The sequence below is a fragment of the Onychostoma macrolepis genome, chromosome 01 (genome assembly GCF_012432095.1).
Source record: "Onychostoma macrolepis isolate SWU-2019 chromosome 01, ASM1243209v1, whole genome shotgun sequence".
Taxonomy (NCBI): Eukaryota; Metazoa; Chordata; class Actinopteri; order Cypriniformes; family Cyprinidae; genus Onychostoma; species Onychostoma macrolepis.
In genome coordinates, this window is record NC_081155.1 from 26,359,839 (window position 1) to 26,481,843 (window position 122,005).

A 122,005-nucleotide genomic window follows, 5' to 3' on the forward strand; every position below is an offset into this window, starting at 1 on the left:
TGAGTAAAACCATCAGCGCTGCTTATAACGGGGTCTATAACTTATACTAAACCTCTGTTTCGTTTAGTTAAATGTACGATACTTGCATTGCCTTGGTCGTCGACGAGTGTCCGGATGCACGGATGAAAGTCTTGATGGTTTCAAGGTTTTGGACTTGAGATCACGTTCTTCCGGGTTGAAGAGTGATGAATTCCAAAGATGTCCTGACTCGATGGTGATTGGGAGTTTCTTCCCAGGCAGAAAGTGAAAAAGAGATCTGCTGAGATCTGAGGATCTTTGGTTGAATGGAAAGTAAAGACGCAAAGCCTGGCGCAAAAACTTAAGGGTTGATGAGGAGCATCCTCGTAGGATCTAAAAGAACCACAGACTGGAGACGGATCACTGATGTGAGAGCTTTATCTGATATAGGGGTCACACCTCTTGGGTGTCAAAGAGCCAATGGTGTCTTGAACTTTTGGAGGGAAAGTTTACGACTCTTTGTCTCTGAACATGGTAATTTGCATATGTAATTCGCCTGGGGTTAATGCACTACTAAAGATTCTTAGGACACTAATATGTTGCATATTCACTCTCAACATGTAACGTAATATTCAATCTCAATTAGATCATCTGAAGACAAATTTATAGAGACCAAACATGGTATAAGTGAGGTGATATTAACTAGTGATCTATCATAAGCATGCATAAAAAAGTATACAATACACAAGAACATATACAAGAACAGTAATAATATACACAATGACCTGAAGGATGTGTGTTCATTCAAAGAAAGGTTTTTCTATGAATTAATAAGAGAAGAATCCATTTTATGGGCATTATGCGTCTTTCATTTGAGTGTTGAGCAAATGAAGTGAGTGTTGCTCTGCCCGCATTCCTTTGAACAATAAAACTAGTGTTATCAGATTGGCTGACATGGAACCGGGTGCCTGGAGTCATTCACAGACATACTGGCACCCAGTATGTGTATTGGGTGAGGGGTCTGTGATTATTTGTTAATCTAATGACTAATTGATTTATTAAATCTAATGAAAAATTGTCTGTCTGATTGGTCCAAATGCTACAATCCAAATAAGCTTTACAGACAAAAAAAGGTGAATCGAGTCCTAAGGTGTGATTCCAGAAATCAACAGGCAAGTTGCTCTATTATGGAATAGACTATGACTAGACTATGTCACGCATACATTTATGAAACCATGTTTAGTGAAGTAGAGATGGTTGAGTATTTGCACCAGTGAATCAGGCCAAATTGAGACTGCGTCTTGCGTACTGCCAGCAGTGTTCTGTTTTTGCCTCTCCTTTTTGGGGGACCTTAAAAAAAGACAGTGATATTAATGGTGAAAGACTGTAAAAATGCTACAGTAAAAACCTATCAATTGGTTAATGATAAGTTCCCCTACTATATACGGTGAAAAACTGTGTTAGGCAAGGCAAGACAAGGCAGGTTTATTTATATAGCACATTTCACACACAGTGGTAATTCAAAGTGCTTTACATAAAAGGAAGTGAAAAAGTCATTAAAGAAAAAAAAATCTACAACAATAAAACAATAAAAACAAGGAATTAAATAATAATAATAATAATAATAGAAACAAGATATAAAAATTTATTTTAAAAGAATTTAAAACAGTTAAGAATAGAAAATGATCATATATAATGCAATCAGTTCAGACGTAGCACAGTGCTCATTTGACAAATGCACAGCTAAACAGATGAGTTTTGAGTCTGGATTTAAATGTGGCTAATGTTTTAACACATCTGATCTCATCTGGAAGCTGGTTCCAACTGCGGGCGGCATAATAGCTAAAAGCAGACTCCCCTTGTTTTGTGTGAACCCTTGGTATTTCTAACTGACTCGATGCTAATGATCTGAGTGGTCTGTTAGGTTTATATTCAGTGAGCATATCTGCAATGTATTTAGGTCCTAGGCCATTGAGTGATTTGTAAATGAGTAAAAGTACTTTAAAATCAATCCTAAATGTAACTGGAAGCCAGTGTAAGGACCTGAGGACTGGTGTGATATGCTGAGATTTTCTGGTTCTAGTCAGAATCCTGGCAGCAGCGTTCTGGATGAGCTGCAGCTGTCTAATGGTCTTCTTTGGAAGGCCGGTGAGGAGACCATTACAATAATCCACCCTGCTGGTGATAAAGGCATGAACAAGTTTCTCCAAGTCTTGACTGGAAACAAAACATCTAATTCTTGCAATGTTTTTGAGATGATAGTATGCTGATTTAGTTGCTGCTTTGATATGACTACTAAAAGTAAGGTCTGTCTCCAGAATCACCCCAAGATTTTTGACTTGATTTTTAGTTGTTTGACCCTAGAGTCAAGGTATGCATTCACCTTGAGAACTTCATCTTTGTTCCCAAATGCAATGACTTCAGTTTTCTCCTTGTTTAACTGAAGAAAGTTCTGGCACATTCAACAGTTTATTTCATCAATGCATTGGCAGAGGGCTGTAGTCATTTGGAGATAAGGCTAGATAAATCTGGGTATCATCAGCATAGCTGTGAGACATTACATGTAATTTTATGGTAGTATACCATTTTTTTTTAAGTGAAAAAGAACATATAATTTACAGTGAATAACCGTAAATTGACATTCCCAGAATTCCCTGTGTTACGTTTCACATTTTATTTATTTATTTTTTTTTTTTAAATAACTTTCTTCTTAGTTTTTTTTTTTTTTCTTATGGGTTGTGTAGCCCATTAGGGTTAGATGTTACATATAATGTTGTTACATTAATGTTTATTGCATTATTTCAGTTTCATGTGTGTTACCATGATGGTGTTTAGTGTTTGTGTCAATGATCAATTGTCATATTGTCAAATGTTTTTAGTTCTTTCAGCATCCCTCCACCTCCCCATCTCCCCCTTTATGCATATTTATTTCATTTATCCTTCTGCCTATAGGGGCTATCGGAGCTCAAGTAGAATAGTCTCTCTGAGCCCTCCATTGCAGACATCAAGCCAAATCCTTTTACCACTAATGTTAAGATTATATGGGCACACAAACTTGTGAACTTCTATATGTATTTATAAGCTGCTTGTGATAGGCTTTGGTTCATCATGTGACTTTCTCATCACCACCTGCTTTTGGTGGTTATCAGTATATTACAAAGGAACAAAACAGATTTCAGCACTTCCATAAGTTGGTATATTAACATTATATCAGTTAATGAAATTGCGGTATTTAAATGTAAATTTAAGTTAAATCCGTAAAACCTATACACACCACCACACAACGATCCCAGTCACCTGAATTCTGAATACCTGCACTCAATCAGCACACCCTCATCAGCCCCAGCATATAAGCACACACCTCAGTTCAGTCTTTGAACAGTTCAGACCTCAGAAAGAAGGTGGAGATGGATGGATATCTATAGTGCAGGATGAGCTGCACCTGGTGCCTATTGTTTTTCATCACCTCCTGCCAAAAATCCACCACTGCATTTCAGCAAACCAGGTTCTAAGTATGCAGTGTATTGTGATATAACTAGACCACCGCCCTTTTTATTTTACTTGGTTTGGATTCAGCAGGAAATTGTGAGCTTGTGGTAGCTGATCATATAATTAGCTCTAAAATTAGACACACACCTGCAATACCATTTTGAGTGAAATAGTTTGAAGCGGAAGAGACTGCAGGGGTTTTTCCACCTCAAAATCAGCTCACTTTATTGTGACTTCACCATGTACACAAGTGTAAGTTTGCAAGTGTAATTAAGGACATCACCTACAACCAAGCATAGTGAAGACTGATTTTTTTCATCTTCCCTTCCATTCCAACAGTACAACACAATTTCACAATTTTTTTTTTTTTTTTTTTCATTTATTTTGTTAGGATTTTTGAAAAGACGATGCCTTCCCCCAGACAAACATCAGGCTGCCTAGTTTGGATCAAGGACAAAGAAATTCTATCCAGCGTGTTTTTGAAAAGGCTTATAACAAGTTTATTGAAATTGACTATACTTGTGAGGTCCAAAATGTCCTATACGAAAAAAATAAAATAAATAAATCTTCAATAATATAGTGAAACCTGTTGAACAACTAATGAGCCTGTGTGACTTCACTAGTTAAAAATACCTATAAATCATCCAAGTCATGTTTATATTTAAACCTAGTGATTTGCACAGGTTTCTATGAAGATTATGTTTAGAGGTAGGGCAGGGTTAAGAAAATTTCTTTAATCATATATAAAACAATGAAAGTCTGTAAGATGTCCACAGTAAAATAGTCAAACAGACACGTGTGTGTATGTGTTAGTCATATTCCATATTCAGTTGTTTATTCTGTCCTGTTTTGTTCGATCTTCGTAGGTCCAGAAGTACAGTAAATGGGGAAAGTAGTAGACAAAACTCTAGGCTTTACTATATTCCTTAAAAGAAAAAGCTGGTCAAAGTTTTCAATTTGAAATATTATATATCAGTTTAAGCAAGAGAACTTGCTGATTCAAATGATACCACTTCTTTCATTTAACATTGATTAACCTGATCACAAGTATAATTATAATAAATGGTGATTTTTCTATCTCATTTTTGTGTTTTGTAAATCCTACTTGTACACAGATACTTTTAATGTCACTTCAGAAGGATGGTGCTCATTTTGATAATCATTTAATCTCTGTGCATTATTTAGGTGGCTAACCCTAATTCTTTCAACTAACCCTAAGATAATGGTATTACAACCATCCTCCCTCAGTTTCCCATACATATGTAAGTAACTAAGAAAATACATAATATACCAGATAAACAAATTACAAAGCAAAAGTGTGCATGATGTACTATATCCGCATCAGACTACATTTGACACTCACACTCAGTGCAAAATGCAGGACAGTTATTAATTCTGATTATTTTTTCTTTTACATTATTCTGGCATTCATTCGTTTTATTTAAGATATCAAAACCTCCTTTTGAAGCACTGAAGGACCTAATCAATAAGGCATCCTGACACCTGCTTTCAAGACATGGACCAATCTTTCACTTTCACTCTGATCAAACAGTCCAAGAATTGATCGTTGCTGTGTCTGTGTTCAGAGGTCCCCATTTAGGATTTCTGACATTTCCTAGGGGGTTTGAATATCAATAGACTAAGACGTCAAGGAAATGTGTTTATGTGCGTCATGCATAAAAGCTCATGTGTATGTGCTTATTTTAAACAAAGATAAAATATTTTTCTAAGACTAGCTATAAGTTTTTGTAAATCCATTTTTAAAATACATATTTCCTTATTGAGTTACAAAAGTACACATACTGAATATAGATCAGAAATACAGGTTTACTAATTCAGATTTTTAAACCCAGTACTAAAAACAGTGTGTGGGTATAGGATGTAAACTTGCTTGCACTATGGGGACTGTGTTGCATAGGCAATAAATCATATTACATTGTCTTCATAATAAAATAAAATTATACAGCGAAAATGGTCATTAATTTATCATTAGTCAGTGTTAGTCATGACTTAAGATGTTGTTTTTTTAATGCCATTTTTATCACTTCACTGAGTCTTGTCAACATGCCAGTCGATATAAAGTCTCTAGCTTACCTGTAAATCTTATGACAGTTTGCTTTGCACAGAATGTCACATTGATTGATTTGGGGCTACTGATGAATTCCATCATTTGATAAAATAATTTTTGCAATATACATGTTAATATTCTGGAAGAGCATAAACCGAAATATCTAAATTGCTGGTGTTTTTTTTTTTTGTTTTTACAAATAAATGAAATAATAGAAATAAAGGGAAGTGACTACACTCTCAGAAATAAAAATAAATGTGCAAAAATTGTACCTTCAGGGGTACAACAACCTGTCACGGAGAGAAAAATCAAGCTAATAAAACAAACGCGATAGTCAATTTTAAAAACTTCAAAAGATAATTTAAAAAATAAGATAATAAATCTAAAACAAAAAGAATAACAACAAGAAGAAGTAAGACTATGGCTGACCAGCAGGGAGACAGACAATACAGGCATGTACGCCCAAAAAGGCATATTGACACCTAGTAAGTATCCTCCTTGTTGAAGACTCACGGCACTTTATGAAAAGATAAAAACTGGCCAAAGGATCAAACAAGAAAGACAGTATTTCACACCAATGGTCCAATAAGACTTGGAGAAAAATGCAGACGTTTGGTACGTATAAATGTATGATGCAGAAGAAACACAACTGATAAATAAATAAAGATGCAAAACAAAATTCCATTGTAGAGCTGAGATCAAATGTAAAGACCAAAATAAAAATCATATAAATGATGACCAGACAAAAATAAATAAATAAATAAAGACAAAAATAGCAGTGCAGCTCAAGTACATCTACAGTATCAGCTTTTACCAAAAATCATTGTTTCTCAGCTCTCTACCTGCAGTACCCTTAAGTCAAGTCAAGTCACTATTATTTGTATAGCGCTTTTAACAATGCAAATTGTGTCAAAGCAGCTTTACATCAGCTTGATATAAAGCTGGGTGGCAGTATTTAGTATTTAGAAGGAAAATAGTTTGTTGAAATAGTGTTGTTCCAGAGTTTGGGCGCTAAATAGGAAAACAATCTCCCGCCTGCAGTTGATTTTGATATTCTAGGTATTATCAAATGGCCAGAGTTTTGATATCGCAGCGGACGTGAAGGACGATAATTCGATAAGAGCTCACTCAAATACTGAGGTGCCAAACCATTAAGGGCCTTATAGGTAATTAGCAAGATCTTAAAATGTATACAATGTTTAATAAGGAGCCAGTTCAGTGTTGACAGAACCGGGCTAATGTGGTCATACTTCCTGGTTCTAGTAAGAACTCTAGCTGCTGCATTTTGAACCAGCTGGAGTTTGTTTATTAAACGTGCAAAGCAACCACCCAATAAAGCATTACAATAATCTAGCCTCGAGGTCATGAACGCATGAATTAATGTTTTTGCATTTGACATTGAGAGCATAGGTCGTAATCTAGATATATTTTTAAGATGGAAAAATGCAGTTTTACAAATGCTAGAAACATGTTTTTCGAAGGAAAGATTGCTATCAAAAAGTACGCCTAGGTTCCTAGCTGATGACGAAGAATTTACAGAGCAGCCATCAAGTATTAGACAGTGATCTAGGTTATTACATTTTTGTACAGTTTTTGGTCCAATAATTAACACCTCTGTTTTTTCAGAATTTAGCAGTAAGAAATGCGAAATACCTCTAATTTTGTTTTTCTCCAGCTGCGCTCCATTAACAGTACACATTTTGGATGAGTGCTTCTCAGTCAGATGGCTGCATCCTAGTGAGGATGCGTCAATCCTTGTCCAGTCCTTCTGAAGCTTCTAGACTAGACTCCTTCTCGGCACTGGATACTAAAATACGGATAACCATAAGTTTTTTTCCCTATATGCCCTAGCTGGGATTTCTAAATTGTCTAAAATGTCTGGGTATTTGCATTGCTTTTTGTTCTCTGTAGATCCAACCTAATGGCATGGCACAATTGGTCCATAATGTACTGTACACTATTTGTCAAATTACAAAATAAAGTATGAAAACAACAGGATACCAAAGCCAAAACTAGAACATTTTAGACAATTTAAAACATGTCCGGGAAAAAGAGGAGATATGGTCACAAGAACTAGAATAAGATGGTCTATGTCTTGTAACGATGTCATAAATGTGTCCACCCCCCACAGTCATTTTACGAAAATACTATTAAAAATGTACTTTGAAAAATACTCTGTGGTCTCCTAGTGATTTACATCATGGGTAGTGTAGCTAGGGCTGCACAATTAATCGAATTTGTAATCGCTCTTACGATTATGGATGCCGCAATTACACAATAGTTCAAAACCGCGATTACAAAAAAATAAAAAATGCCCACTTGCATTATTCTCCCTGCTAAAAAAAACAATAGAACCCTTCCCAAAACACAATAGAAAATGTAATGGTTTTAATGGAAACTATAATGGTGTCTACTGATATGTGATGAATTCTATTGGTGGGATGTTAAATCCTATTGGAAAAATGCCCAAAACACACTACAAAAAGGAATTTTGTAATGGTTTTACTGGAAAAAGCTAATGGTTTATAATGGTATTTTAATGGAAACCATTGGCATTTCTGTGATGGTTTCTATTCTATTCTATATAGTCGTTGTCACTCTGTTGCGCATGATGTTAAACGCCAAACGTGTCAAAAGCGGAACAAAATAGCGGTACTTGAACTGCGCGCCACACGGACATTTTATCTGCTTTATCTACAGTGACCAGTCCCGATCACGCACTAAACAACACTGTGAAATCCAGTAAGAAGTACTCGAGTTCAGCGCAGAGTTCTCCAGTACAAATCACGTCTCTTTAATTTAAACTAGTTTAAAGCCAAATAAATCGGAGCTGTTATTCTCATCAACACTGATGCAGAAAGCAGCAGAAACAGTGCAACAACGATCCAGTTAGAAGACGTTTCAATCCACAAATCACCCACATTCACCATAGTTTTACTGTATTACCACTAACGGTAACAATGGTACAGTGGCAGAAAAGTAGGATATTCATATTGAGTATTATTATATTATTAATATACTAAATATGTTAAAGGAGTAATGGAATATAATTACATTATTTTGTTAATTATTCTATCAGTTGATGTGGATTTGTAATTGACAATGTCTTTAGGCTACTGTTTTTCAATGCAAACACCATAGAAACCATATAGTTAGGCTACTTTTTTACCATGGTAATGAAGTGCTGTACTTTTGGTTGTGTATAAAAGATGAGGCTGTTACAGTTTTCACAATGGTACTGTTAAATGTACATCTGCATCCCAACTCAAGCTCCTGCTCTTCTGAACTGAAGCTCCTGTTCTAATGTGCATTTCTAAGAGACAAAACTTGTAATATTACATGTTCAGTGCTACCAAATCAGGTGCTGGTGCCACTGCTCTCGAATGTTAGTCTGGAGCCCTGATAAAATAAATTGTACTGTAAAATGTTACTGTAATTTCGTCTGTTTAATTGTAAATGAAATATATAGCTTTGGTAAACCATTTTTTCTTAGATTTTTCTTTTAGTTTTAGTATAACAAATATTATACCATGCATAATTGTACCTTTTTTTTTGTTTAAAGAAGAAACCAAACCAATGTGTAGTTGACATTTGAGGCTCAATGCTATAGAAAACCAATAAAAGCACAGGAAGAGTGTTTTCAGCCTTTTTTTATATAAAAATATGGCATGCAGCTTCAAACAGTGGCATAAATTTGTTCAAAATAATCGTTATTAATAATCGCAATTACGATCTCAAGGGAATAATCGACAATTATGATTTTTGTCATAATCTTGCAGCCCTAAGTGTAGCATTACATTGCACCAAAAGAAAACATTTTGGTCATCGCTTGATGGCAGCCGAGACATGCAGCCTTACAAGGACTGCTCCTGGAGGGCCAATGTCCTGCAGAGTTTAGTGTCAACCTGCCAAAACAGACCTGCCTGGAAATATCTAGTTCTATAAAATGGTCCCCTATACCCTCATTCACTATTCCCAACATTAGTTCACTAATATAGTCCACCTGAAGGAGTAAATGAAAATGAGTAAGCGAATTCGGACAGAATACACCAGAAGGGCTGCTGCTTTTGCATAGTTTGTGCTTACTGTTTAATAATCATTTGAAACTTAGTGAACTGAAAGCTCCAGTAGTAATGAAAAGATTTATTTCAAACACTGTCATGGAAACTAGCATTTAATACTATTTAATAATCAATTAAAAATGCTGTACCCACATTGGACCAGTGGCTTAAAAAATGGACCCGATTTGCAGGCGGCGGGAATTCTTTTGCACGACCCACAGTGCAATATGGGAATTCTTTAGTTGTTGAGTGTACACCGGTTGTACACTTGTTATTGCAGTGTTATGGAATTGAGTGAGTGCACTCAATAACATCCACTATGGTTTCGGACACAGCCTAGTAGTTCTGAAGAACCTAATTAGGTGGTTCAGGTGTATTTAACTAGGTTTCAAGATAAACTCTGCAAGATAGCGGCCCTCCAGAAGCAGAATTGTACACTCATAGTTTAGGGGGATAAAATGAGCTGTGGATTTACTCCAGGACTAGAGTTGGGAAAGAGTGCCATAAATTACAACTGATGAGTAGGCAGACATGCCTCATGACATTTAAACTCCTAAAATGAAGAGCAGGCTATTACAACAAGAGAGAAATCAGAAGGATTTCATCACTCTTTTGGAGTTGTCACACGGCAAAGTCGTCTCAAAGTCTAGTCATGCTTTTGAAAGAAAACAGAGTGTGCGAAAACCCTCCATTAAAAACATTGTTCTTAGTGACTAGACACCCAAAAGAGCACTGGATGATTTGTGCTTTTGCTGGCTTAGAGAAGTGTAAGAAACGTTCAATGAAACAGGGAAAAACAAGCTAAAGTATTATTTCACAGTATGTAACAGATGCTAAAGACAGAGTTTAACTTGTTTTTGGCTTGTAGGGAGATTGGACCTTGGGCCCACAATGGGAGGTTGCCAACAGCTGGCCCTTTTGTCACACCTATCAAGAAAGTGATTGTTAGTTTAGTTTCTTGGCTGTTACAAAAACAAAATTGTGGAGACAAGCTGTCCAATCCCTTGTCCTAAAGACAGACATAGTGCAAGGGCACATTAATGTGGCTCAAAGTCAAGGATATAATTCAAACTATTACTAAACTATTACAAACTATTACTGCATAAGGTCCTTGCCATCTACTAACCACAGCAGTCTACCTGAGGCAGACTCACAACATTTCCTGGAAAGCTTAATAATAAAAATCCAAACAGCAGTGCAGCAGCAGTCCAAAATTACCTCTGATGGGTAAACAAACATATACACTGACCAACACAAATGAAGAGCAGATTAAGTCATTAAAACATACAGACATCTGAAATAGAGCTCATCGCATTTTTACCTTGTACTCACAATGACTGCTGCTCACTGTTGCGTGACTGCAGATCCACAGACACAGAATCAAAATACAAATTGCAATTATATAATGTTTGTCAAGTGCAGAGACACATTTCACAAACATACAGTGCCTCTGCAAGCGGTGATAGAATAAACTGATAACCAGGATGAATCAACTTTAAAGAGAATGTTAACACTTGGTCACAAGACGTGTGAGAGAGAGAGCAATCACTGATACAAAACCTGTTATAAGGCCTCTCAAGGTGACATGGGTCATTCCTGGGATTCGGTAACATTTCATATTGGAATATACATTTTTTTTCAACTACATATAATTAATTTTCTAAATACCCCACATCATTCATTAGACACATTAAACCTACACAAAAATCATCTACCTACCGCTCCTGTGTCTCTGATACGACGGCGTTTTAGTGCCTCGTTAAAAAAATAAAAAAAAATCTAAGATTACGAGATTAAAGTCGTAATATTACGAGAATAAAGTCGTAATATTACGAGAATAAAGTCGAAATACTACGAAAATAAAGTCGAAATATTACGAGAATAAAGTCGAAATGTTTCGAAAATAAAGTCGAAATGTTACGAGAATAAAGTCAAAATGTGTCGGTCATTTAAATCGTAGAAATTAAAGTTATAATGTTTTGAGAGTATAGAATTGCGCATGCAAATGGCCCGCATTGAGAGCACCGGGAGAAGTTGCGAGGCCAGGCCGGAATTGATTTGAATATTGTTGTGTCCGAGCGGCCGCATCATCTTACTGGGATGTCAATTTTAAGGACTCGCGGAAACAGCTTAATATCAAGAATATGATATTTATTAACAGACTGAACAGGAACAACGGTTTATCTTAACATCAGCTCACACACTCAATCGACATTCCTTTGGGGGGCGCTGTAGCTCTCTTATTTAACCCTTTTTTAATACACTACAAATATATGTGGGATTATTAGCAGAAATCATGTGTCATACTCGCGGGGACAGTATGCTTGGAAATAATATTTAATGTCTTCCATTGCATTCATTATTTGTAGTGCGCCAGCCACATAATAGCAATTAAGCTTTGTGCTTTTAGTGCTTTTAATATAAAACAAAGTCTCGGCTTTCAAAATCAGTTTTATAACGAAACACAAATTATGTGTCTTACACTGTAAGACCAAATACTAAATCTTTCATAAAGGAATTGGGTTGTAATTACTGAAAATACATAAAAACGTTCATTCGCCTCTAATTATTTGTGTAATTAGTACAAAAATGTAATTTTAAGTTTACAGCACTCAAATGCTTTCATTATTTTTTGGCAGTGTACTCAAATAATTTTAGTACAACCCCGTCTGCCGTCCCCGTGCTTACGCGCTCCGCCCTCAACTAGCTGCTGCAACTTTTGAAAAGACGCCATGTTGTTGTTGCGCTGACTCGCCTCGGATTTATTTAAATAAGTTTGCAACACAAGCTCGTATTTTATAGAAATAACGTAGGAGGGGATATTTTTCGATCGGGAATTTGCTGTGGTGTTGCCTGCGAGGACCTTTGTGGGGAAACGTGGCATGCGGTTTGATGAGCTTCTCTTCATCGTGCTGCCCGCGCAACTGTGAGTTAACGTAAGTTCCTTGCTTTATTTGTTTAAATGTGTTTAGTGTCTTAGCAGTTATTGTATTTTATGCAATTTCAAATTATTTGAGCCATTTTATCCCGCCTCACTAAAGGTCAAAAATCGATTGAATTGATGAAGAAACTGTATTTATTTTATATATATATAAGTCTGTCTTTTTGCATCGAGTGTGCACACATTAAAAAGTTTTTGGGTAACAAGTTGTAATGACCTCAAATTGGCGGTTTTGATTCGTATATTTAATTGGCTCGCATTGCTGGACATAAAGTAAAATGATTTTCATAGAGGTTTCTCAATAATTTGATTTACTTTGTTCCACGAGTTGTACATTTTTGTAAGGACAGGTATTTATAAATGTATTCAAGTTGTTGGCTCAAGCCATACCAGTAAAGCTTGTGTTATTTACCTAATGCATTTGTGTTCTTGCTTAAAATGTAACATTTTAAAGAGCAAATTATACTATATATATATATATATATATATATGTATGTATGTATGTATGTATGTATATATATATATATATATGTTTGTATTATGGGATTAAATTAAGCACCATATTTCACATAATGCCTTGTAAGTTAAATAACTGATTTGTTTCATGTGCTTTAAATAGAATTTTCCTGGTGTTTTGGCAAATATTACAACCTGACTAACTTCTCAATCTGTTTCTTTTCAGGATAAAAGTGAAGCAGCTGGAAGTTTAGTTTGGTATATTGATGTCCAATTATTAATTTTAATACACATTCATTGTATAGAGATACTGGAACCTACAGATTGGTGAGATCCTGGATTGCTGGCCTGCTTTAAAATGGAGTCACAGGTAAAAATATTTTTCTTAGCACACTTGAAAATGTTTTATATTTAAAGTACTTTATACTTTAAAGGGATGAACATTCTGTCATTAATTGCTCCGCCTCATGTCGTTCCAAACCCGTAAAACCTTCGTTCATCTTCAGAACACAAATTAAGATATTTTTGATGAAATCTGAGAGCTTTCTAACCCTGCAGAGACAGCAGTGTAACTGAAATGTTCCCAGGCACAGAAATGTAGTAAGGACATTGGTAAAATACTCCATACTGACGTAGAACACGCATGCTCGTAGCCTTGTTTACAAGCAGAGGAATGCACACGCATGTGTCGTGGTACTCTCTATAATGGCGGAGGATGGTGTCTTAGAGGAGAAGACCTGTAGAATAAAGTCGTTATTTTTGTTTTCTTTGCGCACACAAAGTATTCTCGTAGCTTAGTAAAAGTATTCTTGTCACATGGACTATTTTACAGATGTCCTTACTAATGTTTCTGGACCTGGGAACATTTCAGTTACATTGCTGTCTATGCAGGGTCAGAAAGCTCTCGGATTTAATCAAAAATATATTAATTTGTGTTCTGAAGATGAATGAAGGTCTTACAGGTTTGGAACGACATGAGGGTGAGTCATTAATGACAGAATTTTCATTTTTGGGTGAACTATCCCTTTAAAGTAATAGTTAGCCCAGAAAATAACATTTGCCATGAATTTACTCTCTCTCTCTGGCCATGCAAGAAGTAGCTGATGTTCCTCCTTCAGTAGAACAAAAGATAATTTTTAGCTGAATTCATGGTACTTGGTGATTCATAAAATGCAGCTCAACGGGTGCCATCGCTTTGCGAGTCAAAAAACATAAACAAGCAACACAAAATTAATACCCATGGTGGCACAGAAATCTTGAGCTCCAGACTCTGGTTTTCCTGGTTACAGTGTTATAATGTGCTGTCTGTATCTGCTTTTTGACTTACAAATTGGTGGCACCTGTTGACTTGAAGTTTATGAATCATCAAGGAACACAACTTCAGTTAAAAGTCATCTTTAGTGTTCTACTAAAGAAAGTAGCTTACATCTTGGTTGGCTGAAGGGTGAGTAAACATCAACCTGAAGAACCAGAAATAAAGTTGATCCCACAGGAAAAGTGTCTGAAGTACTTAGTTGAAGTGGTTACTCTTCTTAATGGCTGATAGGGTTGATTTTGAGTGATTTCTGTTGTGTTGTTACATACAGACGTTTTAGGGTGATGCATAGTATTGTGTGGCTGTGCTGATTAGATTCCATGTTAGATCAAGATTCTCATACTCAAGTCTCTAATTCTCATTCTGAAGGAAATATTAACATCCATGCTGCTGTCAGTGATGTCCATGATGAGCTGTTGTCCGCCGTGCTCCCTCCGCCTATCTGCTTGAGGATGACTCCAACGTTCTCAAGATGGGGGATGTAAGTGATCATGTTGCTTAAGCCTATGATACACGGGGCAACTTTTTGAGCAATTTTGCTGGGCAAAAAATGAGACGCAGGGCACACGACTGATCTAAAGTATCCAGATAGAAATTTGATGGCCATTCTCAATGGGAAAGTGCCCAAGCAATATTGCTCAAAAATGTTGCCCCGTGTATCATCACCTTTTAGAATTGAGAGAGAGATCACTAAAAATGAAAATGCTGTCTAGTCCTCACTTACACTTTTGCAGAAGACCAAAGAATTACTACAATTATAAAGGATATATTCAAAACCTGGAACTACAGCCTGAATGACATCTGAATGGCAGGAGAGATTGTTGGATAACCAAACCGTTTTGGTTTGAACTGGCTTCCATAGTATAGAGAAAAAAAATGCTATGAAAATCAATGCAACCTGAAACTGTTTAGTAATCAACAATCTCACCTTCCATTCAGATGTCATTCAAGTTCTAATTGCAGGTTTTAGAATATAATGTAGTTATTGTATGGGATAGAATGGTTTGGAGTAGATGTAAATATATGTCATTTATTAGCAGTCAGCCTTTGGAAGTTTAGAGTAACATTACTCTGTTTTTGTCTTCAGGTAGAACAATCTGATGAACCAGACGCTGGAGATTTATCACTTCGTCTCCTCTCCATTAGTGACAATTCAACAGTTGCCATGTTCATCTGCTCAGAGAAGACTGAAGTTGCACTTTGGGTAACATGGTTAACGATTTCCCATTATTGGCTCATGCATTTGTCATGCTTTTTGGACTAACTTACACCTTGGATCTAAGTTCCCCAAAAGAGTTGGACAGTACATGTGACTTTACCCGGAAAGTCTTGATGGGTCTGGAGGATGGGAAGCTGAGACCCAGAGCGTTGAGTCTTAAAAATGAACTTTTGTCAGTAGAGTTTCTTCAGTGTTTTAACAAAGGTACTCCTTTATTTGACTTTTCATTTAAACTTTCACTTCTGTCACTTTTAGTGAATTGTTTAATTTTTTTTTTTTTTTTTTTTACAATGTGTCTAGTATTTAATTTGCAGAACATTTTCTCGGTTGATTTTCTGGAATGGTATACATTCCATATACAGTACCATGTTCATCCACTCATAGAAATGACAGTTAAAAAAAAAAATACATTGCTCTATTTTGAAATCGTTCTCGTATATTCTATTCTTGTATAACTTTTATATTTCTAAAGTTACTGTTAGATGTGAATTTTGGAAGTGTTCCTATTTTAGGGAAGTGTTTACAGTTGAGTGATATCCAGATATCCATATTGTCCACTTCTAAAAGTGACAGTTACTATCTCAGCTCATTTTTCAAGGACCTTGCACTGTTTTGGAGAATGTATTTCCATTTGATGTTGAACAATTTAATGTTGATGTTTTGTTAATGATTTGTGGTTGCTTAATAAAAGAGTAACTTGCATTTAAATTGTCTGTTAACCCGTTTTTGTTTTTTATTTTATTTCAGAATGAGTATAGTTGGTGTATAGTTATTTATTAAAACTATAATGTTTTTACGAAGGTAAACTTAATTGTAATGTAACCCAAAAAATGAAGTCATCTTCAATTAATTTGAATTGGTTCTGTGAACCCAAAAACTCCTTGTAAAATTAACTTAATCAATACTGTTATAGTAACTTGTAAGATTTAAGTTAGTATCAGTTAAAATGACTTAGTAACATTTACTTAAAAAATGATGTTTCTTTTGAGTTAATATAATTTAAAAATTTCGATGTAATCAGTTTCAACTATTTTTTTGAGTTATATTAACTTATCCGGTTTTACAGTGTACAATGTGATTTTCAAGATATTTAATGTGGCGTGACAGATCGCTGTATTTATGTGAATAAATTCATTACATTATTGTAAAGATTCCACCACCTGCTCCGCAAAAACGTCCCAAACTTTAATTCCTCAAATAGCCTGTTTAATTAAACCACAATAAAACGTTCTAAGGTTGAAGTGGACTCAAATTTGTTAACATACGTTATATTGTTGTCTTTTCTGCTGTAAACGTTAAGTGACTATTCACTTACTGTTTTATTCATGGTATACTGTAAATGAGGACATGATATTTAACGTCTTCAATTCATTATTTGTAGCGCGTCAGCCAACCAGTAATCGCAACAATTTTGTGCTTTGTTGCTTTTACACACAGCTCAGCTTTCAAATTCTGCCGGTTTGATAACGAAATACAAATTATAAATGATGTTGAAGGAACATAAGGCATAAAATAAAAAGTTTAGCCTAATTTATAATGAAAATGTCTCGTCGTTAGTTATTGTAATCGGAAAGATGATTGACTCACATGCCGTTTAACAAACACATTATTGCAATATAGCCTACATATTGTTTATATTTCGCTATAAAACTGACAGATTTTGAAAAATGAGATTTGGAATATCTCCCGATGCTTCCAATCCGGGCCATTGCATGAGCAAAAGGCTAGAATAGCCTATCTCAAAATATTACTAATCTTTATTCTCGAAACATTTCGACTTTATTCTCGTAGTGTTTCGACTTTATTCTTGAAATATTACGACTTTAATCTCGTAATCTTAGATTTTATTTTATTTTTTTTAAGGAGGCACTAAAACGCCGTCGTAGCCTACTCTGATAACAATGATAAATAATATTTATAGGACTGAAGCTAAAAATACACAAATTGTGTGTCTATGGTCTGTTTATTCTTGTAAAAAATGTTTTTAATTTAGAAGTTTAACTAAAACCACAATTTTATTGTTAATCAGCAAGAAATGTTTTCATTCTTAATTGTCTTCTCTATTTTTTTTTTTTTTTTCAAATAATATTAATGTGACAGGGTTGAAGACTGTAACACATTTGAAGGGATACATTGCCCTCAATTTAAATTTTTGGTTTTGTTTCTCTCTCATATTGTACTCTTTTTTTTTTTTTTCACCATATCTGCATGGCAAACATCGTCTTTCTGCTGCAAATGTGGGTGCAATTTTAGATGTATGATGCTTGTGATGCATCAAAAATTCTATTTATAACAAAAATATGAGTTGTCATGATTTTGGTAAGTATATATTTACCAAAACCATGACCATTTGATATTTTTATTATAATTATTAATGAAGTAAATAACTCAACCCTGTCACGTTTACAATCCTGTAACAATGAGAAATATATATTTATGGTGGGGTTGAGTGTAACGGGGTTGTGGTTTTTCACTCAAGAGTAGACCATATATGGCAGCAATAAAATAATTACATTGAAATAAAATGTTGAAAAATAATTATTTTCCATCTTAATTTTATGTGACTGGGTTGAGTTGTTAAGCTTGACATTACCCTCCCAGACTATAATACACCTCAAAAATATGAATGAAAAGTATGATAATACTAACCATTTTCTGCACCACTATTAAAGAGAGTTGAATGATGTCACATATGTGTGGAGACTAAATTATTATGGGTGTAGAATGGTTAGAGTGAAAAAATATTTTTCACAAGAAAGGAACACAAATAAATGCTTACATTACTGCCAAAAATCATAGAAACTATGCAGGTTTTGTTAATAATTTTCTAAGTACAAACTCAGTGAAGTGCCTCAGGGACATGACAAAATGCTTGCTTTAAGATAGATATAAGACATTATTTTATGCTTATTAAATGTTTAAAATTCAATAATTATTCTTATTCATTATAATGGTCATACAAACGTATTGTGAAAAGATTACCCATAGGAAAGAAAAATCAAAAGTGAGATCTCTAAAACAAAGTTTACTTTAAGATTGCATTGAGATTTTTGCTTGAGTCTCCTGCATCTCAAACTTGTCTGCTGAGACAAAAACTCTAACACTCTCACATTTGTCTCTTTTAAAGCTTTAGAAGAAATCTCAACAACATCAAACACTGTGCTCAGATATTTCTTCTTAGCTAGAGACTCTGGATATCTCAAATTTGTCTCCTCTAAAGTTTAGATTAGAGATCTCAACAACATCACACGCTGTACTTAGATATTTCTCTTTAGCTAAATAATCTGGGGGTCTCATATTTGTCTCCTGTGAAGCTATAGAAGAGATCTCAACAACTTTACAAAGTGTGCACCAAGTCAAGTACTTAAAATGCACTAAATAAAGGGTGAAAAAATTCATAAATTCAAAGTTAAAGGCTATATTGAGAGAAATTATGCAGAAATAAGGATAATGTTACTTTTTTTAAGATAATGCTTATGTACATAGGCACATAATTTGTTGTTGGAAATAGTAATGTACCGGATGCCTTAATCAAAACTGATTTACAGAAAATGTAACCCTGGAGCTTGAATATTAATTGACTAATTTGATTATTAATACATACTATATGGTAGAAATGTTTGAGCTCATATTGAGGCATTTGACTTGGTGCACACTTTGTAAAGTTATTGAGATCACTTCTGAAATTTAGAGGAGACAAATGTGAGAATTCCCAAGTCTTTAGTGTAGGAGGAAAATCTGAGCACAAATGTTGTTGAGATCTCTTCTAAAGCTTTAAAAGAGACAAATGTGAAAGATAAGCTCTAGCTAAGGAGAAACATCTGAGCACAGTGTGTGATGTTGTTGAGATCTTGTTTGAAACAGTGGAGGAGACAAATATGAGACCGCCAGTGTCTTTAGAAGGAGAAAAATCTGAGCACATTGTGTAAAGTTGTTGAGATCTCTTCTAAACCTTTAAAGGGGACCATTGTGAGAGTGTTTTTGTTTCAGGAGACAAGTTTGAGAAGCAGGAGACCAAAGCAAAAGTTTCCACTCAGTCTTAAAGTAATCTCATTTCTGTCATGACAACTCTCAGAGGGATTAGCATAGTAATGTACATGACAATGTTAATGTATTTGGTCTTGGCGGAATAGATCTGCTACGCTGCTGCTGCTGCTGCTGCGATAGAGCAAGTACCAAAACATCCACAACATGCTGCTGTGAGCATGTAGGAAATACTGCTGCTGCACATATAACACATATGAATAACCCCATATAGCATACATGAATCATCCTGTAGCAGATCTATACAGGTGGAGCTGGGGAATGTGGAGGGCTTCTGAAGTGTGCTGCCAAACTGCAACAGCAAACAAAAGCCAGGTGTTTGAATATTGAGCAGTGAGCTCATTGGCTACTGATACAGGAGAAAACCAATCAGCTGTGTGCCATGTGATAATGGTGTAATTAGTTCAGATTGAGTTAGACCTATCGGACTGCACCATCTACAGTTTCATGCCAGAACTCTGTATTCCTGTCTAGGATAAATATTTGAAATGTTAAAGAGATCCCTTTTTTATTTTATTTTCTTCCATCTGGTTAGCTTCAGTGTCATTTATCCACAAAACAATACATGCATTGTCATATTTGAAGTTTTATGGAGACAATTTTATTGCACAATGACTTAACAGAGGAAACCATAACCTATATTTACATGCATGCAAAAATGGGCTGTTCAAGACAAACTTTTAATGCTAAACAAAGCAAAAAACAAAACAAACAAACACTGGTATACTAGTGTTACATTTGTTTAAAAAAGGTATTGCTCTTATACTAAACATCTTGCACTTGTAAGTCCTTTCTAGTGTGCTTGGAAAATCACCCCTTCGTATCTGAGCATAGAGTAACCTCTGTCAGAGCCATAGCCTTGTGGACAGAATCAACGAGAAGGCACAACTGCACTTCAGAGAGCATGGGTTCAAATCTCAGCTAAAGGTACTTTCCTGCTCCTATTCAATTCAATTCTCACCTCTCCAATCGTTTCCTGTCTTTACTCCTACTGTCCTGACCATTAAAAGTGAAAAACCCCATTGCAAACAAAAAAAGCAACCTCTGAGCAGTAAAACATTTTTATAATGGAGTCTTGCAAGAGACTACAGCAAGACAATAAAGAGATCTCCCATGTTTCTCCACGTTTCTCTCCCATTGTCATTTTGGATTCCTTTCTTTCTGAACTTTTACTTTTATTTCTCCTAAGAATTTTTAGGAGAAACATCTGAGACACTGCTGAGACTAAAATGAGAAATACATGAGAATCACAACTGAGTCTCATGAGATTAGAAAGACCAACCACTGAGCAATAAAATATTTCAATATTGGAGTCAATAAATAGATATTCTATGTTTCTTCCACCACATTCTCAGTTTTGACACTTTTTTTTCCTCATATATTTCTCATGCATGTTTCATTTGTGTCTACTTCTATTTCTCTTAAGCAATTTTAGGAGAAACATCTGAAATGCTGTTGATACTAAAATGAGACATATGAAAAGTCTCCTGAGCTTAGGAAAAGCAACAACTGAGCAATACATTTTTCCTATAGGTTCTAACAATTCATTTTGGTTAACCCCCACTTTAAAAATTGGAATGAAATATTACCGAATCCCAGGAATGACCCATATTTTGGATGCATTGGAGAATTTGGTGGTGTAAATAAAAATATATATTTTGGCTTTTTTCTCACATTGCATAGCTTTGTGTTTGCTATTGCAGGATAAAAGTCACCAGAGCATGCAAATTTGATGAGCCGTTATGAACTGCAGAGAGGTGAGACCTGTGACCAGATTCAAAGAGAGAGGCCTGCTATGGAGCTGATATTGACAAACACTTTGTGAATATGGAAAAGAGTGCCTTTTCTTACAATTTTCAATAAAAGTGAACTTACCACTCGCAGCCCCCATTCCCTTCTATACAACCAGTTGTATTACAGGAAACTATTAATAGATCCTATCAGCAAGTCAACCCCTAATCAGTTTTGGCTTGTTAAATGAATTAATCAGTCATTGTCAGTGTGGTTAGCAGTATTCATTATTCATAGTGTCAGGATTCAGTGTTCGGGCACAGGTATTGTTTTTATTATTTGGTGCCCCCCAAGTTTAGCTCAGCTAAACTTTCCAATATAACACCCTTGTGTGGCACACATGCAGTATGTGTTGTGTTCAAAAACAGATTCTTTGTTGTGACTCATTTTAAATCCAATGGTGTATCTCCACAGATTTCTCTGCTGTCAGTGTCAAAAAGCTCTGTCCCTCACTAATACAGCAATACAACAAGTGTTGGGAGGATCGGTCACAAAGCATTGTAATTTATTTTTAAAGAAAAAAAAAAAAGAAATACATTTAAAACAGTTTAAAGTGCGACAGTTTAAAGGGCTCCTTCACAAGGTGCATGTCTGCAGTGTCAACATATTTGGTCATTATTGGAAAACATTTTATTTCTGTAAGCAATCTAATTTTGTCTCTCGCAGTGTGGACACGGTATAAACTGTACTAAAGCATTAAAGAAATTTCTGTAGGTAGTTTATCAAGATGTCAGTTACATTCAATTTATTTATTCTCCTCATAATAGCCTATTAACACTCATATTGTATATCTCTAACTGAAGTGAAGTGAAGCGAAGCGACGTGATGTGATGTGATGTGATGTGATGTGACGTGACGTGTGGCCAAGTATGGTGTCCCATACTCAAAATTCGTGCTCTATATTAACCCATCCAAATGCACACACACAACAGTGAGTAGTGAACAAACAAACACACACACACACAGAGCAGTAGGTAGCCATTTTTTGCTGCGGCACCCCGTGAGTTGTTGGGGATTTGGTGCCTTGCTCAAGGGTCTCACCTCAGTCGTGGTATTGAAGGTGGAAGAGAGCACTGTACATTCAACCCCCCCGCCCCCAAACTTAAAGGGATAGTTCACCCAAAAATGAAAATTCTAAAATCCTTACTTTACTTTTTCAGTGGATAAGTAATTTAATTACAATAACGCATAACGCGTTACACCCAACACTGACAAGTAGACAGTGAGTTCAAGTTCAGACGCTGAGGTGCTAGTTCAAGTGCCAAAGTTTTTTTTCTTTACTGAATTCATCACCTTCTTTACAATGACACTGGTTGTAGGAGAACCTGACAATTTTACATACCTTAATAATAACAGTAGCAATAATAATAATTTTATAAAGAACACAACCCATTATTAATAATTGGGCACCATCAATAACTAATAATAAATGAACACCAAATCAGCATATTTGGATGATTACTAAAGGATCATTTGACACTGAAGACAGGAGTATTGATGCTGAAAATTCAGCTTTGCCATTACAGGAATAAATTATATTTTAAATGTATTTATACTGCATGCACAGCCAACATTTAGCATCATCAGTTCAACACAAATACAATCACTATACAATTGCCAACTTACCATGTTGTTTCCTACAACCAGCAAACCTCTCCATTTTTGGGGGGAAATGTTAGAATGTTCTTTCACTTCCCACAACATGCTGGACATTAAAGGGATAGTTCACCCAAAACTGAAAATTTGATGTTTACCTGCTTACCGCCAGGGCATCCAAGATGTAGGTGAATTTGTTTCTTCAGTAGAACACAAACAAAGATTTTTAACTCAAACCGTTGCAGTCTGTCAGTCATATAATGTAAGTGAACAAGTCCGTTCCACCTACCATTAGTAAAACCTCCTTACCACAGACATGGCATGTTCCTTCACGGTCTATGGGTCTATCCCCTAAACCTATTAACACTGTAAAAATCTCACAATTAAAGCCCCCAACAGCTGATCCACCACAAACATCCTAAAAAATCTTGTTATGGAATCATACCCAAGATCTACTGTCCTATTCCAACCCCTTTACCAAGTGATCAGTTTGCTAATGACCTTTGTGAAAACCTTGCTAAAATTGGAAGCAATAGCCAAATGTACAAACTGCTGCTGGCATCAAGGAGATACTCAGTGGACAAAGTTGAATCAGAATTTGGACTTCTGCCCCATGGATTAGCGTTGATGTACCAAGCCATTGGCTTACCCACCACAACCATTGATCACTACCCACCTTTTCCTCTGCCACCACAACCGTGCACTTACTCAACAGTTCTCAATGAGAAGGAGAGTACTTTCTATAGAGGTATGACTGTTACACCCTCCGATGTGGAGGCACTAGTGACAGTAAGATATGGCACCGTGTTTGTTCCCAGCGTCTGACTTCATCCCCTTTAAAAGAATAGTGTCACGAGTTGCAGACTTCAGCACACTTGCCACCAGTTTGCAGAAGCAGAAAAGGTCAGTGCAGACACAAGCCATGAAGAGAGGCCTGGAACTGGATCCAGATGCAGCTGCACAGTATGAGCAGGAAACCGGCAATCATGCTTTCCCTTGTGGCTTCATCATAAATCCTCATGCCCCCCATTTAGGCGCATCTCCTGATCGAAAGGTGGTTGACAGTACTGGTGTTCTGGGGTTGCTTGAAATCAAGTGCCCTGATGTAGACAGTGTACTAGAGTGCAAATACCTTTCTGTAAAAGAAGATGGTGCGCTTGCTCTGAAAACCAGCCATGAATATCATTACCAGATGATTGGACAAATGGGAATCACAGGGATGACCTGGTGTGTGACTTTTTTGTCAAATCCAGAAATGATTTCCATCTAGATCGCATTGACTTTGATGAAGAGAATTGGGAGTCTGTAAAAACTAAATTAGACTTTTTCCAACTACTGGCTGCCCAACCTGTGCTTATAAATCAACATGTCCTTAGTGAGTAACACAAACAAACAAACATACACACACACACACACACACACACACACACTTAACAGTCAATGCACACATTGGATAATTAAGTAAATATGTACCGTTTTAGAACTAATTTCTACATTAAAAACAAACAACAATGTAAAAATATTGTCATTGCTAATTATAATAGGTTTTCACTGTACTGTATACATAAGTATGAATTAAATGTTTGTATAGTTTAAGAACTCATTTCTAGATTAAAACCAATGAAATTAGCAATTCAATACAATAGCAGTAATTCAATCCATTGTATATTTGTCTTCCTACTGTACAAATTACAACAATAAACCAAAGTAGCAACATTTAAATGACTCATTTATGTACATTTTATTTGTTTGTTTTTTAACTGTAAGCTAAAATGTAGGTTTGGAGAGTAAATTAATAGTTTACCAAAAAAAAAAAAAGAAATTGAAAATTGCTGAAAATGTACTTACTCTCAGGACACCTAAGATACTGAGCAAATGGTGTAATGCTAAATTCATCCAAATCTGTGCAGATGAAGCAACAAACTCACCTACATCATGGATGGCCTGAGGGTGAGTACATTTTCATTTTTGAGTTAATAAATAGTTAACTCAAAAATGAAAATGTACTCACTCTCAGGCCATCCATGATGTAGGTGAGTTTGTTTCTTCATCGGAACAGATTACTAATAGGACTAATAGAGGTCCTTGGACATTTGCCAATAGAGCACAAACAGTCCACATCTGGTTGACTGAACCACAGAGTGAAAGGGGTAGGACACCATCAAAAATGTGATATTCCTTGATGCGTCTGATTGCCCTCTCCACATGTATCCTCAAGTGGAAAATCTCTTGGGTATGTGTAATTTCATATTTACATATTTGTCTGCTTGGCCCTGTGAAGCTGGGGTTACAAGACTGACATTGATGTCAGCAAGGAGGTCTTTGATAAGAAAGCCCTTATCCGCCATTACTTCATCACCTGGCTCAGGCAGTTTCAGAATGCCTGACTCTTTGGTGATTTCCTCGTCAGAGATGGAGCCTGTGTATAGGTTGCTTACAAAGCTAACTGTCCCAAAAGGTGTGATGCCAATCAGGGATTTCAAAGTTGTGGTTCCCTTGTAATGAGAGTATGTCATGGTGTTCAGAACTTTTGAACTTGCTGTTCGAATATGGATCTCAGTACAATCTAGAACAACACGTGTTTTGGGAAAGGTCTTCTTGAAGCAGGGTGGCATTAGCTCATCAACAGTCTCTCTACTTGGCCATACTGGTAGTGTACCAAGCATGAAATAAAGGTAGTTAGCCCAAGTTATACATATCCTGCTGACTGTGGCCTTGAGATATTAAATGAGATATTAAACCTTACTGCTAAATCTGAGGAAAGAAGGCAGAGAAACAAGAAAAACTCACACGGCAGAGAAACAAGAAAAACTGGTCAGAGACAGATGTCTTGAGCCTGAAAGCCAGCAGTTACAGTCTGTTCTGTCTTATTAAATCTTTGCATTTGAGTCCATCTCACCAGAGACTGTGCTGTAGGTTGAAGAGACAGGTAGAGTGCTTTGAGGGTTTCATAATCTTTAAATTGGAATCTTTGTAGACAAAACTGCTGACTTCTCCTTTTGTGCTGCATTCAGGTGCTCTTCCGTGTAAGGAGATGTTTCCAGGTAATCATGCTCTTGCAGTGCCCCAAAACCACTGCTAGATCTGTTTTTGGATAGAAGAGACGTAAAGAAAAAATGTATGAAGAACAAAAATAATTATCAAGGATGTCATTGTGTAGGTTTACACAAATTTTCATCAATCTGAATAAATCCAATCCGATTTCAGATTCTGAAAGTTCTGTTTATATGAACCCTACATTTTTATCTGGTTCACAGACAAAACATGTAATCTGATTCACACAGATCTTATAAAAGGGCTCTAGTAAACATTCATACCAGCACTGTGCATGTGTGCAAGGTATTTGAGCTATCAATCCCATTACTAACAGATTATTTGGGTGCATGTAAATGTAGCAATTGAGTCATTATGCAGCAATTATCATACCTATATAAGACATCTTTCACTCTGTGAAAGGCGACTCACTCTTCTCCTGTGTTCTGATCAGAAAATGAAGGTCCTCCTCTTCATCCTCCTCAAATGTTTCAATATCGTTAACACTGGGTAGGAAAATCTCAATTAATAAAGTTCCTTTTGTTCATATTGTACTGTTATGCACAGTTGTCACAGACATAAATTTTAAAATTCAGAATTTCTGTAATATCTATCAAATTTACCACCAATTGATTCAGATCTGACAATTCCAACAGTTTTATATGTCAAGTCTGAATAAACAGTTTTCTGTCAATACTTTAAATTATAAGAACTGACAGCAAACAAAATTAATTCATATCACTTTGGTTAGGTTATGCAATATGACAAATTACATCAGGTAATATGATAAAACATTACAGTACTATCATATATTTTATTCAGCAAGGTTAAATTCGATTTAAAAAGACAATCCTAATATCATCAAACGAGTGAACGGTACGGTACGCACCTCTGATGTCGCTCAAGTTTCCTCCTGGGCTTCAGTTCACAGCTCCACGTAAACAAAGTTGGCACGCTTCCATGTTTCAGTCTATGTAAACCAGTGAGCAATCTTACAATGCAGTCCGCGGTAAAATGGTCCAATGACATGAAGAAACAGAACCAACTGAGACAGACTAAATCCAGAAGAACTGTGGCAACGTCTCCAAGATGCTTCAAGAAACCTACCTGCAAAGCTACCTGAAAAACTATGCACAAGTGCACCTAGGGCAAAAGCTGCTTTAAATGCAAAGGATGGTCACTCACACCAAATGTTGATTTAATTTAGTTAATAGAAGTTAATTGATAAAGAAAATCTATTTATGACATTATTTTTGACAGCATCCTCATCAAGTGCCTAAAATTTTTAACAGTACTGTAGCTTTGCAGGTAGGTTTCTTGAAGCATCTTGGAGACGTTGCCACAGTTCTTCTGGATTTAGTCTGTTTCAGTTTGTTCTGTTTCTTCATGTCATTCCAGGCATGGAATCCAGGTCTCCCATCCAGGTACTGACCAGGCTCAGCCCTGCTTAGCTTCATGGGCAACTGGTCTTGGGCTGCAGGGTGATATGGCTGTGGCTAAATAACTGACTTAAAACCATTTTTAACTGGTGAAAATACTAGTGTTCTAATAATTATGCAATAATGCAGATGCATTGTTTTATTTCACACATTAAAGAGATTAAAGTGACATAATTGTCAGTGGCCAAATTAATATAATGAGCATGTGTAGTGGGGTTCATCTCGCTAAAAGGCCGTTTTGACATTTTTCAATCAGCTTTCAAGTAAGGTCCTCTGTTCAAAAATAGTGACTCTCTGTACTATTTCTGTCCTGACCTTCAGAGCAATTCAAAGTTCCCATATCTTTTTGAAGTATTCATGGTCACATGATGTCAGTCATGATGTTATGTTTCTATAGACTTGAACGTTTTGGAAAATAATGATGGTAGAAAAATGTAATTCTTTAGAAAGACATTATTTACACTTTTTGGAACTTCAGTTATCAATATCTAGAGGGTAATTCATTGTCCTCAATGAAACATGACTGTCATGCTCAGATATGATTGCACATACATCAACCAGTGGTCTTTGAATAATAATTACTAAAATACTTAATGATCGATGTTAAATTATGTACACTGCTCAATGACTTATGACCGATAATGAATACAGCAGTCAACACTGTCAATCACTATATTCCTCATGCAGCTTAAGATGAATTGCCAGTCTGTCACATATTGTTCCACTAACGATGACTCTGTTTCCTTTTATCTCATTAAAGAAATGCGTAGTGAAATTGCAAACAATGCAGAGAACAAAGGATTTGTGTCTTCCCCCAGCTTCTGCTGCGCTGTCATTAGGTGTTCACTGAACAGCAGGATCAGTAATCAATTGGTTTTGAATTTTAACTATATGGATCTCTTAACAAGGAACCCTAGAGGTGTTTGCAAATTTATTCTTTCAATGTACCATAGTGGTGTGTGTTTGAGGGATAGTGTGCTATAAAGCTTTTAAAAGTACCATTGTTTCTGAAAAAATATAGGGAATTTCATTGTTTCCACCTGTATTAAGATTTATATATTTATCGAAGTGATTGATAGTGATAGGCAAAAATGTAATTCTCATGAGTGCAAATTAGTTTGAAACAACCAGGACTCTTCCTAGAGCTGGCCTCCTGGCCAAAATGGGAAATCGAAGGAGAAAGACCTTGGTTAGAGTGGTGACCAAGAAGCTGATGGTCACTCTAGTTGAGCTCCATGATCATATAAGGAGATGAAAGAAACTTACAGAAGGACAAACATCACTGCAACACTCACCAATCTGGGCTTTATGGCAGAGTGGCCAGACTCAACCCTCTTTTCAGTGAAGATGAAAACACATGAAAACCCACTTGTGGGGAAAAAGGACCTAAAGGACTCTCAGACTGTGATAAACAAGATTCTCTGGTCTGATGAACATCAATTCCAAGCATCATGTTTGGAGAAAACCCTGCACTGCTCATCACCTGCTGCACAATACCCTCCCAATGGTGAAGCATGGTTGTGGTAGCATCATGCTGTGGGGGTGTTTTTCAGCAGGAAAGCTCAATGCAGCAAAATACAGAGATATCCTTAATGAAAACCTGGTTCAGACTGGGCACAATGATCCTAAGCACATAGCTAAGACAATGCAAGAGTGGCAAATGGATAACTCTGTAAATGCCCTTGAGTGGCTCAGCCAGAGCATACTTGAATCCAATCAAACTTCTCTGGAGAAACCTGAAAATGGCTGTCAATCAAGAGTTTGAGAGGATCTGCAGAGAAGAATCAGAAAATCCCCAAATGCAGATGTGCAAAGCTTATCGCATCATATCCAAAATAATGTATTTACTGTGTTTCAACTAAATACTGCACTGAGGGTATGATACTTATACAATGCAATTATTTCAGTTTTTACTTTTTAATGCATTTGCTTACAAATAAAGTTATCACAAGTCTGCTAATTTGGTTTGTTATTATGGTATATAAAGAGTAGATTGATGTGGAAAATAGCACTTTCAAGCAGTTTAGTATAAAGCTGCAACATAACAAATTGTGAAAAAAGGGGTATAAATGAATACTTCTTAAAGGCACTATATTGGTTTATATACACATACATACTGTATATAGCATGTGACCCAGAATTTCTTTATGGTTGAATCCCTTTTTTTTTTTTTTTTTTACTTCATCTTCACATTGACCTTGCCTTGTTTCTTAGAAAAATTGCATTTAGGATTACTCTTTGATGAACACCAAAACTTTTATACCTTGATCTAACCATGTGCAAAAATATATTACAGTTTTTCAACATGAGAACCAAAATCATTGCTGACCTAAGGGGCAGTTTACCTTTTATGGTTACTAAGGTGGTCTCATCTGATCAACACAAATACTCCAAATAAATGAAGTTAAATACAGAAGTGGGGATGTGTTTTACTGTAGGAATACTTTTCCTTGATTGTCGCTCGAAGCTGTCCCTTAGCCTAAATATTAATAATCTTTAGTTATTCATTTAATGTTAGCAGTAAATCTTGTTTGGCTTCTCAAGATGCTAAAACCAGTTTGGACTACATATGGCTATAGCTGGTAAATGTGAGCCAAAACAAATGCATCTTTTCATTGGCATAATATGAATTCTTTTTTAAAATGATTCCTCAATGCTGTCCTTATTAGATGTAAACCCCATTCTGTGAATCTAAAAACGGCATCTAGTGTGCATGAATAATGACGAAACAATCATCAAACTGGAACTAAGATGCCCTGTGATAGCATTGAGTCAGCCAAGATAACAGTGCAACCCCCAGCCTCCAGCATTTGGATTTCTCTTCTTTTAACTTTTCAACAGCATCTAATTTCTCCATCTCATACATTCCTGTTCTCTCCAGTATCTGCACCAATTCCCCTTTAGCGGGGTTTTGTCAATAACAGGTCGCTGTGGTAACTGTTTCATATCTTCACAGTGTATTCTAAAAAACACCCCTGCTAGGCTGGGCATCCCTTTATGAAACATTTGGAACTCAATACACCATTCATGTGAATCTGCTATTCTATAGCAGGGGTGCTGATGTTGCTGTCTGAGTCACTGTGACTCATACAAACAGGATGTCCAGTCTGATGTTCATTACGAATGGCTTTGTGCTGTGGTAACACCATCTGAACAGTGAATCTTGAGGGAGACATCCTCTAGAGTTAGAATAACAGTCTGAGTGAGTAAGCTGTCTGTGGGCTGATGGGGACAACAAACTGCAGGGAAACATTAGACAACACATCAGCCAGTCCACCGAGGCCATCCAACACATGGAGAGACTATAATTGCACGGACAGCTGGACACAGTTAACAATGACCATGCGTTGTATGTTTGTGAACAGAGACCAATTTGTGGAGCTGAGATTCAAACAAATAAGCAAAATTCAATAACATAGTGTCACAATACAAATTCAAGACATCTGCATCATCACTCACATCACACATGAATGACACATGTGGTTATCTTATGATTTATGATGAGCTTGATTTAGTCTGCTCCTTTAGGCTTAGATAACCATGATGCATGAAATCCAATAATAATTCATTTATCTCCAGCTAAGATGAATTAAATAAGAGTGTTGCTTGCAGCATTGAGAGTTGCAATTGATTTTAAATCATGGCTGTGTGTTTCCTTCCCCAAACAATGTGCTCTGGTTTAATATTTAATGACTGGGATTGAGGGAATTCCTGTGATAATGGATGATTTCATTAGTTTTTGTTCAATGGCTCATGCAGAATGTTTTTTTAATGTCCGTGTTATCATCTATATATTAGAGAGAGTTTTTTAAAATAGTTTTAAAACTTTAATGTAAGACTTGAGCATAAATTAAGCTTTGATTTGATTTTATTTTTATAGACGGTGATAATGTGAGGCAATTTTAACTTATTTTGTCTCTTATGAGTAAAAAACTGACAGAAGAAATATAGCTACCTTTATTTTTAAGTAGTTTGTTATCACTTATAATAAGTGAGTAATAAATCTATGAGAGAGAAAAAAAATACATTTATTTCAATAAATATGTATTTTTGGACAACAGGATCCATCACAAACACGTTTGTTTACACAAGACTATTCAAAATTTCAACCATCAAAACTAAAAGAAAATATATGAACTAGCACTTACTCTAATGTAGTGCTTTTGTTGCCTCTAATAAAGAGACAGCGCCCTGAGTTTGGTAACTAATCGTAAATGGTATTTTAGGGTTTATGGAGATTATGAATTTCAATAATAAAAACTTCAATTAGAGGGCTTTCAGATTTTTATCAATATACTGTTTGTCTCTATATTAAATAACCCAGACTAGATCACAATAAGGGGTTGGTACCTCAATATAAATGTATTGATAATCAAGCGAATGAATAGACAAATTAAGGAAAATATAGAATGAACAAATTAACTAAGATGTCACGTTAAATGGATTTCAGTTCACACAGTCACTGGGAAAAATGAACAAACAAATCCCTTGTTGCCGGAGGAACTCTGAGCAATAGCCGGTAGCTCAGAGTGCTATCCGGGATCCTATTCCTCGTCAGGTCAAGGGTTCTCTCCATCCCTAAATGTCCCATATCATCATGTAATGACCTCAGCACTGTCTCTCGGTAGGTCAATGGCAAGACTAACTGATATGTCTCTTCTCCAGAAGACGCTTTACTACTCCTATAAAACAGTCCCTCTTTCTTCACTAACCGTCCTACTTGCCGCTTTAACAATCCTAACACTGAATGTCCTTCTGTCTCCACAGGCCATTTCCCATCTTCCAGTGCGGAGATCACTGGGCCGATGGTTTCATCATTCCTCTGCGCTTGTATCAACTCAGCGCGTGACTTTGGCTTCATGGAATCACACCCCAGGTAAATAGGAAAGGCAAACTCATTGGGGACACATTCCTGGGGGCCTCCTAATTGTTCAACATACTGCGGTGAACCGTGGGGAGAACTGCCTGCACCGACTCTCTGGCAAATGGAGACTCTGACTCTGATATTCTTTTCCAGTTGTCCATTTCCTTGTCCTCACCTAATCTGCGAGACAACAAGTCAGCATCAACATTGCACATCAAAATCATAGGTGGCTAATAAAGCCAGCCAGCCGTGCTGAGTATGTAGGTAAGTGGCTTGTTATCTGTATGGTTTGTAAACTTAGCCCCGTACAGATAATCATGGAACTTATCCATTACTGCCCACTTCAAAGCTAAAAACTCTAACTGATGAATGGGGTATTTCTGTTCCGAGTTACTTAGCTTTCTACTGGCAAACGAAACAGACCGCAGACCAGAGGGATGCTCTTGATATAAAATAGCCCCTAACCCATGTAGGCTTGCATCCACATGCAGCACATAGGGCTTACTTGGGTCAGCAAATGCCAGGACAGGCGCGGTAGTCAAACTCTGAATAATTTGATGAAAGGCGTCCGTGCAGGATGGGGTCCATCGATCACCAAATGGCTCGGCTTCCTTCAGGTAGGCCTTGGATTTATTGATGTTAGCTTTCCGTTTACGCTGGGGAGGGGCATATCCTTTAGTGAGCTCTGTCAGGGGTTTGACGATTCTTGCATAGTCAGCAATGAATCTACGGTAATACTTGCAGAACATTAAGAAGGACCTCCGGATCAACAGCAATACCTTCAGCGGACACAATATGCCCCACGTACCTCACTTTGGTTTAAAAAAATTGACATTTGTCTAATGAGATTTTCAGTCCAACTTCCTCCACTTAAAAGCCGGGCTTCATCCTCTTATAAAGACTTTCCAAAGATGATGAGATCATCAAGATAGACCAAAACTTCAAGAAGATTCATGTCTCCCACCGATGCCAGGGCTCCAGTCTCTCCCTGCGGCACCCTCTCAAATTGCTAGAAGTCCAGGGGACATATAAATGCAGTCTTTTCTCGGTCTTTGGGAGCCTTTGCGATCTGATAATAACCGCTCCGAAGGTTGAGAACTGTAAACCATTGACTGCCGGATAGACAATCCAAAGCCTCGTCAATACGTGGAGTCGTGTATTGATCCGGAATTGTTAGACTATTTAATCTGCGGTAGTCAATGCACATTCGGATACTAGTGTTCTTTTTACGAGCTATCACTATAGGGGAAGCATACGGGCTTCGGGATTCTTTGATAATCCTGGCCTTCAAAAGCTCCTGTAAATGCCTCCTCACATCATCAATATCCGCTGGAGCTAGCCTTCTCGGACAGCCTAATATGGTGTTCTACCCTTTTGGCCAAGCCAACGTCCCACTCCATCAAAATCTAATTTTCCACAGGCACCGATAACTCTACGCTGCAAATGGCACAACAATCGCTTTCTGCAGGCAATTGTAGAGAACCAGGACCCTGCCAGACTACACAACCCACATGGTCTTCATCAGACTCAGAGGTAGGTTTAACTGTTTTGGTTGACAGATCCTCTGATGCTACCCTCTTGGCACTTACTGTTATACCCAGGGTCTGAGAAATATCCACTCCAGCCCGATCCCTACACAGTTGAGCTAATCGTTTAAAAAGATTGGCATTAGTGCCCAAGATAACAGGGGTCTGATCTGGACTGGAGGGTCCTGGGCAGATTAGGGTTAAGACTGAGATTGCATCATTAGTTCCAGTAACTTTCTCTGGAAACTCTAGATCTACCATGACATAGCCCAAATAGAGGTAGATGGCTTCACTTAAACCCCAAAATGGCTAATCCATCAACTGAATGAATTGGGAGATCAAACAGATGCTGTCTGTACAAATCTTCAAATATTATGGTCACCTGTGAGCCACTGTCCATTAAAGCATCACAGGGATGTCCATTAATCCTTAACTGCACCACTGAAGTTGGACCTACTAATCCTTCGGGGAACTGTCTCTCTTCCAACCTTTCTACAACACTCTTTTTCACTGAACAATCACCAGAACCTGAATTGGCCTCTCCTGACGATGAGTCTTTTCTTTTTGCCCTCTTAAGGGATTGGATCAGTTTCTGTATTAGTTTGCTTAAATTTTCGGAATTTTGACATTTGGACGAAAAGTGTCCGTCCTCCCCGCAACGGTAACAATAATACTCATCGGGATTTTGAGTGGACCTGGGGTATTTAGATGCAGTCCGCCCCACACGGGACGCTTCTACCACAAAACCGGTAGCCGGGGTATTCAATCCTTTAGCAGTGGCTTTGTGTTGCAACCGTTTAACTTGTTTTCTAAGACTCACTACCTCTGGATCAAAGCTGCCCTCCTTCTCACTCTTCTCTGCCAGGGAGTCACTTTGTGCCTTCAAAATAGCCTCTGCCGCAGTTTGAGTTTCTATTACTATCGGCCATGCCTTTGTTCCACCTATGGGCAAAACTTCCGGGGGCACTCTGCCAGTCTCAACATTCTCTTTAGTTTCACACAATATCGCTAGACCATCTAATTTACGATTATGCATTCTTCCACGTACACGCACCCGCCCAAAACATTTAATGGTTTGCAGGCTTTCTTCAACCTGAGAAATCTCCACTTCTTCAGGTACAAACTCGGAGATCATCTACTAGCTCAGGGTAAGCACTCGTAGACGCCATAATTACCACTCCTTAGATCTCACCTGATAATCTCACTATTTTTGCTTTGTGGTACAATAAAACCCTTATAATGGGAAACCAAGGCATCCCAGCGGTGCCTCCATTTTATGTAGCGCTTTTGTTGCCTCTAATAAAGAGACAGTGCCCTGAGTTTGGTAACTAATCGTAAATGGTATCTTAGGGTTTATGGAGATTATGAATTTCAATAATAAGAACTTCAATTAGAGGGCTTTCAAATTTTTATCAATATACTGTTTGTCTCTATATTAAATAACCCAGACTAGATCACAATAAGGGGTTGGTACCTCAATATAAATGTATTGATAATCAAGCGAATGAATAGACAAATTAAGGAAAATATAGAATGAACAAATTAACTAAACAAGATGTCACGTTAAATGGATTTCAGTTCACAGAGTCACTGGGAAAAATATCAGAAACACAATGAGTGACAATAAGTATTCAGTTTCTCAGTTCATAATGAAACTCATGGAAAAGAATAAGGATCCTTTCAGTTTAAAAAACGAACTAAAAATGTACCTCCGTTTCAAACCCATTCACCGCAGTTGCTGTTGATTATGGAGAGAGCAGTCGGTTGGGAGTGGTGCTGCGAACATGACTGGAACCTCTGCGTCAGCCCAAGCAATTGAGGCCTACTCGGATGCACAACGCGCTGATCCTCACGATGGTGCTGAACAAGTCAAGTCAAGTCACTATTATTTGTATAGCGCTTTTAACAATGCAAATTGTGTCAAAGCAGCTTTACATCAGTTTTACAGTATTTACAGTATTTAGATGGGGAAATAGTTTGTTGAAATAGAACAAACAAATCCCTCGTTGCCGGAGGAAGTCTGAGCAATCCCCGGTAGCTCAGAGTGCTATCTGGGATCCTTTCTCTGTCCTCGGAATGAATGTCTCGCCGATTCTGCTTAGAACACTTGCTGATCTAGCTCGTGGTAACAGGATAGTTTAACCGCGCACGGGAGTTGTGTCATCCACACAAACTCATCGAATATGGAAAGTGCTAGGAACTTTTGATTAAAGACCACTTCCCTACCAGCACAGTTACAGCAGTCCCTTGGCTTTCGGTCAGAAAACCACTACTTTAGAATTAAAACACAAAACTCGATCCAATATTGTCCTGTTCTATCCCTCCCCTCCTCTTCTCTCTCTTCTCCCTTAACTCCTCCCCTTACCTCTGCCCCGATGGTGGATTGGTCATACATAGGCCTTAAGTAAGTAATAAAAATAAAATACATATTTACACTCGATAAATGAATGTGTTAACATAAGCATATGCCACACAATACAGACATCAAATAAATAAAATAAGAAAATTAAATCAATAAACAAAATAAACTAATTATTTCACAGGGCTACACTAACATGCTACTAGGACTGCCCCTGACTAAGGAGTTCTCTAGTTGACTAGTTATTTATTTTAAGCCATTAGTTAACTAATCGCACATTTAAGATATTAATTAAAAAACTTAAGTAGGCTATATACGGGGAGAAAATGGTTTGATCAGTAACTTCCACACTCTGCATGAAAACTTGGAAAAGCACCTAATGTAATAGCACGAGTTTATCACAGTTAACCCTAAGGTTATATCTAGCGGCCATGTAAAATGTTACGTTAGACTGCCAACATGTCTAAAATGATAAAGCATGTTCGATGTTAATTAATGATAGACCAGTGTTTGCCTGCAGAGTTTGCAACCTTTTAAGGTCATCCTTTCCCTCACTTTCGGTTTTTCCCCCCCCTTACCGACATAATTATTAGCACGTGGATCAGCCAAACCAGCCATCCATGTTAACAAACATTCTGTCACTGACTAGGTAATTTTCACCACTTCTTGTGGAGTTTTGTTTTTCTGTGAAATTTAGTTAATTAAGCCCCTTCTATAAATGAATGTGTTTTAGTTGTTTAAATGTATGTGTTTAGGTTGATTTAGTGATATTAAATAATATTTTTGGCAAAATTAAAAGGATAGTTCACTCAATATTGAAAATTCTTTCATCATTTAAACTCATAGAAACTCATACAGCTTTGAAACAAGTGGAGGGTGAGTATGTTATATATAGTGTTTTTTATATTTTTTTATTTACCTGAATAAATGTGCTTTCCCACAACAGTCATTAAGCCTTTAATATAAAAAAGTACTCTGGCCATCAACAAAAAAACTTTTGTGTATGTGTGTGTAAAACATGCTTAGCTCTTTTCCTTTAAGCTTATCCTCTTCCCAGCCTGATAAGATGATGGATACATCCTGCTTATATGATCACATGACAGAAAATATGCCTGGATACAAAGGGCGAGGCACTTACCCACAGGTTCATCCTTCCTCACTCTCCATTTGGCATGCATAAATAGTTATTTCATGCAATATTTCCAATATAAATATAATGGAAGTAAGTCTTTTATCACTGCAGTGGCTGTCTACACCCCACCCAACTGTTTGCCCTTACAGATGAATGGAAGCATTTTCTCATTGCCAACCTGAGATATAAATGGCCTCAATGTAATCCCTCCCAGCAACAGCTCTTCGCAACACAGACTTCCACAATATAGAGGCTCAAAACACCATGCACACGTCTCTTCTTAATTAAAAAGTCAACTGAGGTCTAATGGGGGTTATTCCTGTTTGCATGTGTGATTGCATTCACGTCACAAGTGCATACTGATGCTATAGTTAGTAAATTATCTGTGAGACGGTGTGCAGTTACTATGGAGTCATGGTGAGGAAGTGATATTTACACTTATTTACACAGGCTTGTTACGACAGACTCTTTGCCACTGGCTAACTCACAAGGGGACACACTTTGAAAAGTGATGGGTTAAAATAATAAATAAAGTCTCGAGTGATGAAATAACCCATACTAACCAAATACTGTAGATTTGTATTATTACCACACTTCTTTTGAACTAGAACTTAGGATAATTTCCACCGATTTAGAAATATTGCACTTAGTGGAATTTGTTCATTTTGAAACACTCCTGTTTACATTGAGACCTCTGAGTAATGGTTTCTTAAGATTGAGCATCCTTGTAAATGGACTGTAGCCAAAAGTTCTTTTGAATTATTCAACAGGAGCATCTTAAAGAAGGACTTTACTTATGCATTCACCTCTATGTGAATGTCAGAGTCTCCTCTGTCTCTGGTCTGTTATCTCCTTTCTTCCTGGTGAATTATAGTCTGGATGAAGTGCTGAGGAAAACTGCTCTGCCCAATTTAGAGGGATAAATTTAAACAGTCAGGGTTCTGTCTGAATTGTTCTTCATTCATAGCATGACAGTTTAATAAATCCCTTTTAGTTCAGTTCCCTCCTCTGACTTCAGAGCAGCATTCTTCAGACTTCAGAGATTCACCATAGCTTTGCTATCAAAACTATTAATATGTTGTATGGGAGGTTTTACATAATGGAACATATTCATCAAAGACACACATTTGTATCATAACTCATCATTTCAAGATAAAGAGACACATCTCTTTGGGTAGCACTTAACTAATTGCTTAAATCTCTCTCTTCTTTTCTCTGTTTCACTTCTGATCTTGCTTGCATACTATAATCTAGCTCATACCTGAAACTTGGCATTCAGTACTACAAATATTGTTGGTTCTTCTGATAAATTGCTTGGGATCTTGCTCAGCTGTAAATTGCTTGGAATAAAAGCATCTGCTAAATGAATAATGTTGCAAAACAGAATGTTAAATGATATAACGCTGGCTAGAATTGGTAATATATGTGCAATCGGATTGTGAGAGACTAACTTGAAATCTTTAGGCCTACTTATTTTTATTTTATTTTTTTTATAGTGTTGCTTTCCCTGTATGTGTCTGGAATGTGAAGTCATGATAAAAATCTGCACTGTTCTTCAATTAGAGAGTAATAACAGAAACTCTCCTGATATGATGCCTAAATAACCTCAACGAACTGAAATTTAGATGGTCTCTACATTACTATCAAAGCAATACAGTGCCCTCTTCAGGGCGATTCTAAGTAATAACATTACTAAGAGGCTTGTTTGCCAGATAAATTGAGTATATATAAAGAATGTGAAGTCATGGATTGAATGTTTTGATCAAGCTGTTTATTTTTGTGACTGGAATGTAGTATTTCATTATTAATCAAATATATACCTTTTTTTGTACAAACATTATCATCAATATCATGTTTGATGTAACATGTTTGATACTGCTGGATAAAATGTTATTAAGACCTAAATGTAGCATTTCACCAAATGTTTAAAAGTATAAATGCACACTCCAAAACAGAGAGAAACCTGGAGAGCACATTGAAAACCTGTTCCGTGGTTCGGGTTTAATATTTGATGTGTGATGATATCTTCCCAGATGAGTCTGGAAACAGCTTTAAAGTCAATCACTCAACTCTGTTAATGACCTAAAACATCTCAAATTTGAAAAAAAGCCTGCAATTTAGGACAGGCTGAACCACCAAAACCATCACCAGAACAATTTCTGCTTTAGGGCTTTAAGAGTATTGAAAGACCAGCTCGTTTTTATATAAAATGCTGCACAAGATTACAAAGATAAGGTTGTGCTGTTTTAACCAGCAGACACTTAAGGAAAACCAGCACAGGGTGGGGAAAAAAACAGTAATACAGTTTGAAGTCTTATATTGGACTAAGTCGCACTTTCAATCGATTCACCTATCTGTATTTTGCAGTGTCTTTTATTGTAGTCCATTGGTGTTTTTCAGATACACATACCCATTTCTCTCCTGCTCCATCCTGTGGCCACACATGCTTTAAGGACATTTGTCTGATCCAGCTGTCAGCATTAGACAACCCTGTGTGCCTGATGAAACCTGGATAGTCACTATGTGGCATTGTCAGTCTGACTCGTTGGTCATTTATAGGTTTGATGGATGAGCAAAACGAGGTGTAAGGAGAAGAGTTGGAGCAGGGTCAAACATGAGTCAGGATGTGCTTGCTGGATGCATTTGGTTCATATGTCGATGTGTGTTTGTGGTACTGCTACAACCTTGCAACATTCAGCATGCAGTGATGCTTGCATGCATAGTTATTTGAGGGGAAGATTAATTGTTTTTATTTTATAATGATGTAAGTAGAATAAATTTCATGTCAAATATGAAAGTATTGGAATTTTTTGCGGCACCTTTTCCACAATGATTATGCTAAATTGTGACCACAAAACCAGTTTTAAGTCGCTGGGATATATTTATAGCAATAGCCAAAAATACATTGTATAGGTCAAAATTATTGATTTTTCTTTTATGCCAAAAACCATTAGGACATTAAGTAAAGATAATGTTCCATAAAGATATTTTGTAAATTTCCTACCGTAAACATATAAAAACTTAATTTTTGATTAGTAATATGCTTTGCTAAGAACTTCATTTGGACAACTTTAAAGGCAATTTTCTCAATATTTAGATTTTTTTGCACCCTCAGATTCCAGATTTTCAAATAGTTGTATCTCAGACAAATATTGTCCGATCCTAACAAACCATACATCAATGGAAAGCTTATTCAGCTTTCAGACGATGTATAAATCTCAGTTTCTAAAAATTGACACTTATGACTGGTTTTGTGGTCCAGGGTCACAGATATTGAAGAAGGGCTTCTCAGTTACAAAGACACAGGCCTTGTGACATTATTTCTAGTAGCCCTAGCTTCAAGTCTTTTTATCCTCACCCACACACTGGGGCACAGCGTTTGAAGTGTAGCAGTTTAACTTAAACAACACTGGCATAACACCCTCTACTTGTCACAAATCACAGAGAGGCACAGAGACGAGGAGTTCACAAAAACTAACGTCTTTAATATCCAAATGGTTGACAGGGAGCACGGACAAGGAAGACATTCAAGGACCAACAAATACTAACTGAAAGGACTGGAGCTTTTAAAGACAGGACAATCAGGGAGGAAGACGAGACACACCTGGAATCAAATTAGCAATCAGACTGGGCAGAAACTGGGTCAACAGGGAACACATGGGGAGCAAAATCCACAACAAAACAGTCCAGGGGCGTGACACTACTAAAACCCACTGACCCTCTGATTTACCATTCAAGATGATCTGGGGTGAAATGTCTGCTGCAGACCTTTGTGTGAAAACTTAATGTCCTATTAAATTTCAAAGAAGCTGTATACACAGTAGAGTTCAGGATATTTTTAGTCATGTCTTTGAAAATGTCAGGATGTAAAAATCTTCTTGCAGACACTAATTTTATGTTGTGTCTTGGGGAATAAGGTATTACGGGTGACTGTATTCACAAATAACAATAGGAAATTGGATTTGCCAGTCCATTTTCTTGTATTCTCCAGTCTATTTGTTTGAAAGTACACATATTCAGTTTCAATTTTGATTTTGTAAGGCTTCTTAAATTAAGAATGATGCTTTCCTAAAACCCTGGCATGCAACATATTCACAGAATTATTCTCAGCTCAGGGCACCACCAGAGATTCTCTTAATAAAGGAGGAGATGCCAACTTGGACATATCTATCACTGCAGAAAGCAATGATCAACATGGATAATATGCTGCATGTAAGTTAATTATGTAATGTCCTTGATGTCAATTAAAATGCCATTTAAAAGTTCAAAATTGTATTTTTGATAGATTATATTTACATGATTTAAAGTTCAAAACACATTGTTTTTCTTCTCTACCATTTAGAGTGTGTGTCAGAAATGTAACACCCCTTACCATAATCAGGTTTCAAATCCGCAGTCTTCATGAGCAGCTGTAAACAGTATGGTAACTATGGCATTGGTAATTTAACTAATGATTTTGTCCATATAATGTTTTTTGTTTGTTTGTTTTGCCCTCTCAGCAAAAATCGCCACCCAACGGTACATTGAGGGCAGGCCAAAGCAGCCAGTATGCAGACATTGTGCAGATGTGTGACATGGTGACGAAGTTAAGTCACAGAAATAATGGCAAGGGCTACAAACCAGCATTTTAGGCAAGTGTTTTAGGTTTTGATCAAACAATTAAATATATGTAAATGTTTTTGAAATTTCGGACACATCTGAAACATGGGTTTCACTTTATTTTGATGGTCCCTTTAACACATTCTATTGACTATAAATAACATTGCACCTACATTTCTACCAACTCTCATTAGAGTGTTAGTAGTGTATTAGTTGACTGGTAGGGTTAGGGTTAGATTAAGTTGACACGTTCTTGCAAAGTTACTTATAGTCAGTAGAATATCTGTTGGGAGACCAACACAATAAGGAGTTAGTAGATATGAAGCAGACAGTCTACTAATACTCTTATGAGAGTTTGTTGATATGTAGTTGCAACATTACTTAGTGTCAACAGAATGTTCAAAAGGGACCATCAAAATAAAGTGTTACTGAAACATGTCGTACCATTGATATTACCTAAGAAGTTAAATACATTAGAAAATTGTGCGCTTTCATTGACACACACTTAATAGCCTACATGGCCGATGTAAGAACATAAGGCAGTCACACCAAAGGGGTGTATTCTATAGTCTTTGGTCACACACAGTTACTACCCATCAGATTGTCCTACCTGGGTTTACTGCGCATGTGCACATCAATATTGCATCATTTTTCTCACGCTGAGCAACACATAACTACTGTATTTGCATTACTGTAAGGGTAGGTTTAGGGATGGGGTAGGTGTATATGTTAATAAACCATGATCTTATAGGTAGCGTTTTTCGTTGTCGAAATTGTGCTTACCTACTGTTTTAATGGGAGGTAGCAAAATCTGACAGGGTAGCACAAATGGTCAGAACACTGGACGAGAGTGCAGCGCCACATTGCACCCAGTTCAAGACAGCAGTCCAAAACAGTTCATAATAAAAGTTTACTTCAGGAATTAACAAAGTTGCGTCTATGAGTTTGTATGCGGTGTTTGACAAAACAGTGCAAACTGAAAAAAGCGCAATCTATATTACCTCTCTATATACGGACAGAAAGACAAATGTGCTGAAAGATGCACTATACACACAATCTTCTAAGCCTAGGGTGAAGTCATTATGCACATTAACAATAATTTGGGACAAATATAGGGTGATTTTATGGTAAACTATTTAAGTGGAGCTCTGTGGTGTGGCAGGATTTGGAACAGTGTCCTGAGTCGCCGCGGGTAGTCTTTAACTTTAACTTTTGTTAAACTTTTGTTTATGTAGGGTCTCAACTGTTATGTCCCCACCAATGTCAAAAGTAAACCTACGCCCTTGGGTTGGAGAGACAAACTCCTTTTGGTGTGGACATTGTGCTTTGCAACTTTACAGATCATTTACATGCGCAAACAGCTATAGGCCTGTTACACACTAAAGGAAAGATACAATTTAAAAAATGCACAGTAGGTCCAGTTTTAATTGCTTTCAGAGCTTTACAGCTGAAAGTCATTGTTTGCAGATATTGTAGTGTCACAAAATGATTATGCTAAATTGTGACCACAAAACCAGTTTTAAGTCGCTGGGATATATTTATAGCAATAGCCAAAAATACATTGTATAGGTCAAAATTATTGATTTTTCTTTTATGCCAAAACCATTAGGACATTAAGTAAAGATAATGTTCCATAAAGATATTTTGTAAATTTCCTACCGTAAACATATAAAAACTTAATTTTTGATTAGTAATATGCTTTGCTAAGAACTTCATTTGGACAACTTTAAAGGCAATTTTCTCAATATTTAGATTTTTTGCACCCTCAGATTCCAGATTTTCAAATAGTTGTATCTCAGACAAATATTGTCCGATCCTAACAAACCATACATCAATGGAAAGCTTATTCAGCTTTCAGACGATGTATAAATCTCAGTTTCTAAAAATTGACACTTATGACTGGTTTTGTGGTCCAGGGTCACAGATATTGAAGAAGGGCTTCTCAGTTACAAAGACACAGGCCTTGTGACATTATTTCTAGTAGCCCTAGCTTCAAGTCTTTTTATCCTCACCCACACACTGGGGCACAGCGTTTGAAGTGTAGCAGTTTAACTTAAACAACACTGGCATAACACCCTCTACTTGTCACAAATCACAGAGAGGCACAGAGACGAGGAGTTCACAAAACTAACGCCTTTAATATCCAAATGGTTGACAGAGAGCACGGACAAGGAAGACATTCAAGGACCAACAAATACTAACTGAAAGGACTGGAGCTTTTAAAGACAGGACAATCAGGGAGGAAGACGAGACACACCTGGAATCAAATTAGCAATCAGACTGGGCAGAAACTGGGTCAACAGGGAACACATGGGGAGCAAAATCCACAACAAAACAGTCCAGGGGCGTGACACTACTAAAACCCACTGACCCTCTGATTTACCATTCAAGATGATCTGGGGTGAAATGTCTGCTGCAGACCTTTGTGTGAAAACTTAATGTCCTATTAAATTTCAAAGAAGCTGTATACACAGTAGAGTTCAGGATATTTTTAGTCATGTCTTTGAAAATGTCAGGATGTAAAAATCTTCTTGCAGACACTAATTTTATGTTGTGTCTTGGGGAATAAGGTATTACGGGTGACTGTATTCACAAATAACAATAGGAAATTGGATTTGCCAGTCCATTTTCTTGTATTCTCCAGTCTATTTGTTTGAAAGTACACATATTCAGTTTCAATTTTGATTTTGTAAGGCTTCTTAAATTAAGAATGATGCTTTCCTAAAACCCTGGCATGCAACATATTCACAGAATTATTCTCAGCTCAGGGCACCACCAGAGATTCTCTTAATAAAGGAGGAGATGCCAACTTGGACATATCTATCACTGCAGAAAGCAATGATCAACATGGATAATATGCTGCATGTAAGTTAATTATGTAATGTCCTTGATGTCAATTAAAATGCCATTTAAAAGTTCAAAATTGTATTTTTGATAGATTATATTTACATGATTTAAAGTTCAAAAACACATTGTTTTTCTTCTCTACCATTTAGAGTGTGTGTCAGAAATGTAACACCCCTTACCATAATCAGGTTTCAAATCCGCAGTCTTCATGAGCAGCTGTAAACAGTATGGTAACTATGGCATTGGTAATTTAACTAATGATTTTGTCCATATAATGTTTTTTTGTTTGTTTGTTTTTGCCCTCTCAGCAAAAATCGCTTACCCAACGGTACATTGAGGGCAGGCCAAAGCAGCCAGTATGCAGACATTGTGCAGATGTGTGACATGGTGACGAAGTTAAGTCACAGAAATAATGGCAAGGGCTACAAACCAGCATTTTAGGCAAGTGTTTTAGGTTTTGATCAAACAATTAAATATATGTAAATGTTTTTGAAATTTCGGACACATCTGAAACATGGGTTTCACTTTATTTTGATGGTCCCTTTAACACATTCTATTGACTATAAATAACATTGCACCTACATTTCTACCAACTCTCATTAGAGTGTTAGTAGTGTATTAGTTGACTGGTAGGGTTAGGGTTAGATTAAGTTGACACGTTCTTGCAAAGTTACTTATAGTCAGTAGAATATCTGTTGGGAGACCAACACAATAAGGAGTTAGTAGATATGAAGCAGACAGTCTACTAATACTCTTATGAGAGTTTGTTGATATGTAGTTGCAACATTACTTAGTGTCAACAGAATGTTCAAAAGGGACCATCAAAATAAAGTGTTACTGAAACATGTCGTACCATTGATATTACCTAAGAAGTTAAATACATTAGAAAATTGTGCGCTTTCATTGACACACACTTAATAGCCTACATGGCCGATGTAAGAACATAAGGCAGTCACACCAAAGGGGTGTATTCTATAGTCTTTGGTCACACACAGTTACTACCCATCAGATTGTCCTACCTGGGTTTACTGCGCATGTGCACATCAATATTGCATCATTTTTCTCACGCTGAGCAACACATAACTACTGTATTTGCATTACTGTAAGGGTAGGTTTAGGGATGGGGTAGGTGTATATGTTAATAAACCATGATCTTATAGGTAGCGTTTTTCGTTGTCGAAATTGTGCTTACCTACTGTTTTAATGGGAGGTAGCAAAATCTGACAGGGTAGCACAAATGGTCAGAACACTGGACGAGTGCAGCGCCACATTGCACCCAGTTCAAGACAGCAGTCCAAAACAGTTCATAATAAAAGTTTACTTCAGGAATTAACAAAGTTGCGTCTATGAGTTTGTACGGTGTTTGACAAAACAGTGCAAACTGAAAAAAAAGCGCAATCTATATTACCTCTCTATATACGGACAGAAAGACAAATGTGCTGAAAGATGCACTATACACACAATCTTCTAAGCCTAGGGTGAAGTCATTATGCACATTAACAATAATTTGGGACAAATATAGGGTGATTTTATGGTAAACTATTTAAGTGGAGCTCTGTGGTGTGTCAGGATTTGGAACAGTGTCCTGAGTCGCCGCGGGTAGTCTTTAACTTTAACTTTTGTTAAACTTTTGTTTATGTAGGGTCTCAACTGTTATGTCCCCACCAATGTCAAAAGTAAACCTACGCCCTTGGGTTGGAGAGACAAACTCCTTTTGGTGTGGACATTGTGCTTTGCAACTTTACAGATCATTTACATGCGCAAACAGCTATAGGCCTGTTACACACTAAAGGAAAGATACAATTTAAAAAATGCACAGTAGGTCCAGTTTTAATTGTTTTCAGAGCTTTACAGCTGAAAGTCATTGTTTGCAGATATTGTAGTGTCACAAAATGAATCCTACCTTTTGCCAGTTTGTCTGTGATTTCCATTCTAAAAATGTCTATTTTTGTCATCAGAGTCCAAATGTAGCTCACCCCAAAATTAATGTTTAATTAAAAATAGGTTTCATCTCAGTTTTTGTGCTTCCTCAGAATTTAACCCATGATATTGGTGTATATATTCTATACCAGTTCAGCTACAGCAGTGGTTTTAAATTTATTTTGGCCCATCCCCCTTTAAATCCACAACCGAGGTAGACATGGTGTTAGTGTTGCTGTCGAAGGGGAGCAGTGAGTTCACAATTTTAGTAGCTTGTGATGCTGTCCTCTGAAGCTGTGCTATACTTTCTATGGCCACGTACACAATATAAAGTTTCAGGAGTGACAACTGGATTTAAATACTGAAGCGAATCCCCTAAATTTATGTGTGTATGAAAAATAATGCAATCTCAAAATTGCGATGACTTACAGCAATGTAACTATAGCTATGGTTTGCCATCTTGTGTTTTTGTTATCTGCTATTTTTGACCAAAGAAATATTACAGCAACCAAAGACCAAAGTTCTGTTCAGCGATTTTATCTAAACCATCATCAGCAAAGCCACTGTGTTTTGTTTAAAAGTTTGCTTTGCAGAGTGTTGCCATGTCCACTTATTATTAGCAATGCTTATTAATCATGGTTGGGCTCAGCTCATAAAGTGATCCAGTTTTTAGAGTTAACAAAGTATTTGGTATGTGGCTTATTTCCAAGATAACACATTTGGATTTAAGTTTATTATGGGCTTGTTTTTTTTTTTCAGCAAAATCTAGCACTGCTAATGTGTACAGAACAGGATTAATTACTAAAAGGTGAATTGACAACCAAATTTAACTGCAGTTTGTATGTGGCCTGTGTCTGGCTTTTTGAGATGGTCTGAAGAAGAAAGATTCAGATGAATATGGCATTCGGTAAAACAAGCTGGTTTTACACAAAAGAAGTTTATTCAGCATTAGTTTGATTCCTGAAATTGAAGAACAATGACACGGATTCCTGTTTATTACTGTGTCTGCTTTGAAGCAGTCTGTATAAAATGCTATATATGTAGAAATGTGACTTAATACTGAGGCATCTCCTCCACTGACTTACCTTAAAACAGCATGGCTCCTTGTCGGTTATGCATTTTTTTAGCTTAAAGGATTACTCCAGCCCAAAATGAAAATGTTGTCAGAAATCACTAAGAACGTGTCACTCATGGGGGTTCCAAACCCGTAAAAGCTTCATTCTTGAGTATGAAAGACATCGTCAAAATAGTCCATTTGCCATCAGTGGTTCAATCTGAATTTAATGAAGCGACGAGAACACTTTTTCTGCCCAAAGAAAACAAAAACACTTTATTCAATAATTTGGTTTCACTTTATTTTGATGGTCCCTTTAACACATTCTATTGACTATAAGTAATGTTGCACCTACATTTCTACTAACTCTCATTAGAGTGTTAGTAGTGTATTAGTTGACTGGTAGGGTTAGGGTTAGATTAAGTTGACACGTTCTTGCAAAGTTACTTATAGTCAGTAGAATATCTGTTGGGAGACCAACACAATAAGGAGTTAGTAGATATGAAGCAGACAGTCTACTAATACTCTTATGAGAGTTTGTTGACATGTAGTTGCAACATTACTTAGTGTCAACATAATGTTCAAAAGGGACCATCAAAATAAAGTGTTACCAATAATTTTCATCCAAATTATCTTAAATTGCGTTACAAAGATGAATGAAGCTTATGGGTTTGGAATGACATGGGGGTGAGTGATTAATGACAACATTTTCATTTTGTCCTGGAGTAACCCTTTAACCTTGGAGTCCTCCCTCTGGAGAAAAGCAAAAACAGATATTTTAAGCTGTAATAATATTTTATGACATTATTCTTTTACTGTACCTTTGATCCATTAAATGCGGCTTTAGTGAGCATACCAATTTTCTTTCAAAAACATCAAAACACTACTGATTCCAAACTTTTGAATGCTGGTGTATAGTATTATAATAAAAGTAGTTCTGCTTTTTTATTTTAAAAGACACACACACACACAAAGGTTGAATTGATTTCTTTCCCAAACTGCACTGACTGCTCTAAATTATGCTCAGGAGTTTAGGACACATGCTTATTGTTTTGCTTACTGCTTTATTTCCTATTTGGGTTTATGTACGTTATATGATTTATTTATTTATTTTTTTAAATTAGTTTTTTTTTTTTTTTTTCTCAAGGCATTGTTAGATGCCAGTGTTTCCTGTCATATGCAACGATTTTGATTTCAAAAAGAGTATCATAGCTATTAAACTATATCTTATGATTTTAAATCTGTATTTAACCTCAATATGATCTCAAAGTAAAAAGAGGTGCTAAGTCTGATTTTGTGGTGGCTCTGTTTTAAATTTAATTTTTACAATCTTAATTCGAGTGATGAAAGATTTTAAAAGTCTGACAGTAATCAGTGTACAGTGTACAGTACTACTGTAAGGTTAACCCTGCCTGGTTTCAATGTTTGAAAATGAATAACAGTTGAAAACATTCATTACAAATTTAGGATAGTAATCAGTTACATTACTTTAATAAAGTAATAGAAATACTTACTCTACTTATTACATTTTAAATAGAGTAACTTGTAATCTGTAACCTATTGCATTTTTCAAAGTAACCTTCCCAACACTGCATATAATAGGCTATCAGCAAAAGAATGCAAAGTGCAGGTGTGCAGATCGAAAATCTAAATTGGGCTCAGGTGCAGGACTAAAAAAGCAATAAACAAAAAAGGATAGATGTCTGCACACTGAAATTACAGCTCCAGAAAATGTATTACTAAAACAGCGCAAAGTTTCAATCAGTCAGGTCTGTCTTCAGGTGCCTTTTTTATATACAGTATATCACCACCCCTAAGAGAACAGCAGTCACCGTGGGTTCATTCTGTTTTACAGTTTTATTTTCTTCTTGCATTGCAGCAATTCAGTGATAAAGAGGATTAAGACACTGGAAATTGAACATGTTACAATTCATATATATATTTCTATATTTTCATCAAACATGAAATGAACCCATGGGTGCCAAATTAAATCTCAAAAGATTTAAAGCTTTTGAGATAACCTTTTCTTATATGGGAGAGGGGCTCTGTTTTCATTACCAGATTTTTAGAAGATGGTGTGTAGAGCATGTCAGTGCTACCTAAAATCCCTAAAGCTACTGTTAGTTTTTCAGGTGTATGACCTAATTGTAGAAGGTAAATGATGCTATCCAGTGCTAACATTTGTTCTGCAAGTTTACGTTTATCAAGAGTGAGAATCATTTACCATGCTTTACACACCTGTCTTAGCAAATGTTTGCTCAACAGGTTTTATATAATGTAGGAAATTTGACTGTTTGATGTTTTATTTTCTTAAAACTGAATGTTTATAATTAAGTGTGTACTCCCTACAGGTTCCACCATGTTCAGACACTTGATGCGACAGCAAAAACTGACTTATGAATTTCTGCACAAGAAAGTTTGAAGTCTACATTCACCACATCATGGTGTAAATTTCTAAAATGTTAAACTGATGGTGTTGCAACTTACCCTGTGGCATTTTACACTGTGTTCCAATTGTGTCAGAACCTTCACCCCGTATACATCAATGTATTAAGAAATAAGTCATAGCATTAAAAATTAACACATCGCCCTGCTCAATTATATTATATATTAAAAACTTAAAGAATTAACACTTACTAAATTGTTAGGATATTATTAGGATATTAGGGCATTGCACCATTAGAAATATATAGTCAGTGGGTAAAAGGCATGCTTTAGGAAACTAAGTTGGGTTCAATTCTTATGCTGAAATAAATGATTCATGTTATAATAAATTTACTTCAAACCTATGGATATATTAACAGGAGCAGTATCTCAATTGGTTCCATTTTAATAATTTATTTGATTACTTGATTTTGCAGTGATAAACTATACATTTCTGTGGCAGCTTTACTCAAACCTGTTGCAAGTTGCAACTAGTGTGTTGTAAAGGCAACTAGTCAGAACAAATGTAAACAAGGGAATAAGCCTAATGTAAGAATTTTAGTAAATGTTTAGTTACATTTCTTTGACTTTTTTCCTTATTGGTGGTCCACCATATTAAAATGAGCTTTTCCTCCCCACACACAGTGATAATGTATAATTAATGATAATATAAAAAGTCATACACACAAATTAGATCAATGGATTTTAAATGATCAAGCCTTGTTGTGTTCTCAAAATTCCCACTTCTCTGCCTTTTACTCACCTGTGGCTAAAAAAATTTTTCCTCTTAAACTAAAGACATGTGCTGACATCTAGTGGAGAAAAAATGAATGACAATACGTTTTTATGTTTTCCATTTGGCAGTTTAGGGAGTTAAAGGTCACATTTCACATGTTTTTTTTTGTTTTTAAGACAAAGCAGTATTTTACACTAATTTATCATTTTTCTTACCAGTTGGAAAAAGTTGTGACTTCTCAGTTAAAATGACATTTTCTGTCTGGATTTTACCACAGTGAAACAGCTCTGACTCTGCAAACTTTTGGTGCTTTAATATCTTCATTTTACTTCATTTTAGTACTGCAAGGGTGCAAAAAGTTCCTGGAGTGCCACAGCCCTGCTGAGTTTAGCTTCAAACCTAATTAAATTAATCTGTCCTGATCCAGCTAATCAAGTCCTTAGGGCTTATGCCCAGTATACACTCTACGATTTTGGGCTGTTGCAGATGAAAGATGTCAGAAATTTAGGATGACTATTCACAGTATGTTTGCTGCTACAACCTACATCTACTGACTAGTCAATAAAAATGCAACATGAAATGACATATTGATCAACACAACATGATGCTAAAGCTTAATTAAGATGGAGGAGAAAAGAAGGAATAATGGTATGTGGAAACCACAATCGCCAAAGCATGATTGCTCTATTTGTTTACCTCTAGCGCATGCTGAAGACATTTTATTCTTACGTATAAAAGTGTATGCTCATGATGTTTATTCTTATATATTTACTTGCATCGTAGCCTACTATTCAATAGGTGTCATCATCTACATACGTGTTGTACCAAAGTTTATTAGATCAGTGTCCCACAGTGTGATTTGTAATGAGCTTACAAGACTTCTGAAATTGCACTGTCTGTAGAAGACATTAGGGTATGTGTGTAGGAAAGAGTTGGAACTAAAGTCTTTAGGGCTGTGGCCCTCCAGGAGCTGAGATTTGGACCCTCATAGTCTTGTGTTTGACACTGTTAGTCATGATACACCCTCGTGACTTTTAGCTATTGGCATTAAATGGTTTATATTTCAATTACAGACAGAACTTCTGAAGATCTCTATTCAACAGGCCAAATCTTTCTCTGTCCTGCTTACTCAAGGTGTCCCTCAAGGCTCTGTTCTTGGCACTCTTCTTTTTAATATTTACATTCTCCTCCTTGGTCACATTATCCTCATTATAGCTACGATGCTGATCACCTTGAACACTATATACTGTACAGTATGTGATCATTCTGTTACAGTCCTTCCTTTCTTTCAGAGAATGCCAATATTCACAATTCATTTTAAAAAGTCCTGCTATTCAAACCACCATCCCTTTAAAAAAAAGTCTCATCCAGTGCTTTATTTTTGTGTCATAATTGATCCTTATATTACATTTTAGGCCCACATGTATACCTGAATTAAAACTGTTTTTCACCTTTCACAACATTGTAAACATTTCTTCCTATTGTAATGTATTTTTATTTTATTTTGCTGACCTCAACATTTTCAAAACTCTGCATACACACCAGAAGATCTGACCACATTTCCCCCCATTATGTATGAGTCACACTGGCTGCCTGTCTCTGCTCATATTAGTACTTCTGTTTTCCTTTAAATGCCTCAATGACCTTGTATCTGAGCTACTGCAGAATTACACACCTGTCTGCTTTTTCAGGTCCTTTGATTTCAAACTGCTTGCCCAAGATTCTCAACGGGTGGTGGATCATTTAGTATTATGGCACCTAAACTCTGGAACTCACCCCCACAGAGTATTCATAACACCTTCACCATCTCTTCTTTCAAAGAGTCTCTGAAAACATTTATTTTCTCTCAGTATTATCTGCCTTCTATAACTACAAAATTGTAATTTAACTATTAGTGTTTTATGTGATTTCTCTGTGAAGTAATTTTGAGCACTGCAATTGTAGATTATCCTCACATCACATTATCATCACCTTTTCTAAATAAAAAAATATTTGTCTGGGGTGGGGGACTTTTATGTTCCCCGGTTAAAAAAAATACTGCACACCAGAGGAAGACATATGGATTGTCATATGTTTACTTCATATTTCTTTTGACAGTAGTATTGTTTTTCCTATTTTTACCCACAACAGTGTGGTGTGACCATTATGGAGTGCTATAAACATGTTTCATGCATACTGAAAGCCGAAGGCGCCCTCGTGCAGAAAGTCCAAATATGCCTCACAAAGTAATAAAAGCTATGATATTCCAGGAAATCCCAAATATGGACAAAGGCTGACAAAGGCAGTTGTCGCTATACCTGAATATAAAAAAACATATTCTTTGACTGATTAAACATGAAATTTTTTTTTAAAAAAAATACACGATTGCAACAATATATGGTTTATCTGTGTTATTTAAGCCATCTCAGGTATTTTCATAAGAGTAAATTACATTTACAATGCAATGATAATCAACATAGTATTCATCACAGTATAGAATGCTAAAAATAATATATTGATCTCATTCTGTGAGATAGTAAGAAGCCAAATAAGATTTATAAAGGCTTCTCATTACTAGTTTATTAAGATGTTTGGCCAGTGAAGCTTTTTCAAATGCATAAGTGTCCCAAACTCGCAGGTCTTGCAGAATTCGAGCAGCATGTTTGGTCAGGGTTTGAGGTAAACTTTGGCCTGGAGTTGAGGAAATCAAATTGGGCTGCAACTGGACCACGAACCGTCTGCAACGCGCCTCAGGTGATTCACAACCTTGCTTGCCAGCCATTGCTCTGGCACTCTTCTACCAATTCTGTACTTGATTCTCTTCCTCTCATTGGCCTCCTCGATACGGCCCTCCCAGGGAACTGTGAGTTCTAAGAGGATGATCTGATTGGAGGCTTTTGAGATCAGAACCATGTCTGGCCTTAGCAATAACATGGCAACAGTTTCTGGAAATTTCAGTTCCTTCTCCAGCTCAACTTGCAGCTCCCAGTCCTGTGCAGTTGATAGCAGGCCAGAGGAAGTGGTCCTGGCAACTGGTGTTACCTTCTCCCCTGGCTTGACAAAAATTATGGTCTTTTTCACTGGGTGTAGGTGCTTGCAGTGGGTTATCCCACTAGAGATGGTGTCTGCGATGACCTTCAGAACTTTGTCACGATGCCAGCGATAGCTCTCCTCACTCAGGGTTTTTTGACAGCTGGTGAGGATGTGGTCCAGAGTCCCTCTCATCTGGCACAGAGGGCAAGCTGGTGACTCTGTCTTCCCCCAGCAGAAGAAGTTGGACAGGCTTGGTAGTATGTCGGTAGACAGTGTGGATTAAGAATTTTACAGTATGTAGTGGGGCTTAGAATTCCAGAGCTAGCCCAAGTGACTTTGCCCTGTACTACTTGTTCCCACCTTGTCCAGGCTGCCGGCTGCCGCATCCCAACCATCTTTTTGGCCTGCACTTCCTCCAGCGATCCTCGTAACTAATCCTGAAGTTGCAACCCTTCTCCTTCAGCCTAAATCTCTCAGATGATAGGCTAAATATGATGGTGGTCATTGTCTGGAGGTATTGTTCAGCTTCACCATTGGCAGTTGCTTCCAAAATAGCATCGGTGTCTTTAATCAAATCTGAGCCACTCCTTCTCCTTATAAGTTTGGGGCCACTTGACCCATGTTCTAATGTTTCTAATGTTCTGTAACCGTCTGGGGCTTGAGTCACTTGGAAGTTCTGAGCACTGTGGGGTGACTTCAGATCTTGCTCCTCCTGTGTCTCACCAGGCATAGTTTCTAAGCACTGTGACTCTTGCACCATCTACATGCAATTCATCTTGGCCTGGTGAATCTTCAGGCCATGCAGGTTCTTGCACACCTTGCCACACACAAATTCCACACTTGTTGTCGAATATTCATTGCCAAGTGTCTGCATCCTTTGGTCTGTCAGTGTGGGAAAATTCCACACACCCCTCCCCCACCACAACAAATCCCATAGACTTTCATTGACATGTCAAAACTTTCAAACATTAACCCTTTTAGATCAGGGGACCTGGGGACAAAATATGCAGAACAGCGGGTCCCCAGGACCAGTATTGAAAACGACTGTTATAGATAATTTAACTTGCATCAAACCAGTTCAAGACCTTCGAACATCATCTATCTATCTAGCTTTATATTAATAGCAAAGTCTAGGACTAGGACATGTTAACAACATGTTAAATCATGCTATCAACATGGTAAACATGCTAAAGCATGGTGGCAAAATGTTAAAACATGTTTTAAAACATAATTAGTAACAAGCTAGTCAATGCTAGCCCCAAATGCGTCCCAAATGTTGGGACGTTTTTTTAAATTTGAATAAAATGAAAACAAAAAGACTTTCAAATCACATGAGCCAATATTTTATTCACAATAGAACATAGAGAACATAACAAATGTTTAAACTGAGAAATTTTACACTTTTATCCACTAAATGAGCTCATTTCAAATTTGATGCCTGCTACAGGTCTCAAAAAAGTTGGCACGGGGGCAACAAAGGCCTGAAAAAGCAAGACATTTTGAAAAGATTCAGCTGGGAGAACATCTAGCAACTAATTAAGTTAATTGACATCAGGTCTGTAACACGATTAGCTATAAAAGGGATGTCTTAGAGAGGCAGAGGCTCTCCAATCTGTGAAAGAGCGCGTAAAAATATTGTGGAATACTTTAAAAACAACGTTCCTCAATGTCAAATTGCAAAGGCTTTGCAAATCTCATCATCTACAGTGCATAGCATCATCAAAAGATTCAGAGAAACTGGAGAAATCTCTGTGCGTAAGGGACAACATATGCTCCCCTCCAGACAACGTCTATTTCAGGGAAGGCCTTGTGTATTTCAGCAGGACAATGCAAAACCACATACTGCAGCTAATACAACAGCATGGCTTTCTAGCAGAAGAGTCCGGGTGCTGAATTGTCCTGCCTGCAGTCCAGATCTTTCACCTATAGAGAACATTTGGCGCATCATTAAACAAAAAATATGTCAAAGACGACCACAAACTCTTCAGCAGCTGGAGACCTATATCAGGCAAGAATGGGACCAAATTCCAACACCAAACTCCAGAAACTCATAACCTCGATGCCCAGACATCTTCAAACTGTTTTGAAAAGAAGAAGAGATGCTACACCATGGTAAACATGCCCCCATCCCAACTGTTTTGAGACCTGTAGCAGGCATCAAATTTGAAATGAGCTCATTTTATGGATAAAAGTGTAAAATTTCTCTGTTTAAACATTTGTTATGTTATCTATGTTCTATTGTGAATAAAATATTGGCTCATGTGATTTGAAAGTCTTTTAGTTTTAATTTTATTCAAATTTGAAAAAAGTCCCAACATTTCCGGAATTCAGGTTGTACAATAAAACCATGGTTAGTTTTCGTAAGGAAATTCATGCTAGCACATGTTAAAACATGATAGAAATATGCCAATAAAAAGGCCTCTCTGAAAATACTAGCAACATGCAAAATCATGCTAACAACATGTTAAAAACATTAATTTATGCCAACAATATGGTAACCATGATTACAACATCCTAATTCATGTTGAACATGCTAAAAGACACTAGCAATATATTAGCAACATGTTAACCATGGTAGTAACATGCTCACTCATGCTAGCAACAACTAAAACATGTTAGCTGTGTTATCAACATGATAATTCATGCTACCAAATGTCAAACATGCTAGAAACATGTTACCAACATGCAATTTAATGCTAACAACATGCTAAGTGCATGATCAGTCTGTGCAAGAATATTATTTACCTGGAATCCATAGCCTTATGGAAACAGTCCTGAGTATGTTCACAAGAGTATGTGGTGGAAACTTTTCAGCCAATTTTTCATTTTTGGGTGAACTTTAGGCAGTGACTTAGTCCTAGATAAGTTGATTATACAAGCCAAAGTTTGTGATGTTACACCAAAGCATTTGCATACTTTCTCTTGTTAGTTTGCAGATACTCTTTAAAAAAAAACACACAGACACAGGTAGTCAGAAAAACACAGACAGCAGTTTCATAATAGTTTATATCTCTATTTATTTTCCCTTAGAACAGAACTTTAATAAATGTAGCTGTATTTTCATCTTACCTTCAAAAAAGGTCATGACCAGTGAGACTGATTTATAAATATTAATCAAAGTCTTTGTGTAAAAAAAAAAATCAAAGAAAATTGTTGAACTAAAGCATCTATTGTATGACAATATGACATTGTAATAATAACTGTTATTTCTATATACTGTATGTCTGTCCATTTCTATGCTTGTAAACCGCAGGTTCCAGTTGCAACCTTTCCAGAGGAGGAGAGCATTCATTGTGTAAATCATACTTTTTGACAAGTGTTCAACAGTGATTAAAATATTGATAAACATGACAAACAATGTGTCTGAACAACAGAAACAACAACAAAAGCACAGAAAAACCTCAAAGAGGACAGGCTACATTCAAATAAATCTTACAATTTATATCAGAATAACCAGATTTCGACAAAGATGAGGATCGGATATGTGACTTATGACACTATGGAATTAAATCCACGGGAACAAGAGAGATATCTGGGAAATACTGATGGATTTTAGACGGTAAACTGGATTTTATACAGCGAGGCCAGATTCAGGGTTAGATTATATATGAGCAGTCTTTGACTTTACAATGGAAATACAGTATAGTGACAGAGAATACATTTGGGATAAATAAAAAAGGAAATCTCTGATCCTGAAGTCAGCATGAAACAGGTTGGTAATTAACAGATGCCCTACAGCATCAGATGGACTACAATATGTTCTATGCCGCTCTTCCAAGCTGGACATTCATACATTTTCATAGTCTCTTGATAATCTGTGATCATTCACGGTCTGATATCTTAAATTAAATATATGATCTCATTGTATAATCCTATGCAAAGTCAAAACACAGTAACTACAGCAACAATGGCTCCATTTGTTAGTATTTTATTGTAACTGATTTGATATAAATTCAAACTCTTTTCCTATGATTTTTTTTTGGACCGCTAAACCCATATATTATATCATAGTAGACCCAGTTTCAGTCATAACTCTGTTGCTGTGTGTTGCCTTTGCATAACAGTGTAAATAATATTGATCATTTAAGAGTTGGTGTTGCCTTCACCTAGTGTAATAGATATTGTGTTATTATGTTAATATTATACTGGGAAAGTCTACATGAGCCTTTAAAATCAATGGTTCTCATGTTTTCATCACTCAGCTGAACAGTGTGATAAAATAAATAAATAACAAAATAAAAGGAAAGAAAATAAAATGTTATGCAAGACTTTGGCATGCTGCTGTTTGTATGTTTAATATTACACTGGGTGAAGGCATAATGTTTCCACTGAATGATCATTACAATCTGGGAAAATTGACATCCTTTAAGTTAGCATTGTACATCATTTGATGGTGAAAAATTAAGAAATTAAGACAGTGAAAACACTACTGAACAAAATTATGTGGAATAAACATAAACAGACACAGGTTCTCAGAAACAACTTAGTAACACTGACAGAGAAGTTTTAGAGTAAAACCAAGAATATGTAATCACTTGCACAGTTAAATTTACTCTAAAGCAGAGACGTACAGAGACAAAGGCTCAAAAACAGAGAACCAGGGAGCCTGTGCATAAAATAGTGCTCGTGTTGCTATACATGTTTTAATTAACAAGACATCTCCGTGTGACTAGAGATTCTGCCATTTTTAGTTTCCTGTTTTGTGAAGTGCACTCTATTATTGTATATTGATATTTCTCAAATTAGCCTATACACTAAAAAAAGAAAACATTTTAAATTATCTAGTGTAATTATTTTTATTAGTCTATGAAAAACATATAGATAATAATCTATAAATAGTATTCCAAAAGGGGCATTTACAAGTAGTTTCCTCTAAGAATTGTACACCTGGGCCAATGTTACCAGTCACTCCGTGCATCTCTGCTCTTAAGTAATTTGAATTTAACTTTACAAGAATTCATTTAGTGAAAAATATTGAAAATAATGACCAAAGGAAAGTGTTGAATGCACAGGTGTATACAAGGATAGTTCGAAAATAAGGTCCTGACAAAGGCGAAACAGCACATAATCCCTATTAGCCATTACACTCAAACACTGAAGACAACAACCACACAGAAGGAGAAATGTAGAGTAAGCCCTTAACTCCTTCTCCACACACTACTATTTGCTAAGCCCTTTACACAATAGATAGTTATTTTTGACAGGGAAATGATGGTAAAATTACAGTGTAATTGTGTATGATTATGATGGAACAGCACATTCTGTTCAGCTATTTCAATTCCATTCGCATATGAACTATTGTAGTTAACCTTAGTTAAACCAGCTTCACATACAAGCGTGTTAAATGAATGCATTCAAATTGCCATGCAATGAGTAAAGATACAAACATTGTTGATGCTAAGAATTACATGAGGACCACATACTGAAAAAATGTTTTCACAGAACATCTAAGATGCAATTAATGCAGAAAGGCTGAAGGGTTTAGCACATTATTAAATGAATAAAGTGCATAATAAAGTAGTGTCATGTATGAAAATACTTATCATCCTCCTCCTTTACAGTTGTGTGCCAACGCCCTGTTCATTTGATTATTTTGACCTGTTGTAGACAATATTTGTATTTAAATGAGTACCAACACAATGGAGTCTTTACACTCTGGAATCTCTCAGAAAAGAAAAAAGGTACCAAAAGCAGTCACTAGAACTGTACCCCTTCAAAAGGTACACCTTTGTACCTTACTTACCCATAATAGGTTCATATCAGTATCTTAAAGGTACATATTAGTATTTAGTACCTTTTGAAAGGGTACAGTGACAGCTTATGTTATTATCTACTTACAGTATGTTTTTTTCCTTTCTTTTTTCTGAGAGTTTACATCAGCAGTAAGTCATGTACACGATATGGAGATGAAGATGGTAGTTAAGACAAACTGCAGAAAACTCATACAGTTCATACAGGTAAGGGAATAATCATCATTTTTCTAATATAACGTGAGGTGGTTGTATCTGTTTCTTAGAAGGCAGAGAGGAAAAACAACATTTACTAATTAGATGGGATGCCAATTGCTGCTTTGATTTTGAGGCTTTGAGTACATTTAATTTAAAAACATTTTATTCAGGATGAAAATGTATGCATTTGAAAGAGAGACATGAATCTGTAGCCTGTATCCTGTCTGAATGGTGCTGTGACTTTGTGGTGTGCCATTCACTCTCAAAATACACAAAATACTGGCACGCAACATATAAAGAGAGAATTTGACAGGACCATGGACACTCAAGTCACTTTCCAGGTTGCTCTGAAACCACTGAACAGAAGTCAAAACCATCTTGAAGTGAAAATAACAGCTGAAACTAAAAGGGAAAAGTTAGATAATCTCCTAGTGCAAAGTGAAATGACATTTTGTGTGTGTGTGTGTGTGTGTGTGTGTCACAATGTGTGTTCCAGAAGAGAGTGAGAAGTCTCTGTGGGGGCATGTTCTGACTCTTCATATTATGCTTATCTTTTGTCCTGTGTCCTGTTTGCTGTTTTCCCCAAACCCCACCAGGTGCTGATGACAAGTGTGGTTAAGTGTTCTCTGGTTGAGACTGTTAGCCTCACTGGGAGCCGATACACTCAACTTCTCTCTGAGTGCGGGGCTTCTTTACTGACAAGCCCGAAGCGAGATGTGTTGGAGCATGCGGATACGCTAGAGTTGTCCAGCCCAGCATCATCCAATCACTCTTCTCTGGGGGCGTTGTCGTCCAGTGGAAAGATGGCGGTCAGGCAGGTCGAGTTCTGATTGGCCGTCATGGTAGCCACAGTGTGGAGAAGAACTAGGACCAGCAAGCAAAGTTTCAGCCGGCCCTGCCCGAGCCGTGGAGCCCCCGAGGAGGTCACGGATGTGTGCTGGCAGGAAGGGTGAGTTCTTTTTAAAGTGCCGCGGGAGCGGTTGTTGGACTTCTGGTCCCACCGCACATCACAGCACTCTGGCTCCTGGTTGATGTCTGGTTTGAACCCTGGGGTGTATGCAAAAACACACATCAGTGTTTTATTTGGAAAACTCTTGCACACTACAGTATATGACACACCAGTATGCCTGCCTGACTGTGTTTATGAACAAGATTTTGGCAAGATTTTCTCAAAGTTATGAACATCCGTTTATCTAAGTTATCTGGTCTTTAAAAACATACTAAAATGTTGGGGGAAAAATGTGAGTTATATATGATTTAAGGGACATTTTTTTCTGCATGTTAGTCTAACATTTTTTTTAAATGTCACTATTAACTAGTTTCAAGAAGTTCAGAGAACATTCAAAAGTAATGCTCCCTAATTCAACATTCCCTTATTTTTTTTTGCTAATGTTCTCAAAAACGAGAGAAAAAAAGTTTACCTTTTTTTTTTTTTTTTTTAAATGGACATTATTACTTTAAACTATGTTAAATTATTACTTTAAAGATATTTGTATAAACTGAATATTCATAAAATCTTATGATTAACTATTCCATCTTGCATTAAAAAGTCTTTGGATTAAAAGGTTCCATTAAAATGCATGTTAAAGGCATTTTGTTGTTTCATCATGTTTTAAAAGGTTTGTGAAAGGTTTTAAAGGTGCTAACTGCTTCATAATACTCTTAAAAAATTAAAGCAGGTTTGAAGACTTCACCATGTAAAGTGTTTGTACGTGCTTTGAAAAGCATTTGGCTGTTTCATCATGAATTAAAGAAAAGTATAAGGCTGCAGTGTTAAATACAAAGATGCTTCTGTGTGCTCATTAATTGCATCCCATGGCACTGACATTCCTGTGACATCGTATGCAAATTAAAGCTGAATATAAGCAGAAATAAATGGTCAGCTCATAAGTAATTAGGAAAGATGAAAGAAGTTCCAAATAACTCATTTTAAGGCCAAGATGCTCACACTTGAGAAAAAGCTAGTTCAGTGCTAGTGTAGTACATCAACTATTTATATGCTTTTGTCATTTGTTTAAGCTCAAAAATTAACTTCAAAAATACTGTCACTGCTAATATTGTTGGCTCCTATATGATGAATAGCTTTTCCTCATTTAAAAACAATCTGCTAAATGATGTAAATGATGTAAATAATGTTGATTATTAATATTATTATCATTAAACTATTCATTGATTACAGAATGATATTATTATTGAATTATATTATTATTGATGAGTATAAGAGATTAGGGTGATGTACATGAAGATTGTTATGCGGCATACAGAAATGAGATACATGCAATATTGCGTGAGAATTTAGTGATATTGCCGTGTATGTTGCTTATAAGGCCATATATCATTTTTACATACATGCATTCTCTAGTTGAAGATATAAGATATAACATACTGTATGTTAATAATATATATGATGATTGTTTATACGTAGCAACCATATATGTCAACAATATCAACATGTATTGATGGGTTTTAGGATGGCTATATATCTACATGACATATATGTCCAAAAAAGTAGTACACATACATAAACACATTTATTTGATTTGGCAAGATATGAAGAGTTCAGATGCAAAAGCCTATAAGTGCCATCTGAAATTTTCTTCTAAAATTAGCATTTTTAATCACTCTCCTATATTTATGTTCAGTTATTTCACTTTAATTGCATAGAAACTGACCTATACATTGCCATTAGAGTAAAATTACTGAACCTAAACATAGGAGCCTGATAAAAATGCTTATTTTAGATGAAAATTTCAGACGGCACTTAGAGGCTTTTGCATCTGAACTCTTCATATATATGTTACTATATAAATTTGTCCCATTTTTTAATGGCTTGCATATATGTTTTTATGTTTTATATAGGACAATTTCATACATGGAAATTGAATGTATTTAATGTAGTTCATTTCAAAGGGAAGAAAGCAGTGGATGTGTTGCTCGGTTTCTCGTGTTATGTTAAATGACTACTAAATTATTGTTTAAAGGGTTTTGTTTTGAGCAGAGTTCTGACAGTTTCAGCAATTGTCCAACAGATGTCACTGTTCAAATAGCGTGTTTCATTTCAGTATGTCCAATGTATTTACTTTAAAGAAGTGCTGAGATTATACTGAGAAATGAACGAGCTCTGTTCTATGAAACAATAACATGATTTTTAAATTATTATTATTATTATTTAAATCAAACTTGGTTTCCTGCTGATCTTGCTGCTTTGGATCTTTTTGATGTGCTTAACGTGTTACTTTTTTTTTGCGGTATTGATGCTATTAATTATGACTGGTCTCCTACTACTGTACATAAGATAAAAAGCTACCTATGAGCAGACTGTACTTTGTTTTTACTTTATAGACTTTATTGTAATGATTAAATGCAGATACAAGATTTAGATTGTTTTAATGGTTACATTTTGACTGTTCATTGCTTTATTAGCCTACTAACATTAGAATTCTGCTTGACACAAAACATGGAATTATCAGCACTTAAAAGATGATTAACATATTATTTATGGTGCATAATGCACAATAGATCTCACAAAGTACAATTCAGTTCTGGCTATACGGAGTTTGCAAATATTTGTATACCAACCTGCACATATAAAACTGGGAGTTCCACCATGTATAAGGTCATCATTGTCAGGCAATATGAACGGACACCTCTGCTGGACCTCAAGACAGTACTGTTCACAGGGAATCTTATGACTGCAGCCTGACTGAGGACTCTGGAAATACTGAGCGCAGAGCCAGGGCTTGTAGACGGTCTGCAGAGAGAACAAGACACAAACAAATAAACCGAGTGAATGAATGCAAACCATTAAACTTTCAAACATCTATTGGTTGGATTTCACACATTTTTAAGTTGGAAATGCTTTTTTTTTTTTTTTACCAAACTTAGCAGAGTGAGACACAATTGCTTTATATGATGAACAGATTTAATATAGGCTTTTATTAACATATAAACACTAATCAACACACATGTATAGAGCACATCAAATATGGTAAACAGAAACTCAGAAAAGTAAATGGAAACTCAATTTGCTCAATCAAGTCATCAGGAAGACCTAAGACAAGATTTTCAGCAAATAACAACCTAAATTTGGTCTCCTCCTCACACAAAGTTATCATGTTCCTTCAAAAGACTTAAAATAGATGTAAAATAGAGTTTTACGATACTGCCATGGTTCTTGAAGCTTGAAAACCTCAGTCCCCATTGAAAGTGCAATAAACTCTTGAGTTACTGACTTCACTGTCACTACAGTGCCATAACAAGTGTCACTTTTTATTTATAGTTATAGTAAAGAATTTAAACCAATATCACCATCAATCAATTGTGCAGTACTGAAAGTGACCAGCAGATGGGTGAGTTGCACAGCTCTCCACTTCGGACCTGTTTGATAAATTCATTTATCTGTCTCACAACAGCTCAGTTGCCTGTGACATACACAGAGGCCCAACCAGGTCACGCAGACCTCATAAAAACACTGCTGCTTTATGTTGTACCTTTGATCGTTTAACCAAATATGCCTACTGCAACATCACTGTGACAAAATGATAGTATCACACTAAATATAAAGTGAGTTAGAAGCAAAAGAGCGCAGTGGGCAGTGCAAGGGGTGGGCAGAGGACTCCACGGCGCTATAAGAATAGACTTTGCTCATTTATTTTGCCCTACATAGCACACAGCACAGCCTGCTGTTGAGGAAAGGGAAGATGCCAGAGCATCCACGAGTGTGTGTGTGTGTGTGTGTGTGTGTGTGTTAAAAAAGAGAACAGGAGGCATAGAAAACCAGGTCGTCATTAGCACTGTCTGGCTGTCAGAGAATCCAGTACTGCAGATTTGTGAAGGCTGGTTTCTAAGAGGATTCTCTCTTCTTCTCTCTCTCTCTCTTCTTAAAATGTCTTTAAAAACAAGACATCTGTAACAGAATAACAGGAAATGACACGCCATTGGGGGCTGCTGACCCCCATCTCACCCATCGCATGCCAGATGGAAGCGAAAAACAAATGTTTGGTTTACTGTAAATCTAGAGCTGTCACATCATAAATTTTCACTTACTGTACGTGTTTAGGAAGAAAGCGTCCTGTGACACGGGCATAATATGATAAAAGATAAAAATACATTAAAAAGGTAAAAAAATTCAGGAAAAATAGACTTTCACATCTTCTGAAGCCATATGATAGCTTTTTGTAAGGACCAGACAAACTTCAAGTCATTATTCACTGAAGGTCATGCAGTCCAATGAGCTCCAGTACAACCAGATCATTAAGTCGGTGAGATGAACTCAAGAAATGGATCAGTCTCATTCACGAACAAATTCTTCAGATTGGTTTTAAATCAATCATATTTTTAATGAAACCTGAGATTTCTTTCTCTCCATTGAAAGTCCATTCCACCAAAATCTTCAAGTTTCAAAACACTCATAACAAGAATATCTTAAAGTAATCCATACGAATCAAGCTGCTTAATAACTCTTCTGAAAAGACACTGAATATTTTTCCCTTAATAATGATACTGTTGGCTTCTGCTTACAGCTGAATTTCATAATTTATGAACATTGGAACATTGACCGAGTTATTATTTATTAGTTATAATAATTGAATTGAAAAAACTTAACTAAAATGTGACCCTGGACCACAAAACCAGTCTTAAGTCGCTGGGGTATATTTGTAGCAATAGCCAAAAATACATTGTATGGGTCAAAATTATCTGGGGGGTTTTTTATGCCAAAAAACATTAGGATATTAAGTAAAGATCATGTTCCATGAAGATTTTTTGTAAATGTCTTAACGTAATTGTATCAAAACTTAATTTTTGATTAGTAATATGCATTGATAAGAACTTCATTTGGACAACTTTAAAGGCGATTTTCTCAATATTTTGATATTTTTGCACCCTCAGATTCCAGATTTTCAAATAGTTGTATCTCAGACAAATATTGTCCGATCCTAACAAACCATACATCAATGGAAAGCTTTTCGATTTTCGAAAAATTGAAATTTAAGACCAGGGTTGTCCAGGGTCACAAATGATCTGAATAATGACACTATCATCTTTTACAGACATGAATTATAGTTGAATTGAGTTTCATAACCAATCAACTTTGCAACATGACAATTACTGAGCTAAACTGAATCAACATTGAAACAATTGATTTGAATGACACTACTGTCTTCTGTAGAGCTGATTATAGCTGAACTGAACTCATTTCATAATAGATTAAATTGACAAAGTTATTGAACTGATCTGAATCAACGCTGATCTGAATTGAGCTGAATAATGACACTATTATCTTTTGTAGAGCTGTTTTACATCTGAAACTGAATTGATGAATTCTGCAACATTAACACTGTTATTAAGAAGCTTGTTGTATAAAGTGATATATAAATGTGATTTTACTTGACTTGATGTATTCGCTTGATATGATGAACAGATTTAATTAAGACTTTTATTCACATATTAACACTGATCAACACACATACAGCTCATCAAATATGTAAAAAGAAGTTCAAACCTAATGGAAGCTGAATTTAAATTTTTACATATAGAATCAGAAAATAACTATTTGCTATGTAAAGATATAGTGTAGTAATGTAATCCTTAGCATCTGAGATTTTATGTTCTGTTTTTTGGATTTTTTTGGCAGTCAGGCCTGCTGGGGCGTCTTTGGTATTTTCTGTGAGACTGCAAGAGTGACAACGACAAGTCACATCCACCGCTCTGTAAAAACAAGATGGTGGAGCTTTCTGCTGAAGGCCAACTTCTACATGCCATGTTTCTATATTAGACTAATTTTAATTTATATATTTAATTTATAATACTTACCTCATCTCTTGACATTAGTTACAAAAAACAAATATATCTAGTTTCATCAGAATCCTGTTTTCTTGATGTTTTGAACAAGGGAATACATGGACGTATGGAGGGTGGAGGAACTGCAGTCACTCACAGCCTCGTTTTTATTGCTGACAGAAATTAAATATGCCACTTTACCCTGACTAGGGTCTACTGCATGGTCAAGAGCACCAATTAAATTCTTTAAATTAAAAACCATCAACACAACATTTCTGCAACCGTGAAAGTTCTAGGGCTATGAAATAATTGTGAATCCTCCCACATCACATACAATGGTAACAGGAGGTCAAAAGGTTAAAGTGTGCAATACCTACTGGCACTTAGATGGTAAAGAGCGCTATGAGTATCCACCGCAATGCCTCAAGGGATTTTTTATAACCATATGGCCATGAGCCAAGGTTAAGGGTTATGTAGTCGTTATCCGGAAAGGCATGGTCTTGCAAGTGAACAGCATCAGTGAAGGATTAGAAGAGAAAAATGAACGCAATGAAAGAGGAAGTTGTTTTTTGTTTCCTCAAGGAACTGTAGCCCAGTGAATCTTAACAAGCATGACAGAATTGCAAATTTGACCCATATAAAAGAGACAGAAAAAGGTACTATTGTGTATAAATTAGCAGCACACTACCTGTACAATACTTGGTGTACTGTATATGACATTAACCTTGTAGACCTTGCAAGTATTACTCATTGACTAACAGAAAGACATTAATTCAATATGCAAACAAAATTTAACGTGCAGTGCTTTTTAGAACTGAGCATTAGCTGTCAAAACTGTATTTTCAATATTCTACTTAAATTATCCAGTTTTCAAGGAATCTCCAAAAATTCTAGTACAGTGGGAAAAAAAATTCCTCATCAATTTCCTTCAAAAAAATTAAGAGGTAAAAAAAAGAGAATATGTTGTTTACAACTGAAAATGCAATCAGATGTCAGTCGATAGGAAGACAGTATCCAAAATAAGCCCTTGCTCTTTGTTACCGCAAATACAAACAAGTAAATTATACAAATAAGGATGTCCCCAAAAGGAGGTTTTGGGAGAATAAGTTTTGGGAGTACAAATTTGTCCTCAAAATATAGGCACACACACACACACACACACACACACACACACACGCACACGCACCCTTTACTCCCGGAAATAACACTTTACAAAAATGTTTCATTTATCTAAATCCCTTCATTTAGTAATGTGATGTGTGTGTGTGTGTGTGTTGTGCAAGCGTACATGTGGGTCTGTCTCTGCACACTCACATGTCCAATCAAACTTCATTAACCATGAGTTTCTCATTAATGATTCAAATCTAATTAAAGTGCTTCCGAGGATCATTATAATGCATCAATGGTAACTAATTACATGAAAAAAAAAAAGACTTGCCACATTATTACAGAACACGATTAGATTAAGAAACCTGGAGTCTGTGCAATACTGGGTGTGATTCTGAACCAATGAGTGTGTAAGTTAACATCCAGAGATAGTCATGTATGTCAAATCAGCAGCAGTTGGACTTAAAGGTCATGTTAAAGTAGTTTACATTTTACATTTAAAATTCAGAGTAGGGCAACAAAAATAACAAAGTCAGTTAATTATTACTTTGGCTAATCAGATTTTCCACATCCTGCCCAGTGCTGTCCTTTAATTTGAGTGATGACAGCTACTGTGCTTGATATGGAGCAAGAGATGCAGGGAACTTTGTAAAAAGTACCATCTGCCCTGCCATTGAAATGGAATATTTATATTGTAAAGATACTCTACTTGTCTAAAACTCTAATTGATGACGTGATTTTGTTGCTTGTCATACTGGCACCCAGTCACTGCTTTGCTGACCATGGTTGTAAGTATCAATACATCTGCCTTTTCCAATGAGAATTCACAGTAATCTCAGACAACATAATTTTGACGCTTTAATCAAATTTGCAAATGCATTTGAAGAGCCAAATTTGCCAGAGATAAATTATGATTAGAAGATCTAAGATTTGTCACATCATATCAGATGTAGTATTGTGTACAAAGAATGGGACCCTGGAGGACCCACAGCACTGCATATTTTGTATGACTTCCTTATTTAATACACCTGATTCAAATCATAGCAGAGAGTGGTACTGAACTGAGTCTGTCAGATAAGACAGACAAAATGTGCTGTGGGTCCCCAGGTGATATGCAATACACAGTGAGCAAAAAGGTTATAAATAGAAAGTTTATAATATAAAGTGTACATGCGTTGTCAAGGTTTATTTGTTTGTTTGTTTTAACTTAGAAAATATCGACTTTGTATTAAGGTTGTGTCATATAATATTTCTATTCATTTTTGCAATAATGTATAAACTTATCTATACAACAGTGGAATTACATTAAAAAATGCATGATTGTCAGTGTGCGATAGCCTCGTAGGCAGCGTGCCGACATGTAACACCGCTGCAGTCTGGCGAACCTTTCCAGATCCTGTTCCCCCTCTCTCTCCCACTACGATTCCTGTCAACTTACTGTCCCATCCAAAATAAAAGCATAAAAACACTTTTAAAAAATGCATGATTGCACATTAAATATCATTTACAGAGAATGCTGACTTACAGCCCCCAGTAAGCAATATAAAGGTTACAATGAGGAGGAGAAAATCTCCCTCTTTTTCTTTCAAATCTTTACATCATGGCCCTATGTAGGTCCTCATACCCAGGTCAAAAACCCCTGCCTGCTCTATAAAATATTTGAAATTGATGACAGCATTATTTAATCACTTGCTTGCAGTTAAAGGCTCTGTTATCAGTGCTGTGCTGTTTTGCACACATCCCTTCAAGACAACATTAAAACCAAAGTAGTTGTACTGCTGAAATCCGTTATGCCGCAAGAACAGCTTCACTGTGCCTTGGCTTTGATCTACAGGTCTCTGGAAGTCTGCTGGAGAGTTGGAACACCAATCTTCCAAAAGATAGACCTATATTCCCTCATTTGGTGTTTTATGTTGACAGAGAATACTGTCTAACATGTCTCCATGCACAACACAAAGACCTGACTAATCCCTAATTCATTGGCAAAATCTTTATTAATTATTATCAATATGCTATCAAAACATTGCTGTGTGTTTTGGCAGTCCTGATTATTCCAACATGGCAACATAGGCTCACCCTGATGCAAATTTGCCATTACTGTTTACTGGCTAAGAAGTGAAGTGCAGATGTGCACTTAATAGTACTGAATGTCCACTTGTAGTGTACTTAAATATTTTATACTTAATAAGTATGTATATATATGTGTGTGTGTGTACTTAAGGTTTGAAAAATGTCAAATTAAAAGGTACATCTAAGGTACATAAGGTATTATGGTTTTACAATCTTTTTCATGATTTAAATAAGTACACTTATTTGTGTTGTGTGGACTAACATTCTAAAGCACATGTAAAGTAAAAAATTATAATTTTAAATGTAGTGTGTTATTCAATGTTATATTTAAAGTTAATGTTTTAAATATACTAAACTGCAACTTCGTCATTACAAATTTGTAATTATCAATATATTTAAACACATGACATTAAAGAAATTACATTAAAATATATTTTAGTTTACCATAAATGATTGTCAGTAATTTTGGAAGTACACTTTAACCATATTTCAGAGACAACAGAAATAATTATAAAATAATCTAAAAAAGATGTACTAATCTTGATAACACAATGTTGAACAACTATAGACCAATATCAAATCTTCCTTTCATAGGTAAGATTATTGAAAAGGTCGTTTTTAATCAGCTGAACAACTACTTAAACTCAAATGGATACCTGGACAATTTTCAATCTGGTTTCCGAGCACATCATAGCACAGAGACCGCGTTTATTAAATTAGATAATAAATTATATTCGCTTCAATTCTGATTCTGGCAAAATATCAGTGCTGGTACTACTAGATCTTAGTGCTGCGTTTGACACTGTTGATCATAACATACTTCTAGAGAGAGACTGGAAAACTGGGTCGGGCTTTCTGGGATGGTACTCAAATGATTCAGGTCATACTTAGAAGGGAGAGGTTACTATGTGAGCATAGGAGAGCATAAGTCTAAGTGGACATCCATGACATGCGGAGTCCCACAAGGCTCAATTCTTGCACCGCTCTTGTTTAGCCTGTATATGCTCCCACTAAGTCAAATAATGAGAAAGAACCAAATTGCCTATCACAGCTATGCTGATGATACGCAGATTTATCTAGCCTTATCTCCAAATGACTACAGCCCCATTGACTTCCTCTGCCAATGCATTGATAAAATAAACTGTTGAATGTGCCAGAACTTTCTTCAGTTAAACAAGGAGAAAACTGAAGTCATTGCATTTGGAAACAAAGATGAATCTCAAGGTGAATGCAAACCTTGACTCTAAGGGTCAATCAACTAAAAACCAAGTCAAAAATCTTGGGGTGATTCTGGAGACAGACCTTAGTTTTAGTAGTCATATCAAAGCAGCAACTAAATCAGCATACTATCATCTCAAAAACATTGCAAGAATTAGATGTTTTGTTTCCAGTCAAGACTTGGAGAAACTTGTTCATGCCTTTATCACCAGCAGGGTGGATTATTGTAATGGTCTCCTCACCGGCCTTCCAAAGAAGACCATTAGACAGCTGCAGCTCATCCAGAACGCTGCTGCCAGGATTCTGACTAGAACCAGAAAATCTGAGCATATCACACCAGTCCTCAGGTCCTTACACTGGCTTCCAGTTACATTTAGGATTGATTTTAAAGTACTTTTACTCTTTTATAAATCTCTCAATGGCCTAGGACCTAAATACATTGAAGATATGCTCACTGAATATAAACCTAACAGACCACTCAGATCATTAGCATCGAGTCAGTTAGAAATACCAAGGGTTCACACAAAACAAGGGGAGTCCGCTTTTAGCTATTATGAAGTTGGAACCAGCTTCCAGACTCAAAACTCATCTGTTTAGCTGTGCATTTGTTGAATGAGCACTGCGCTACGTCCCAACTGATTGCACTATGTATAATCATTTTCTATTCTTAAATGTTTTAAATTCTTTTTAAATCAATTTTTAAATCACTTTGTTTTTATTGTTATGATTATTATTATTTTTAATTCCTTGTTATTATTAATGACTATTTCACTTCCTTTTATGTAAAACACTTTGAATTACCACTGTGTATGAAATGTGCTATATAAATAAACTTACCTTGCCTTGCCTAATTACAAGCATATAAAAGCACTCTTAAGTTTAGACTTTTTAAAAATATATTTATTTAATAAATAGTCTTAAGAAAAAGTGTACTTCTTTTTCACAAAGGACAAGTGTATACTGTGTATAATGTAACCTGTTTGAACACAGTCATTATATTATATTGTAATTCTGTTTGGTGCAGAAATTAAATGCCTCACCTTTAACATAATTATCGAACAGCATGCCTGAATGCATAATATAATTCAGAGCTACATTATAAACTGTAAAATGAAATTAGATGCCCCTCGCCGTGAGCTAATGTTTACAGCTGTATGAGCCAGTAAGACTTAGTTGTTTTTACTTTCAAAAGAACATAATCGCACTGTTGTTCACCTTGTTCATGCCTGTCCACTGAGGCCTTGCTCTGATTTAAAAAAAAAAAAAAGGGAGCCTTTTCTAGAGCTAATTGTATTTATTGTTTTTGGTTGCTGGCATGACATGACTAACAACCCCTGACATGGCCCTGCTGGTTTAGATCCACTAATCAGGATGATGTTTTTTCTGCCCCCTTGAAGCCAGATGAAGCAACATGTTGATGACATTTGTTGTGTGTCCTTTGCTCTCCAGATGTGAGCAGTGCTAGCAGCAGACATCTGTGCTGCTGACTCACGCTGCAGCCCCGGGTGCTGTCAAAAAATTGGCTGGCAATAACACACACCTTCCTCTCGCTGAATATTTAGAGCTCCGAGGCTAAGCTTCTTGCTATGTTCTCAAAATAGTGACTTTGAGTTCATTTGTGTCCTTCCGCAACCTGCACTTGCATACTGTAGGCTCAAGGGTTGCCAAAATGTCACCGGCATCACTTTTCTCTGAAGGCCCGATAAACACTGGCACCCTCCCACAGTTTCGACAGTGACTGTTTGCAAATCAAACAAACAAGCAAGTTGTGAAATTTCCCTCCTCTCAACCTGTCAGTCTTGGATATGCACATATATTTTCAAGCCAAAAATGTGAAGATAAAGGTTAAAGATAGATTCAAAGAACTGTTAAATGGTAGCGAGCTTCAAAGAGTGTCTGCGTTGTTTAAGAGAGAATTCCTTCAATTAGGCCTTAATAAATACCAAAGATCAAAGCCCTATATTTTTCCCTTGTTTCGACTTTGAAGCGTTAGCAATGAAGACTTTATCTTTCTCTAAACGTTTTCCGAATATTCAACAGTTTGATAATGTCTCAATTATGTGAATCGTAATTACATTTTGACACTTTGCATAAAGCTGACAAATATTGTTCAAGGGCACAACAGCAGTGTAGATAGAACTTTAAAATCGATTTGTGAATTTCAAAAGCATCCACTTTCATGATCGCAACTGCTTCTCTGAGCTTTGATCATGGCACTCAGACTAGTGCTGCATCAAGTCAACACACCTCAAATAAGCAAAGCATAGTGTTTCAGTATTTATCAGAGATGTATTTTGTCTCAAGCACTGTAAATGTGTTCCCACAGATCCCAGCTGAGTTGCTTCTCAAGGAAAACAAAATGTTCGAGAGTTGGCATTCACATGGTGTTTTCCTCATGAATTTCAATTGCGCAGTGATGTACAGGACAGCAGGCACTACCCAAATACTGCCTTATTGCTCTGTCTTGTGTCTCTCAGTCTACCACATGGACAACCCTGCAGGCTCTAATTGGTTTGGATACCAATGTTGCTTGAAATCTCTCCATTTCACTGTTTGACTTACACCCACAAAGCCCTCAAGGATAAAAATGAACAAAAGCCCAAAGCTGAGTGACTAAAACAGTTAAAGTCAAGCTAAAATCATCACAGGACCTTCTGGAGAACTTCACACTTTAAAATGTAATTGGTAAGACATCTAAGACATCATCTATCCTCCAATTTGATACGGTTAAGTGCTTTGACACAATCTGTATTGTTAAAAGCGCTATATAAATAAAGGTGACTTGACTTGACTTACTGCGATGTAACAATATACTTTATATGTTGCTTGCAAAAAGTTGGTGTAGAATCTAACTGGACCATGATAACCAGCCAAATCTTGACACAATAGCTATAATACAGCTGATGTTGAAGATTTTTAAGATTTAATGTACCACAGATTTTTGGTTTAGTCAAATATTACAGATACTGTGACATATGACCAATATTACCCAATATATCAAGAGTGATATTGTCATTTTACGTTACCAAAAAGCAATATATAATTTTCACATACGTTACATTCTCTGGGCAGATATACATTTATAACATATATTAAATCCTCATAGTAAAACTAATATATGTACATATATTAATACATTTTTTTTAATATATGGTATTGTATGTCGCAACCATATAATACCATACAACATATATACAAAAATCTGTATGTTTAAAAATGTTTTGTAATACATTTTTTTAAATGCATGTTTATCTTTTATATTTACTTATATAATATCCACATGTATTGCATGTTTTATGATGTACATGAAATATATCCAAAAAGTATCACATACATAAACATACATATTCGTATGGTCTAGATATTTATGTTAATATATGAAATTGTTCTAGTTTCTAAAAGGGTTCATATATGTTTTTACCTCTTGACAATCTATTTCATATATGGAAATTTAACATGTGTATTACATTTGCGTATGGGATGGCCATGAGACATATGTTCTTTGTCATAAAAATAACACATTATATGACACATAATGCCATGATACACAGTCAGACTGAAGTGGCTGTAACAAGATAATCACATGAAAAGACATAGTAGAAGATTGATGCTTGCCAAATGAATCTGTAAAATGAGATAACATGCTGTCTTATAGTGGAGCTTAATGTCCCAATTTGTAGCTCCAGTCATTTTTCTGTAAACAACCGCTGCATTTCAATATTTAATTGGTGCCAATTATTTGCCTGCTTATTTATTAATCTGGAAGCTGCTTATGTGTTTCGGCTGTGGGCCGAGATTCACAACTGGAGTGGAGAAATATGAGCCATCTGCCAAAGAGCATCTCTTTCTATCTCTTTTTCCAGCACACACATATATACGCACAAAGGCATTCATAAACCCCAAAATAAATGATGGATTATATTATGCATTGGCCACTTTGATTCATCAAATGTGTGTTGGAAAAAAGCAATAAGCGTTTGTGAAAGAAGGAGCAGGGCATACACAGACAAACCAAAAGATTATTGACTTCCTTTTGAAGTTTTCTTTTAAAAGTAAATTGCCATCTCTTGAGTGTAAGGTATTTAATGTATTCTATTTTATGTAATGCTTTTACCACACGCTACATTCAGTTAATAAGTTCAGTACTTTAGTAATCCTGAAATATTCGTTTTATTAGAGGAGCTCAAGGTGTATTACAAGGAAATGTTTCAGAACCAGTGAACAGCTTTTACTGATAATGAGCAGCCCATTTCTGAGAGCATCATACACAACCTCATTATACACCCACAATAAAGGGTAAACAAATCTTTCTGTGGCTTTGTAACTGTCACTTAGGGTTTATTTGTAAATATGGTGCAGGGTCAGATTCTTATGCACTGGCTTCATTATAATTGATTCTTTTTCCGCTGGTTTGCCACATCAGTTTAATGAATGAACCTTTTTTTTTACTTGGATGAATTTGGTCAGTCATTCATTAACACACAAAGAGAACAAAAAACAACCTTTATACCTTTATAAGATACCCACATTTGACTAGCTTACAAATTGATTTAAGAAAAACGAAACAGCAAGATTCTAAACCATCCCCGGACCGATCGGCCACGGATGACTCCTGCTCTGACAGAACTGCATCTTCATTTCACAGCCTGACGTGACAGCTATGTGCGTGTGGATTGCCTCATCACTATGGTTTCAGCCAATTGAGGACGCAGTGATGCATACACCTCACACTAATGACATCAGCAGCTCATTAAAGAAGAATTAGCCACATTCCACGATAGGACAGGCACACATCCATGGAAAAACAAAGTCTTCTATTGATCACAACATAAACTCATAGGAACTATGCACACTCACATACTCTAAAACATACATGATGACACACAATTGTTTCTTAATCTTTTGCTTTTTCTCTTTTGTTTTATCTTCTGTCCTGTTGCTTATGAGTTCCTGTTCTTCACATTTGCATTTAGATTGAAAAGCAGAGCCGATGACTCCCCCACTCTCTCGTGAGTATGTAAGTGTGTGAGTGTCACTCCCAGGCATGCTCACACGTGTTGTTTTCTTGAAAGCAGTCTTCTAGGAATAAGGAGTTGGGTGTGCATCTTGAAACTTGCTGCCACCCTCCCACCTCTGTCTCATTCTTTTTCACCCATCCAGGGGGACCAGAAGTGTGCACGCTGTTTGCCAAGAGGGAGGAAAGAAGACTGTTGTGCATAGACTTTTCTGCTTTTCCTGACAAGTTTCGACATGTGTATTAGAGTTGTGTTAATTGACCAGTGGTATTGAATAATAATGAAAGAATGACAGAATTTCGCCGAAAATGCCTGTATGAAAGTTACTGTGTACCTCCCTGCAATTAAGCAATACCATTCTTGCTGTTCCACACACACACACACACACATGAATTAAATATATATTGCTAACATACATAACACTACATATCAAAATGAATCACATTAACATATGTATTATTTACTATATGCTTTTATCCTAAAGCATTTAAATATTTGTCGATATTATCGACTTACAGGTACACTGTAAAAAGTGATAAGTTGACTTAACTTAAAAAAATCGAGGAAAACCGTTGACTATATAATTTATAGTAAATTATAATTAAAAAAAATAAGTTAAGCAAATTGTCAAGTTCACTTAACTTTTTTTTTTATTTTTTTTTAATTATTATTATTTACTTAATAATTTTAAGGCAACAGGATTTTTTTTTTTTTTAAGCTAAGTCTACTTGGCATATAAATATGGTAATATCGCTTTAATATATATAGGCCAATATATGTCATAATTACATTTACATTACATGTGTCATTTATAACATTTCCGCATGGGAAATGGTCACTAGTGGCTTTCCTACTGAAATTCAAAAGCTTTTAATGTGTGACCATGATGTAGTCTGAGATCATTTCAGAGATGTGGTTCAGTGGGGGATTTATGAATAGGCTGACTCATGTTGCTAAACATGGCAGTAATGATGGCAAATCTGGAGTGGAGCATACCATACTCATTTAGGTTTAATTTTATTATGTTCTTCATCGCTGCAGACTATACTAAATACTGAAGTGGTCTTAGAGAAAGTGCTCACAAATCCGATTTTTTTTGTCTCAACGTCAGTCATTACATCATTAAAAGTGCACAGGATGGAAAGTTGCAACTAGTTACAAGAGTTAAGAGAGTAACTATGTCATTGGTTTTTGAGTGAAAACTGCTAAAATGATCCATAAATAATGATTTTTTCACTTATAAACAGAGGTGCATACAATCAATGAGGCCTACAACAAATCAGTTCCGACTGGTTACCATCATTCTTTAAAATGTCTTCTTTTGTGTTCAACAGAAGGAAGAAATTCATACAGGTTTGGAAAAAAACCTGAGGGTGAGTAAATGACAGAAGTTTAGTTTTTGTGAACTATAACATCACCCACACAGTGCAATTGCCTGCATATCAGCTGTTCTTGTTTGAACAAACATATATTAGTTGTTGTTGTTTTTTTTAACTACTATTACTACTACTTCTTCATAAAATGAATAAAAAACATACAGGGTCTTTTACAGCTTTATAAATGCAATTACATTTAATATTTGAACTTGATTTGCAAAGTGCATACCTATCTTGAGGCCCTTAAATGTAAACTGTAAAAACTGAGGCAGTTGAGTGCAGTGTAGATCCAGTCTAAATCTAAAATTTTTGTTTGCTTGTTTGTTTGTTTGTCCAACATATGACCAACTAATGAACAACATGTCATTTCAAAGAATAATGCAACAGAGAATTTGTCAACTTAAAATTCCAGTGGTAGCAAATGAGATCACACAATAAAGCATTATCCCTCACAGCTCCTGCCAGTAAGATGACCAGATTTGTGAAATGGAAACTGGGGAAATGTCCTAGTTCAGTCGTCAAAATACCAGTGAAATGTCACTAAATCTTCAAATGACAAAAACACAGACAATAAAATTTTTCTTACAATTATTATCAAATATTATTACACTATTATATATTAAAATTAATAATATATTACAATGCCTTTTAACAAAATTCAACCAAAAATCTAACTATGAAAAAAAGGTAAATACTAACTACAAATAGCAAACAGATAAAAGCATTTTTAAAAGCATGGAATTTTTTTACATTTGTGCTTTTATGAATAAATCTTTACCATCCTTAATTAGGCAAATAATTTAGCATTTTAGGTTTATTTTGAGCACACACGTAACGTACAAGAGACTGATTCAGTGCCCCGATATACTCGCGGTGAAGTTCTTTTTTGTTCTTTGCTTAGAAGTAAAAAGAAGCTGAAAATATCGTTGCAGTGATATACTGTTAAATAACATCCAAACATCATCCACGCTGCTAAGAGTGGCATTTAGATGAATATGTAAATATGTGCTGCATACTTTCCTCTCAATAACAAAATAAACATACACGAAAAATAACAAGGTGTGAAAACAGCAGTTAAGAAAGCATCTGATCATAGTGATGTGGATATGTTTGCACCAGGCCTGCAATTTACCGCCATCATGTGGCAGATGAGGTAATAAAAAATACACTAATTATAAAGAATATCTGAGACTACAGACTATGTAGATCTGGCTATTGCATGAACCATGACATTACAGTACAGAATAGCTTTTTGGTATTAACCCAAACATTGTATAAGAATTTGTTTTGTGTGTCATAAAGAAAGAGAGGCTCTCTGGGGTGTGCATAAATGTCACATCCTTTTGATTTCCCCAGTAAAACCGTCCCGAGTCCTTCATATAAAAATCAATACATGAACATTTTTCCATATACTGTAGCCCCTTTAACTGGCATTCATGCTAATTTATTGGTTTCCTGAGGTTAGAGCATAATACTGTGTGTATAGTGTGTCTTCACTGGTGTTAGCTATAGTTTCCGTGTGAATTTCTTCCACAGCACCTGCTAGCTTCAGCTTGGGCATCTCCAGTCTTGGCTGATTTCAAGGACCTGTTAATTAAATCTCCGTCCTGCAGGAGTGTATCCTCAGTGATGGCAGGTTTATCCCCCAATGTGGAACAGACAGGAAGGAATACAGAGAAATGCTAGAGGATGGAGAAACTGGGAGGCAGCCAAACAAGACAGACTCCTGCTGCTGGATCTATAACGGTAATTTAGAAAGAACAATCCTGTCTCCTTGAGCCACTCTAGGCACACATACCCTTAGTGACAGATCTGAATGTAAACACGCACATACACATGCAGAGAGGAAAGAAATATTAGACCACACACAAATAATTTCAGAGGACACTTAGAGGGGGACTAAACCAAAAGACAGAGGGATTTATTGTTGTGATTTGAGTGAGTTCTAAACACACTAATATACCCAAGCACCACTAAAGTGAAAATTCTGTCACCACTTTTATGCTGTGGAAATCAAAAGAAGATATTCTGAGGAATCTTTACGCTGATTATTTCCACACAACAAAAAAATCATAGATGTTGCAAAAATGGCAACAATGGCTGTATGATTTTGAGATCCATCCTTTCACACTGAGGGCAACTGAGGAACTCATATGCAACTATTACAGAAGGTTCAAACCCTCACTGATGCTCAACAAGGAAACACAATGCATTAAGAGCTAGGGGGTGAAAACTTTTGAACAGAATGAAGATGTGACATTTTTCTTATATGCTAAATATAATATATATATATATATATTATTATTTTATTTATTTTAATTTTTTTCATTAAGTACTGCCCTTCAGAAGCTACAGAAGTTACTTACATGTTTCCCAGAACACAAAATAAGTTAAATTTAGCCTGATCTTCAAATTCAAAAAGTTTTGAACTGGGTCATCTTTATAAATTCAACTATTATTTTCTCTTGTGGACTATATGTAATCATCTTTTATGTGAAATATCTTATTCAGGTCAGTACTAAATAAACAATAACATGCATATTGTATGATCCCTCTTATTCTGCGAGGTGTATGTAAATGAGCTTATTCTACACCACTTTTCCGTTTGTAAGGATGAAAGAACCTCAGATACGTTGATCTCCTGAGAAACAGACTGTAAATATCACTTGCATTAATGTAGAACATTACAATTTACTATTTACCATTTTGAGCAGACTGAGTAGAAGGAAGGATGGGTGAAGGGATTTAAGAAGAAACAAATGGAAGTTTCCTGCACCTCCACTCTGTGGGGTGTCTCGAAGATGCCCGTCTGTTTCTCAGGAGATCAATGTATCTGAGGTTCTTTCATCCTTACACGTTCTTCTAAAAACGGTCTGCTAACTTCCTGGTTCCTCTCTCAGAAATTCGCAATGGGCTCAGATTGGTTAGCTGGCCCAGTGTGTTGTGATTCGCTAAACACCTCAGGCAGTCCGGAAACATCACGTCTCTTACCCCATTACGGGTAGTTGCATGCGCTCCCGGGTGTATTGTAAACAATGGGGTCAATATTGCCTTAACAATTTGAGCCCGAGTCATACGCAGAGAATATTATTGAAGAGGATCGAGCACAAAATATGCAAGTACGAGTTTGATGGATAAGTATGAATTAGCATCTTGCTAATGGCTAGCGGAGCCAAACAGTGTTGCCCTTTGTTTACATCCTTGCTACAACATAAAATGGCCCCACCCCCTTTGGGCTCCCGGGGCAGGGTTTATGTTAATTTCAGGGTTTGTGATGTCACTAACCCAGGAAGTAGTTAATTGTAGTCACTACCAGCCATTTGTTGTAGGCCTTACAAAGCGAATTCAAGACAATTTCTCCCTATGCATTGAACTTCAAGCGTCGTAACTTTGCAGATGTTGTTAATGCTCAAACAGCCACAATACAGACAAGTTAAAAAAGTGAAATCGTAATCTATGACCCCTTTAAAGTGACTTTCAAACTATACATTTTACCATTGTATGTATTGTATGTGTGTTACATGGAAACCACTGCAAGTTGAGCTACAGGAACATACTGTAACAACATGGAACATACAGATGTGCTCTAATATGTGTCTTCAAAGTTTGACACAAGCCATTTGTCATAAGCCGCCCTCTCAAATCTCTATTATCAATGCTATAAACCTCAAATACTTTCACAATTATAACCATTTGCTAAATTCTAACAAAACTTAAAAACATTAAACTGTCTACATGGTGATTCAGAATCAGACTACAGAATACCTTGGGTCCAAATTCTTTAGTTTATTTTTAAACTGTTTTCGAGTCTTCTCATTATATTCCAATATTTTCACAAAGGATGTCCTCATACACAGTCCAGAAAATGCACTGACCACAGAAACACCCCTGGGTCATCATCATTACTTAAAGACAAACTAAAGAAATCTAAATAATTACACTCTAAAAAAAAAATAAATAAATAAATAAATGCTTGAGAATGAAAATCTAGGGATGCATTCAGATTAAGTTCTCTTAACTATTATCCTAATAATTGTACGAAATTACACTAATTTGTCAATTTGAATTTCTTTATCACTAAATGCAGACTGCCTCATTCATTTGATGAAATCATCAAGACAACAAATTTCTTGTTCAGCAAATTTTCATTTAGTGACACAATAAACAAATTTTTTTTTAGCTGTATATATAGTCATGTAAGAAACAGATTATGTAAAATAAACTGTTTTTGTCATTACTCTTTTTTTATAAACATGTAAGAGCTGTTTATGATGTTTGAGTTTGGGGACACATGAAGTGTGAAATGGGCATTTGCAAAGATTGTTTAAAAACATGTTTTATTTTTGTAGCTCCATTAGGTGACACTAACAGAAACTGCATACTCCAGCTTTAATTAATGCTGCAATGCATGCTGGGAACTCACAAATGCTTAACATGTCAGCAATATGAAATTCTTTGCTCAGACAACTTTAATTATACTGGGTCAAAATTTAGGGGAACTGGTCTGTTAAGGGTTTTTATGTTGGAAAATTTCTTAGCATTTGCCTACAGTAGTAGGAAAGAGTCAAACGATTTTGTAAAGCGGAACATATGTAGTGGATTTTTTTTACAGTGTAATGTTAAAAGTTCTGAATATATTACTAAGGAAATATTCACAGGTTATTAGCATTTACATGCAGCTTCTATTTTGAGAAGGAGAGACGTTCTTTCTGTGAAGTGCTCCAGACCCAGCTGTGTGTGTGGGTGTGTGTGTGTGTGTGTGTGAGAGAGAGCACTGGAGAGAGAGAGAGGAGATGATGTGTTAGAGCTGGATTGAGTTATGGGATGGGGTGGCAGGAAACAGGCCGTCGTGTTAGATTAGATAAGTCTCTTTTTACACATACAGAGCCTGCTCTATCTCTGGCTATTATAGCGAGGGAATTATAAGAGCTATAAACAAGGAACTTCTGGAGTCCAGGACCAAAGAATGACCTCGTATGAAGAGCTACAGTATTCCGTGCCAGAAAGTCTGATTGAAGAGATACTGTACATTAACTGAAAAGACACAATGTCATATATTACAGAAAGATATCACAATGTGTTTTAACAGGAATCATATATATCACCGAAACACTGAATCAGTTCAATGTATCTGCCACTGCCATTTTATTCTCATGCAAAGTGAATACATACATAACATTGCAAGCCTAATGTGACAACAAAGTTTTTATGAGTTCAATTTTATCTTCATATTGGTTATTAAATTTGATTTTGTTTATTATTTGATTTTGACTTTATTTGCTCCAGAAGACTGTGTATGGTGAATGGGAGAATAATGATTTAGTTTTTAAAAAGTTCCAGTTTATGGCAAACAGGCCAATTTAACAGAGCTAAGAAACATGTTCAGTGTATATTTTAAGTGGGATAACGATTTAATTTAAAGATACTGAAAAACACTAATTTAAAGATACTAAAACCACATGTATGATAATTGTTGAAATTAAATTTATATTTGTTTTACATATTTACAAATAATATTTTAAATTAGAAATAAATCATTTTTAAATTCAATTTTATGAATTATATTATTAATTATGTATATATATATATATATATATATATATATATATATATTTGAACTTGATAAAAATAATCTAAAATAAACAGATTTATATTTTATATGGCAACTTGTGTAATCCTATTGTAGTATTTCATTTCCTGTTCTATTACTAATAACAGAAAAGCAAATGCTATAATTCTTTTTTCTACTTGTTTAGTAGTTTTGCCAAATAAACTGTTAATCAGAGACAATAAACTAATGAAGACAGAAGATGAGAGCTTTGGCAATATACTCTATAGGTCGACCAATACTGCCAACTTGAAGATGTACATGCACATTATTATTATTTTTTTTTTTTACTTTCGTAGTCACACAGCATCAGCTCCCGAAGCAGTTTAAGTTATTTTGAGATATTTGATTGTTTAGACCTTTGGAAGGAAGGAAATTTAGAGATGGGACTTCTTTGAACCTTAATTAAATGACCTGAGGCTAAAACAAAAACTACTTCCAAATCTTCCACAACTTCACTGTTTATCGCCATGTGAGCACATGTAGATATACCTGAATAAACAATAAGAAAATGAGATCACAGTGGGGGGGTCGGTCCCAAACATCCCCAATACCTTCTCACATATGCCACCTCATTTTCTGATTCAGTGATCTCTAAACTCAACACTGATTATGCCTTTTGGAGGGCAACAACCCCAGATAAATCAAAGAATACACAAAGACAGGCACACACACAAACACATTCACTAATTACAAAGAAGAGGAGAGCAGGGGTGCTGAAAATCGTTTCTTCACCCCCTGAGTCACTGCTACCCCTAATAAAGTGACAGAACACACACACACAGCACTGAAGCATGTCTGGGCCAAGTCAGACAAAATACTGCTTGAGAAATGTGTGACAAACTTTCCTGCAAACAACGATTCACCTCTAACAGGATGTGACATTCTACAGAGTGGTTTCTTCTCAGCACCTGAGCACAGGCTGATGTGGGCTGCAAAGGTCATTTTATCAAGTTGTTATTCATCTTGTAATATTTAATAAAGGTTTTAGTAAAAACATTGCATTTAGACATAGAGGTCACTTAATTGTTGATATGTGGTCTTGCATGCATTGGTGCATGATGGGAATGATTCCTAGAGAGAAGAACAAAACAACTGGCTTTGAGAAGTTCCCAGAGGCTTCATTTTAGGAATCTGTGGGAGTGTATAGAGGTTGCGAAAAATTCAAAAAGGAAAGATTGGTTTCCTTTCAATTCATGATCTGAATTGAAATGGACACCCCAGGAGGATGAATAGAAAATTGAACTGACAGGATGATGAATTTACCCTAACTGTAATGTGAAGATTTGAACCCAATGGACAAATGGATATGGCAAATTAAACATGATAATTTTAATATGCACTTTAATGTGTATGAGTTATAGCCAGAATGTTTTTTTTTTCTTCTGTAACACATTTACGCTTCTGCTTTTAAGTAACTTACTTGTATGGTATGGTATGGTACAAAATTGTGTTAAAATACAATTAGGCCTTTGGAAATTCTATAACAAAACTAAAGATGAGTAGCAAATATGGTCAAAATAAGTCAAAAGAGTTCTAACAAAGCCTATAGAAAACAAATTATTTTATTATATTCGAAAGTCTATGGCTACAAGGAAATTTCCAAAACACTAAAAGTTTCTAGAGACACAGCTGGCAGCCTTGTTCATAAGTTTCATGACTTTCCTGCAGGACAGCCATCCCAAAGTATACATTCAAATCTACTTAAGCTTGGTGCCAGGATTGGTCATAGAATGTTCTTGGTCACTACTCACCTGGATGTGTGAAATGCAGAGCACAAATTACGAGTATGTTTCACCATACTTGGGCACAAGTCACGTCACTCACTCACTAAATGATTTGCACATAATTTGACTTTTGGGGGTTGAATAATTTTGTACATGAATGTTTAAAGCCAATTAGATTTTTTCCTTCAACTTTACACTCTCAGAATCACTCAAATGTGTATTAATAAACGTTCTTAACAGTTTGCTTATGATCTCCACATTATCAACTCATAGTAATTGAACTAATTATTAAATCAACAGTTAATAAATTAGTAATAAATTAAGAATTAAACACAAATTATACTAATATAACATTCCATTAAGGAATTTTAAATTTATATTGAATATTGAAATGATAATGAATAATATAATTTACAAATCAGACATTTATTCTGTATTTCTTAATCACATCACTTTTAAACAGTTTCTTAAATTTACCAATTGCTATGCACTTAAAAAAAAAATATCCTTCAAGTTCAACATTTTGTCCTATTTAAATGTTTGTTCTGAACTTTGCTTTGCTAGTTAAAAAAAGAAAGATATACATTTCTTTTCATTTTTTATTCATTTTAAGTTGACTAAAATTCAAATTGCATTCTGTTTGCTAAATTCAATTCAAATTCTGGAACTGAATTAAAACACATTCTCGATTCAATTTTGAATGACACATAGACCTGGAGTCTTCCTGCACATGTGCATACAGTCTTTATGTGAATGTACTATGGTACTGAATAGCACATGCTGTTCTAGAATCATCCAATGAGCAGGTGTGACACTCCTGCACAAAGACATACAGTCAGACAGACAGACAGGGGGGATATCTCCATCTGAACAAACACATCAGCGACTCTTTCTCGTTGCCACATCAAAGGGGACTCATTGCCGTAGACTGACAACCCTGAGATCTAAGCCTATTTCCACAGATCCACTTCTTCAAAAGCAGCTCCTTCTCAATTCTGTTTTACACGTTTATTTGATGGACTTTTTCTCCCCTCCCATCTTTTTTTCAGCCTGTCACGCAAAAGCAGAGACAAAATCAGAACACAGTCCCTGAGGAAACTAGTATAAAAGGTGGAAAAAAAGCAAAAGAAGAGAATCACATATAGGCCTAGGTGCAGACAGAGGAGAAAGAATGCATAATATATGCGTAATTAAAATAAATAAAGAATTGAGGAGTATATCTACAGTCTGGTTTTCTCTGCAGCAGTGGTTTCTTAAGCAAAGGGCTGTGTAATAAATGTGCCATTTAATAATTCATTGGATTAAAGCTGCAGCATAACAAATGGTTGAAATGAACTGCTGGGCTCCCGTGTTTAGGAGTGTTGCTTAATAAGAGATGGCAAAAGCATATGTCGAACACTTTATGTTTCGATGAACCATGAATACTCTGAGGGAAGTGACATGAGATTCGTTTAACCGACAGATCAAGGCTCTATTGTGCTAACACATCAGAGTTCTCTTGTAAAAGATTGGGCCTGAAATGCATCTATCTCTTCATTTAATGCCCTTGTGTTTTGGTTGTGAGGGTTCAAAAAAAGAACTCTGCCACTATTAAAAGATGGTGAGTCATGATAGTGAGATATCAGCTGTATTCAATTATGGATCTGTTTCACACACATGCGCACAGCACAAAGACAGATAGGAGCGTGCCTCATCCGCTTCACATCATATTCCCAGTGTAAGCTACTGGACTACTGAATTCCACATCTTATAATGCACATTATTTATTTAAGTCATATCACACAAGCAAGCTGTTCAAATCTGTAATCGAAAGCTGTGATGATATTCAGACAGTCAGCATGATTTTAAATGTGCCATTGCTTTTAAACTGTACGATAGTTCAGTAAAGTTTACTGAGAAGCTTACATTTCAGAAACAATATTGTAACTATATTTGTTCCCAAAGCAAAAATATAAATAAATTCAAAGTAGGATCAATCCTCACGAACCTCAGTGCAACACACAGCAGTGGTATTTCTGAATGAATGTGCCTGAATCTAAAACTGCATAAACTCACATACTACTTCTGCCCTGGCCTATACACATACATAGGGTAGAAATAGTAAAAATAGCATTATAAATGAGCTATTATGTTAATCTGTTCTGAACATCCAAAAGTGTCGTTAAAATATTAAGATATAAACTCAAGTAAATGTTTTACGTCCAAGGGGTTCAGCAAACAAAAAGGTTTGGGAACCGCTGGCCTAGACAATCAAATTTGAAACTAACTGTTGTACAAAATGTAATATGTAAATGCATATGTAAATGTAAATGTAAATGTAAATGCATGGATTGGAATTTTTCTGGAAAACAGTAGCCAAACACCTAAACAAACAAATAGCTTGTTGTGTTGCTAATTTTGACTGTCTGCACTTTACTGTACATACTGAAATGTAATATATGACATATATAGCCCTATATCAAGAGTGATATTCCCATATACTGTATGTTACCTATAAAGGCCCGTTCACACCAAGGACGATAACTATAAAGATAACGATAAAGATATACAGTAGTTCTAAAAATCGTTCTCAGTATTAAAGAATAGTTCACACCACAGCTATAACGATAAAGGCATAGAGAAAAGATATCGTTGGAATCACTTCCTGAATGATTTTTTTCCAGCTGATGAACGATAAAATCATTGACACACAATCATGAGCTTAAGAATTTAAAGCGGCAGATGAGCGTGCGCTTAGAATAAACAGATGATATCGTTCACTGGTGTGAACGCTAATTTCGTTATCTTTATAGTTATCTTTATAGTTATCGTTCTTGGTGTGAACAGGGCTTAAGACCATATGTAATTTTCATATACCTACATTATCTAGGTAGATGAAGATATGAGTTCATAACATATAAAATCCTCATAGTAAAATCTGTATATGCAACCATATATGTCAGAATATATATTATTTACATATGCAACTTTATTAAAACAACAGAATACAGAAAATCTATATGTTTTTATGTTTTATATGTTGTACATGACATATATGTACCAAAATGTATTGCACATACATATATGGACTAGATATATATCTTAATCTATGAAATTGTTCCAGTTTCATATATGTTTTTACGTCAAATGACCATATGTTTCATATATGGATATTTAATATATGTACATATATTGCATTTGAGTATAGGCTATGCTACAACAATTTTACTGCACACATAAGAGAGCTCAATCAATAATGGATTAACAATGTTTATAGACATGGGGGTTGCCAGCATCAGAGGAGGAAACTCACGCTCACCTTAGGTGGCCAAAAAAGCTGTAAGAATGTTGGAGAGTGCTGCTTAGGTGAGTGGAGATGATAGACAAATGTTCTGTGCAGGAGGACTTTAATTTCACAAGTCAGTTGTTGACATATCATATTGTTATTAATACCAGCCAAGCATGGGGACGCACTGGCCTTTGTGCACTATTCAAACTTCACTATATGTAAATATGCCAGAGAGGATTGTGGGAGATTATGAAAATAGGGGTCCTGAAACCCCTCACTGTCACAACCACATAATAACACTGGAGTATCAAAACATGGATACTCTTATGATACATTAGAGTGCCTTATACAAATACATGGGCTGCAGTTACTGAGGTGTAGCACTGGCTTCCAGCTACAGCTTGTCTGGCCATGCAAAAAATTCCTCTATTCAGATATGAAGGAATAATCAGCTTCATGCATATTAATTAGGTGATGTAACATTCACCCAGTAGTGCTTGCTTAAAGGCATGTAAGTGGGTGCTATCCATTGTCGATTATTGCTTATGAGTGATCAAGCCTGGACAAAATTATTATAATTAGGATTGGGCTATAAACAATATAATATTGAGATTGCAATATAATTTATGTCAATAATGATGACAAACTCTTGACATTTTTTCTCTACATGGATTAATCTATAACAGCCTATCACACAGCAGAAATAAACACCGCAACAGCCAGTCAGTGCATGTCACTAATAGGTCTGCATGTTCTGCGTGTCTCAGTGTGAAAGAGTTGCATAGTTTTGTCTACTACACAACTCAAAGAAATCCAGAATTTAGGAGAAAATAAAATGAATTTATGGGGGCTCTAATTAAAAGATAGCTACTCTGTACAGCTTAATTGTGAACAAAGTTATGTTTACAATTATTTTCATGTTCTAGCAAACTTGTTAAGCATTTTCTTCCCCATTAAATTAATACCATGATAAATATCGATATCGTATGATATGGAAAAAATATTGTGATAATATTTTTGGCCATATAAAAATTGTGGACTCTTACATTACATAATAGTAATAAAGATGAATATATAATAGATGAATATGGCGAATAAGATCCAGGTACACCTTAATTTAAAAAAAATAAAAAATTGCTCTTTTGCTGTTAAATAATGATAATAAAGAACATCAAGTAGTGATGAAATAGGTCACAATGTACAATAAGGTTCACAAATGTGCATAAACATATGTTTAAAGATAAATTATGTTAAGAAAGAGTCCACAAACATTAGTAACACACTGGTTGATGTTCAGATGTTCTCACTTTACATTGAGCTTAACAAAAACGTACAAAAATTATTTATTACTATTATGTAATATAAATAACGTCCATACAAGCATTTGTACATCAATTAAAACTCTACCTTTTATCGCTGTTTTCATACAGCCTCACCTCAGGGGGAAAACAACATCCTGAATATACTGCACTCGTCATAATATTATTTAAAACAGCATCTCTGCCAAGTTCAACAATATTAAATCTAATTCTAGCTCTAAAAATGAACTCAAAGACAGGTCTATATACCACAAGATGTCACAATATTACTTTAAAACACTATTACTACAAGGTGATTTACAGTGTTGGGGGAAATTATTTTTAAAATTACATTACTTAGTTACTCTTTATGGAAAGTAATGCATTACGTTACTTTTTGGGTTACTTTTTAAATCTGGGCAGGGCTTGATTGTTTGTTTTTAATATAAAAAAGTTCTTATTTTACAAATGTAAAAGTCCTTTCACAACAAAAGTGAAATGAATACGCCTCAGGCTGAAGGAAATGTAAATTCATGTCTGTACAGTAGAGGATGCAGCTCAAACAAATTGCATGAAGAATATGACGCAGGAGAAGACAGTTCAACACTATTCAGCAATAACAAAAATTAAACCTAAATAAAACTCCCAAACTCTGGAATAGCCTTCCTGATAACGTTCGGGGTTCAGACACACTTTCTCTGTTTAAATCTAGATTAAAGACTCATCTCTTTAGCCAAGCATTCACATAATGCATCTCATAATCTTGTACTGCAGTTATATCTGATCAAACGCACATTATTATTCTTTAGCTTGGGTTGAACAAATCATTTTTGCTTGGATGGAACAGCAGCTACTCTAATTATGTCTCTATTTGTTTCTATGTTTCTGGATTAACATCCCGTGGTAACTAGGAATTACAGAAGCTTCAGTCTGGATCCAACCCTTAAACGATCTGAGATGACCAAACACCTGAGAAGATTTGTATCGTAAAAATCTCTAAACAAATAAACTTGAATTGAAATGTGTCATTTTTGCTTAGTATGGTTGAATTGGATCATAAAAGTCAGTAGCAAAGACATTGGTTAAGAACATGGGATTTAATACATAAATGATGTCTTATTTAACATATTTAATTATTGCAGGTTTGTATAATATTCTGAGTTTGCATTTGAGTTTTTATTCATTTTGAAGAAAACTGAATCTGTTTTTGTGCAGGTGAGATGAGTAAATGCATGTTCACCTTTAGTCTAGAACAACAGTAACATTATATTCATAGTACATGGGGAACAAAGTAACTGGCATTACTTATTTGAAAAAGTAACTCAGATATTTCCTTCTAAATTAAAAAGCTATGCGTCACTTTACTAGTTACTTAAAAGTATCTGATTACATAACTCATGTTACTTGTAATGCGTTACCCCCAACACTGGTGATTTTGTCTTCAAAGATAGTTTTATAAACCTAAAATATGAAGTCGTGAGGAAGCCAACAGCTTTGAAGGACAAATTATTTAAAAAAATGCCTTCAACAAGCATGTACAGAGAGTGCATGGGACAGGAGGCACAACAAACATTACTCTGATAAGTCTTCTGATAAGATCTCTTCTTAACATAGATTAAAGCTTAGCAGCATCACATGCACTTGGTACATTATCAGTCACAGTCCAGGATATTCTGTACTGAACTGTGTCTCCTTTCTCACATACTCTGCACACCATTAGAGGAAGAGAGAAAAAACAAAAGGGATCATATTCACATATTTTGGAAGTGTAGGAGCCTGCCAGCATCACAGGCATCACCACCGCAATGCCAGGTGCTTGTGTTTCCGTCATTGTCCAAAACACTCTGTTACAATTGTGTTACCTGGGCATTGAGCCATACTTCGTTTAAAGCAAACATAGCACTTCGCTTTCAAAGAGCTCAACATCAGGATCAAACAACAACATTCTTTTTTTTTTCCTTCTTCCAAACGTCTTCATTCTGGCTACTCTCTATCTGTGAAGTGTTGAAGAGATTTTTGATCAGCTTCTGCCATTTCAGAAAATAATTTCTGCAACTGGATTCTCTTTCTCCTCTCCCTCTGGTCCCTCTTCTCAATTGCCCTCTCAGCTTTGATAGGACAGCATTATAGCTGTCCAGGTTTTGCAATGTTTTTCTAATTGTATTTCAATGGATTCATTGTGTTGAAAGATTTTATGAAATCCACAGGTTCATCTCCTTGAAAGTCTACAAAAGTAGGACTTATATGAGCTATTCTAAGTCTATGATATTTATCGTGTAATTAAGCAACCTTGCTGATGGATTTGAGATAAACACAGGTGTATTATTTTAACACGCTTAATTTGATTTTATAGCATAACTGAATATCGCATGCAAATAAGTTAAAACTGTTTTAGTTATTTTTTTCTGACAATATTTAGATAATTACTTCTGACTTTCGCTGGTCTACTGCAGGGCTTTTCACACTGTGCTTAACCCCGTCATCATTGTTCTAAACCCTGCTTTTAACCCAGTTGAAATGTAGAAGCAGGGTTAGCACCACTTTTTCCCTCTAGTTTGAAATACTGTTCCAGAACAGGGTTAGCACCGCTTTTGCATTGTTAACCCTGTATTAAAATGCCAAACGTGTACAGTGTGAAATGATGCAGTGTTAGAATGTTACAGTAAGATGCTTAGTAACCAGCAACCAATTGAGTGCCTCACATTCACATGCTTTGGACATTTATAGAAACACTGTGTATTGTATAAACCGTCTTTTCAGCATTTGAGGGGAAAACTGTCAAATGGTGAGAAAATGGTTAGTATACTGAAGTGAAGAACAGACCGTTTTATTCTTACCTTTATGTTCCAAAAAGTCCATTCTGGACAACTTGTACAGTCAATCAATAATCAATAGTACAGTCGGCAGTATATGAGGATGTTCAATGCTAGAATCTTTATGTAAACACTTTGCACGCTGCGTTCATCCAATTAATTACACTGACACCACAAATATGCAAATAAGAAAGTTAACTTGGGGTTTAGGAATGTACATTGTGAAACATCAGCTTATGAATACCCAGGATATATTGCTAACCCAGGGTAAGTTATGAGCAATGTGAAATGTGAAGCAAGATAACCCTGGATTCCTTTTACTCGGGGTTAAAAATTAACCAGGGTAACTATTTAAGTGTAAAAATGCCCTATTGATTCATTTCATTCATTCATTCATTTTTGGAGTCTAAAAGGCTGTCAGGTCTCAGTAAGCATAAAGACTACCATTCTAGATAAAACATGATATATAAAATAAATTACTACAGAATAAATGAGGAAGTAGAACATGAGGTGATGTGGTACAACAAGCTCCACCATGGGTTATCATGATAGCAGAGGTTGCTGACATTGGGAAATCCTATACCATCCAGTGGCTGTAGATGGCAGGATTGAGTGAAACCACAGAAGCACTAATCTGGCAGCAGAGACGTAACAATTGCAGGTTACCACTTTTTAACACAAAACTCAGAAACTTTTTGACATGGTAGAATGTATTGTTAGTAACTACAAACACAGCAACAATCACAGTGATGCTACATCCAAACTATAAGAATATCTTTATCAGATCCCAGAAAAAACAACAGAGACCTACAGTATATCCAGTGCAGTCATGGGAATTGCTAAAAGATTGTGTTTAATCCTAAAAATCCCAGGTTCACTTTCTTGTCTTTGTTTACCATTCTCACAGTTCCCTGACTGAACACAGACCTCTGTTGTTCCAGAGAGGCTGTTAGTGATTTGCTCTCTGGAGTAGTGACAATAGATATCTGATTTAACATGGTGTAGAGGCTCATTTAGTTTGTCCAGGAGGCTTCATTAAGGCATTGACGCAAATGTCCAGGAAATTAAGCAATAGGGCAATAAGTGTGTGCGTGTGTACGGATGTGTGGCTACAGTAATTGTAGTCCAGTGCCAGAAAGTAACTTGACAATGAGAGCTGAAATGTGCAATTATTTTTCTCAGCCTGTTGCTTCCTCAGCTAATAACAAATTTGGCTGCATCATGACACCAGAAATATCCCCTATTTTGTGAGATACTGGTAAGATAATGCAAATTACAGACCAATGCAGCCCCAAGAGACTGCGTAGACTGAGAGAGGCTGTGTGCAATGAGCAAACATCAATTCTTGTACCACATTTAATCTGCGTCACATCATCATTCACCTGATTCAGTTTCACCTAAACCACAAACATTACCTTAAATCAATTAAAAAGCAGCTTCTCAGCTTCTTTATGGCTGGAGCCCAACAGAAAATGTTTCACTTTATGTCCCTCCGCCTAAAAGGAACACTTCACCCAAAAATAAAAAATTTGGTAATCATTTGCTCACCCTTCTGTTGTTGCAAACCTGTATAAGTTGCTTTCTTCTGTTGAACACAAAAGATATTTTGAAGAATGCTGATAACTAAGCAGTTGCTGCTAGTCATTGACTTCCACAGCATAGAAAAAAACACTAGGGAAAAAAATCTTCATTTCATTTTTGGGTAAACTATCCCTTTAAGATGAGTTAGACTTCATGCGGTGCTGCACACACCAATCATATGAATTCTTTTAGTTTTTTGTTTTCCTTCTAAAGCCTGACAGTATACACCTCCATTCCATTTTATTATATGGAAAGGAAGGAACGATACATTCTTGAATTTATAGAACTTTTTTAAGGACCAATTCTCACTACTGACTAGTTGTTGTAGTGGGGGAACTATGATGTCCCTTTGTATGCGGTTCGGCGGTTAGCTTGAAACTGGTTCCTCGACAAAAAGCCAATGGGATTTTTCCATAGGCTTTTGGATAATCGCAAAAAATAAGCTCTGTGTTCAATCATAGTTCATGAAACTTACACGTTTTGTCCATCAAGATAATCTTCACAAAATAATATAACTTTGACGAATTTTGAAGCCTAAATACAAGTGCCAGAACTAAAAAGCTAAACTTAGGCTATAAACGAACTGCAGCACCACGGTCGCTCGCCTTCAGCGTCACCACCACCGTGCTCCCGACAACTGTTTCAAACTTATTTTTAACATGTTCAGTGAAAAGGATTTACTCTGTATATGAATTTTAATCCACGCTACATGAACCGTTTCATATAAACTGGAATAAATGCAAAACTAGAGCCAAACTCAAATGAGACATTAATAAATAGTAGTGAATAAATGAAATAATCTTAACTAAAGGACATTTAAAGCACGTATTTCTGTACATTTCGAAATAAGGTGCATTAAAAGTGAATAAATCCTTGATTAACATGAATATTTTAATTAAAAATCTATCCCCGCGTATTTAATCAAATAACAGCAGAGTGAGCGAGTTTTTGGATATCGTAAGATTAAACTTATTTTAGTGAACAAAGTACCACATTTCAGCTATCATTTTGTTAGGGTGGATACACAAAATGTTATTTTATCCTTGCTTCTAGGAAATCCTCAATCTATAGGCCTATGCTTTCTAACAGCTTCATGTGGCCGGCGTAAACATTTAATTTTAACATGGCTTTAAGCACTATGCATCATTAAAGTTTCACTTTCACCGCGTAAAGCCGGAAAATATGGTGTTTACATGTAATAATCGTAATATGAGTTTACCTTATAGTACGAACCCAGATCTATGTATCAGTAGGAAAGCGATAAAACGAGCTTCTTCCCTCCGAAGACGTGTCGCATTTCGGGGCAAAGCAAAAAAAACATTATTGAACAAAAATATAAAATGCGGGAAACTATTCATTGGTTATTCTAAAATTAATTGTATTACAAATTATACTACAACTGGAAAATACTGTAAATTGATAAACTGTTCGGTGTGATGACGTTTAATGTCTCCGACAGCGCCTGTAGTCCCGTTTAGCAACTTGTTAGCAACCGTCTTTTTTAAGAAACATAACAGTTTTAAAAAATCACGAGTGGGGTGTAACTGGTGTGTTTTATGTCGTAGAATAAAACGTGAAAGTATCTTGAGCTTGTGTGAACCACGGGCCTTATTTAAGGGATTTAACCAAAATCTCATTCAAAAAACCCATTGACTCTGAGACGATGGAACCGGAAGTGCTAAAATGCTAACTCGCTTCCGGGTTTTCACCTACAAAGTGACATCATAGTTCCCCCACTCTTATTGGCATGCATATTAGTAGCATATTGGTTGTTTATTAGTACTTATAAAGCACATATTAACGCCCACACCTAAACTTAACTATCTTTCTAACTATTAATAAGCCACAAATAAGGAGTTTATTCAGGGAAAAGTTTTAGTCAATAGTAGCCTAAATGTGTGTTCCCTAATCCCTAATCCCTAAATACTGTAAAACTGATATAAAGCCACCCAGCCTTATATCAAACTGATGTAAAGCTGCTTTGACACAATTTGCATTGTTAAAAGCGCTATACAAATAATAATGACTAATCTAAAGTGTTACCAACTTTTTTTTTATTAATAACGCTTCTTTTTCTTCTAATAACTGCCACAAAGTGTGAAGGAAAAAGATTGTAACATTTTATTTTAGGTGTCCTTGTTACACATGTTACATGTACGTACTATTTTAATAACAATAAATTATGCATAATTGCATGCAAGTAACCCTAAACCAAACCCTAATCATAACCCTAACCATAGTAAGTACATGTAGTTAATTAACATACTCAATACTTAAATGTATAATTACACTGTAACAAGGACACCTTAAAATAAAGTGTAACCAAAAAGACATGCAGTATAGTGCATGAAGAGATCTTGTGAACCTGACATATACACAAAGAGAGCTTTTCTTTTTTAATTCTCCAGATCAATATCTGGCACTCTGTGTACAGCGATGCAACTGATAACCTCTTTTCACTCAATATCTACTGGCATACATCGAAAGAGGTGGGAGAAGACTTAGGGAAGGAGAAAACAAAGTACAAAGGAAAAAGAGTGGCATACTTTATCTGTATTATGTACTAGTATTTTCATTAACGTTTTGTTGTGGAATGCTTTATGTACATATCCTGGGGAAAATGTTTGCTTAACTCGCTTAAGATCAATTTAATTCTGAAGATCTTTAATCTAATGAGTGTTCAGGACAGCTACATACAGAGCTTGTGCAATACATTAACAACTAAACCACTAAATCAGTGAACTTTAGGTCATTACACAAATGGAAAAACGAATGCATGTTGGAATACACATTTTAAAATGAAAAGCTGAGATTGTGAAGTCTTTCAGAAGTTTTCCAAACTTTTCTGAACGATAAACTAATAACTTTGGTCAAAAATAAATAAATAAAGCAAGCCCACTTCATTTGAACGCTGTGCTGTGCTATACTATGCTATTTTCTTTCTCTGTGTTTTTTCTTTCATGGTAGAAAAAAACGAGGTAATTTAGAACTTGCTTTGTCTCAAGAATTAATGGTTGATTCGACTTGTAAGATCATAAGGCAGAGCTCACATTTAACTTGACCACAACAGAGAGTAGCATTGATGCCCTCAGGCTAGCTGGTGGCTGTACTTATTGAATGCTCTGGGAAGCAGCCAGTCATGGATTAGCTGATCGACCAAGCCAGGTTTCAGCAACCAATAATACACACTAGGAAGAAAAGGGCTAAGCACCAGAATATGCCCATATGCCAGTGTTTCCCATTGACCCAGAGGGGGGTACGCAACACTGTTTTGCTGTGGCATACGCTCCACTGAGGGGGTGCCAGGCACTGATGGTAGGCTGCCAGCATATTATAAGCTCCACTCATATGGACCTGCAGAGCTGGACTGTTATAGAGGGGAAGGCTTCTATGCCAGCTGTCAATGGCTGCTATTGTTGATTTACTACTGTAGGTTTTTCATGAGTAAGAATTATCTGGGGCTCATTAAACACACACACACACACACACACAGCAAATGATAACTCTTAACTAAAGCTAGATGCTCAGGCAACTATAAGTTTCATTTCTGCCAGCCTCACAAAAGCAGCTCATTGTTTTCAATAAGTTTTATTATCTTTCTTAATCATATAGTTACAGTATACAGTATGCTTAGAGATGTAATAGTTACAAGGATGATTAAATACTGTACAAAGCAGCTGTTCCTGTTCTGCTCTCATGCTATTGAGACCATAGACAAACCACTGACATCTGTTAAATACAACAGCAGACTGATTAACTTATATCTGTGAGTTTTGTATGACAGATTTCAATCATTTAGGCATATATTATGACACTGACATTTGCATTCTAAGAAAGAGGGCATTGTGTGAATCACCGACTTATTAATGGCTTTCTAACATGATCTAAACACACACTTCTAGCGATATAATTGACACACTTTTCCAAAGCCTCCTAGTGTGTGTCACCCTGGCACCGGCTACATGCAAACCGTGATGGGTAGCAGTAGAGAAAATTACTAATGTACTGTATGTAGAGCAGTGCCAGAGATTTCACTGTCTCGTTAACTACTTGTACATGCCAGGTTTCAGCCTGTCTCCCTCAGAAGATATAAGAAACTGAAGCAAGCGCCTTGCTTGTCCCTATTGAGATGCTAAAGGTACCCCAGGCATCACTACAAGCTAGGAACTCTTTTGTAATTACATGCAGGTATTGTTTTTAAAATGTGTTCATTTTAAAAACATGTATCTACACAATAAGTGCATTGTATCAAATGATTAATTTAAAAGTAAGTACATAGTAGTTCAGGCCACCTAATATAAAGTGGGACCCAATTTTTTCTTAGTAGAAAACAATTTTAAACACAGAATATAACAAGCAGATACAAGTACAGTCGCAATAATTTAGTCAGAAATTGCAAATATGTTGAGGCCAAATGGTTGCTTTGTGTGAGGAATAGACCCAAAAATTAATCATTTACTCATCCTCAAGTTGTATGAATTGATTCCTCTTCACAGTTCCACTGGTCCTCACTGACTTCCATAATATGGAGAGAAAAAAAAAACTATGCAAGCAAAATTCTGAAGACAAGAGAAAAAGGCAAGCAATTGAAAGAAGTTACTACTTTGTCAATATAGTCACGCCAAAAAGTACCTTTTGCATCTTAATTCAAAGAAACAAGGCATTTGACCATGCTTCAGTTTTTGATGCCTTGGGAGTGATAATGGGTTACACATTTTAAAACACACATTTTTTTAATGAAAAATATTTTTCAAAATACTATTTACATTTCTTTTTGCATTTCAGTTTCATACTTATTTTAATACAGTTCCTTAGTTCCAATTGTTGAATCTAATTGGCCTAGCAGTGTTTTCAGTAACCATTTTCTGCAGATTACATTGTTTTAAAATTAAGCTTACTAGTAAGTCTTTATGAGTAAGTCAATAAACTGATTTGTTCATCAAAAAACTCTATTTATTCAACTCATGCTGTTGGTCTGAATATGCTCATGTGATATTGCTTCATGTGACATTTCCTGTTCCTTGGTTATACTAAAACAACAAATTAGAACCAAAATGCATGGTTTTTCAATATTACTTGTGTCTACAAAGGATAGGCAGGTGCATCCTAACAAAGGTGTACAGATACTCATGCTGCTTCTTTACTCCCACTCTGTCTGAATGTATATATGATTAGTCTGTTTGAAGCAGTGGATAGGCTAATCACAACAGTAATCATTCAGATATACTTATTAGAAGTGTAATACCCATAACAACTGCCCTCAACATCACCAGCAATATCCTGTAAACCTATTAAAGTGTCTGTACTGGGTATCACTCTGCTGTGCTGAGAGCAGCTACTGTGAGCAAGAGTAATCGATCAATAAACAGAATATGGACCTTTTCACGTACGTCTATGTTGTATATTTTCTCATTTTTCTCCACAATACCAGCCAGTATAGGCTCTAAACCATCTGTAGTATAATGAAATGAAAGAACAGAAGAATAGCAGAAAATATTATTTCTTAAGATTAGCTTTGTTATGAGACCCTGGTAGCTATTCTTATAAAAATCTGAGTAATACTGGTGATCATGATGAGATACATTGATCAATATACCAAGGAGGCCTGTAATATCTGATGGGTACTCAGTTCAAGATATCAGCTTAGCCATAATAGCGAAGTGACTAATCACTCTGGAGCCTCAGGAAAATAACATCCTGACAAGCTGACAGTTCTCATTGTTTGACGACACGATTAGAACTGGCTAGTTGAAAGCACCATATGGATGTTGATCGGTTGAAAGCACCAAAAGAACATCTTAACTTGTGACAATACTGAGCTGTAACAGCAAGGTAGCAGACAGGGATAAATATAAGACCATTTCATGCTCTCAAGAGTCATCTAAATGTCAGATAATGGCATAGACGTTTATGAGGATATTTCCTTATCAGAACACACTTTCTGAATAAACATTTTTAATTAAATTTTAAATGATAGTTAGTGGTGTACAGTTACAAGTATAGAGAAGGCGTAGTTAAGTTAAAGTATGATTACATTAAGGCAGTGCTTGAAGTGGAAAAAAGAAGCGATGGTACCTTCTTATTTATTTATTTAATATTATATATAATACCACTGCATAATCTAAAAAACATTCAGCCTGTGTCCATTATAAACACTCTTGCTTTTAAGCCAAATACACACTGAAAGAATAATTTACTGACATCTGGACATAAGCCACTGTTCTCTGCATTATTAGCGCTGTTTTGAACTTACTGTCTGAATTGGCTTACTGGATCCTTGGACTTTCCAGGAGTTTTAAGTGATGTGATCACAAAAACCTGCTTCTTTTCATTTTTAAGGAATTGTTTCTGTTATAATGTACTGATTCACATTAGTAATCTATAATTAATTATTATTCTACCTCCCATGACATGCTCTCGCACCCCACACATTGACAACCCCTGCGGTAGACTGACTTCACTTGCATTCATTCATGTGATTTGTCGAGATGAGAGGTGACCCCTCCTGGTAGTGTGATTTATATTGTGTCATTTCTAATCACCCAGACACTGACGCTTTGACTTTGAGTACCGGCAACAGAAGTGCCGGTATACACACAAAAAAGTGCTGGTATGCTAAAGAGTAAAATATAGAAGTGCCAGTACTGCATTGCACTGCATTAAGGGATTTTTCACAAAAAAATAAATGAATAAATAAATAAATAAAAATCAATGAATATAAAGTAAATAAAAATGAATAAAAAAACTGTCCACATTAATTTATACTGAAGTTGTAAGTACTGAATTCTATACTAAATGTTTTTCCGTCCTTTAAATTTTACTGATTGCAAACAAAACATTTTCACATTAAGGCACCTGAAAATGCTGAAAAATACTTTCAGTACACACACTTCAAAAATCTACTGCTGTATAATACCACCTTTGTCATACTGTTTTTAATGTATGCTGAAATGGTAACATGGTAACATCTAAATTAACTGGTTTATGTCAGAAATATTATTTAACATTGCTGAATCAACTTAAATACATTAATTTTAACACCAGAACTATACGGGTTAGAGGGATAGTTCAAAATAACATTTTGTCATCATTTACTCACTTTCATGTTGTTCCAAACCTGTAGAAGAATGTTGGTATCCAAAAAGTTTCTAGTCTCCATTGACTTCCATAGTATTTTTTTTTCACCTACTATGGATGGCTACCAGAAACCCACATTCTTCAAAATATCCTACTTTTTTGTTCAACAGAAGAAAGAAAGTAATGCAGGTTTGGAACGACTTGAGGGTGAGTAAATGATGATGAGCAAATGACAGAATGTTCATACTATGAAGCATTAATTATAATCTTGTACAGTAAATATGGACAGTAAACGAATGAGGATGCATCCAGTTTTCAACTATGCTAAAAATAAATCTATGATTGCAGGAAGTGACATGGAAGGGGTAGACTGAGCTATTCATAAAGCACCGTTGACTTGCAAAACACTCTACATATAGTAATTACATGAATTCCACTGAAAAGTAGCCTCAAAAAGACTGAAAATAAAGTAAAGATGTAGTGAAAATGCTTCACCAAAAATATAAGCTTCACATTTAAACATTCTGGCTATCTTGTCTGTTAAGATTCCATTGTAAGTACAATAATGCATTTTCTTTCCCTTTTATGTTAACTGTAGCTTCTCTCATGTGAAGCAGAGACATTTCACTTCCTAAAACCCCATCGTATTATTCTTAACTCTTAAAAAATGTCACACATGATACACTGGAAACATAAGGTTGACTATTGATTAACTACTTGTTTAGCACAAGGTCAACAGATTCCCAGACTGCTTGACATCATCTTTATTACGGGTGTCTGTCAGAGAGGAGATCAATGGAGGGAGGAGCGTGAATCATGTTCTCTTCACCCAGTAGGCGCCATACATGCTGTTTTGTTCAAAGCATGTCTGCACCAAATAAAACACTTTCTAGGGAGCCAAGAGAGTGAAATACAGTTGGCTTTCACAACTCTAACACTGTGACCACTGCCTCGTTCAACTAAAACAAGCAACTGTACTTTTAAGGGAATACCTATTCATACCCTAAAAACTGGTAAATTAGTGCTAGCTCAGACTCAGGTCACCCTCATGCCACTTTCTGGTTACATCTTTAGGTCTGTGGTCCCCATCTAGCTGTTTGTAACACATGTACTAATTCTTTTCTCTCTCATCTCTCCTTTGCACTTTTTAATCTTTCCATTCAATAATAAGCTTTCCATTAACACCCTCTGAGGACAGGTACAATGCACATGGGCACAAATTTGCTCAACCTCAAAGACGTTGCACTGATCCGGGAACAAATTATCACACTGTATGTGTAGCACATGTATAAAAAAAAGAAAAAAGGAAACAAGGAAAAGATCTACACCTTTGTCTTCCACACCTTAGCCTCTAGACAGAACACGTGGTCTGGAAACCTATATTGAGCTCTCCATTAAATTGCAGTCACTGTAATAGTTAAGTAGACTTAAATATATCTCACCCCGTTTGTTTTAGCCCCAGATGAATGATCATGCGGTGAGGTTCTATGAGTCACCTCTTTAAACACTGTGTAGTGGATGGAAAGTGTGAAATCGATCATTATCCAAGAAACGGAAGCTCTGTTGGAGGTTGTTAAACCGCCAAAGATTTGCGATACATAGAGGCTGCTGTTACAGCTAGTGGTAAAGTCACCCGTACTATGATATTCCACAAAACAGCATGTAAATGGCATCTATTCAGGAAATGTACAGCACACTTGTTGATCATAGTTTTCACAACATTATAAACTATGGTTCTTATTCCCTAAACATGCATATGCGCAAATTTGTGCATTAAATCTGTGTATAAATGTTTTCATGAAAAAAAAAACATTACTCACCAAACATATACTAAAATAGATTTTAAAGTACAAATGAATGAATGAATGAACTGGTTTTGAGAACAACACACTTGACATTGCTTGAGTGTCTTTCAGCCAAGAGCATCATATGTTTCCTGAGAATGATGAAAGACTGCCAAGGAAAGGTTGTGTGCAAAAGCCCTTATATGGAGATGGTTTGGGTGTGGTTTATGCAAATGACTAACCTTGGGCACTCATCCACTCATTTGGAATACTCCAACATTATTACCATGAACAAGGTTAAGAAAACATTCACGGGTGTACGCATGTGCTATGAACTAGGCTGAATTTTTTTGTGCGTACATTATGAATATAAAATAATCCATACAATTTTTTGTGAATAAAATCCATTTTGTATTCATGTAATTTTTCTTTACTATGTACCTGTACTTCAGACTGGGGGACCCTAAATAGTTCAGTGGATGTGAAAAAAGTGTTGTTCATGCAAAAGAGGCTTTACAGGGCAATGTAGCTCTATTGCATATAACAGCAAAAAAAGTCCTAAAGTCATCAAAATCTAATTAAAAAAATATATAAAATATATGTATGTATGTATGATAATCAAGTATAGGCCTAAATTACTTCAGTCAAGTAAGCAATAAACAGTCCAATGAGCAATAAACATTCCTCAAAAGCCTGATATATTTGATATCACATTTGAACATTAATTTTGTAAAAAATAATAATAATAATAATAATTACTTCAAGTGTTCATCTTGAAAAATTACTAACAACATCAAAGTTATTCTTATGTTCAGCCAGTGTTGTTTTGGAAACCACTGACTTTAATTGCATGGACAAAACAGCTGAAACATTCTTCAAAACATCTTGTTTTGTGTTCTGCAGAAGACAGAAAGTCATACAGGTTTGGAACAAAATGAGGGTGAGTAAATAATGAAAGAATTTTTAGTCTATATGTTTTAATTTCTTCTAAAGCAGGAACCACAGCCTGGGATGGACAGTTGGAGGTCTGGGCTCTCTGAGGTACTTTACAGTCTTTTCTTGGGAATTAAAGAAGGTGAATCTGTATGAAGTCTCCAAGACTCTTATTGCTGGCTGACGTCAAACTCACGTTGACACTAATTAAGCTGCTGTTCTATCTCCTTGGCAACCTATCCTCAAAGGCATTATGACCCATACAGAGGTGTTATGACCTTCATCACCAAACCCAAGAAATAAGTATGTGCTATAGTCAGTGTCTTCCTTCATTTCAATAAATCACTTTATCAACAGAACATGGATTACTAGATTGAATATCTAAATGTCTATTAAAGAATTATACAAATGTAAAAAAATAATAATAATAATAAAATGTCTCCATTGGAGGACATATATAAAAGCATATGTGTGTTGGTCTGGCACATTATTTCAGAGCACCTTTTGCAGTGGCAGTGATGCAATGGCGATCTGGGACACTGACCTTGATTTTGGTTGTGTCCCTCACTGGAAGCCTGCTGCAGCAGCCCACGGCAGGCTTTTATGAATAAGCAAACACACTCAGCATTCTAATGCTGCCATGGAGACCTGACCCTAGCCAGAGCTTCAACCTCTTGGCTCCACCCATCACTGTAATCCCATCCAATCCACTGCTTTATTTCAATGAACAGGAGTGGCAATGGGTCTGAGTTGATCTGAATGGCAGCTCTATGAATGCAGTACACTAGCTATGATATGCAAAGAGCTAAAATAGTGTGTGTGACTGCTGCTTTTACAAAAAAAAAAAAAAAAAAAAAAAAGGGTAAATATAAATCATAATAACTACATAATATTACATCAATATATCACTATTTTTGCTTAATTAAAAAAGGTTACCCAACCATCTGTAAACACCATGGTGAGGTGTATCTTTAGAATAGAGAATGACTCTCCAACCCGATAAGCTAAATGCCACCCATTAGGATGATTAAAAAAGAGCCCGAATATGCAAAGCTGGAGATGAATGGGCAGTTGCCGAATCCTGTGTGTCTGGCTATTTGTGTGGTTAGTTCAAAGACTGAAAACACATAATCACAATCTCTCTCTTCCTTTATTCTTTCTTTATCAAATGTGCAAGAAGATCTAGTAACATTTCTATTTTTATTTATGACTCACTTCTACTCTCGTCAATTCTGTTCATTCATAATCTGGTCCTAAAAACAAGAATCAAACTATTTTAAACACCAAACCATTTTTGCTTAATAATGTACAAAATTATTCATGTGGGAATGAGGGATTGAACATCCTGGTTAATTTAAGATTAAAAGTTTTTAACTTCATTGCAAAAGATCAATGAAATGTAAAGTCTAAAAGCTAAAAATTATTTTGTAATAATAAAAATGTATTATAATAGTAACAGATTTGTAGTGAATTCTGTATCTGTCTTTAGCATTAATGTATCAGTTGTTAAATACTGTATGGTCTGGTGTAATATACTCTGATTTGAGCATGAAATCCTGATTATTAGGTAATGTGAGCAGAAAGTTGTTAGTAGAGAATAAATATCTAAACTTACATTCAGACAAATGCGATCATTCACGGAGAAAGATTTAGTCACCAATTCTGTCCTCTGCCAGGATGTGGATAAAGAAAATAGCCTTCTGATAGTCATCTTTTGTTGGCTAACACTAATAAAAGCCCTGTTTAAATAACACAGTGAGCAGTGATAGCCTTAATGAGACACAGAGGAGCACTGTCTGCTTTTTCTAGAATAAAAAGAATAGGAAAGCGAACAAAAAATGTCCCTTCATGAACATGATAACAATGTAGGGGCTTCTGTTTTGTATAATTTGCATTTCAGATTTTCCAAACCCACTCCACGTGAAGCTCAGTCACAAGCAAATCCTGGATCCACGGTTGAGTCAAATGAGCAAAGCACCCCATTAAAGGAAAAGTTTGGCCTAAAAATAAAACAAAATGTCATCATTTCATTCCATCAACATTCTTCAATCTATCTTCCATGCTCCACAAAAGAAAGAAAACCAGATGAGAACAATAAGAGGGTGAGGAAATCATGTCAGAATTCACATTTTGGGGGGAACTATTCCTTTAATTTAGGAATACTGGATAGAGGATACAAAATGGAAAAATTTGGAAATCTATATGAGGAGCTTATTCAATTATGAATTATTCAATTGTATTGCAATGCAGAGAGAAAATAGAAGGAAATTGTGTGCAACAGACAGAATGGTGATGTTCCAAAAATGAGACAACTTTGAAATAGATGAACAAGCAATTGTGATAAACCCTTGTAGGGATCATACCCTGCCAAGTGTGCTAACACTATCTATGATCTTTGAGGAATGTTGGACTTGTCCTTATCTATTCTCAGTAAATAGGGTTTCATGCCAATAGCTATCAATTCCATACCACAAGCCTTTCTATATTGCCCATAAGAGTCAATCAGTGGAAATCACACAGATCTACGCCAAGCATTCAGAACCTATATTAGGAGGTTTTCATCCACATTTCCAATTGAAATGTAATGAGGCCAGCATATTTTCAACTCGCTACAGCAAGAAACAGGAGGTTTCACTGCTAGAATCAAATTATTTTGAATCAAAGTGAGTGGAAAAGTCAGGGCAAGTAACAAAATGGACTTCTCGAAGTTATTCTGTAGCATTTTTAATGATTAATTAAATACTTGGCATAAGAGAACACACTGTAGTGTAAAAAAGAACATCAAAGGCATTCCACCTTTGAATAAAAGTACTGTCCGCTTTTGGTCTTTGAGACACTAAATGTGGTCCATGTTATCAGTGATGTGATTGCTTTGTCACAGAACAGCCTATCTGTAACACCAGTGCAACAGTGCAGAGCTCAAACAGTAGCTAAGAATAGCACACTATTGAGTAAAACCTTCTTAGTTTATTCCTCTAATCGCTACCCGCTCCCTTCGTTCATTTGTTTGTTACCTATTTATAATGTCTGGTTTATTCATAGCAATTGAACTGAACCTTTAGCACATTTACACACAATACAAACCCATACACGCAGACAAAAGTAACAGTGTCTTCCACACTCAGATGGAGTGCAAGGAAGGTGCCCGAATTAAATCAACCTGAAGGCTGATCCGACTGTCAGAGACGGCGTGTCACAGTGATTACCCATCCTCTCAGTCTCTCTCTTTCTTTCTGTCTCTAACTCTCGCTGCTTAATCACAGCTGGGACTGGCTATCCCTTGCAGCTGCTTGCCAGAGGCTCTGACTGACTCCTGCCACCTCCCTCTGCATTACGGCCTTCATTCACACTCACTGGTAGTTTATCAGGCTACGGTAACGTGGTTCGACAGTTACGTTAACGCTTGAAAATGTCTGAGAAACAGAACAGTCCAAATATTCTACTACATGCATCCTTTCCATTTGAAAGCCATAAAAAGCATTGAATATAAATGCACTGTAATGACACAATATCTTCAGCCGTATTGTGCCAGCAATGATGAGCACTTATGTTTTCCTGAACAGAAGAACAATGCTGCAAAACAGTATAGACTTATCATCCACAATAACACAAAAGACTAATTTGTGGTTACTGGCCAGAATTTCCATCCTCAAACAATACTTTGCAAGCATTTAATAGAAATAATTGTTCTGTAGAGGCTGTTGCAGAGAGATTATTCATATGGGAGGTTTCTGAATAGTAATTCTGTGGCTGTCACTTTGCTAAGATATGGCGAAGGCAAAGAAAACACCACGCACAGGTGGCAGTATGCATTGTCCTGAAAATAAATGTAACTCATCAACAGGTTGAAATAAAGCATACAGCCTCACTGTCAGCCTCTATGAAATTGTGTTGATACTAACTACATTATTACTATTATTTTGGACTAGCAAAACAGCTCTTTTTTCATGAAAGGCAAGTTTGACAGGCAGGCGTGGATTTTGGGAGTGTAGGTGTATCACAGATGCAAAGGCCCAATGTCATAACTGTCACAATGATGCAAATTGCTCATGTAATAATTGTGACACTGGACTATAAAACCAGTCATAAGTCGCACCGGTATATATTTGTAGTAATAGCCAACAATGCATTGTATGGATCAAAATGATCGATTTTTTATTTATGGCAAAAATCATTAGAATATTAAGCAAAGATCATGTTCCATGAAGATATTTTGTAAATTTCCTACCGTAAATATATCAAAACTTAATTTTTGATTAGTAATATGCATTGCTAAGAACTTCATTTGGACAACTTTAAAGATGATTTTCTCAATATTTAGATTTTTTGCACCCTCAGATTCCAGATTTTCAAATAGTTTCTCCTCTACCAAATATTGTCCTATCCTAACAAATCACACATCAATGGAAAGCTTACTTATTCAGCTTTCAGATGATATGTAAATCTCAATTTCAAAAAACTGACCCCTATGAGTGGTTTTATGGTCCAGGGTCACAATTAAACATGTCCCCTGCATCAAAAGGCCTGTCCCTTCATTGTAGAATTAAGAGTGTTTCAGCACCACGGACAGCGAGCACACCGTGACTCCTTGAGCAGCGATCCAGTCCTGTGCCAAATGAACCAGTGGATAAGCAAAACACGCCACCCACTTATTCACCAGCTTATCTGTGCCTCCTTCATTTAAACGACAACTTACAAGCTCTGGGTAAATGTTTGACCATTAATTACGCAAAGCAACACACACACGCGTAAAGAACACGGTAAGATCGCTTCCTTATCAGCACACAGCAACTATGCACAGTGTGCCATTTTTTTCGTCGCCCGGGAGCAATCCATTTAAGATGACAGCGGGAGCTCAAAAATTAACCTTAATGTCAAGTTTATGGCGGTTAAGAGGGCACCCTGTTGCAGCGCGCGCAGAGTGCTGTGCAAACAAGACCAATGAGCGAGGGAAAATACTCTTGTGAGAGATTAGCTGAGAAAGCACCGCTGCCCTATTAGAGTTATTGAAATGTACTCAGTGTGGTGGACGTGAATGAACACCTGGCGGAGCAGCTCTATATTCAGTTCAGAGAGACGCACCTGCGCGCTATAGAGTGACGCACGCACGTTGAAAGATCGGCTGTGCGGCGTTTTGTGCATTGACACAGTAACCTTGGATCAGCAGCAACATTTAATTTCCTCCGTAAGATCAGACCAGAACAATGGATTTTGCGTTGATCGCGCTATAGGGATCATTTGAGACAGCGGGAAAAGAAAGTTTAAAAGCCTATCTCATTTTTCACCCTCCAACTGTCTCGGAAATGAGATGACTGCAAAGTTGGCACCACCAACAGATGCGAAATGCGGAAAAAACCGAATACAATATGAAATGCACTTTTCCCCCACTAAAACATCACCGCTTTACTGTCACCAGTTACCATGACGACTGAGAACGAAGAGCCAACTCTATTCAGCGAAAACGAGAGATCCAGATCATAAAGCCCTACCTTGCATTCTTCCATGCACGTCCTTACTGAGTACACATCCGTCTCGTATTTGTCTGCCATCATCTCAAATTCCTCATATTTCTCCTGCGCGTGCAGGTCATAACGCTGGTACGCCTGAACGCACAGACTGCACCTGTTTAGGTCGCCGTCCACGATCACGTCAAGGCTGCAGTTCAAATTGTCCGGACTTAACGATCCGTAAAGCAAATCCATAAGAGAGTACGAATTACAAAAGGAAAGGTACAAATCGCTTATGTTCATCCACCGCGTCCCCTCCGTTTGCGAAAGGCCCCTGCACAAGTGGTCAGCGTCGACAAAAGTGAAGCAGTTTTCAGACAAACCATCCGGGTGGCAAGTTTCTAGTTGCCACAAAGGTTTGGTAGAATTGACTACAAAAATAGCATCTTCATTTCTTCTGAGGCTGCTGTGTGTTGAAGGGAGGTCGGGTCTGTGGTTTGCGCTCATGTCCACTGAAGCTAACTTGTCTCGGGTCCTTGTCAGTTTGGCCTCGGCGCAGAACCACAGATGATCAGAAAGCAGAACGGTTAGAAATAAGAGGGACGCTAAGGACAATCGCCATCGCTGGGCCCTCTCGGAGTCGGTGAATGGCTTCTCGTTCTCGCGGGGAGCACACCAAATTTTTAAGCCGTCATCTCGCTGCCGACACTTCCAAGCACCGCTGGTCATATTTTGGGAAAGCGCAGCTCTGGCTGACTCCACCGTGGGGGCTTTTCTGCCACAATAGTCATTGACGGGAGGTCTGCCTTGAGTTTTGCCCACTAAACGATGGCTGACGAGCGGTCGTGGCTCACCTCCGCGATTAACGATCAGTTGCTGTGTTCAGGGGGATTACTGCTTTCATTGTCGAGTCCCGTCTCCCCGTGCTTCTCCGGAGAAAAACCCAGCTATCTGTAGCAACATGTCTCTCCCTGCTCGTCTGTCATGGGTTCCGCTCTCCCCTTTTGCGCAGAGCCGCTACAACGCGGAAAAGCCAGTGTCTGGCCGCTCGCTCTGGTGAAAAGCGCAAGGGCTCCTCGTTTCGAAACGCCGAATCTCGCCTCCTCGGTCCGACAAGGTGGGATCTTTTCTCGCGAAACGATCCACAGTCATTTTGGCCAAACGTTAAGTTGCCGCCATGTTCCTTTTGAAAGAGTTCTTGAAAGAGAGCAGGGTCATTTGCGTCAGCTCATGCGATGTGATTGATCCATCACAGCGACCCGGCCGATTTGCAAACTGTTCAGGCTGAGCTGATACACCGTAGCGAGAGATAACATGATTGCTGGTCAAGAAAATAAGCCCTCATAATCATCACGTTAGAATCTATAATACGTTTACATCAACAGGTTGAACAGCTGCACAAGAGCTTGTACACTGTGAAACTATTCAGTATTGCTTGAAACCAACATTAGAGGTCTGATAGATAGACTATATTGAACGCACTCTGTACAGTGAGAATGTCAAGATGTTATAAAGCTTACCTTATAAAAATGACATTGGCATATAGCAGTCATTCAAATTCAATCATATTTTTGACTTCAATAAAACCAGATATTACCACATATAGTTCATTTTAGCTTAACTGACAACACACTGCAAAAAGTGGTAACCTGCAATTATTACTTTAAAGAGATATTTCTACATGATTTAACCCATATAAAGTAGTTTTGGTATAAATTGACATATTTAGGTTGATTCACTGATATTTATCACTGACATATATATATATATATATATATATATATATATATATATATATATATATATATATATATATTATTTAAATACAACCTGTTAATTTATATTTTGTAATTAGTCAACTCTTGTAATGCCTATTGAAACTATAATAATAATAATAATAATAATAAACTAATTGTTCAACACAATATGATCAACAATATTTTTTTAAAGGGTTAGTTCACCCCAAAAATTTTATATACTCACCCTCATGTTGATCCAAACCCGCATGACTTTTTTTTATTCATGTGAAACACAAAAGAAGATATCTGAAAAACACATCAGTGCTTTATTTTATTTGTTTATTTTTATGTATTTATTTTTGGTCCATACAATAAAAGTTAAAATAGTCTAATGTTGTTTGGACAAAGTGACCTTTAAATTCAGTTCAATTTGCAGCATGAAAATAAATTTAAAAACGGAAAATACAGTCCCACAACGAACCTCTTGCAAGTGGAGTGTAAGTGCCTCCAAACAAATCAAAGTAATCCTACAATCATAATTATAGGTGTATAGACAAACCTTTAAAGCAAAAACAATATAAGCAGTTTATGAAACAGTAAGATGATGTAACACAACATAGGTTTGTCAAACAAACAAATTTTCCTATGCCCCCTTTTTCTTTTTTATTTGGAGGTTAGTCTTTGTTTTTGATTTTTTGTCTCTCAGTGGACAGCCATATGGTAGTGTGTGAACCTGTCACATTTGCATAAACTGACAAACAAATACTCACAGAGCATGTAATGACCTAAAGCTTGACACATTAGAGCTGTCTAATCAACGGCATATGTGTTCATGCTTGCAAAATGCATTTTTTCCTTCATCTCCTTTATTCTCTCTAATCAGCAGCATGAGGGTTAATGTTGTGATGAGAAAGCTAATAGAAAATGGGTCACAAATGTGAAATGCATAGTATTAATAAATAAGAATATTGTGAACAATTTATTACATTCATACAAAAGATGTAAACAGGATGAAGCATATGCTTAAAGTGAAGGGGGGAACACGTGCCTAATGTGTATTGACTTAACACAAATCTAAAAACAGCAAGTGGCAATAATAATAATGATTTTAAAAAAATAGTAGGAATCTCTGTCCGTTCTATTTGCCTTACAACATTATTTTCAACAATGGTTTGAATGTTTTACAGAAGAATTTGATAACGGTTCCATGAAGAACCTTTAACATCCATGGAAACTTTCCATTGCACAGAAGGTTCTTTATAGTGGAAAAATGTTCTTCACACAAAGAAAAAGAAAAAAGAAGAAAAGAACTGTTCACTGAAAGGTTATTTGAATGGTTCTTCTATAGCAAACTTTCAGAACCTTTGTTTTTAAGAGTGTAAACAGGATGCACAAATGCTGGTTTTGTTTATTTGGCTCCACTATTATTTGTTATTTCTGTTCATTAACTACTATTAGTCAAGTTACAATTAAGACCTGCATTCCACTTTGAAGCAGCAATTAAGAGCATTTTCCTTTTCCTCATTCCAGCAGTATTTGTCTGCTACAGGCCGTATGGCCACACGTCGGCAAATGCTTTAAACACGCATTACCATGCGTCAAGTTTTGCCCTATTTATAACACCTATTGCAACATACTACCAAGTGCAAGGTTGCTGAATTTATATCACCTTTCAATTTTTCAACACCTTTCAATTAGGATTTATCCTTAAAGCCTGTATATTGCAATTAAGAAGACATTGACATAAGCCTTTATAACTACAACATGTTGTGTACTTGGCAAATTCATGCATAATTGGTGTAAGGATACGGTCAGGAGTGCGGGAAGCAAAGGTGCCATCTTTAAGCACATCTGAGGATGTTATCCGGGCACAATATCCATAGACAGGGTCAGAGGCATTTCCTGTGTATCAACTGCAGGAAACCACAGATTCAAATTGAATTACTAGGTTTTCTGTGTTAAAGAAACCAAACTGACTGATGTACTTTGGGGATGCATCCCCTTTCTCTATTCACAGTTACCATTACATTTGATCAAATGTCATTACTGGAAACCCCTCTGAGCATATTCAGTAATCAGAATCAATAAGATTGTGAGAAGTTGTGTTTTTCCAGCATGATGTACTCTGAGGCTTTATTTACTGCAATTAAACTGCAATCAGATACAGTAAACAAACCAGAAATGAGAGACTGAAGGAATGTCTCATCAAAAGAAGCTTTTAGATGAGATCTAAAAAAGTAGACTGAGCGGAACAGGTTGTATATAGGTGAGGGGGAAAAAATATGTGCCTATGTGTTTGACCTGGCACAGTTTATTAAAACATCATGCATTAAACTGTAGTCAAATGCATTAAAAAGACAATAAATAAGAGACTGAAGGAATGTCTCTCCAAAAGGAGCCTTTAGATGGCATCTATTTCATATACATTTTACATATGTACATGCATCTGTCTACTACTTAGACATAGATCTTTAGGATAAAGTGGGAAGAAAAGGGACACCACTGTGCCTCTAAGCGATACAGAACATACTGAACAAGGATTTCATATGAAGCCATTTAGATCAAAACATGCCCTTACAGAGGTGCAAGGTAAATCCTCTCTCCACAGCCCTTTTCAAAATGTTTCATCACTTCAAAGCGAACATTCAGAAGCAGGTCAAAGACAACATATAATCCCTCAGTATGTGGATTTATCCTACCTTCTCCTGAGACAGGAAACAGACAGAGAAAAATACTCTGATTGAATGCCTTAACTGAATATGAATACTATCACACTCATTTAAAGGATGTTAGGCTGGGGATCTGAGACCTGCAAACTCCATTCATACCACAGCGGGTGCCCATATGTGAGCTGAGATCATGGCATTAAAACGACAATAGCATTCAAGCTGAGCAAACATACAAAGCAAGGCTATAATTCACCAGTCTCTCAAATTATACAGTATGGCTCATGTATAAGAATGCAATGTTATGCTGAATTTCCACCATTCCTTTCTCACCATTTTATACTTGTTTCTCCTTATTCATTATGAAGTCATCATTATTATACCAACAACAATCATTTATCATCATCATCATCATTGTTTCTTTCAATAATAACTGTCTTCATCTCAATAATAACCAATCATTACAGAGTTTTCTCTGAAAAAAGACCAATGATACAGACATCAGGATAAAATGAAATTTATCAAGACAACTCTTGGCAGGAAGCTGAGGTGAATTAAGCCAGTTGGATATATACACGTTATGCAGTGGCCAAGCACATCAGATTAAGGGGTAGTCATGGCCTAATGGTTAGGGAGTTGAAAGTGGGAATTGTGAATGAACAGCACTCTCTCCACCTTTGATACCATGACTAAGGTGCCCTTGAGCAAGGCACTGAACCCCTAATTGCTCCCCGGGTGCTGGAGCAAGTCTACCCACTGCTCTGGGTGTGTGTTCACTGTGTGTGTGTGTGTGTGTGTGTGTGTGTGTGCGCGCGCACTTGGATGGGTTAAATGCAGAGCACCATTTCGAGTATGGGTCACCATACTTGACAATATGTCACAACTTAACTTACTTCAGGAGAAATTAGTATGGTGGATAATGAGGGTTGGCTAAAAAAAAAAACGTGTTTTGTCACTCCATATATGATAAGCAGCATTGACTCATGCCAATAACACTGTCCACCTTACATAACTGAAGACAAATTGCTTTTGACAGGATCTTCCTTAAACATCCTGGACGAGTGGCTCTAAACTAACATGTCACCAGAGGGAAGCCTCACTCATTTGCAAGGCAAATTCCCCATTTCTGAGTCAAGTTTTCTGGCTCTCAGTGGGGTGGGGTCGGGGGTATGTGTTTCTTTCAAATACATGCAGCCGTTTCCCACTGATTTATTGTCAGGAAGCCCCAGGGTAATGGATCCTCTCTTCTCTACCTAGTATAAACATCCAATTACTGCTGCTGACTGGAGAAGACTTAACTGCTCAACGAAAGACTGGCCATCAGTAAGAACATATGATATGGTTTTCTCTGGAAGAACAGGATATGGACTTCAAAACATCAAAACACAAATCAATGCTAAATAATCTTACCAAAACCCTGATTTTCAATAAAATAATACTGCAAAGCCTGTATCCTAAACAATGTCAGTGACCAACTTCAAAAAGCAGACAAAGCTCCTGCAGGCTAATTTAAACTCATGATAATTCTCTGAACTTTTCCATACAGGAGGCTTTCATCAGTGGGTGCACCATCTAGCAGGCACTCTGGGACACATCTTCGGTCAGATTGAGATTCATATTACCTTCCTGCAATGTCTTGCTTTTCTATCTACGTATAATGTATGTAGGTGAAAGACAAAGCACAGAGACAATGAAGAATTTGCACAAAAACTTTTCTTCTCAGGGTTTTCTTTTCAGGCTTTGTCTTTATTTGAAATTCAACACTCTGCCAGTGCGATTGTTTATAATAGCAGTCTGTACCTTTTTAATCGATGAGGCAATGTCTCTTCTTGTCTCTTAGACTGTATATTCCAGTTCGTCTTAAGTTCACACAATAGCTTTGAAGAGACTTCAGTCGTTATTTTCAAAAAATCTTGTTATCCATAACTTGGAGCTTGAGAATGACAATGACAATGACAATGGTCTGATGACAATTTTCACTTTAGAGGTCTGGTTCACTTAAAAGATGTTGTCTTTGGCTATACAGACCTGGGATTTCCAGACAGAAAGAATATATATATATATATATATATACACACACACAAACACAAAACAAAGTTACAAAAGTTTTACCCGTCTGTGGAACAGTAAACAATTCCCCTCCCTAAAACACATTACACGCTATTGTCTTAGGACCATATCTGTCATGGCTCTGCAGCATAAATTTCCAAACCAAAGCACCTTCCCACACTAAATGTGGATTTCATAACTCAGTGCAAGCACATTATGCTCTCATTTTCAATGAAGGATGGATTTGTCACTCACACACCTTCACAAACTCACACCAATTACCTAGTGTAATATCCATATTACTCAAATGCAAATCTATCTTTACAATACCTAGACACACAGTTGAATGTGTTTGTGTGTGAAGCCTCAATCATTCTATTAGTGCTCTGGAAATTAGATCTCTGGAAGCATTACAGTAACTCCCATTCCAAACAATTAGAAAGCTACAGCTCTCACACCATAAATTCAGTGTGCTTGACAAGCTGTTCAAATGGAACTTCAAGCTTGTCAGAAGCTCAATTTGTCTGACTGTAATGAGTCAAGTTAATGTACAAGAAAAACACTCTTGACAGCTTCACTTAAAATTCTGAATGCTTCTTTAAGAATCAAATTTAATTACACGATATTTTGCATATAATTTCCATCTTAAGTAATTAATAGTACAGTAACATCAATGTAATTAATAGGGTGACATTTAAAGGCTACGAGTCTTAAGCATTAGGTTACAACCACCCCATTTTTATTTAGATCAAAACACAGCGTAAGAAAACTAAAATTCTTGTTTCCACCTGTAAAGTTTTTGTCTTACTTAGTGCATTAAATCAGAGACATATGGCAAACTTTAAAAGGTACTGTATTTTCAACAGTAAATTACACTCTTTTGCTGACAGCAAAGTTCTCCTGTAATCCTTTACAGTCCCATCATTTTATATATTTTCTTAAAATGGTTACCTTTAATGCAACAGTAAGGGTTATCAAGTGTAGTCTATTACCGCTAGTATAAAAACCACAATCTTCCAATGTTATAGTTTGTGTAGTAGCCTTCATAGTTATATTAGGTAGTCAGTCTCATCCTCTACGTGGCCTGCTTTGATAGAATCGGTCACCCAAGATTCTCGAACAATTTTGAACTTCTTAGCATAAAGTCGCCTCAGCGTCTTGAAGTTCAGAGTTCTTCTCTCACTTTCTACTATGACATGCGAGAATCCTTCCTTCAGTTTCTCCACAACTGTACCACCATGGAATCGGAATTCTAAGGCACGTGTGTCCAAACTTGTACCACGTATGATGGTTTTTGGATCTCCCAAGTCAGCACACCGGTCAAAGTATGCAGTGTAAGGCCTAAACATGCTAGTGGGCAAGTCATCCCAGGCATTCTCTGCTTCTATCTGTGCCACAGATGAACGTTCAGCTTCTGTGGGGCCAATCCTATCAAAGACTTCCCTCAGCTGTTGCTCATCAGTGTCAACATAATAACTGTCTCCATACCAATCATACTCTTTAGCGAAGTGGTCCCTGGTTGAAGGTGACATGTGGATCATGTGACGTGGTTGCCATGGTATAACCTGCTTATTTTCCAGACACTCCAGCAGCCAAGTAGCCCACACCACATCATGCTGGTCTGAGGAGATGAGGTTCTTTACTCTCATGTTCTGCACAGCTGCAATCACACAGTACGTGTCTTTCCCAGGGTTCTGCACAACAATGCCTCCACAGCGGGCCACAACTTTCTCAAGCTCTGCTTTGGAATGTTCATCATTGCCATTTATCACACAAAACTCCACATCTTCAAACATATCCGTCTCTTTGGTGACTGCTGATAAATCCTGAGATTTAAAGTGGTCAATGACTCCGATTGTCTTCTTGGGCTTGGATACGAACTTGTGCTTCTTCTTTTCAGGCTGGTCCTCTTGGATATGTAGATGTCTGGATGCCAGCTTTCCAGAAGCTCTGGAGCGGAACTGGCTCAGTTCAGCCAAGGTCATGCACTGATACCACTCTTTGTCTTCTCGGATTCTTTCTATTCTGGGGAAACGTAATGTGCAGTTGGTCTTATACATTTCACTAGAGACGATCTCTGCCGCTTTGACTTGTATGATCACCGAGTTGCGTGGTTCTATGTAAACCTCTGGTTTTTCTGTTCCACACAAGATGGCAGCTGGAGGATTATTTCTGCTGTAAACTTTCCAATGTTTGGCCAACTTCAGACCAAGATCGTACAGTTCTTTCATGGTGTAGCCTGATCCAATGCGGCAGAGGGTGTGGAAAACCGTGGGCTTCTCCCCTGGACTCGGCACCTCTGCTACCGCACACAGAAAATGAGAGAGCATCCCGCTTCTCCTGCCTTTACCCCAGTAGCCTCCCACTATCAGCAGATCAAGCTCATCCATCAGACCATCCACATATTCAGGCTTAATTTTCACCCATCCTTCACCCCGTTTATCTGGTTTGTAGATGGACATGGGATCCTTAACCACAATCCCCTCTTCCAGATTGTCAATGGCCTCATTGAGAGAATTCACTACTTCTTGCATGGTTTTGCCTTCAGATTTTGTGACCAACTGGATACGACCTTTGACTGGCGTAAAGATAGTCTCAATAATTTCGTAGCGCTTCTTGAGAGGTTCATTTGCAAACTTCTGATTGTTTACTAACAAGACATCAAATACGCAAAAGCAGGTTTGCAAATCAGAGTCATCCATCAGCCTTTTAATATCGAACTTACTGCCCTTTTGCATGAAGGTCTCAGTTGTCGGGTTATAAGCCATCATCTCTCCATCCAGTATGCAGTTTACCACATGAGGTTTGAAGACGTTGTGAATGTATGGTGTGAGGGAGCCCTCTAGTGGAGAGGCCCCAAACTGTTGCGTGTACTCATAAGAGTTCCTGGTATAGTATTTGTAAACATCTCCAGCTTTGTGCAGCTGAATGCGTTCACCATCAAGCTTTGTCTCAATATAGAATGTCCGGTTGCCCATTTGCTTCTCTATCTGTCTGATGTTGACAACAGCAGCCAGCATTGGTTTAAAAGCAGAAAACAGATCGATGGAGACCTCACTGAGGGACACAGATGGATCATGAAGCTTTCGGCAGACTTTATTCAGATCTGTGGTGACATTGTAGAGTTCTGGTGCATCAGGATGGAAAACCTGAAGTACTGTCTCCTTGCTAATGCCAAGTTTCATGTCCTTGAGGATCATTCTAATGAGCCACTTCTGTTCCAATGCTGAACTCTGGGTTATCAGATGCAAAAGGCTTTTCTTCACTTGATCCTTCTGTTTGCTGGCATTGTTGATAGCTACGGAATCCAAGAAGTCATTGACTTCTTTAATGCTTAAATTCCCCTGACTTGTACACCTTTTTTTCAGGACGAAGTAGGCCATAAGAGCGAAATCACCTGCTTCTCCTTGACTTGTGGTTGGAGCTCTGTAATTTAGAAGTTTGTTTGCTTCAGGTCCATTTTTAGGTAGGCCTAAAACTTCAATATATAGTTTGGCAAGCATGTTTTCTTTTATACCGTAAGCCATTCGCTCTCGCTCAAATTGAGGCACGATAAGACGCATGGCTGCGTAAAATGAATCTGTGCTATCGGAATTGTCCTTGTGAAGCGCTGCATGGAAGTTCCTCCAAGAATCAATAAAATCCTTTAGAATTTTGCCTTTGTCTGGTCGGAGTTTGGTCTTTTGGATGTTCTCCAGAACTGTGCAGAGGTCGATGAATGGAACTTGTGCAGCAACAGCCGTCTGTGGTGTGGCATCACTTTTTGAGGCACCTTCCATCATTGCAGAGGACACCTGAGGAAAAAACCATCGCAGAGTTTATCTAAAGTGTTTTGATTCATGTGCTTTATAAATAATTATTCAGAGCTAATAAATAATTCCTTATATATGGAGATGTAATATATGACATATGTTACCTACACTGAAATATATAATTTTCACAAATGTACATTCTCCTTGATTTGATTATGTACATATGCTAATAATATCTATATGATTTATATGGTAATAGCAACCATATGTCAACAATATATAGTTATATACCCAGCTTTATCAAAAGAACATATACACAAAAACCTGTATGTTTATATGTTTTTGTAATAAATGTTTTAAATACATTTCTAATATTTATATTTACTTATTTAATATTAACATGTATCGACAGGTTTTAGGATGAATATACATGTACATGACAAATATGTCCAAAAATCTATTACACACACACACATAAACACATATATTGCATGAACTAGATATATATACTAATATGTGACCCTGGACCACAAAACCAGTCTTAAGCGCTGTGGTATGTTTGTAGCAATAGCCAAAAATACATTGTATGGGTCAAAATTATAGATTTCTCTTTTATTCCAAAAATCATTAGTATATTAAGTAAAGATCATATTCCAAGAAGATATTTTGTAAATTTACTACCGTAAATATATCAAAACGTCGGTTTTGATTAGTAATATGCATTGCTAAGAATTCATTTTGACAACTTTAAAGGTGATTTTCTCAATATTTTGATTTTTTTTGCACCCTCAGATTACAGATTTTCAAATAGTTGCGTCTCGGCCAAATATTGTCCGAACCTAACAACCCATACATCAATGGAAAGCTTATTTATTCAGCTTTCAGACGATGTATAAATCTCAATTTCTGAAAATTTACACTTACTGGTTTTGTGGTCCAGGGTATATGAAATTGAATTGTCCCAATTTCTAATCAGTAATATATTGTGTCACTCTAACCTAAAAACATTAAGCAGACCATTACACTCATTCACATACTGAGGATTTTTTTTCACACAAAGTATAACTAATCCTTTTCTTTCTTAAAAGGAATACTAATTTCTAATAGGTTTCACATATATTTTGCTTTATAGAAATTTAACATATGCACATGGGCTTGAAGCATATGAAGAGCCTTTCACTGACTGATTAATTTTCCTTGAGGATCAGTAATATATTGTGTCACTCTAACCTAAAAACATAAGCAGACCATTACACACATTATTGAGCTTTTTTTTTTTTTTTATAACGAATAATTTTATTTCTTAAACGGAATACTTTCACAACGAAAATAACATAGCCTATTTTAAAACAAACGACAATATATTTTAATAAATATTTAAAATAAATTCTATAAGTAAAAGTGGTGTAATAGTAATAAGCAAATGATCGCATTTTAAGATTTGATAAACATTCAAACGCGTCATTTTGGCAAATAAAAAATATTTACATAGTAGACAACATAAAATAAAATATTTACCTTTGAACGAAGACTTGCAATACTTAAACGAGAGTCAGTTCAAGTCAACTTCCGTGTTATTTACAGGAAGTTTATCAATATATTTTAGAAACAATTTCCGGATTTATCCGCAAATAATGTAATATATTTAGCTTATCGTTCATGCTATGTTATTTTATGCAGGAAGTTTTTTAATGTAACACAAGGCAGTTACTTCTTCTCCTGGTTTAATGGACGCTCACTCACAAAGAACTTTACCGCCACCTACAGTACATTAACTAAACTGAACAAAGATCTTTAAAGATCCATGGGTTACAAAAAAAAAAACATTTACAGAGTTTGACATTATCATCTACAAATGCCACAGTTTTTTTTTTTTTTTTTTATTATTATTATTATACAAAATGTTGTCTGTAACATTACACTGTTTTTCCTCACAGTATAAATAGGCTATGCTATGTCATACATTAACTAGATACTGGCCAGCTGCCTTAAAGGGACCTTGGCATTAAAAGGTTTGCAATAATACGACAACAGTCATATATCTAGATCTATCATGGCCCAATCAGTTGATGCTGCATTTTTTTAATGCCCTAAAGTTACACTCATGTTAAAGGGACAGATTGCCCAAAAATGAAATTTCTGTCATCATTTACTCACCCTCAAACTGTTCCAAACCTAAATGAGTTTCTTTCTTCTGCTAAACACAAAAGACATATTTTGAAGAATGCATGTAACCAAACAGTTGATGGTCCCCACTGACTTCCATAGTATTTTTTCCATATAATTGAAGTCAATGGGGACCATAAATTGTTTCAGTTGAATATAAAAATTATGTTGGTCATGTTTATCACAGAACTGATTGTCTACACACTGAAACAAATACTAACCCCTAACCCTACCCATGGCCTTATATCCATGTCATTATTGGATGCATTCATGATTTTTGGACAGTGGAGCAGTAACAGGAAGCAAAGTGTGAGAAAGAGAGGGGGGTGGGATTGGGAAAGGCCCACCAGCTGGGTTAGGTTTGTTAGTGATTACGGTAAAGTTTGCTTCCCTTTTAAGTGGAATTCGATGCTACATCTTCGTGTTAACGCTATGGGAACATCATCAGCATTGCCAGTGTCTGAATCACATATGCACACGATATCTCATTTGTCCATGGATAAATCAGGTGACGATTACATAGCATGTACATAATGAATGCAAGTTTGGACTAACTGAAAATGAATAAGTATAAGAAATGTGTGCCGCAAACATGCCCCCTTATACAGTGCCGTGAAAAGGTTTTTGCCCCCTTCCTGTTTTTTTTATTTTTGCATATTTGTCACACTTAAAAGATTCAGATCATCAAACTAATTTTAAT

At 36.3% G+C, this 122,005-nt stretch overlaps 2 protein-coding genes and 3 long non-coding RNA genes across 5 annotated transcripts; 3 read left to right on the forward strand and 2 right to left on the reverse strand.

The window, feature by feature from the left end:
* The first annotated feature begins 11,630 nt into the window (after positions 1-11,630).
* LOC131546864 (uncharacterized) lies at positions 11,631-16,174 on the forward strand. The gene is made up of 4 exons (XR_009272798.1): positions 11,631-12,512; positions 13,200-13,343; positions 14,658-14,769; positions 15,376-16,174. It is a non-coding gene; the product is annotated as an uncharacterized LOC131546864 (long non-coding RNA).
* Positions 16,175-41,023: 24,849 nt separating this feature from the next.
* On the forward strand, positions 41,024-41,709 carry LOC131549531 (uncharacterized). The gene is made up of 3 exons (XR_009273413.1): positions 41,024-41,208; positions 41,390-41,503; positions 41,634-41,709. It is a non-coding gene; the product is annotated as an uncharacterized LOC131549531 (long non-coding RNA).
* Positions 41,710-44,275: 2,566 nt separating this feature from the next.
* On the forward strand, positions 44,276-45,179 carry LOC131545325 (uncharacterized). Its single transcript, XR_009272410.1, has 4 exons — positions 44,276-44,460; positions 44,642-44,755; positions 44,887-44,962; positions 45,046-45,179. It is a non-coding gene; the product is annotated as an uncharacterized LOC131545325 (long non-coding RNA).
* An 11,731-nt stretch (positions 45,180-56,910) lies between these two features.
* On the reverse strand, positions 56,911-110,169 carry nalf1a (NALCN channel auxiliary factor 1a). The gene is made up of 3 exons (XM_058779578.1): positions 108,976-110,169; positions 63,411-63,582; positions 56,911-60,878 (listed from the first exon to the last, which is right to left on the reverse strand). Exons 1-3 carry the CDS (start codon positions 109,660-109,662, stop codon positions 60,598-60,600), a joined length of 1,140 nt encoding a protein of 379 aa, XP_058635561.1. The 5' UTR covers positions 109,663-110,169; the 3' UTR covers positions 56,911-60,597.
* Positions 110,170-115,062: 4,893 nt separating this feature from the next.
* Positions 115,063-120,870, reverse strand: lig4 (ligase IV, DNA, ATP-dependent). Its single transcript, XM_058792624.1, has 2 exons — positions 120,658-120,870; positions 115,063-119,181 (listed from the first exon to the last, which is right to left on the reverse strand). Exon 2 carries the CDS (start codon positions 119,167-119,169, stop codon positions 116,437-116,439), a length of 2,733 nt encoding a protein of 910 aa, XP_058648607.1. The 5' UTR covers positions 119,170-119,181; positions 120,658-120,870; the 3' UTR covers positions 115,063-116,436.
* Positions 120,871-122,005: the final 1,135 nt, after the last annotated feature.

Coding starts and splice junctions, on each gene's coding strand:
- nalf1a (XM_058779578.1), bottom strand. CDS start 109,662: ATGACCAGCGGTGCTTGGAAGTGTCGGCAGCGAGATGACGGCTTAAAA. Junction 63,583..108,975: donor CGTGCATGGAAGAATGCAAG/GTAGGGCTTTAT, acceptor TTCTCTCTGCAG/ACCGTCTACAAGCCCTGGCT. Junction 60,879..63,410: donor TCCCAGTTTTATATGTGCAG/GTTGGTATACAA, acceptor CATACACCCCAG/GGTTCAAACCAGACATCAAC.
- lig4 (XM_058792624.1), bottom strand. CDS start 119,169: ATGATGGAAGGTGCCTCAAAAAGTGATGCCACACCACAGACGGCTGTT.